Below are 144179 nucleotides of genomic sequence, written 5' to 3' on the forward strand. Positions count from 1 at the left end.
ATGTGAAGCGTCTGTTCACGCTTTCCAAAAATACTAGGACTAGGGGGCATGCGATAAAACTACAGTGTAGTAAATTTAAAACAAATCGGAGAAAATGTTTCTTCACCCAACGCGTAATTAAACTCTGGAATTCGTTGCCGGAGAACGTTGTGAAGGCGGTTAGCTTGGCAGAGTTTAAAAAGGGGTTAGACGGTTTCCTATATGACAAGTCCATAAACCACTACTAAATGGACTTGGGAAAAATCCACAATTCCAGGAATAACATGTATAGAATGTTTGTACATTTGGGAAGCTTGTCAGGTGCCCTTGGCCTGGATTGGCCGCTGTCGTGGACAGGATGCTGGGCTCGATGGACCCTTGATCTTTTCCCAGTGTGGCATTACTTATGTACTTATGTACTTATGTCTGCTTTCCACGGCAATGATATAGTTGAAGTTGATTTCACTTGGAATGTTCACTTATGGAAGAGCTGGGTTTCTCTTTACTTGGTTGGTGGATTGAGCCCCCTCTGTGAAGAATACATCTACTACTTATAATTGGACCTATATGGTACAAGCCAACCACTGGTCACTTTCAGGGGAATTTTAGAAAGAGAAGGGCACCCATCTTCCGATACAAATTGGGAGATGGGCGTCCTTCTCTCAGGGTCGCCCAAATCAGCATAATCAAAAGCCGATTTTGGGCAGCCTCAACTGCTTTCCGTCGCGGGGACGACCAAAGTTCCCGGGGGCATGTTGGCACCGTACTGAAGGCAGGACTGGGGCATGATTAAGAGATGGGCGTTCTCGGCCGATAATGGAAAAAAGAAGGGCGTCCCTGACGAGCATTTGGCCAATTTTACTTGGTCCATTTTTTTTCACAACCAAGCCTCGAAAAGGTGCCTGAACTGACCAGATGACCACCGGAGGGAATCAGGGATGACCTCCCCTTACTCCCCCAGTGGTCACAAACCCCCTCCCACCCTAAAAAAAAAAAATTAAAAACAGTTTTTGCCAGCCTCAAATGTCATACTCAGCTCCACAACAGCAGTATACAGGTCCCTGAAGCAGTTTTTAGTGGGTACAGTGCACTTCTGGCAGGCAGACCCAGGCCCATCCCCTCCCTACCTGTTACACTGTGCTGGTAAATGTGAGCCCTTCAAAACTCACCAGAAACCCACTGTACCTACATGTAGGTGCCCCCATTCACCCCTTAGGGCTATGGTAGTGTTGTACAGTTGTGGGGAGTGGGTTTTGGGGGGGGGGTGGGGGGCTCAGCACCGAAGGTAAGGGAGCTGTGTACCTGGCAGCAATTTGTGAAATCCACTGCAGTGCCCCCTAGGGTGCCCGGTTGGTGTCCTGGCATGTGAGGGGGACCAGTGCACTACGAATGCTGGCTCCGCCCACAACCAAAGGACTTGGATTTGGTCGTTTTTGAGATGGGCGTCCTCGGTTTCCATTATGACCGAAAACCAGGAACGACCATTTCTAAGGTTGACCATCTCTAAGGTCGACCTAAATGTTGAGATTTGGGCATCTCCGACCGTATTATCGAAACGAAAGATGGACGTCCATCTTGTTTCGATAATGCGAGTTTCCCCGCCCCTTTGCCGGGACATCCTTAGTGATGGGTGTCCCCGTTCGAAAATGCCCCTCAATCTGTAGATGTGAAGTTTTGGGGAGCTTCTTGCAGGATGCTGGAGAAGAAGCAACCTGCTGTTGAGTCCAGGAAATTTGAGGAAGGACAGACAACAAGCAGGGGTGTCTTCTAATTCTGCATGTTCAGGAGAAGAGAGGTAGAAGATGCTGTAGCCTGCAAGTCTGGACCCAGTTGTTACCCAGAGGTGGCTAAAAGAGCCAGAAAAGGAAAGAGCCTGCTCTTTGTCTGAACCCCTGTTACAAGGAATCAGAGGACTCCAAAGAGTTTGCCAAAATGCTTCCGATTGTTGCCATTGATCTAAAGCTGTTATCTCCAAACATATCCATGAAGAGGAAGAGAAGAATAAAGGGATCCACTCAGTGCGATATTCAGGATTCTTTTGGAATCCAGAAGTGGAAAGGAGAGGGGGATCAGAAGAGAGGTTCAGGCTGTTTGAGAGCCAGGTACCAACAAGCATCATTGGGTTCAGGAAGTTCAGGTAGAGAAAGGGGAAAGGGAAAGGGAAACTTGATATACCGCCTTTCTGAGGAAAGAAACCCAACATCCGGAAAAAGGGTTTCCCACATGGAAAGGATCAAACCTGGTTCTGCTTTTTGTGCCTGTGTTCTGAAGTACTATGTGAAAAACCATTTACCATCGACTGCTGCTTTGAACAAAATTCTTTTTCAGTAAGGGTTTTTATATCTGGACTAGATCCATTGCCTGAACTGTCTTCTTTCTAAGAGTACTACACTTCAGAGTCCATAACAGACTTTCCCAAGACGCTTAAGAGAACAGAGACCTGGAACACAGTAAGCTCTCTGAGTGACATGTACCCAGAACAGAAGCCACATATGTGGGTAAGACCTACAAGATTTGTCAACATGCGGTTAGCAGAGCATAAGCAGGCAAATTAGAAATGCCAATGGTTGAACACTGTGACAACGGGACACACTTTTAAGGCTCTCCAAGGGCGGGTGTTCAAGCAAGTTCAGCCAAGGTTTTTATACCCAGATAATCAATACTGGTATCCATATACTGGACGGTGCTGAATATTCAAGTATTACCTGACTGCCAGCACTTATTCGAGTATCAGCGATATTTAGACCGATACCCAGAAAACTGAACATTGTCACTAACCAGGTAACCTGAAACTCCACCCAGGTTCTACCCTTGTATTTTGCAAATAAAGCTGCTGAAAATCCATGTATGGCTCTGGTCAGTAGGATACAGTCTGTGGAGGAATCACTCCTACCTGCATGAACCCTGCTCAACCTGCAGGGATTTAGGACTATGAGTGGATCTAGTATAATAAAACCCAGTCCCTCACACAAGGGGCCTCCCAGAGCAAAATTAACATTACAACAGCTATTTACATCTACTGATCAGCAATAGTGCAAGAGTGACCAGAGGTGTTTTTCATGGTAGAGTTTTCTCTAAACTGGAGTGGATAGTTTTTGGAAATGGCGATATCGCTTTACAATTAAGCTATTAATGATAAACTCTTGAATCTGCTTCCTAGAGGTCCCTGTAGTCCTTGGCTCACATCTTACCTGATTATACTGTTCATGATGTAATAAACGCTGTTGCACCTGGTATCATCATGATTTATTCCGAGATTGTGCCCCAGCTCGTGTGCAACAAGAGAAGCGTGGGATACGGCAGCAGCAGTATTAACCTAGCAAAGAAGCAGCGGGGGTTAATAATATTCACAGGTAGCAGGGGATACAACACAAGTAAATGACAACCAAAAAGACCAGGCTGGACCATTCAGTTTGCCCAGGTGCCGTTCTTCCACTTGGAATAGATCAGCATAAAGACCTTCCACTATTCAACCTAGTTAACGTTGTAGCCAGATGAAGGATTTTGGGTGGGCCTACAGAAAAAGTGGATGGGCACAAAATGTCCACTCTATCCCTCTGTCCCTTCCCACTGACATGCCCCCCCCCCCCCCTACTCAATTAAAAAAATATAATTACTTGCACTGACAGGAATCCCTAAGCCTCACTAGCTGGAGACGTCTCTCCCCGATGGTGCATAGAACTCTGCAGGAGCTTCATGAGCTGCCAATGCTGGTACCTGAGCATGGTTCAGTTTTCAGGTCATGCACAAAACCTGAGCATGAGCATGCATGGGTACCAACGTCAGTGGCTCATGTTCTGAGCACTGCTGGAAGTCGTATTCGGGTGGCAGGTCTTGCTTGAACTTCCCGACCAGCTGCTGGTGGGTAGGCCTGAGCCTAAAGTGGGTGGACTCCTGCCTACCTGGGCCCACACATGGCTATGCCACTGATTCAACCCAGCACCAGCTACTCAGCCCTATGTGTCCTTTTCCTGACCATTTAACCTCTTTCCCACCACAGCCTTCCATATCCATCCCAAATATTCCCAGCATTTAACGTTTTTTTGTTTGTCAACTCAGTCTCTGCTCTGAATCATTATTAAGATTTAATGAATTAGATTTAAAAAAAATAAGAATAATTAAAATAAAAAGTCTTTTCATGTGTGTCTCACCAATGACTTGTAAAGTGGGCATCAACTGCCTCCCTCGCCTTTCTTGCTACCGTTTACTTTTCAGTTAGTGTTAGCAGTCAATACAGGCCTCACCCAACCTGCCATCTCCAACTATCTTGCCCAGGTCCTCAATGCCTTCCTCATCCACACCTCCAGTAGGGGGCATGCCCCTCCAGGGGTCCTCCTTCCTCATCCTCCTAGACATCCCCCTGCTGGGTGTGACCCTGTTGAGTGGTGAAGGGCAACTCCAAGGGGCCAGGGTCCATTACCACCTCCTGCCATGACCTCTCAGCAGCAGGTTGGTCTGGGGCTGGCTGTGTGCAGTGTTGTTCAAAGTACTAAGACAAAGTACTTAAGTGAAAGTAAAAATAAATGTATATTTTAATACAAACATACTGTGAGCAACACATTACAAAATATACTTAAGTGAAATTTAAAAAGTTATTGCTCAATATAATACTTTTCGAGTAAAAACTAAAAGTACCACAACTACAATGAATGTAATTATTGTTAACATTTTTACCACAACAATTTTATTGCTCTAAAATCCGATCTGCTTTGCTTTTATTAAAGATAATTTTGAAAAATGACTGTCACTCATGCAAATGTGCTTGTGAATCATTAATCCAGCAGAGCTAAAAAGGTGTTCAAGAACTGAACTGACAGGAACTGATGTGTTCAGACTGATAATAAGTTCCTTCAAATCAGGCTGCAAGATTACCGATGTCTTCTGACTGGCTCTGCAGGTATTGATCAAGGGAATCTCTGTCTGAAACACTAGACTTCGGTATAGCAAAGAATACTTTATCATCAACATCTGCATTAGAAGCACATAAGTACATAAGTATTGCCATACTGGGACAGACCGAAGGTCCATCAAGCCCAACATCCTGTTTCCAACACTGGCCAATCCAGGTCACAAGTACCTGGCAGAAACCTCAAAGAATAACAAGATTCTGGAATCCCAGAGTAGCAACATTCCATTCAGAATCCCAAGTACATAAGTTTTGCCATACTGGGATAGACCAAAGGTCCATCAAGCCCAGCATCCTGTTTCCAACAGTGGCCAATCCAGGTCACAAGTACCTGGCAGAAACCTCAAAGAATAACAAGATTCTGAAATCCCAGAGTAGCAACATTCCATGTAGAACCCCAGAGAGTCGCAAGATTCCATTCAGAATCCTAAGTACATAAGTATTGCCATACTGGGACAGACTGAAGGTCCATCAAGCCCAACATCCTGTTTCCAACAGTGGCGAATCCAGGTCACAAGTACCTGGCAGAAACCTCAAAGAATAACAAGATTCTGGAATCCCAGAGTAGCAACATTCCATTCAGAATCCCAAGTACATAAGTTTTGCCATACTGGGATAGACCAAAGGTCCATCAAGCCCAGCATCCTGTTTCCAACAGTGGCCAATCCAGGTCACAAGTACCTGGCAGAAACCTCAAAGAATAACAAGATTCTGAAATCCCAGAGTAGCAACATTCCATGTAGAACCCCAGAGAGTCGCAAGATTCCATTCAGAATCCTAAGTACATAAGTATTGCCATACTGGGACAGACCGAAGGTCCATCAAGCCCAACATCCTGTTTCCAACAGTGGCCAATCCAGGTCACAAGTACCTGGCAAAAACCTCAAAGAATAACAAGATTCTGGAATCCCAGAGTAGCAACATTCCATTCAGAATCCCAAGTACATAAGTTTTGCCAAACTGGGATAGACCAAAGGTCCATCAAGCCCAGCATCCTGTTTCCAACAGTGGCCAATCCAGGTCACAAGTACCTGGCAGAAACCTCAAAGAATAACAAGATTCTGGAATCCCAGAGTAGCAACATTCCATGTAGAACCCCAGAGAGTAGCAAGATTCCATTCAGAATCCCAAGTACATAAGTACATAAATGTTGCCATACTGGGAAAGACCAAAGGTCCATCAAGCCCAGCATCCTGTTTCCAATCCAGGTCACAAGTACCTGGCAGAAACCTCAAAGAATAACAAGATTCTGGAATCCCAGAGTAGCAACATTCCATGTAGAACCCCAGAGAGTCGCAAGATTCCATTCAGAATCCCAAGTACATAAGTGTTGCCATACTGGGACAGACCGAAGGTCCATCAAGCCCAGTATCCTGTTTCCAACAGTGGCCAATCCAGGTCACAAGTACCTGGCAGAAAACTCAAAGAATAACAAGATTCTGGAATCCCAGAGTAGCAACATTCCATGTAGAACCCCAGAGAGTAGCAAGATTCCATTCAGAATCCCAAGTACATAAGTGTTGCCATACTGGGACAGACCGAAGGTCCATCAAGCCCAGTATCCTGTTTCCAACAGTGGCCAATCCAGGTCACAAGTACCTGGCAGAAACCTCAAAGAATAACAAGATTCTGGAATCCCAGAGTAGCAACATTCCATGTAGAACCCCAGAGAGTAGCAAGATTCCATTCAGAATCCCAAGTACATAAGTGTTGCCATACTGGGTCAGACCGAAGATCCATCAAGCCCAGCATCCTGTTTCCAACAGTGGCCAATCCAGGTCACAAGTACCTGGCAGAAACCTCAAAGAATAACAAGATTCTGAAATCCCAGAGTAGCAACATTCCATGTAGAACCCCAGAGAGTCGCAAGATTCCATTCAGAATCCCAAGTACATAAGTGTTGCCATACTGGGACAGACCGAAGGTCCATCAAGCCAAGCATCCTGTTTCCAACAGTGGCCAATGCAAGTCACAAGTACCTGGCAGAAACCTCAAAGAATAACAAGATTCTGGAATCCCAGAGTAGCAACATTCCATGTAGAACCCCAGAGAGTAGCAAGATTCCATTCAGAATCCCAAGTACATAAGTACATAAGTGTTGCCATTCTGGGAAAGACCAAAGGTCCATCAAGCCCAGCATCCTGTTTCCAACACTGGCCAATCCAGGTCACAAGTACCTGGCAGAAACCTCAAAGAATAACAAGATTCTGGAATCCCAGAGTAGCAACATTCCATGTAGAACCCCAGAGAGTAGCAAGATTCCATTCAGAATCCCAAGTACATAAGTACATAAGTGTTGCCATACTGGGACAGACCGAAGGTCCATCAAGCCCAGTATCCTGTTTCCAACAGTGGCCAATCCAGGTCACAAGTACCTGGCAGAAACCTCAAAGAATAACAAGATTCTGGAATCCCAGAGTAGCAACATTCCATGTAGAACCCCAGAGAGTCGCAAGATTCCATTCAGAATCCCAAGTACATAAGTGTTGCCATACTGGGACAGACCGAAGGTCCATCAAGCCCAGTATCCTGTTTCCAACAGTGGCCAATCCAGGTCACAAGTACCTGGCAGAAACCTCAAAGAATAACAAGATTCTGGAATCCCAGAGTAGCAACATTCCATGTAGAACCCCAAAGAGTCGCAAGATTCCATTCAGAATCCCAAGTACATAAGTGTTGCCATACTGGGACAGACCGAAGGTCCATCAAGCCCAGTATCCTGTTTCCAACAGTGGCCAATCCAGGTCACAAGTACCTGGCAGAAAACTCAAAGAATAACAAGATTCTGGAATCCCAGAGTAGCAACATTCCATGTAGAACCCCAGAGAGTCGCAAGATTCCATTCAGAATCCCAAGTACATAAGTGTTGCCATACTGGGACAGACCGAAGGTCCATCAAGCCCAGTATCCTGTTTCCAACAGTGGCCAATCCAGGTCACAAGTACCTGGCAAGATCCCAAAACAGTAAAACAGATTTTATGCTGCTTATCCCAGAAATAAGCAGTGGATTTTTCCCCAAGTCCATTTTAATAATGGTCTATGGGCTTTTCCTTTAGGAAGCCATGCAAACCTTTTTAAAACTCCGCTAAGCTAACTGCTTTCACCACATTCTCTGGCAACTAATTCCAGAGTTTAATTACACATTGAGTGGAGAAATATTTTCTCTGATTTCTGGGATAAGCAGCATAAAATGTTTTGTACTTTTTTGGGATCTTGCCAGGTATTTGTGACCTGGATTGGCCACTGTTGGAAACAGGATGCTGGGCTTGATGGACCTTTGGTCTGTCCCAGTACGGCAATATGTATGTACTTATGACTTGTAGTAGTAGTAGTAATCCAGCTTGTTCAATTTTCTGAATAAGCGTATTGATGCTCTGGTTTCACCGCTATATTTCCAATGCCTCCTTTTCCTTGGAAGGTCCTTGTTGGTGCTATTATGGAATGGTAGATTTGTGTCATACAGGTCCCAAGTGATTTTTAGGGTTTTGTATGAATTCATAATATGCCTGCTACTGGAGAGAGGTTATGTTGTTGTGTTCCTTAGATTAATGTTTGGTTTTATCTTCTTCTCCTCATTGATGTAGATTTTGTGATGTTTGTTTGTCAAGGTAATTGAGTTAGGGACTGGGGAGAAGAACCACATCGCAGACCCGCACCAGCTCCCTGGATCTCCGGCCAAGACTCACCTACCCAGGGCCATGCCAACACAGTAAGCGGGGTAAGCACCGCAGGGGGGCGCCATCCTCTAGAGGGCGCCGCCATGGTGCTTACCCTCGCTGCTTACCTCAGCTCCGCGCCGCCCTGGGGGCTTTAAATCTTTTACCTCCGACAGTCACCGCAACTGAGCAGCGTCAGTAAAAGCGCTGCCGTCTCCAGCCTTCCCTTCGTGCTCGTTCGTTCCCTCAGTGTCCCGCCCTCGCAAGGAAATGACGTCAGAAGAAGGGGGGACACTGAGGGAACGAACGAGCGAGCGCGAAGGGAAAGCTGGAGACATCGGCAGTGCTTTCACTGACGCTGCTCAGCTGCGGCGACCATCGGAGGTAAAAGATTTAAAGCCCCCAGGGTGGCGCGGAGCTGAGGTAAGCACCATAGCGGCACCCTCTAGAGACCAGCAAGGAATCAACGAACTTGTCCGCACAGGACACCCTCTGGATCCATGAGAGACAAGCACGTGCCACATAGGACCCACATACTGATGCCTGTAGGCATAAGGCTGCCACCTCCAATGCTATCGTAAGGGAGGACTCCAGCTTACAATACTGTGGGTCCTTAAAAGCCATAGCCGCTTCCACCGGCAAAGTGGTCTTTTTTGTGACCGTCGTAATCAAGGAGTCCACTGTCGGCATCTGCAGGGATTCTGAGTCCTCCGAACACAGGAGGTAATGGTACGCCATAGCCCACATCACTCAAAGGCCAGCATCCAGTCCATCCCACTGTGCTGAAATGAGGACCTTCTTAGCCTCATGAATATAGAAGGACTTTGAGGAACTCTTGGTCTCTGACATAATGGAAGGGGTAGAAGACACTGCGGGCACCGCATCCAGGGGGAAATGTTCAATACCTCCAGTGCCTGGAAAATGAGAGAGGGTAGCTCTTCTTTCCGGAACAGGCAAGCCGCTGTGGTGTTGTCCCCCTCCTCCAGTGGTAATTCCTCCTCCTCCTCAAGAGCATCCAAGGGTGCCTGAAGGGAGTCCCCTGACAGGTGGCCCTTCTCTATGTCAGAGGGCCCAGAGCCGTCATCTATGGACCGTGGGGCCTCCACCTGCAGTGTCTTAGGCAACAGCGGAGGGAGGATGACCAGGAGCTTCTGGGAATATGGCAACCTGGAAGGGACATGAGGCTCCTCTGTGTGCTTTAGTAAAAAAAACTTTATGCATTAAAAGCACAAATTCTGGGGAAAATGGGCAGCATCGGCTCCCAAAGCATCAGTCCTCTCTCCCGAAGTTCCCGCCTGATTCAGGAAACTGCCCTGGCTGTGTTCCTGCTGCCGCGGTAAAAACTGCATGGTTAGGAGGGGAAAAGATGGCGCCCACCAAAACAGCCTTGAGTGATGAATACCAAACAGGTTTATTTATTTATTTCATTCATTAAGGACTTACGTTTTTAAATGTTTTCCGGTAAACGTTTTTTTCGCCACTTGAACGTCATATCAAAAATGCCACTCTAGATGTTTTATGAGCTGAAAGTTTGCCCTTATAAAACAAGAATAAACTAGGCATCCCTTTAGAAATTCCATATAGGCGCCCTGTTATCAGTGCTTTTTTTGTAGGAAAAAAGGTGCCGGTACTCATGCCATGCCAACCTTAAGGGCGGGGTCACTATCTATGGCTCCGCCCCCATAGAAGCCACACCCCGACATTAGCCACATCCATTTTACTAGCCGTGGAGCATATAAAAATGTAACATTGAAAATAGTACACAAGTCCCCAGGCCCAAAACAAGAACCCTGAAGATCGATTATATCCTAATAAAAATGTAGACAAAAAAAATCAGCTGAAACCTCTGAAAACCAGACTCTGGTATGCAGGATAACACCAGAAAAAACAAAAAAATGTTCACCTTGCAATAAAAATAGCAGACATGAATTTCAAATATTCCATTCATTATATTACAAATTAACAACTACAAATAAAACAAACAAACAAAATAAAAAGCACAGCTACCACTTTATCTTAAAATAAAAATAAAATTCTTTTTTCTACCTTTGTTGTCTGGCCATGTTGGTCCCAGTTTGTGGTTTCTACTTTCCTCATATTTTTTTAACTCTATTGCCAGGATTTCCTGTGTGTCATTTTTCTCTCCTCCTTTTCCTTTCAGCTTTCTTCAATTTTATTTTCTGCCTTTATCCACGTTTAGTTCTTTCTTACTATCCAATCTATCCAAGCATTTCTCCCTTTGCCCCCTCTTTCCTTATCCAGCATTTCTTCCCTTGTCCCCTCTCTCCATCCATCATTTCTCTACTTGTCCCTTGCCTTCTCTCCCCATCAATCGTTTCTCCTCTTGTCCTCTCTCTCCCCCATCCAGCATTTCTCCTCTGGTCCCCTCTCTCCTCATCCAGCATTTCTCCCCTTGCCCTCTCTCTCCATCCAGCACCTTTCTCCTTGCCCCTTCTCTCCCCATCAGAATTTCTCCCTTTTGTCCCCTCTTTCTCCATCCAGCACTTCTCTACTTGCCCCTTATCTCCCCATCCAGTATTTCTCTACTTGTCCCTTGCCCTTTCTCCCCATCTATCATTTCTCCCCTTGTCCCCTCTCTCCCCATCCAGTATTTCTCCCCTTGTCCTTTCTCTTCCCCATCCAGTATTTCTCCCCCTGCCCTCCCCTCCATCCATCCATCCATGCCCAGCAATTCTCCTCTCTCCCCTGCGCTCCCCTCCAGCGATCTCTTCTCTCCCCCTGCCCTCCCCTCCTCTCCATTTCCAGCAATCTGTTCTCTTCCCCCTGCCCTCCCCTCCATGTCCAGTGATTCTCCCTGCCCTCTCTCAGCACCCCGACAGCCCTCCTTCCACCCCCCCCCCCCGCGCGCATGTGTTTTATTTTCTATGGCAGCGACATTAGTGAGGAAGAAGGCACTGCGGACTCGCCTCCGGCTCCAGCTTCTTCCTTCTCTCTTCACACAGTGTCTTGCCTTCTGCAATGATGCATTTCCTGTTTCTGCGAGGGCGGGACACTGTGTGAAGAGGGAAGGGAGAAGCTGGAGGCGAGCCTGCAGTGCCTTCTTCTATACTGACGTCGCTGCCACGGACAGAAAGGTTAAGCGCTTGTGGGGGGGGGGGGGGGGGAAGGAACGGAGCTGAGTCGGGCTGCCGGGGGGGAGGGGAGGAGGAACAGAATTGAGTCGGGCTGCCGGTCGGGGAGCTGAGTCAGGAGGGAAGGAGACCGGCGCCTGTGGGGTACAGAATAAAAAGGTGCCGGTACACCGTACTGGTGCGTGCCGGCACAAAAAAAGGACTGCCTGTTATGAAATTACCTCTTATGCATGCGGGAAACAAACATCAATATGCAGAAATATGTAAACAGGGGGAGAAAACTGACTGGGGAAAGAATGGGCAGGAAAGAAAAATTTCAGCAGGTAGAGAGCACTGTGAGGACAAACTCTAAGTGGGTAATTTCACAGTGACTTGTCCTTACCGTACTGATGGAGGTTCCAAGGGTTGGAGAACACACAGTCCCAATATAGGCCATTCCAATCGTACCATTCTCAAAGGAACCCCGTCCTCTGCAAACCAAACAGAAGTACCGAGACGTAAGGCTGATTATTTGAACACAAACACAAAATTAGGACCTCAATCATTAATATGTGCTAGTTAACACATGTTAATATACATGCATATGATTGCATGGTAAATAATATACACAAATGCACAGTAAATAAAGCACATCAATGTTTGGTAAATAGGGCTAGATTCTATACATGGAGCCTAAAAATTCCACACAAAAACATTTCCGCCTATGCATATTGTATAAGCAGCGCCTAGATTTAGGCGCGGTATATAGAATACGCTAAGTTGGTATCCCAGCACCTACAACAACGTGCCTCCATTTACACTAACCAAAATATGGTGTAAATCCCGGTGAATAGATTTAGGCACATATTCAGTAACAGTGGATGTAAATTTTGGAACGCCCATGAAACGCCCATTTCCCTGTCCATAACCACACCCCTTTTTTGCCTGCGCACATTAAAAATTTAGGTGCAGTATGTTAGAGAATACGCTTAGGGAGTTGTGCGTGTAAATTCTAATTATTGCCAATTAATGTTCATTATTGCTTGTTAAGTGCTGTTAATGCCGCTGATTGGCTGAAGCCAATTAAGTTACACGTGCTGTTATAGAATATGCCTAGATTTTGGAGTAGAACTCTAGGCGCGCTATGTAGAATCTAGGGGATAATGTGTATAAATCAAGGGGTCTCAACCCAGTCCTCAGGACACACCTAGCCTGTCAGGTTTTTAGGATATCCACAATGAATATGCATGAGTTAAATTAAATTTGCACACACTACCTCTATTCTATAGAAATGAAGACTAGGTATGTTCCGAGGATTGGGTTGAGAACCCCTGATATAAATGCATAGTAAAAAAACATATAAATGGAAGTTAAATAATCCACCATAAATAAAGCACATCGATGCAGGGTAAATAAAACACATCAATGCATGGTAAAGAACATAAATGCATGGTAAATAAAGCACATAAACATATGGTAAATAAAACACACAAATACATGGTAAATAAAGCACATCAGATAAATAAATACTAGAGCTGCTTGTACTTGGCCATAAACAAACATTTATAGCGAAATAGATTGATCTGAGTCCAATTCTCTATGCTAAGGTAAACCTCAAATCTCTGTGCCATTTGTCTATATGACCAGGGGTAGCATGGTAATATTTATCGGCAAGTTCGGAGTATATATGCACTAACTACCCTCTCCAGAGTTTCCTACCAAACAGTATTTGCTTCAGGGCTGTAGGTGCCCTAAGGAGGCTGCTCGTAACTTCTCCAGGCACCAGGCTATATCTTAACGGAAAGTATTGGGAGCACAGCCCCTCGTTCTAGAATGTTAACTATTAAATGTAAGTGCTAATTGCGCACTAAAATTATACAATGTGCATGTTATTCCCCTGGATTCCATATAGTGTGACCGCAGTTGTGCACGCAAATTGGGTCATATTCTGATTTGTGTGCATCTTAATTATCTTAACAAGTCAATCAGTGCCGATAACTGCCAATTCGCAGGCAATTGACAGTATTTACGTGTAGAACTTTCTAATCATATTGTGTAAAGTTCTGCTCATAAATTCTAAGATGCAGAACTGAAAAGGGGGTGTGGAATGGGCAGGTTATGGGTGTTTGTAAAATCCATGTGCGCTGATATAGAATACACTTGCTCCGTGTCTAACCTGGAGAGGCAGTCCCGAACCGTATTATCGAAAAAGATGGCCGGCCATCTTTCGTTTCGATAATACGGATGGGGCCGGCCAAATGTCAGAGATAGTGGAAACCGAGGCCGGCCATCTCAAACCCGGCCAAATCCAAGGCATTTGGTCATGGGAGGAGCCAGCATTTGTCGTGCACTGGTCACCCTGACATGCCAGGACACCAACCGGGCACCCTAGGGGGTATTTCTAAAAAAAAAATATATATATATATATATATACACAATGTTAACTTATAGGTTTAATTCTTTAATTGGTTGCATTACAAATACATAGAATATTAAAGACAACCATTTTCTTATTGAATCTACAACAAACTTTATTGTCTCAAAATGTTTTTATATTTTTATATATCACACATCCAATAAAATGGATCACTTGCACACTCAATCTTTCATTCATCCACACCAATTTAACATACTTCTCTAATAAATCATTAAAACATCTTATTATTACACATATGGATCATCACACATCAACTGGACTTTGTTATGTAACTATCTTGACATGTCTTAACATATTCATTGTCTCATATTAATCTTGAATAGTTTTGATGTTATCCATCATTGCTGATTTTCCACCAGATGTCATGTGGATTATCTTTCACTATATTGGGACACCAGAACCCTTCTGACTTCGTCAAAACTTGTTATAGGTCCAGTGGAAGTGTCCATAAAGTTTTCTTTGATCTAAAACTTTTCCAGGCTATAGACTGAAGCGTAAAACCCGACACAATTGTGTTTCGCCAACAGCAGCGTCTTCAAGGGTTATTCATTCGGCCGGCTTCTGATAGCAGCTGGGAACACACCTCCGCTAGCAGCATGGAAGGCACTAAAAAACGCCCGCACGTAATTGGATGTGTGATATATCTAATATAATGAAACGCACCCTCAACGTTCTGAGGACAACGTTCTGTGAAGCCTTGAAGCCTTGAAGCTTGAAGCCTTGAAGCCATGAAGCCATCTGACGTCACTCCCAGGCTGAAGGGTTCGTGGATTCGTGTTGTGAAGCCTTCAAGCCAGCCAGCCGTCTTTGCTCCGCCCTCGCCTCAAACCAAACAAATCCGGAAGCGAAGCGTCAGGGAAGGAGGCGGCGCTCCCGACGTCTAGCCTTCCCTTCGCTGTGTTCCGCCTTCAAAAGAAGGCGGGAGACAGCGAAGGGAAAGCAAGACGTCGGGAGCGCCGCCTCCTTCCCTGATGTTTCGCTGCACGAACCGCCACGGAGGTAAAGTTAAAACGAAGAAGAAAAAAAAAAGGGATGCATGGATGCGAAGGGGGGGGGGGGCATGGATGCGAAGGGGGGGGGGCATGGATGCGAAGGGGGGGGGATGAATGGATGCGAAGGGGGGGGGGGACATGGATGCGAAGGGGGGGGGGGGAAGAGGGCGGGCCAGGCTGGGACATGGGAGAGAGAGGAGCATGGATGCGAGGGGGGGGGTTCATGGAAGGGAGAGAGGGGACTTGCTGGAAAAGGATGAATGGAGGCGGCAGGGGACAGAGGAGCATGGATGGGCATGGAATGGGAGGGCAGGGCTCAGGGAGAGAGGGGAATTACTGGAAATGGATGAATGAAAGGGGCCAGGGGACAGAGGAGCATGGATTGGCATGGATTGGGAGGGCAGGACTAAGGGAGAGAGGGAAATTGCTGGATAGGGATGAATAGAGGGGACAGATGGGCATGCATGGATATGGATTGCAGGGCAGGCCTCAGGTAGAGAGGGCAATTGCTGGATAGGGAAAAATGGAGGGGCCAGGTGACAGATGAGCATGGATTGGGAGGGCAGGACTAAGGGAGAGAGGGAAATTGCTGGATAGGGATGAATAGAGGGGACAGATGGGCATGGATGGATATGGATTGCAGGGCAGGCCTCAGGCAGAGAGGGAAAATGCTGGATAGGGAAAAATGGAGGGGCCAGGTGACAGATGAGCATGGATTGGAAGGGCAGGACTCAGGGAGAGGGAAATTGCTGGATAGGGATGAATGGAGGGGACAGATGGGCATGGATGGATATGGATTGCAGGGCAGGCCTCAGGCAGAGAGGGAAAATGCTGGATAGAGAAAAATGAAGGGGCCAGGTGACAGAGAAGCATGGATGGGCATGGATTGGAAGGGCAGGACTCAGGGAGAGGGGAATTGCTGGATAGGGATGAATGGAGGGGACAGATGGGCATGGATGGATATGGATTGCAGGACAGGCCTCAGGCAGAGAGGGGAAATGCTGGATAGGGAAAAATGGAGGGGCCAGGTGACAGAGGAGCATGGATGGGCATGGATTGGAAGAGCAGGACTCAGGGAGAGGGGAATTGCTGGATAGGGATGAATGGAGGGGACAGATGGGCATGGATAGATATGGATTGCAGGGCAGGCCTCAGGCAGAGAGGGGAAATGCTGGATAGGGATGAATGGAGGGGCCAGGTGACAGAGGAGCATGGATGGGCATGGATTGGAAGGGCAGGACTCAGGCAGAGGGGAATTGCTGGATAGGGATGAATGGAGGGGACAGATGGCCATGGATGGATACGGATTGCAGGGCAGGCCTCAGGCAGAGAGGGGAAATGCTGGATAGGGAAAAATGGAGGGGCCAGGTGACAGAGGAGCATGGATGGGCATGGATTGGAAGAGCAGGACTCAGGGAGAGGGGAATTGCTGGATAGGGATGAATGGAAGGGACAGATGGGCATGGATGGATATGGATTGCAGGGCAGGCCTCAGGCAGAGAGGGGAAATGCTGGATAGGGATGAATGGAGGGGGCAGGTGACAGAGAAACATGGATGGCCATGGATTGGGAGGGCAGGGCTCAGGGAGAGAGGGGAATTGCTGGAAAAGGATGAATGGAGGGGGCAGGGGACAGATGGCCATGGATTGGGAGGGCACGGCTCACACTCTCTCTCTCATATACAATGTCTTTCTGACTCTCACTCTCACACACTCTGTCTCACACTGTATCACATTCACTCTCTATGTGCCACACAGTCACTCACATAGAGCGTGGCACACTCTCTTGGTCTCATACCCCGCAGGGGTCTGTGCTGGGTCCGTTGCTTTTTAATGTATTTATAAATGACCTAGAGATGGGAATAACTAGTGAGGTAATTAAATTCGCCGATGACACAAAATTATTCAGGGTCGTCAAGTCGCAGGAGGAATGTGAACGATTACAGGAGGACCTTGCGAGACTGGGAGAATGGGCGTGCAAGTGGCAGATGAAGTTCAATGTTGACAAGTGCAAAGTGATGCATGTGGGTAAGAGGAACCCGAATTATAGCTACGTCTTGCAAGGTTCCGCGTTAGGAGTTACGGATCAAGAAAGGGATCTGGGTGTCGTCGTCGATGATACGCTGAAACCTTCTGCTCAGTGTGCTGCTGCGGCTAGGAAAGCGAATAGAATGTTGGGTGTTATTAAGAAGGGTATGGAGTCCAGGTGTGCGGATGTTATAATGCCGTTGTATCGCTCCATGGTGCGACCGCACCTGGAGTATTGTGTTCAGTACTGGTCTCCGTATCTCAAAAAAGATATAGTAGAATTGGAAAAGGTACAGCGAAGGGCGACGAAAATGATAGTGGGGATGGGACGACTTTCCTATGAAGAGAGGCTGAGAAGGCTAGGGCTTTTCAGCTTGGAGAAGAGACGGCTGAGGGGAGATATGATAGAAGTGTATAAAATAATGAGTGGAATGGATCGGGTGGATGTGAAGCGACTGTTCACGCTATCCAAAAATACTAGGACTAGAGGGCATGAGTTGAAGCTACAGTGTGGTAAATTTAAAACGAATCGGAGAAAATTTTTCTTCACCCAACGTGTAATTAGACTCTGGAATTCATTGCCGGAGAACGTGGTACGGGCGGTTAGCTTGACGGAGTTTAAAAAGGGGTTAGATAGATTCCTAAAGGACAAGTCCATAGACCGCTATTAAATGGACTGGAAAAATTCCTCATTTTTAGGTACAACTTGTCTGGAATGTTTTTACGTTTGGGGAGCGTGCCAGGTGCCCTTGACCTGGATTGGCCACTGTCGGTGACAGGATGCTGGGCTAGATGGACCTTTGGTCTTCCCAGTATGGCACTACTTATGTACTTATGTACACACACTCTCTCTCACACTGTGTCTCACATACACACTTGCACACACTCTCATTCTCACACACACACTCTCTCACAAACACACTCACACCCAGACTCACTCTCTCTCTCACACACTCACACTTTCACTCTGACTCTCAAACTGTCACTCTCACATACACTCTCCCAAACATACACACTCCAAGGAAAACCTTGCTAGCGCCCGTTTCATTTGTGTCAGAAACGGGCCTTTTTTACTAGTAAAAATATAAAAAATTTTTGAGACAATAAAGTTTGTTGTAGATTCAATAAGAAAACGGTTGTCTTTAATATTCTCTCTCTCTCTCTCTCTCTCTCTCTCTCTATATATATATATATATATATCTCCCAGGTGCATAGCTCCCTTAGCTTGGGTGCTGAGCCCCCCAAATCCCCCCAAACCCCACTCCCCACAACTTTACACCATTACCATAGCCCTTATAGTTGAAGGGGGGCACATACATGTGGGTACAGTGGGTTTTGGGGGGGGAGGGTTGGAGGGCTCCCATTTACCACCACAAGTGTAACAGATAGGGGGGGGATGGGCCTGGGTCCACCTGCCTGAAGTACACTGCACCCACTAAAAACTGCTCCAGGGACCTGCATACTGCTGTTATGGAGCTGGGTATGACATTTGAGGCTGGCATAGAGACTGGCAAAAACGTTTTTTTTTGGGGTTGGGAGGGGGTTGGTGACCACTGGGGAGTAAGGGGAGGTGATCCCCGATTCCCTCCGGTGGTCATCTGGTCAATTGGGGCACTTTTTTGAGACTTGGTCCTAAAAATAAATGGACCAAGTGAAGCCGGCGAAATGCTCCTCACAGCCGGCCTTCTTTTTTCCATTATCAGCTGAAGCTGGTCATGTCTTAACAACGTCCCCGTCCCGCCTCCCATACCCTTCCGAAGTGCCCCCTTTAACTTTGGCAGGCTCTGCGATGGAAAGCAGTTCGAGCCGGCCAAAATCGGCTTTCCATTATACCGATTTCGCCGGCTTCAGGAGATGGCCGGCCGTTTCCCGATTTGTGTCAGAAGAAGCTGGTTAGTCACCTGCATTTGTACCAAATTTTACTTGGCGTAAATATGTGCAACTAAATTATGGGCGCTAGGATTATTTTAGAAATCGCATCTAACTTTAGGCGTATTTTTTTCACTGCCAATTTTTACGGCCCTATCAGGGTACTTTGCTCTTATACAATAGATTCACATCCCACAGAAATTGGACGCCTAACTTGTCACGCGTAATTACAGACCTGCCCCCTATGTAGAACGGAAATGTTGTCCCAATCTCATTCCTATCCATATTCTCCAGCAAGACCTCTGCTATTTGGATCTTCACTTTGAACCTTGATATTGCGGCCTCAATCTCCTGTGGCAAAGGCGGCAAGGAACCCCCAGGGTTTCTTTTTAGCAATACCAACAAATCAGCACACTGCAACACTTTTCTGTTCCTCAACATACATAAAACATAGTAAGTGACAGCAGATAAAGACCTGAACGGTCCATCCAGTCTGCCCAACAGTCACACTCATTATCCCCTCAGCCATCTTTTCTCCAAGCTTTAGCTTTTCCTCATAGAGAATTCGTTCCATCCTCTTTATCATTTTCATCGCCCTTCTCTGTACCTTTTCTAATTCCACCATATCGTTTTTGAGATACAGTGACCAGAATTGCATACAATATTCAAGATGCGGTCGTACCATGGAGCGTTACAAAGGCATTATAACATCCTCACTTTTGTTTTCCACAGTGCTTTTTTTGTAGAAAAAAAGGTGCCGGTACTCATTATGGGCGGGGTCACCACATATGGTCCCACCCTTATGATAGCCACACCCACATTAGCCACACCCCTTATACCAGCCATGGCACATATAAACAGACATCATTGAAAATATTATACTAGTATAGGAGAATAAAATAACGTGATTTTTTTTTCATTATAAATAATTTTTGTAAGCTGTTATAGCTCCAGTATACCCAGTGCAAAATAAGACAGCAGATGTAAATTCTCAAATTGGACATATTCCAGACACTAAAATGAAAATAAAATGATTTTTTCTACCTTTGTTGTCTGGTGACTTTGTTTTTCTATCCATATTGGTCCCAGTATCTGATTCTGCTGCTCTCTATCTGTTCTCTTAACCCCGTTTCCAGGGCTTCCTTTCCATATTTCTTTACTTTCCTCCTTTCTTCTTCATTTCTTGCCCTACATCCATAAATAAAAGCTGGGTCCTCCTCCGTGGAATTGACTGGAGGAGGTAAAACGTGGATCCAGGTTTTGCCTATATTCTCCATCCATGTGCAGTTTTTCTCCTTTCTTCCCTTTCCCTCATCTCCATCCATGTGAATCTTCTTCTTTTTTCTTTCCCCCCCTCTATCCATGTCCAGCACTTCTCCTCTATCTTCCCTTCCCTGAATCCATAAAAAGCAATAATTGTCTCTCCCCTTTCCTCCATCCAAGTCCACCATTTCTCCTCTCTCCCCGTGTAATCCATTGGGTTGGTCGTGAGCCCTTGGGCCCTGGCCGAGGCCAGCAGAGTGCCGACCCAGGCCAAGGGAAGACCGACCCACCACCACACACCCCAGCTACACAATACCCCTAAGATACCCTCCCCCCGCAGTACCTCAGGAAGAAAGGGAAATAGGCATACAGGCGGGCCTCGCGGCCGAACCGGAACCCAGGCGCACAGAGCCACTCATGCGGGCCTCATGGCAGAACTGGAACCCAAACACACACAGGGAGGGGTGAAAGAACCCAGAGGGCCCCCCGGGACCCCAAGATGCCAGTCACACGCTAAACACCAGTGATAGGGCAGAGGGAGTAACAAAAGAACCAGAGCGGAGCCACGCCCTCCCAGGGGACTAGCGCAGGACAGGGGAACTGATACAGCAAGCCCCGGAACCTCCGGAAGACAAGGGGAGGGCCACCAGAGAACCAGGCTATCCCCCAAGACACCGTAGCCAGGCCCTCCCCAGGACAGAGGGGAAAAGAAATACTAAAAGCCACAAAAGCCAGAAATAGTTACAGCAAACCAAAGGAAAGGGTGAGATAGCCCCCAGCCAGAGGCCAGAGGTACAAGACCCAAAAGGGAGGCAGAAAGCCTTTGCCTCAATCCCACTTAAGACAGAGGCAGAGACACAGAACACAAAGGGTTAAGTTTGCTGAGCCAGCAGGCACACAGAGAGCTCCTTAAATCAACAATCAATCAGAGAGAAAGCTCCAGACCAGGGGGAGCAGGCTTACTGAACAAACACACTGTCAGAGGCAGGGACACAATACACACCGTACACAAAGGGTTAAACTCACTGAGCCAGCAGGCCAGGACAGGGGGAAGAGAAATCCTTAGAGTAAACAAACAACCAGAGAGGTAGGTGGCTCTCAGACAAGCAGCCTAGCTGAAAGGAAGGCTGAACAAAGCCCAGCCCCCACTGGCAAACAAGCAGCTGCATACACACACACACACACTGCCCCCAGCTAACACAAACAAAGGGGAAGGAAAGAAATCCCTGAACAGGAAACTCAGATCAAAGTCAGAGCACAGAGCACGTTCTGACAGAGAACTGCACGGCTTTCCAGTCACCACAAATGTAACGCCAAAGCAGAGTGGATAGCAACATGCAGGCTTAAGTACTACCCACTGACGTCAGCACAAACCCTGGCAGCCAATCAGAAGAGACGCCCCCCCCCCCTCTCCCTCTGCCATACCGGCAGAATCATAACACCCCGCCAACCCCTCCATCCATCCATCCATGTCCAGCAATTCTCTATCTCCTACTCTCCTCTCCATCCATGTCCAGCATGTCTCCTCTCTCCCCTTCCCTCCCCTCTGATCCATGTCCAACGATTTTCCTCTCTCCATGTCCATAAACATGCACCACCTGCTGGCAACACTAGAGAAATACACTTCAAAACTAATTTAGGCAGCAAAAAATCCAATACATTTTACAGGATTAAAACACACTGTTTCTTCACAACTTCAAAGAATGTTTTAGGGATAGGTATCTTCCCAACAGCCTCCTCAGTAAAGAGCAAAGCAAATAATTCATTTAGTTTGTCCCCTGCAGTGTTGCCAGGTGGAAAAATTTTTTCCCACCCAAACGAGCCCAAATCCAGCCCAAAACCCGCCCAAACTCAAACCCCGCCCCTGACACCCCCACCCCCGCGTCATCACCCCCGCCCCGCCGTCATCACCCCCGCCCCGCCGTCATCAACCCCGCCCCCGCCGTCACCGCCTCCCCCGTCACCGGCCCCGCCTCCCCTGTCACCGGCCCCGCCCAACACGTCACTAACCCCGCCCAAAACGTCACTAACCCCGCCCAAAACGTCACGAACCCCGCCCCCCGCGGCCGAAAAAACCGCCCGAAAAACCGTGGAAAAGAAAAAAAAGAAGCCCAAAAAACCGCAAAACCGCCCAATTGGGCGGTAAAACCGCCCACCTGGCAACACTGGTCCCCTGTATTCTTTTCCCCAAGTATCCCTTGGCCTCTTGATCATCTAATGGTCTAACTGACTCATTTTGCCTTTGTGGCAAGCCTTGTTTCACTTTCTTTCTTGCTGTGTGTTACTACTGTTTTACATCAGCTTTCTCTCCTCATTTGATCCTTCTTTCCATTTTATCTCAAAATCTCACACAAGCTTTTAATCCTCGCCGCTGTTTCTTTTAGTTCTTTCCTAATCTCTTATTTTCCCTTATTCTCCCTTTTTAAAGGATTACTTTATAATCACACTGCCTGGGGACCTGATCACCATTACCTCTTGCACATGTAATCCACTGAGAACCAGGTCTAACACAAATCCTCCTCTTGTTGCTTTTGAAACCAGCTGCTCCATGAAGCTGTCATTTATTTAATCTAAAAACGCCACCTTTTTACTATGCCATGATCAAAATTAACCCACACAATTTTGGGATTATTAAAATTTCCTAAAGGTTATCAATAGAAATCAAACAAAATAAAACATGGAAAAGAAAATAAGATGATACCTTTTTTATTGGACATAACTTAATACATTTCTTGATTTAGCTTTCGAAGGTTGCCCTTCTTCATCAGATCGGAAGAAGGGCAACCTTCGAAAGCTAATCAAGAAATGTATTAAGTTATCTACTATAATAAAACTCACCCTCAACGTTCTGAGGACACTGACGTCAGTGAAGCCAAGCTCTGACTTCCTTCAAAAAGGTTCGAAGGTTCATGGTGGTGAAGCCACCAAAATCGCTCTGGGCCCCGCCCTCGAGGGCGGAGCAATGGCACAACAACGAAGGGGTTGGCAGGGAGGGAGGCAGGGAGGCGGAGGGGTGGGAAATCGCTCCGGGCCCCGCCCTCACGTCAAACGTTATGGCGTTGGGGGCGGAGCAATGTCAGAACAACGAAGGGGTTGGCCAGGGAGGGAGGGGGGGGGGTGTTGGCGAAGAAAACCTTGCTAGCGCCTGTTTCATATGCTCTAAAACGGGCTTCTTTTACTAGTGTCCAATAAAAAAGGTATCATCTTATTTTCTTTTCCATGTTTTATTTTGTTTGATTTCTATTGATAACCTTTAAGAGTGGACTAACACGGCTACCACACCTCTCTACGTAAAATTTCCTATTATTCTGTTGTCTACTTTATTAACCTTCCTATCTGTGCTGGTGTTTCACACTGTTTCTTCATCCTGGCCAAGTAGACGGTAGTATACTCCCACTGCTATACTATTTCTCATCATACTTGGAATTGCTATTCATAAAGATTCCTCAGTGCAGTTTGTCTCCTGCAGAACCTTTGCTCTACTAATTCTATGCCATCCTTACCATACACAGGAGGATATTCCATGACAAAGGAGATGGGGATGTTGCATTCTGTTAGAAAATAGGGTGTCCCATAACAGCTACCTATATTAGGAGGAGGGGGATTCAGTGACTTACATTATGAGATGGGTGATATCGCTTCTTTTCAGCCCTTTCTCTTTGCCTCGCCAGGCACTGAATCTTCCCAGGACATCTCCTGCTGAGCCATCCATAACCTCAATTGGGTTGCTGTCAGACCAGATTACTAGTCCAATAAGAGCAATTTTAATATTAAGAGGCTGGAACATCTGTGAAACAAACAGTATAGACATCATGCAACACATATGGAATCTGTTGCTGGAGGATGTAGTCAAGGTAACTTACATAGCGGGATTCAAAAGAGAGTTGGTCAAATTCATGGAGGAAAAGATCCTATATAAAAAAAAACACCCTCAACGTTCTGAGGACACTGACGTCAGTGTCACTTCCTGCGGGCACTTCCTTCGGGTTCGAAGGGTTCGTGGTGGTGAAGCCGCCGAAATCACTGTGTCTGGGCCCCGCCCTCGCGTCAAGCATGATGACGTCGAGGGCGGAGCAATGGCGTCAAAGATCGAGGGCGGAGCAATGGCATCAGTAGATGAAGGTGGCGTGCGTTGACGGGGTGCGGAGCAATGGCGGTCAGTGGCTTCACAATGTCGAAGGGGTGGGTAGGGGGGGGGGGTTCGGGAGGAAAACCTTGCTAGCGCCCGTTTCATTTCCTCCAGAAACGGGCATGTTTTACTAGTGTATAAATAATACTTAGCTGGGAGAGCCATTGCTCATCCCTGGAAATGCAACATGGAAGTAGATCCTCTTTTATGAGATCTTTGAGTACTTATGATCCAGACTAGGACTATTGGAGAAAGGATTTTGGGCTCGATTGACTTGGTCTGAATCAGCATGTATTTTCTTATGTTCTTGTGAACTAAATTCAATTCACTCCACCCCCCCCCCCCCCCCCCCCCACCTTTAAAAATAATATCCTGTAGGAAGAACCTAACAGGTGTTAAACCATTTCATGGCAATGATGAGTGCTTCTTACCAGATCCACAGCATTGACGAGCTCTAGGACATCCTGTGTTACCAAAGATTGATTTAATCTCTTCTCTCTGTACTGGGGAAACAGAGAAATCAGTTACTCAAGGGGGTCAAAAGTGGTGAGTGAGTCAGGCTGCAGAGAGATGACTCATAATCCCTACCCGGTTATTATCCACGACAATGCAGAGCTCCACGAAGCTGGTCACAGGCAGAACTTCTCTCTTGTACTGTGGAATACAAAACAGCAGGGATGTTACATTTAGGGAGCAAGAATTCAGTCATCTGCACGTCTGCATGTATGCTGGTGTTTTCCTCTATATGTATGTTGAGTGGGTTTACTCTGTATATATGCTGAATAGGTGGTTGGGAGGCGAGGCTAGTAGTGAGCAGACTTCTATGGTCTGTGCCCTGAAAATGGTAGATACAAATCAAGGTCAGGTATACATATAAAGTAGCGCATATCAGTTTATCTTGTTGGGCAGACTGAATGGACCATACAGGTCTTTTTCTGACGTCACCTACTATGTTACTATTGGGCTCATTTTCAAAAGAGAAGGATGTCCATCTTTCGACATAAATCAGAAGATGGACGTCCTTCTCCCAGGGACGTCCAAATCGGTATAATTGAAACCCGATTTTGGATATCTCCAACTGCAGTCCGTTGCAAAGACGTCCAAAGTTCAAGGGGGCGTGTTGGAGGCGTAGCAAAGGTGGGACTTGGGTGTGCCTAACACTTGGACGTCTTTGACCCATAATCGAAAAAACAAGGACGTCCCTGACAAACACTTGATAGTGGGGATGGGACGACTTTCCTATGAAGAGAGGCTGAGAAGGCTAGGGCTTTTCAGCTTGGAGAAGAGACGGCTGAGGGGAGATATGATAGAAGTGTATAAAATAATGAGTGGAATGGATCGGGTGGATGTGAAGTGACTGTTCACGCTATCCAAAAATACTAGGACTAGAGGGCATGAGTTGAAGCTACAGTGTGGTAAATTTAAAACGAATCGGAGAAAATTTTTCTTCACCCAACGTGTAATTAGACTCTGGAATTCGTTGCCGGAGAACGTGGTACGGGCGGTTAGCTTGACGGAGTTTAAAAAGGGGTTAGATAGATTCCTAAAGGACAAGTCCATAGACCGCTATTAAATGGACTTGGAAAAATTCCGCATTTTTAGGTATAACTTGTCTGGAATGTTTTTACGTTTAGGGAGCGTGCCAGGTGCCCTTGACCTGGATTGGCCACTGTCGGTGACAGGATGCTGGGCTAGATGGACCTTTGGTCTTTCCCAGTATGGCACTACTTATGTACTTATGTACTTGGACATTTTCACCTGAACCTGTTTTTCTTACGAATAAGGCACAAAAAGGTGCCGGAAATGACCAGATGACCACAGGAGAGAATCGGGGATGACCTCCCATTACTCCCCCAGTAGTCACTAACCCCCTCCCACCCTCAAAAAACATGTTTAAAAATATGTCGTGCCAACCTCTATGCCAGCCTCAGATGTCATACTCAGGTCCATGACAGCGTATGCAGGTCCCAGGAGCAGTTTTAGTGAGTACTGCAGTGCACTTCAGACAGGCGGACCCAGGCCCATACTCCCCCTACCTGTTACATCTGTGGAGGAAACAGTGAGTCTTCCAAAACCCACCACAAATCCACTGTATCCATATATAGGTGCCCCCTTCACCCGTAAGGGCTATGGTAATGGTGTACAGTTGTGGGTAGTGGGTTTTGGGGGGGCTCAGCACCGAAGGTAAGGGAGCTATGTTCCTGGGAGCATTTTATCAAGTCCACTGCAGTGCTCCCTAGGGTACCCAGTTGGTGTCCTGGCATGTCAGGGGGACCAGTGCACTACAAATGCTGGCTCCTCCCACACCCAAATGGTTTGCATTAGGAGTTTGTGACATGGACGTCTTTGTTTTTGAAAATCGCCGAAAGTAAGAAACGTCCATGTCTAGGGACGTCCAAATTTAAGGATTTGGACGTCTCTGATGGTATTTTCAAAACAAAAGGTGGGCGTCCATCTTGTTTCGAAAATACGGGTTTCCCCGCCCCTGGATTTTACCGTTTTGCAAGGACGTCCAAATCGCAACTTGGACGTCTCTTTCGAAAATGCCCCTCCAAGTTACTATGTTAGGTTTGCTGGTGAGTTTTCAGTACGTTTGCTGGTGTTTTCCTCTGTATCTATGCTGAATTACTGTGTGAGGTGTGCTGGTGAATTTCAGTACGAGTGTTGGTGTTGTCTTCTGTATGTATTCTGAGTGGGTTTGTGAGTTGTGCTGGTGAATTTCAGTATGTATGTTGGTTTGGACAAGTTTCTGGAGGAAAAGTCCAATCTGTTATTGAGATGGACATGGGGGAAGCCACTGCTTGCCCCGGGATTAGTAGCATGGAACATTGCTACTAATTGCATTTCTGCCAGGTACTTGTGACTTGGATTGGCCACTGATGAAAACAGGATACTTAGTAGATAGACCATTAGCCTGGCCCAGTATGGCTATTCTTATGTTCTTATGTAATGTATTTTCTGCTTCATAAAGGAGACAATTTTCAAAGGTATTTCAGTTTTCTAATATTGTATGATATGTTGTTAGACATGATGCTTTTAATGCATTGTGTATGTTTTGATGTAAGCTGCTAAGGATGGTAGATTGAGCGGCATATACAGTTATAAAATGTATTTTTTGTTCTGCCCCCATGTTATGTATATTTAATATGAGTATTATCTGCATGTAATTGCATTGTCTGTGTAATAGATAGCACTGTGTACTGGGGTTTCAACCCCCCCCCCCATATCCCACCTGCCTATAGTTTGCAGTTTCTTATGATTGATTCCTTCTGAGAGCGTATCCTTGATCCCTGTGTGTATTATGAGCTTTCCCTATTAGCTCTTAGCTCTGAGATAGGGCCGGCCCTCCCTCTCTGCCCCCTGCGAGCTGCGTGAGAGTCTCAGTCCTCCTAGCATGCCTTTGTGATCAGCAGCTGTTCTAGAGGCTGAGCCTTCCTTAATCTACTGTGATTCCATCAAAATGCTTCACCATTTCCCAGGGCATTTCCCCCTTTGAGTACTACAGCTTTAACTCTCAGCTGGGCTAAGGTTCTGGCCATCTCCTTGCCTCTGAAGTGGCTAGATACAGATGCAGAAGACAACAATTCTGTTCAAGCAACTGAACTGTAAGTTGACTTTCTTTATTTGCTACGATTGCCACATTAAAGAAGAGTTGGATTAAGAATACTTGGGAATGGTATAGCTGTCTGTTGAAGCTTTGTGACTATCACCTTGCCTAGAACAGCATAATTCTTATGATTTGTCTACTTTACCCTTCGAAAAGCCATTTTTCTCTGATTAGCAAGGAAGCCATTCATGTTGTGGGTAGATCCTGCTGATAGGTTTCCTTGGTGAAACAGATCAGGACTGGAGACACCACAAGCAGACTGTTCCCCATGGAGGTATGGCAGCTGGAAGAGAAGGTGCTCTTTCAGGAAGGATGCCACAAGGGGTTCGATGCCATACTGCAACTCACCAACTTGAATAACTCCTCTGCATAAAAAAAATAAAGAAGTATTAATGAAATATGCAAGGTCAGAACTGCCACTAGCAATCATTCTCAAAAGTAACTAAGAACCAGGGAGGAGGGAATAGAAACAAAGAAAATGTAGGCAGATAAAGACCATATGGCCTATCTACTCTGCCCACCCAGGCCATTTACTTTCCCTATGGAGGAGTGGCCTAGTGGTTAGGGTGGTGGACTTTGGTCCTGGGGAACTGAGGAACTGAGTTCAATTCCCGGCACAGGCAGCTCCTTGTGACTCTGGGCAAGTCACTTAACCCTCCATTGCCCGCCGCATTGAGTCTGCCATGAGTGGGAAAGCGCGGGGTACAAATGTAACAAAAAAAAAAAAAGGATCCTATGCACTTGTCTCAAGCTCTCTTGAATTCATCTCCACCACTTCCATCGGGAGGCCGTTCCATGAATTCACCACCCTTTCCGTGAGGAAGTATGTCTTCAGGTTACTTCTGAGTCTGTCCCCTTTCACCTTCATCCTATGCCCCCTCGTTCTAGAGCTTCCTTTCAATTGAGAGACACTCACCTCTTGTGTATTTATGCTGCATAGCTATTCCAATGTCTTTATCATATCTCCCCCTTTCACCTTTCTTCCAAAGTATACACATTAAGATATTTACAGTAAGTCTGTCCCCATATACTTCATGAAGAAGACTACTGACCATTATAGTAGCCGTTCTCTGGACTGACTCCAACTTGTTTTCATCTTTTTGAAGGTTTGGTCTCCAGAATTGTACACAATATTCTAAATGAGGAATCACCAGAATCTTAAATAGGGGCATCATTACCTCCTTTTCCCTACTGGCCATTCCTTTCCCTATGCACCAAAGCATCTTTCTAGCTTTTGTCATCACCTTTTCTACCTGTTTGGCAACCTTAAGATCATCAGATATGACCATACCCAAGTCCCGCTTCTCTTTTGGCCACACAAGTTCTTACATAAGTACATAAGTATTTCCATGCTGGGAAAGACCAAAGGTCCATCAAGCCCAGCATCCTGTTTCCAATAGTGGCCAATCCAGGAATGGCCTACTGGTTAGGGTGGTTGACTTTGGTCCTGGGGAACTGAGTTCGATTTCCACTTCAGGCACAGGCAGCTCCCTGTGACTCTGGGCAAGTCACTTAACCCTCCATTGCCCCATGTAAGCCGCATTGAGCCTGCCATGAGTGGGAAAGCGCGGGGTACAAATGTAACAAAAATAAAATAGATACTATTGGAGATTCTACATGGAATGTTGCTATTCCACTAGCAACATTCCATGTAGAAGGCTGCGCAGGCTTCTGTTTCTGTGAGTCTGACGTCCTGCACGTCAGACTCACAGAAGCAGAAGCCTGCGCGGCCACATTGGTGATCTGCAAGGGCCGACTTCTACATGGAATGTTGCTAGTGGAATAGCAACATTCCATGTAGAATCTCAAATAGTAGCAACAGTGGAGGAGTGGCCTAGTGGTTAGGGTGGTGGACTTTGGTCCTGGGGAACTGAGGAACTGAGTTTGATTCCCACTTCAGGCACAGGCAGCTCCCTGGGACTCTGGGCAAATCACTTAACCCTCCATTGCCCCATGTAAGCTGCATTGAGCCTGCCATGAGTGGGAAAGCACGGGGTACAAATGTAACAAAACAAAATACCTGGCAAGATCCCCCCAAAAAGTACAAAACATTTTATGCTGCTTATCCCAGAAATATATTCCCCAAGTCCAATTTAATAATGGTCTATGGTTCTTGACCCCCCTAAACTGTACTGTTCCTTCGGGTTTTAGCATTAAATCTAAGCTGCCAAATTCCAAACCATTCCTTTAGCTTTGTTAAGTCCTTCCTCATGTTATCCACACCATCAGGGGTATCTACCCTATTTGCAGATTTTGGTATCATTCACAGAGGAGAAATCAGGAAGCAAGCCAAAATGCCAAGATGCTGGAAGGCACCAGTATGGCACAAGAAAATGCATTCATTCATCAACCAGACCTGATGCAGCCACATTTCGGCAGATGCTTACATCAGGGATATACATAAGATTGTGAACAACAATGTCCCACAATGCAATAATTCATTATCAGCTTCAATATATAGAAACCTGAGAAAGCAAAGCCCAGGAATTAATGTGAACATTCCCTTCGCCCCCTCCTTTCTGAACAAGTGGGGGGGGGGGGGGGGGAGCAGTTTATGCAGGAAAACAGGTTCCGGGAAAAGGCAAGGAGTGTGAACAGAGTCAGGCTCTCCAAAACAGACCAGAGACGCTAGATGTAAATCAAATGCTTTATTGGAGGATAACTCAACAGGGTACCATGTTTCGACATGGTGCCTTCCTCAGGAGTCTTGTTGTCTGTACATGATGATGTAGATCCTCGGTGCATAGTATGGTCTTTAAAAAGACCTTTGTGATGCAGAGGTTATGTCGCTTCTAGACGTCGCTGAGGAAGGCACCGTGTGTGCTGAAAGATGGTACCCTGTCGAGTCATCCTCCAATAAAGCTTTTTGATTTACATCTAGCATCTCTGGTCTGTTTTGGAGAGCCTGACTCTGTTCACACTCCTTGTCTTTTCCTGTGACTCTTCGTGGGACATCCGTGTTCTTTCCAGTCCCTGTGGTTTTGGTTGCGGTAAACAGGTGCCAACATTTCAAAATGATTGAGGATTGTTGTTTATTAGTCAAGGAAGAGGGGACCTGTCTTGAGTCAGTCCACCACAGGGAGATGAGAACAAAGTTCTGAGGCACTTCGCCTTAAGGGAGGAGGGTATGGTGTTTCCCGTGTTCACAAGGGAGGACAGGGTGGGATCCTGAGCCACTTTGCACTCAAATGGGAGGGGACAGAATCCCCAGTCACTCTATGCTTAGGGGGGAGGATGGGATGGGATCTTGAGCCATTCCACCTTCAGAGAGGAGAGGGTTCTGAGCCACTCTGTCCATGGGGCGGGGGGGGGGGGGGGGTGGTGGAGAGAATGGGTCCTGAGTCACTCTGCCCTCAGGGAAATAATAAAGTCTTGAGCCTCTCCATCCTATCGGAGATGGTGTCAGAATCCCAAGTTCTCCATGTATGGAAGACAGAGATGGGGTCTGAGCTCTTCTATATCCATCTGCACTATCAAGTCACAGGTATGTAACAGTATGTGCGATAGAGTGAACAATTTTATTATTAAAGCCACTCTTAGGCATAAAAGTAACTGATGTATAACCAATGAGCAGCACAATTGCACTTATGGACCAGGGCTGACTATAAAGGGTTAACAGAAAACATTCCACAATATACTCCACGTATGTATCAGAAAAGCCACATTATCCTAAAAGATCTCAGTTCTCTGGAGCATGTTTTGGGAGTGACAGATATTTAGACCAGATAAGCTAAAATGATTTTCCCATTTTGTGTCAGAAAAATAAAGATCCCTCCAGGTCAGAGAATCACAGAAAAAGAGACATCATGCCAAAGATCTTCCACATGATCAACCAGAAGACACACATGTGTATGAACAGCTGTTTCTCTGATGTGCTCAAGTGATTTCTCAAGGTCCGATAAATATCCTTGAGAGCTGACCCAAAGGCAGTCAGGAAGGAGTGAGCCACTTACCTGAGGCCATGACACAAACTGAGAGCAACCACTGAGTTTTCAACTCCTTCAACAAATCCTTGGTAATAGCAATTCACCTGCAAAGCAGACAGAACCAGGGTCTTAGTGTAAAGAGTAGCAGGCTAGCAGACAGTTCCTGGGGTTAACGGACAGGCAGACAATAGGTTCGGATCCAAGGTACTTTTATTTATTTCATATTATTTGGTATACCGCTACTGGTTACCACATCACAGAGGTTTATAATTAAAACAAAGTAAAAAATGATACACGACAAATACCTACAACAGTAAAAACCAAAAAGAAACAATAGGGAGGGAACAATTTCATCTTATTACTGTGCATTTAACTGAACAGAAAAGGGGACGGGGAGTGCCGGTATGAAACAGAATAAGTGCACTGTAAGTTCCTCAGGCTAAGCTCCAGAAATGAAGAAAAAGTTCCAAAAAAACAGCCATGTTTGAATTTTGTCTCTGAGGGTTCTAGTCAAAGCTGTGTCAGCAACAAATTCCATAGACCGGTTGTGGTACAGCAAAACATTGTATCACGAGAGGAATCCGAAAATATTCTGGACATTCCTACTTGGAGAGCAAAGCATGCAAGACGACACGTAAGAAAGAAGCAAAGAAAATAATTTACTCAGCCAACCCTCTGAGTAAGATGGAGAATCTTATACTAAATCCTAAAAAAATTAATAGGCAACCAGTGTAAAGAGGAGGTGTAGCATGATCAAAACACATGGAGGGGCATTTTCAAACGGGGACGACCATCTCTAAGGGTGTCCATTTCTAAGGACATTCCTGTGAAGGGGCGGGGAAACCCATATTATGGAAACAAGATGGATGTCCATCTTTCGTTTCGATAATACGGTCGGGGACGCCAAATCTCAACATTTAGGTCGACCTTAGAGATAGTCGACCTAAATGTTGAGATGGTCGACCTTAGAGATGGTTGTCCCCGGTTTTCGGCCATAATGGAAACCGAGGACGCCCATCTCAGAAATGACCAAATCCAAGCCATTAGGGTGTGGGAGGAGCCAGCATTCGTAGTGCACTGGTCCTCCTCACATACCAGGACACCAACCGGGCACCCTAGGGGGCACTGCAGTGGACTTCACAAGTTGCTCTCAGGTACATAGCGCCCTTACCTTCGGTGCTGAGCCCCCCAAACCTACTCCCCACAACTGTACACCACTACCATAGCCCTTAGAGATGAAGGGGGGCACCTACATGTGGGTACAATGGGTTTTGGAGGGCTCACATTTACCACCACAAGTGTAACAGGTGGGGGGGATGGGCCTGGGTCCGCCTGCCTGAAGTGCACAGCACCCACTAAAAACTGCTCCAGGGACCTGCATACTGCTGTGATGGAGCTGGGTATGACATTTGAGACTGGCATAGAGGCCGGAAAAAATGTTTTTTCATTTTTCTTTTAGGGTGGGAGGGGGTTGGTGACCACTGGGGGAGTAAGGGGAGGTCATCCCCGATTCTCTCCGGTGGTCATCTGGTCAGTTCGGGCACCTTTTCGAAGCTTGGTTGTGAAAAAAAAGGGACCAAGTAAAGTCAACCAAATGCTCATGAAAGACGCCCTTCTTTTTTCCATTATCGGCCGAGGACGCCCATCTCTTAACCACGCCCCCATCCCACCTTCGGTACACTGCCGACACGCCCCCGAGAACTTTGGTCATCCCCGCAACGGAAAGGAGTTGAGGATGCAAAAAATCGGCTTTTGATTATGCCGATTTGGGCGACCTCGGGAGAAGGACGCCCATCTCCCGATTTGTGTCGGAAGATGGGCGTCCTTCCCTTTCGAAAATAAGCTAGCTAGTGTTGTAAAGCTATTTAACAGAAGTATCATGTATTATTTGGCACCACTTAATCAAGTAAAGAGATTAATCAGTACGTAGAGAGTTACAATAGTCTAATCAGGTGACAATGAAAGCATGCAACAGAAGATGTTTAACAGAGATCTAATTTTCCTAAGAACACAAAACGATCTTTGAATCATCATGGAAAAGTGAAATTTAAAAGACAAAGATCGATCCAAAATGACACCCAGAGAATGGAGATTATCCTTGACAGGAACTGGACATTTTCTTTTACAGGAACAATTAGACATTCCCCATTAACAACCGGATGGAAAGCCAATATAAGATAAGTATTATTATTCAATTAATCTCAGTTTTTCTATTAACTTCAAAGAAAAATTTATTTTTTTCTAAGAATTGATTCTTTGTGTGTTTTTATTTATCTTTCAAATCTCTATGGATCAGAACCTTCCCTGTCAGGTGAAGTCACTACTTTGTCAGTGTCCTTTCCTTCTTTTCCAGGTGTATGAGTACACTTATCTGTCGAAGCTTTGGTCTTTCTTGAGTGTTCTCTCTTTGCTTTAACGGTGGGGCCCTTTAATTCACACTTTCTTCAGTAGGAACTCAGGAACCTTATCCTAATATTCTAGATTTTAAATAACTCAAAAAGAGAGTCTATCTTCCTGACTAGTTTCAGAGCTCCCCAACTTTGCAACATAGATTCTGTACTTTTCTGTCACGCTAAAGCTTCAAATGCTCCTTCTATATCACACGGCTTTCAGAGAGTTTGGGCCGTGCGGTTCCCGAAATCCACTTCTGTTCTGAAAGTCCTGGGGAACTGAGGAACTGAGTTTGATTCCCGGCACAGGCAGCTCCTTGTGACTCTGGGCAAGTCACTTAACCCTCCATTGCCCCATGTAAGCCACATTGAGCCTGCCATGAGTGGGAAAGCGCAGGGTACAAATGTAACAAAAATAAAATAGATACTATTGGAGATTCTACATGGAATGTTGCTACTATTGGATATTCTACATGGAATGTTGGTACTATTAGAGATTCCACTAGCAACATTCCATGTAGAAGGCTGCGCAGGCTTCTGTTTCTGTGAGTCTGACGTCCTGCACGTACGTGCAGGATGTCAGACTCACAGAAGCAGAAGCCTGCGCGGCCACATTGGTGATCTGCAAGGGCCAACTTCTACATGGAATGTTCTAGTGGAATAGCAACATTCCATGTAGAATCTCCAATAGTAGCAACAGTGGAGGAGTGGCCTAGTGGTTAGGGTGGTGGACTTTGGTCCTGAGGAACTGAGTTCGATTCCCAGCACAGGCAGCTCCTTGTGACTCTGGGCAAGTCACTTAACCCTCCATTGCCCCATGTAAGCCGCATTGAGCCTGCCATGAGTGGGAAAGCGCAGGGTACAAATGTAACAAAAATAAAATAGATACTATTGGAGATTCTACATGGAATGTTGCTACTACTGGAGATTCTACATGGAATGTTGCTACTATTGGAGATTCTACATGGAATGTTGCTATTCCACTAGCAACATTCCATGTAGAAGCCTGCACGGCCACATTGGTGATCTGCAAGGGCTGACTTCTACATGGAATGTTGCTAGTGGAATTCCATGTAGAATCTCAAATAGTAGCAACAGTGGAGGAGTGGCCTAGTGGTTAGGGTGGTGGACTTTGGTCCTGGGGAACTGAGGAACTGAGTTTGATTCCCGGCACAGGCAGCTCCTTGTGACTCTGGGCAAGTCACTTAACCCTCCATTGCCCCATGTAAGCCACATTGAGCCTGCCATGAGTGGGAAAGCGTGGGGTACAAATGTAACAAAAATAAATAAAATAAAGTCTTGCAAGCAGAGCACAGGACTTCGGGCCCTGAGTGGCTCAGAAGAGCTGTACAGTGCGGGGAAAGGGTGGAGCGGCCCCTCTTGTAACCGTTGACAGCTGCCCTGACCCTCCCTCCTGCCAGCTTAGGTGATTGTATGTGGAGAGATATTTGGTCCCTACTTTACCCTTCTGCGATTAAATATCACAATATGGATTTTGTTGTGAAACATCACAGTTTGGATGTAGTTTTGGACTCTGGCTTATTGATGGAAAAACAGGTGCAACTCCTATTTTTCAGCTTCGACTTTTAAGTAAGTTAAAACCAACGCGGCCTGTGTCTGATTTCAGAATGCTAGTGCAGAGCCTGGTTCTGACCAAAACTGATTACTGTAATTCACTTTATTTGGGAATGCTGTCAACTCAGTTTCAGGCTCTGCAGATTATACAGAATGCAGCGGTGAGATTAATCAATGGATGGCTGCAATCTACTGATACTACTCCTGTTTTAAAGTCTCTTCATCGGCTGCAATTTTAACTTTTGCGACTGCTATTTAGAGGGTGTGGAAAATTCACCACGCTGAGGTCTCAGAAAGCAAAGGAATTAGTGGTCCCATCACCTTCAGATGATCACGTGTCCAGCTGATGTGGAACAACCTCCCTGGTGCTTTCAGGCTCTGCTACAATTGAAGGAACGTTTGTTAAGGCCCATCATTTTCTTCAAAGCCTTTTCAATACACGGCCGGTTCGATTTTTACTTCCTGTTATGCACAGATTGGATTATTGTTGTCTGTGCATGTTTCCTGCAGTTGTGATTTCTGTGCTTCATTCCAATCCTCTATGGTTTAAAGCAGAATGTAAATAAAGAAATAAAATTATGTGCCAGACCCACTGATTATGTGCAAAATTCTTCAGGCACAACAGGGTGTAAAAGTAAGCCAGGCACATTTTTGGGTTGTTGTAACTAAACATTTTTTCTCAGCTGGCTTATTTCTCTCCAAAAACCTCACTGCAGGCGCAGAAGAGCTGACACGAATGCTATATTGGAGTTTCCAGCTCAGGTTTAGTCCTGCATATTCATATTTCTAAGTTACTGTCATTATTTCTTTTGAATTTGGTAAGGATTTGTGTATATTGAATATTCTACTAGTGTGTAATCGGCCCTTATAAAAGGGGTAACAGACAGGCAATGGTTGGGTGGTCTGTACATGAAAATACCTGCGTTTTTGATTTCGAGCTATTCAGTGTCCCATCCTTCCTGTGCAGATACGTGGTAAAGCCTTTACTGATCAGTTTTCTGTAAAAATAAGAAAAGACACAAATTTAGCATCAAAGTGGCAGCAGATACCAAGTCCTGCCATTATCATACGGAAAAGTAAACGACTATTCTGCACAATGTACAGACTGACAGAAGATCCTCAATGACCAACAGATGCAAACGAAGTCCAGAAAAAAGGAGCAGAAATAAACTGAAATTCTCACCATATTTTATTGGGCAACAATGGTGTGGTAACGTGACGAGGGTGGGCTCAGAGCCCGGACAAAGCAGAGTCACACAACGGTTTTAGCTGAACACAAAACACTACTTTGAAAGTTTTAGGTATGAGGTCCTGTTAGCTTTACAGGCAAGAGAAACTAAGAGGCTCTTTTACTAAGCCCTGGTAAAGTGGCCTGTGCTAGTTTGGGCATGAAATTGGCGCACGCTGGGCCACTTTTTACCATGGTGGGAAAAAGGCCGTTTTAAAAAATGGGGCAGTAAATGGCCATGTGCTAATATTAAAATTCTAGGCCTGAACCCTTACTGCCAACTAGGACCAGGGGACATGAAATGAAGCTACAAAGTAGTAAATTTAAAACGAATCAGAGAAAATGTTTCTTCACTTCAACTCTGGAATTCATTGCCAGAGAATGTGGTAAAAGCGGTTAGCTTAGCAGGGTTTAAGAAAGGTCTGGTCCATAGATCATTATTAAATTGGACTTTTGGAAAATATTTCTGGGATAAGCAGCATAAAATGTTTTGTACACGATCTATACATAACCGATCTTTTACCTCATGACTGATTAACCTCTTTGATATTCATAATCAAGCATTACCACTTCAACCTCATACTGAATAGGGACTCTCTATATCGATGACCTAATGCATGTTGCAATCCAATTTATTCTCAGCAACCTTCATGCAATACCATAATTTATTTTTCTTTACCATGTATGTATGCACACGGTATATGTATATACCATGATCTGTTCCATATATGTCATGTTCCATGTATGTTAACATGTATGTATGCACCTTAATGCAATACCATTTGTAATTCTGTTACCCGGAAAAGACAACCGCCATTACGGCAAATGTAAGCCACATTGAACCTGCAAGTTGGTGGGAAAATGTGGGATACAAATGCTACAAACAAATAAATCTTGCCAGGTATTTGTGACCTGGATTGGCCACTGTTGGAAACAGGATGCTGGGCTTGATGGACCTTTGGTCTGTCACCATGTGGCAATACTTATGTACTTATATACTTAAGTGCTAACCCTGCAGGAACGCCACTGCGGTAGAAAATAGAAAATGTTTTCTACTGCAGGAAACTGCTCATGCCACCTTCGGAATTACCGCCAGGCTCCAATGGTACCCGGCAGTAGGGCAGATTTGGCATACGCCACCCATGTGCTAGCCGTACCGCGCCTTTGTAAAAGAACCCCTTTATTTGGTATTAAAAACATTAATTAATTTATTCTTAAGGGACTTTTCTAACATTATCATCTCTCTTTCTATATTTTGTATTTCTAGTTTTTCTTTTTATGTACATTAGTACTAAAACATAACATTTCCTCTAATCCTGGGTTTAAAGGCATCCCATAAGGTAATCAAGGATGTCACAGATCCAGTATTAATGTTGGAGAAGTCATCGATATATTTATGAATGATTAATGAGGGCGTATTAGATTTTGGACTATTGATCATTTCCCAAAGCTATTCCAGTATGATCATAAGAACATTAGAATACCCTGTTTCCCCGAAAGTAAGACATCCCCCGAAAATAAGACCTAGTAGAGGTTTTCCTGAATTGGTAGATATAAGGCCTCCCCCGAAAGTAAGACCTAGCAAATTTTTGTTTGAAAGCAGGGCCGCCGAGAGCCGGACAAGGCCGCCCCCGGGTTGCCCCCCCACCCGAGGTCACCGGGCCCTCCCTCCACCCACCCTCCGTCGCTCCCGGAACTAACCTTATACGCCTCCTTTCACCTTCGCAGCAAGCAGCAGCAGGGCAGACCTCTCCTTCCTTCCGTGCCCCGCCCTCACGGACGTTACGTCAGGCGAGGGCGGGACACGGAAGGAAGGAGTGGCCTGCTCTGCTGCTGCTTGCTGCGAAGGTGAAAGGAGGCGTGTAAGGTTAGTTCTAGGAGCGACGGAGGGCGGGTGGGCCAACCCCGATGTTTCCCCGAAAAATAAGACAGCCCCTGAAAATAAGACCTAGCGCATTTTTGGGGGCAAAAATTAATATAAGACAGTGTCTTATTTTCGGGGAAACACGGTAGCTATACTGGCTCAGTCCAATGATCCAACTAGACCAGTATCCTGTTTCTAACAGTGGCCAATTCAGGTCACAAGTACCTGGCAGAAACCCAAAGAGTAGCAAGGTTCATGCTACTGATCCCAGGGCAAGCAGTGGCTTTCCCATGTCTGTTTCAATAGCAGAGTATGGACTTTTCCTCCAGGAATTTGTCCACACCTTTTTTAACCCCAAATACGCTAACCACTGCTACCACATCCTCTGGCAAAGAGTTCCAGAGCTTAACTATTCTTTGAGTGAAAAAATATTTCCTCCTATTTGTTTTAAAAGTATTTCCATGTAATTTCATTGAGTGTCCCCTAGTCTTTGCACTTTTTTAAAGAGTAAAAAAAATCGATTCACTTTTACTCGTTCTACTCCACTCAGGATTTTGTAGACCTCAATCATATCTCCCCTCAGCTGTCTCTTTTCCAAGTTGAAGAGACCTGTCCTCTTTTGCCTTTCCTCATATGAGAGAAGTTCCATCCCATTTAACATTTTGGTTGCTCTTCTTTGAACCTTTTCTAATTCCACTATATATTTTTTGAGATACAGCAATGAGAACTGAACGCAATACTCAAGGTGAGGTCACACCATGGAGCAATACAGAGGCATTATAATATTTTTGGTCTTATTTATTTTTATTATTATTTGTTACATTTATACCCCACATTTTCCCACCTATTTGCAGGCTCAATGTGGCTTACAAAGTATCGTAAAGGCGTTTGCCATTACGGTTGATAACAAATACAAGATTGTGCTGTGGTCACATGAGGTAGAAGTGTATCGGGAGTCATGGGGTCGAAGGGGAAGAGGATAGTAAGTTGTCCAGTACGATCATTGATTATGTTGTGTTGCTGGGTGTGGGGATTTATGTTGGATCGGTGGGATAAGCTTTTTTGAAGAGGTGGGTTTTCTCTCTTAATAATTCCTAGCATCGTTTGCTTTTTTGCCACCACCACACACTGGGCAGAAGATTTCAGTGTATTGTCTACAAAACTACCTAGATCTTTTTTTTTTAGGTGGACCCTAGATATACTTATCATTGGAATCAGCTATTTGGTGTATGAAATGAGTGTACAAATGTTTTGAGATCCTCTGGGTTTGAAAAAAGGCTGTGAATTGTTTAGATATGTTACCTTGAAAGTCGTAGGATAAAACAGTCCCACTTGGCACTAAGCTGTTTCAATTAGGGCCTAAATGCCAGAAATTGTTTCCGTATCAGTATCATTTCTTTTTTGAAATCAGGTACGATATGTATTTTAAAGCCATTCCAGTACAGATCTTGATTACACCAGAACTTGTGTATATCTAAAGCTTTTATGATCACTGGTCGTGGGCCATGCATGGTTTCATTCCTGTGTGTAGGAATGCGATGTGGTGTTCGATTTCAATGGCCTGAGGAAAAGATATATTCAACAGTTTGGGGATAAATTCTTCAAAAAATATGACATCATGTTTACCTTCAATAGGTTCTGGAAGACCCAGAATTCTGAAGTTGTTCCTTCTAGCTCTATTATCATCGTCCTTCATGTCTTGCTGAATTGAAGTAAGTTGTTCTCTACTACATCTCCATAGGAAGGCCTCATCTTTTACCTTTGAAATCCTCATCTCTGACTGTGTCATTCTTTCATTGCTTATTTTCAGTTGAACTGACATGCTAAGCATCTTGTTTTGCATAGAAATTATATTCTGTGCATTATCTTAAAGTATGGATTTGATATTTGTGAGTTCAGCCATGATAGGTTCCAGAATTTCTTGTAGTTCTCGAGGCGCCACCATTTTGATAAGCGTTGGTGCATCTTGTTTTATCTTTCTATTTGCGCCATTTGTTGAAAACGACTGTTCGTTTTTCTTCATCTCGCTTCATGACATAGTCAGTAAGAAATCAGCATTGAAAAAGAAGTTAACGGTCGTTGTTTGAGATTGCTGGAATCAGTTTTTTGAACGGGAGCAGTAATACTAAGCAGCCATTCACCTTGGTGTGCAAGCTCCGCCCCTCAATTGCATTTTTAATAGATTTTTAGACATTTGCATAAGAGACTATCCAGCTTATGAGTTTGTCTTGGGCAGACTGGATGGACCATGCAGGTCTTTTTCTGCCGTCATCTACTATGTTACTATGTTACTATGTAAGAGATCGCCGGCCATCTTCCGACACAAATCGGGAGATGGCCGGCCATCTCCTAAATCCGGCCAAATCGGTATAATCGAAAGCCGATTTTGGCTGGCTTCAACTGCGTTCCGTCGCGGGGCCGGCAAAAATTCAAGGGGGTGTGTCAGCACGGTAGCGAAGACAGGACGGGGATGTGCGTTGAGATGGCTGGCTTCGCCCAATAATGGAAAAAAGAAGGGCGTCCCTGGTGAGAATTTAGTCCATTTTATTTGGTCCCTTTTTTTTCAGGTCCAAGTCCCAAAAAAGTGCCCTAAATGAGCAGGAGGGGCATAATCGAACGCGAACGCCCATCTCCATGGGCGTCTATGTTCGAGAACAGGTACGTGAAAGGGTGGGATAGACCGTTTTTTTGAAAAAAATGGGCGTCAATCTTTCATTTCGAAAATACGGTTTGTACGGACCAAAATGCCATGTATTTAGTCGTTTCCGAGCTGGGCGTTTGTTTCTTTTTTAGCGATAATGGAAACTAAAAACGCCCAGCTCAAAAACATCCTAATCCAAACCATTTGGTCGTGGGAGGGGCCAGGATTCATAGTACACTCGCCCCCCTGACATGCCTGGACACCAACTGGACACCCTAGAGGTCAGTGTGGTGGACTTCAGACAACGCTCCCACATGCATAGGTCCCTTACCACGGGTGCTGAGCCTCCAACCCCCCTCCCCAAAAACCCACTACCCACAAATGTACAACACTACCATAGCTCTTAGGGGTGAAGGGGGCACCTACATGTGGGTACAGTGGGTTTTGGAGGCCTCCCATTTACCAGCACAAGTGTTACAGGTAGGGGGGGATGGGCCTGGGTCCACCTGACTGAAGTGCACTGCGGTACCCACTAAAAGTGCTCCAAGGACCTGCATACACGCAGGCCTCTAGGACTTGTTGCTGCTATATAACATTGGCACACCAGTTGACACCTGAAGACTAATGTCTCCGAAAACGTCCTTTAATGGAATAAGCACGTTTACTCACAGTTAACTGCAGATCAGAGGTTGTGCCCCACTGGCAACGAGTCTCCCTGGTACTGAGATTAGCAGTAGGTCAGAGCTGGCAGAATGCTGTACAATGCCCTCTTTCAGCAACATTCAAGGTAAGAACTAAGTTCTGTAACGTGGCTAACACATGAAAGGGATGTAACAGTGGCTTACAAAAATGGCCACTACCTCATGGACTACCGGAAATAAAACAGGGCACACTCTGACCCGGTAAGCAGAGGGAAAAGCACCATGGGAGTAGAGCCTACCAATTACCAACATCGTGAGCATTTAACACAAGCTAGTGGAATCATGGAGCCCAATACCCTACACCCACCACAATGCATTGCTGTGCATAACAGAAAAGGTGTCACACTCACCCGAGAGCCACATCAGAACCAGGGAAAGGCTGTCACAGGATAGAACACATTCTGCTGTCATGGAGGTGGGTACGGCATTTGAGGCTGGCTTAGAGGCTGGGGAAAAAGTTTTTAAAGTGGGTTTTTTTTGTGGGAGGGGGTTAGTGACCACTAGGGGAGTCAGGGGAGGTGATCCCCGATTCCCTCCGGTAGTCATCTGGTCAGTTGGGGCACTTTTTTGGGACTTGGACCTGAAAAAAAAAGGGTCCAAATAAAGCAGACCAAATTCTCGTCCAAAACACCCTTCTTGTTTCGATTATCAGCTAAAGACGGCCATCGCTCCTTGGCCTATAACCACGCTCCAGTCCCACCTTCGCCATGCCTCCGACACGCTCCCGTCAACTTTGTTCGTTCCTGCAACGGAGTGCAGTTGAAGACGACCAAAATCGGCTTTCGATTATACCGATTTGGTCGCCCACGGGAGAAACACGCCTATCTCCCAATTTGGTTCGAAATATGGGCGTCTTTCTCTTTTGAAAATAAGCCTCCAGATGACCACCGGAGGACATCAGGGATCACCTCCCCTGACTCCCTCAGTGGTCACTAACCCCCTCCCACCCTCAAAAAAACTTTAAAAACTTTTTTTGCCAGCCTGTATGCCAGCCTCAAATGTCATACCCAGCTCCATCACAGCAGTATACAGGTCCCTGGAGCAGTTTTAGTGGGTGTAGTGGACTTCAGGCAGGTGGACCCAAGGCCATCCCCCCTACCTGTTACACTTGTGGTGGAAAATGGGAGCCCTTCAAAACCCACCCGAAACCCACTGTACCCACATATAGGTGCCCCCCTTCACCCCTTAGGGCTATGGTAGTGTTGTATAGTTGTGGGGAGTGGGTTTGGGGAGGATTTGGGGGGCTCAGCACCCAAGGTAAGGGAGCTATGCACCTGGGAGCTATTTTAAGCTTTTTTTTTTTTTTACTTTTTACAAGTGCCCCCTAGGGTGCCTGGTTGGTGTCCTGGCATGTGAGGGGGACCAGTGCACTACAAATCCTGGCCCCTCCCACGACCAAATGCCTTGGATTTGGCCAGATTTGAGATGGCCGGCTTCGGTTTCCATTATGGGCAAAAACCGAGGCTGCCCATCTCAAATCCGGCCATCTCTGACATTTGGCCGGCCCCAACTATATTATCGAAACAAAAGACGGCCGGCCATCTTTTTTGATAATACGGTTGGCTCTGCCCCTTCGCGGCGCTGTATTCGGAGATGGCCGGCGCCGTTCGATTATGCCCCTCCATGGGGTCCTTTTACTAAGTCGCATAAGCGTCTACACGCGCCCAATGCACACCAAAATGGAGTTACCACCCAGTTACAATGTGGCTCTTGTGGTAATTTCATTTTTGGCGCATGTCCGATATGCACGGCCGAAAAATAATTTCTATTTTCATATGCACGTAGGTCATTACTGCCTGGTTACCGTGTGAGACTTTATCGCTAGGTCAATGGCTGGTGTTAAGGTCACAGATCCAAAATGGACGTGTGGCAATTTTGATTTTGCTGCACATCCATTTTCACCAAAAAATTTTAAAAGGCCTTTTTTACAGGAGCTGAAAAATGGATTGGCACGCGCCCGAAACCCTCACCTACACTACCACAAGCCATTTTTCAGCACACCTTAGTGAAAGGACCCCTATGTATGAATACAATTTTTTGGTGATGATAGTTGAATTGATAAATAAAGAAATGTTATCCTTTTATATTACCATATACGTGAGGGATTGTTGTAATGTATAGAGCGTTCATGGGGAACTGTGGAATAGCGGCATGTTCCGTTGAAGATTGGCTCCGCTGCGGGGCAGCTCATACTGAACATTCCATTTTTCACATAAAAACATTTCTTTAAAAACTTTAGAGTCTCGGGTTATCTTTAGCGATTGGTTCTTCATATTTCTCTAGTTTATTTACCTCTCCCTTAGGGGTTATTTTGATTCAAAGAAATGAAGCAAATTGGTGAGGAAGACTTCCCTTGGCTGACTCTGTCCCGTTAAACCATGTTTATCTAAGTGTTCGGTAATTGTATTTTTTATAATAGTTTCCACTATTTTGCCCGGCACTGGATAGTTATCTAAGGAGCTCATTTTCAAAAGAGAAAAATGTCCAAGACGTGGTATAAATCCGCATTTGGATGTCTTTCTCACAAAAACGTCCAAATTGTTATTTTCAAAACCAATTTTTAGATGTTTTTCAATGAAGTCCGTCAAAAGCATGTTCAAATCACAAGGGGGCGTGTCAGGGGTGTGTTAAGGGCGGGATCTGGGCGTTCCTAACACATTGACGTTTTTCAGCCTGTTTTTATAACGAATAAGGCACAAAAGGTTGCCCTAAATGACCCCGTGTTCACTGACACCCTCCCACCCCCCATAATGTGAATACAAATATGATTTAGCAGCCTCTATGACAGCCTCAGATGTTAAAGCCAGGTCTATTAGAGCAGCAGGTAGGTCCCTGGAGTAGTGTAGTGGTCAGTGCAGTGCACCATGGAGTGGGGGGGCTCTGGTCCTTATCTCTCTCACCTGTCACATTTGTGGTGGAAACTGTGAGCTCTCCAAAACTCAGCAGAAACCCACTGTACCCACGAGAACCCTTAACTAACTATAACACAACACCTATCTAACTTTATTCAGAATGTATATTTCTACAACTGCTTGTCTCCCTTGACTTCTTTAACCTGATATGGCGATGCTATAACAGGTCTTTGTAAGCCACATTGAGCCTGCAAATAGGTGGGAAAATGTGGGATACAAGTGCAATAAATAAATAAATAAATAAATAAATAAATATAGATGCCCCCTTATGGGTATAAGGGCTACTGTGTAATGCTGTGGGCAGTGGATTTTGGGAGGTCAGCAGACAAGATAAGGCAGCAACAGTGAGATGTGTACCTGGGACCCTGTTTTTGAAGTCCACTAAGGGGGTCCCATTTATCTCTTGGAATGTCTGGGAGACCAGTCTCCTAAAAATGTTGGCCTCTCATACATCCCCATGGCTTCATTTTCTCCGTTTTTCACTTGGACTTTTTTTTTTCTGAAAATGGACCAAAAAACAAAACGTCCAAAGCACAAAACCTTGTATTTTCGAAAACAAAAGATAGATGTTTTTCTTTTTGGAAAATGAACTTCTTTCTTATTCAGATTTTGGACGTTTTTTGCAAAATGTCTAAAGTTGGACGTGTAGACGTCATATTGAAAATACCCCCTCTAAGTAATGGCAATATTCAACACCATTCCGGATATCAAGAACGATTATTATGGATAGGTTTTTCACTATCCTAAGTTTTCTGTGTAGATATCTGGATAATGTTGTTGAATATCACCATTACCTGGAAATTCTGCTTTTCCACTGAAGGTCAGGCGCCCCTCCCCCGGCTCACCCTGGTACTATCTGGAAAACACCAGATATTTCTAGAAAATGTCACTGAATATTGATGATTAGACCCAGATAACTGCTTTTAAATATCAGCCCCATGTTTTCCAAGCACCTACTTATACCATTGAGCAACTGTATTAGCACCCCTTACAAAATATCCCCAAAATATTAATTCCCACCAACAGATAATTCGGAAGTAACATGATAAACTTTCCCAAAAGACTGATGGAACTGTTCCAAGACATACTTGTTTCTTTTCAGTTTCAGAATGTGGGGGCGTCCCGCAATTTGAATGGAATAAGATACGTTATCCTCTCTGTGTTCCTGAAAACAGAAGAAAACAAGATGAGATTTCCAAATTATTCTAGGACTGATCAGATCAGTGACGTTCTAGGTCCTTCACTCTCAGTGTCTAAATATCTGGAGTGAAATGACACAACTGTACCAGAGACGATATCTCAAATGGTCACTGTTCTGAGGTGGGCAACTGAGTTTGTCACTTATTCATATTTATCATTGCACCTTAAGTCCCAAATGCTAAGCACATCAAGACACGGTTCGTCAAGTACCTTCAAGCCATAGTGATAGAATAGAATAAGTCTTAATAATAACAGCAAAAGGAAAACATGAGAAACATGGGTCACAACAGGGCCGCCAAGAGGCTGAGCCAGGCCCGGGGCAGGGCCACCACTCCCCCCCTCACGATTATCACCGCTGCCACCCCCCCCCCCCCCCAGGTTCACAAATACCTTGGCTGGCAGGGGTCCCGAGGCCCCTCCAGCAGACGAGCTCTTCTTCCAGTGCTGCTCTTCACTCTGCCCATTACCTGCCCCTGCAGTTGCTTTTTCTCTCAGCGCATGCTCGGCTTCAAAACCAAGCAAGCACGGCCTGAGGGGAAAAGCAGCCGCTTGGCAAAAAATGGGCAGAGTGAAGAGCAGCGCTAGAGGAAGACCTGCATTGTCTGCTCCTCTGGGTCCTCCCCAGCCTCCAAGAGGGACCTGGTGCCGGAGTTTTCTCTCTTCTGCTCCTGTCGGCACGCAATCACCCAGGTCCTGTCAGGAGCAGAGAGACCCCGGCGCAGGGCCCCCCCTTGTAGGCCTGGGCAAGGGTAATTTTGCCCCCCCCCCCCTCTCAGCGACCCTGGTTCACATTTAGGAAGAGATGACTGTGGATTCTAAGACTACAGGCAAAGAGGCATTTCTTTGTAACAAAGGTCACAAGAGCAGATGCAGGAAAGTTATCACAAACTGAAAGTCCACTGCTGGAGATTCGAATGAGACCATCACACAAGTGACACAATCAGTGCTGGTCCCTTGAAGAAACCACTTTCCAGCTGGAAGTTGTAACTGAAAGATCATGATGTTGGAGAGAGCTGAAGGGAATGTGTAGCACAGAGAAAGGAAGTTATTCAGGTAACAGGAAGTGAATAACAGGAAGTGTCAGGTTTAAAATATGTTGTGCTTCGTTACTCATGTCCTTTTCTCCCTTGTCCATATGGATTATTGTGGGTCTACACTAGAACCTTTTGCCTGTCGTCCCCATGACCTCTTTGAGTTTCTCCAGCATTTTTACTGTAGGGCTTCTTGAGGTGACTGCTGAAGTAGTCGTTAGTGAAGGTTGGAAAATACTTATTCCCAGGAGGCATCACAGCCTTCACTGGGCCAAAAGTTTCACTGTGGATTAACTCTAGTAAAAAGACTGCTACTTTTTAAAAACTTTTTTTTTCTCAATTTTTCTCATGTTAGAAGATCTGTTTATACCTTATTAGGCATTAACTAAATATCGGTGCTCAGTGATTACAAATTTGCTTGGGAATTAAATTATGTCTTTTCTTTGACTCAACAGGTACAAAGAGATAGAGCAGCTTTTAAACTAGAAACGGGGGGAAGGCTGACAGTCGCTCAAAAGCGCTTGGTTCGGGATAAAGTATCCTTCAAAGATATCATAAAAACAGGGAAGACAGGGTATCTCGATAGTGAGGTTGCAAAAGAGACCATAGTAGATCAGGAGTCCTTAAATAAAAATAAATCAAAAAACAGACAAAAGATTGCAAATTAATACTGTCAAATACTAAGAATGATGTAAATAGGAACAACAAACATACTTTGAAATGTCTATATGCGAATGCCAGGAGCCTAGGAAATAAGATGGGAGAGTTAGAATATATTGCACTAAATGAAAAATTAGATATAATAGGCATCTCTGAGACCTGGTGGAAGGAGGCTAACCAGTGGGACACTGTCATACTGGGGTACAAATTATATCGTAGTGATAGGGTGAATCGAATTGTTGAGGGGTAGCATTGTATATTAACGAAAGCCTTGAATCAAATAGATTGACAATTCTGCAGGAAACAAAACACTTCTTGGAATCACTATGGATTGAAATTCCAGGTGTAAAGGGAAAAAGGATAGTGATAGGAGTGTACTACCGTCTGCCTGGCCAAGATGAACAGACAGATGCAGAAATGTTAAAGGAAATTAGGGACACATACAAACTGGGCAACACAATAATAATGGGTGATTTCAATTACCCCGATATTGACTGGGTAAATGTAACATCAGGACACGCTAAGGAGTCAAGGACAGCTTTATGGAGCAGCTGGTACAGGAGCCGACGAGAGAAGGAAAAATTCTAGACCTAGTCCTTAGTGGAGCACATGATCTGGTGCGGGAGGTAATGATGCTGGGGCCACTTGATAACAGTGATCATAATATGATCGGGTTTGATATTAGCTTTGAAGTAAGTATATACAGGAAATCCAATACGTTAACGTTTAACTTTAAAAAAGGAGGATAAAATGAGAAGAACAGTGAAAAAAAACTTAGAGGAGTGGCTTCGAGAGTCAAAAATTTACAGCAGGCATGGATGTTGTTGAAAAACACCATCCTGGAAGCCCAGACCAAATATATTCCGCGTTTTAAAAAAGGAGGACGGAAGACCAAATGACAGCCGATGTGGTTAAAAAGTGAGGTGAAGGAAGCTATTAGAGCTAAAAGAAAATCCTTCAGAAAATGGAAGAAGAAACCGCCTAAAAATAATAATAAGAAACAGCATAAGGAATGTGAACTCAAATGCAAAGCGCTGATAAGGAAAGCTAAGAGGGACTTCGAAAAAAAAAGATTGCATTGGAGGCAAAAACACATAGTAACATTTTTAGGTATATTAAAAGCAGGAAGCCGGCAAAAGAGTCGGTTGGACTGCTAGATGACCGAGGGGTAAAAGGGGCGATCAGGGAAGACAAAGCCATAGCGGAGAGGTTAAATGAATTCTTTGCTTCAGTCTTCACCGAGGAAGATTTGGGAGAGATACCAGTGCCAGAAATGATATTTGAAACTGACGAGTCGGTGAAACTGAAAGAAATCTCTATAGACCTAGAGGATGTAATGGGGCAATTTGACAAATTGAAGAGCAGCAAATCTGGACCGGATGGTATTCATCCCAGAGTACTGATAGAACTGAAAAATGAACTGGCGGAACTATTGTTAATAATATGTAATTTATCTTTAAAATTGAGCATGGTACCGGAAGATTGGAGGGTGGCCATCATAACGCCAATTTTTAAAAAAGGTTCCAGGGGAGATCCGGGAAATTATAGACCGGTGAGTCTGATATAGGTGCCGGGCAAAACGGTAGAGACTATTATAAAGAACAAAATTACAGAGCATATTCAAAAGCATGGATTAATGAGACAGAGTCAACATGGATTTAGTGAAGGGAAATCTTGCCTCACCAATCTATTACATTTCTTTAAAGGGGTTGAACAAACATGTGGATAAAGGTGAGCCAGTTGATATTGTATATCTGGATTTTCAGAAGGCATTTGACAAAGTACCTCATGAAAGACTCCAGAGGAAATTGGAGAGTCATGGGACAGGAGGTAGTGTTCTATTGTGGATTAAAAACTGGTTAAAAGATAGAAAACAGAGAGTAGGGTTAAATGGTCAGTATTCTCAATGGAGATGGGTAGTTAATGGGGATCCGCAGGGGTCTGTGCTGGGACCACTGCTTTTTAACATATTTATAAATGATCTAGAGATGGGAGTAACTAGTGAGGTAATGACATTTGTTGATGACACAAAGTTATTCAAAGTTGTTAAATCGCGAGAGGATTGTGAAAAATTACAAGAGGACCTTACGAGACTGGGAGGCATATTTTCAAAGCACTTTGGGAGGCTAAGTTCCATAGGTTTCTATGGAACTTTGGGAGGCTAAGTGCTTTGAAAATATGCCTCTAAGTGTCTAAAAGGCAGATGAAGTTTAATGTGAGCAAGTGCAAAGTGATGCATGTGGGAAAAAGGAACCCAAATTATAGCTATGTCATGCAAGGTTCCACGTTAGGAGTCATGGACCAAGAAAAGGATCTAGGAGTCATCGTTGATGATACGTTGAAACCTTCTGCTCAGTGTGCTGCTGCGGCTAAGAAAGCAAATAGAATGTTAGGTATTATTAGGAAAGGAATGGAAAACAAAAATGAGGCTGTTATAATGCCTTTATATCGCTCCATGGTGCAGCCGCACCTCGAATATTGTGTTCAATTCTGGTTGCCACATCTCAAATTAGAATTAGAAAAGGTGCAGAGAAGGGCGATGAAAATGATAACGGGTATGGGACGACTTCTCTATGAGGAAAGACTAAAGTGGCTGGAGCTCTTCAGCGTGGAGAAAAGACGGCTGAGGGGAGATATGATAGAGGTCTATAAAATAATGAGTGGAGTGGAATGGGTAGACGTGAAGCGTCTGTTTACACTTTCCAAAAATACTAGGACTAGCGGACATGTGATAATGCTACAAAATAGTACATTTAAAATGAATCGGACAAAATGTTTCTTCACTCAACGTGTAATTCAACTCTGGAATTTGTTGCCAGAAAATGTTGTAAAGGCGGTTAGCTTAGCAGAGTTTAAAAAAGGTTTTGGCGGCTTCCTAAAGGAAAAGTCCATAGACCATTACTAACTTGGACTTGGGGAAAATCCACTATTTCTGGGAATCTTGCCGGGTATTTGTGACCTGGATTGGCCACTGTTGGAAACAGGATGCTGGGCTCGATGGACCTTTGGTCTTTCCCAGTATGGCAATACTCATGAGTGAGACTCCTTGTGAAATGTTGCTGATACCTGTGTTGCTCCATCTGTTGATGTAAGACGCTGTTTCTTCTGGTCTGTAAGATAGTGAGGAATAACAATTTCATAGGCAGTTGCACTGGATTTGTGCTCAGGAAGTGCTCCTGGAAAAGGGGAAACATTGAACGGTGAAAAAAAGTGTAAACAGCAAACAATAACAGGTAAATTAACTGGTATCAACAGTAAAACTAACTAACTACTACTACTACTACTACTATTTAGCATTTCTATAGCGCTACAAGGCGTACGCAGTGCTGCACAAACATAGAAGAAAGACAGTCCCTGCTCAAAGAGCTTACAATCTAATAGACAAAAAATAAATAAAGTAAGCAAATCAAATCAATTAATGTGGACAGGAAGGAGGAGAGGAGGGTAGGTGGAGGCGAGTGGTTACGAGTCAAAAGCAATGTTAAAGAGGTGGGCTTTCAGTCTAGATTTAAAGGTGGCCAAGGATGGGGCAAGACGTAGGGGCTCAGGAAGTTTATTCCAGGCGTAGGGTGCAGCGAGACAGAAGGCGCGAAGTCTGGAGTTGGCAGTAGTGGAGAAGGGAACAGGTACCTGAGCAGTACCTGGGGAGTTCAGGAAAATAACTGCTCACATGTTTTGAACAGGGTCTCAGTGCAGAGATCTTTACACACTTCCTCTCTGAGACTGGGGGAATCCAGCACATTCTTGCTTGATTTTGAACTTCAGGGCCAATCAGAGCCCAGATAGCACTCAGGGGTATCTGGTGTACAGATATTTATTTATTTATTGCATTTGTATCCCACATTTTCCCACCTTTTTGCAGGCTCAATGTGGCTTACAATACATCATAAATGGTGGAGATATAATAGAAAAATAGACATTTAGTTTACAGAAGAATCATGGTAACATGATAATGATATAACAGGATAGTAGTATAACAAGCAGATATTATAAGTGAATATCTGTGAAGGAGTGGTGTATGTTTACATTTGTTGATCTTTGTGGTATGCTTTATTAAAGAGATGGGTCTTCAGTAGTTTTCGGAAGTTGGTTAGTTCGTAGCTCATTTTTAGGTTGCGCGGCAGTGCGTTCCATAGCTGTGTACTCAAGTAGGCGAAATTCGACGCATGCAATAATTTGTATTTTAGGCCTTTGCAGTTTGGAAAGTGCAGATTAAGGAATGTGCGGGATGATCTTTTAGCATTCCTGCGTGGTAGCTCTATCAGGTCTCACATGTAGGCTGGTGCTTCTCCATGAATGATTTTATGAACTAGGGAGCAAATTTTGAACGTGATGCGTTCTTTAAGTGGGAGCCAGTGTAGCTTTTCTCGTAAGGGTTTAGCACTTTCATATTTTGTTTTGCCGAATATGAGTCTGGCTGCAGTGTTCTGGGCTGTCTGAAGTTTTTTGATTATTTGCTCTTTGCAACCGGCGTAGAGTGCGTTGCAGTAGTCTAGATGGCTAAGCACCATTGATTGTACCAGGTTGCGGAAAACAGTCCTTGGGAAGAAAGGTCTTAGTCTCTTTCATTTCCACATTGATTGGAACATCTTCTTGGTTGTGTTTTTGCATGGCTTTCAAGTGTTAGGTGTCGGTCGATGGTTACTCCAAGAATTCTTAGGGTATCCAAGATTGGAAGGTTCAGATTTGGTGTGTTAATGGTGGTGAATTTGTTTGTGTTATATTGAGAGGTAAATACTAGGCATTGGCGTTTTTCTGCATTAAGTTTCAGCTTAAATGCGTCCGCCCATGAATGCATGATATGGAGGCTTTGGTTAATGTCATTGGAAATTTCCTTTAAATCTTGTTTGAATGGGATGTAGAATCTGAGGCCTACTGCCCAAGTTTAAAAACCTAGAGCCTAGATTTGAGGCCTAAGGGTTTGCTTGCTGAATGACTTAGGTCAAGGAAAATGGCCTGTTGCTTAAAAGCAGTTTCTAATACAGAACAGTTGGCAGTGGAGAAACGAAACTGATCAAACATAGCATGAAGCAAACAACACCTACGGTAGGTGTGAAAGAACGGGGAGCTCAGAGGGGGAAGGTGTTAGAACATCTGCAAGATAAGAACATTTTGCGGTCAGGGTGTAATTTGATAATCAGATTGATAAGCAAGATCTATGAGAACCCATAGAGTTTAATGCAGTCAAAAGAATATAAAAGCTGACAACTTTTGATGCAAGGCAGAAGCATTCCTGAGGCATATCAGACACAAGAGGTCCGGCCACATGAATCTCCTCCTGAAAGAACATATGTATGCATTGTAATCGTATATTACTTGGTGAGTATTGAAATAAAAACTTGTAATCTTTAGAACTAAACACTGATTCTCCTTCTCTTTCTTACTATACGCAGTGATGGAATCAGATGTATATGATATTAAATTTCCCCAGGTTCTATCTGACATTAGATAATCAGATGAAACTTATAAGTTAATGTTACTCCCTCTATATCAGACTAACAGAAGACAGACAATAGTCTGTTAGAATGACATGGCGTCTAGAGGTCTTAATGTGGCAGCCTTAGGTCCTCCAGTACTCGGTGAAATACCTGGCCCATTGTCATTGAGTACTGGTCCACTGGTCAACTCCCCTGATAACACCTAGAAGAGGACTGGGATAGTGAAGTAGAAAAATATCTTGAAGGCCTCTATCTTTGTTAGCCATTTGAACCCAACTGAGCAAGTATTCTGCCGCACCCCAGTACCTCTCCACTCTTGTCTCTCCCTACCTACGCCCCCCTCAGGCATTCCGTTCTGTAGATAAATCTCTCTTGTCTGTCCCCTTCTCCTCTACTGCTAATTCCAGACTCCGTTTCTTTTTTTCTCGCTGCACCTCACGTCTGGAATAGACTTCCCGAGCTTGTACGTCTAGCCCCGTCCTTGGCTGTTTTCAAATCCAGGCTGAAAGCCCACCTCTTTAACGCAGCTTTTGACTCCTAACCACTACTCGCTTGCCCTGTACCCTTTTATCCCTTACCTCTTAGTTGTTCTGTCTGTTTCTCTGTCCTATTAGATTGTGAGCTCTTTGAGCAGGGACTGTCTTTTCGTGTGTGATGTACAGCGCTGAGTATGCCTTGTAGCGCTATAGAAGTGATAAGTAGTAGGAAAACAGTCACCTCTGCAACAGTTTTAAAGCAGAGGACAGATACCACCTGCTGGCCAAATGAGAGAAATACATGTCATAAAAATAATAATACAAATCACAGGCATGAAAATCCCCTGTTTCGCCAAACCTCCCTGGACTTCGGTCTCCTCAGACTACTGGTCAACAGTCCAGTGTCATGGCAGTCCTGGCTCTTCCTTCCTGGACAGTTCATTGGCATTGCCATGTTCATTGCCCTTCCAGTGCTGTATGGTGAAGTTGTACATCTGTAGATGCAGCCTCCACTGGAGTAGCTTCCCATTCTCTCCCGAGACTCTTTAAAGCCAGACCAATGGATTGTGATCTGTGATGACAGTAAAGTCATCCCATACAGATATGGTTGCAGTTTCTTAAGTGCCCACACTAAGGCCAAACATTATTTTTCAATAATGGCATATGTCATGGAGCTTGCGACTCGGGTACACCATGGGGTGCTCCTCCCCTCTGCTATTCACGACTGAGGTCAGCTCCAATGCAATATGTTGAATCTTTGTTGGCAATCAGGTGCAGCTAGTCCTGGGGCGGTAACTAATGTAGTCTTTAATGTTTGGAAAGCTGCTTCACACTCTGGTGACCAGGCAATGATTCGGGGCAGTCTCTTTTTGGTCAGGTCAGCAAGGGGCTTGGCTATGGTGTTATAGTGAGGCACAAACTTTCCGTAATACTCTGCTGTCCCAAGGGAGGCCAATACTTGCTTTTTGCTTTGGGGAGTGGGCCAATTCTGTATAGCTTCTACCTTAGCTGGCTCAGGTTTTAGCTGTCCACCTCTCACTCCGTGTCCTAAATACCAGACTTCTGCCATTCCCATCTGACATTTGCGGGGCTTGATGGTCAAGCGGGCCCTCCAGATCAAGTCTAATACCCCACTTAAATGGATCAGGTGGTCATCCCAAATCTGACTGTACACAACAATGTCATCAAGATAAGCCCTAGCATGCTCCTGGAGTCCATCTAACAGATGATTGACCAAGCACTGGAACGTTCCAGGGGCATTTTTCATTCCAAAAGGCATCAAAGTAAATTCATAAAGGCCGAACGGGGTAATAAATGTTGATCACTCCTGATCATCAACTATTAGGGGGATCTGCCAGTACCCTCAACTAAGGTCCATTATGGTCAAGTACTGGGCCCCAGCTAATGGTCAAGCAACTTGTCCATCAGGGGCATTAGACAGGCATCAGATACAGTACATTCATTAAGCCTCCTGTAATCCACACAGAAGCGGATTGTGCCATCTTTCTTAGGAACAAAAACTACAGGAGAAGCTCAGGGGCTATGAGAACTCTTTATAATATCTAGGGCTGGGGGACATGTGATGCCACCTGAACGGCAGCAAGAAAGTGAGCTCCGTCGTATCTCTGCAAGTTCCTGCTAATTATACATGTCCTTCCCAGGTTTGCTGATTGTATTAGACTTCCGATTCGATTGGGAAGTGCTCAGGCATAGCTGAGCGTCTGAGAGAGTGTTTTGGGAGAAGGCATGCCCACAAGGAGCCAGAGAAGCCTAAAACACAAAAAAGCTCTCCCACTGAAAGCAACTAAGATGGCGGCGGGTCAAGAGTCTCAGCAGGCGACAGAGCGGCAGACAGGAGACTGGACAAGGGAGATCTCACGGACAGTGGCAACGGCGCTGGAAGACCGGTTAAATGAAATCCAGACAGCGGTGGAGAAGATGTGAGAAATTTGATACTCAGACCCGGAGAATTGTAGAAGTGGAACAGTGTGTGTCGGAGCAGGAAGACGCAACACGTGGCATGGCGTCGTAGATTGTGGATTTACAAAAAGAGGCAGCTTGGAGGAACAAGAGAATAGGAACTGCCGCAATAACCTTTGGGTCATTGGTCTGCCTGAGTCAGTCCAGGACAGGGAGCTACTATACCAGTTCTTCAGCACATGGTTGCCAAAACAGCTAGGAATAGAAGGCTGTACAAATGGAATGCAATGTGACCGTGCACATCGGATTGGATTGCGAGGAGAGTGTGACATTAAACCGGGTACAGCCATCGCACACTACATAAATTGGCAAGAAAAGGAACAATTGCTGAAAGCTTTCCGTTCTAAGAAGTCGCCATTGGAGTATGAAGGACACCGACTGTTAATGTTTAATGATTATTCAGCCGGAGTAGCACAAATGCACAGAGCCATGGTGCCAACGTGCACTTCATTGCACAGAAAAGGTATTCGTTTCTCGCTTATGTACCCAGCTAAACTCAGGATTTGGCATGCAGGGAAATCGGTCCTGTTCTTGGAAGTCTCAGGCCTTCCTGGGCAGTCTTAATAAAGAGGGACAAAGTGAGCCTGCTGAGTGAAGGTAACATCTGATAAGTGATCAGATCAAATCCACCATGCTATGTTGTTTTTTTCTTTCTGGACAGCATCCCACCCAGCAAGCATAAGGTGGGGGAGAGGGAGGTTCTACGGATGTGGATTCCATTGATCTTTTGCTTGGGTTCTCTATCACAGAGGGCCATAAGAACGCTTAGGTTTATGGAGGTCTGTTTCTGGGGGTGAGGTTCAAAGTGTCTGGGGAGACTACTTGGGGAGGAATAATTTCATATTAAGAGAGCAGAGGGTGCGGGGTGAATAAACTTTTGCTGCGTTGTTTGTGGAGGGGGGAGGGTGCAAGCGCAACTTAAGAGGGAAGAGAGGGTTCATAAGGGGGGGAGAGAGGGAGGAGGGATGGGGTAGGTATGAATGATATGTTTGAGTGGGAAAGAGAGTATGAATGGGAGGAACATGGGGTAGTTCTAGTGATCACTACCGTAAGAGGGGAGGTGGGGGTGGGTAACGCAGTCTGGGAATCATGTTGTTTTCTACTGGGGGTTGTTGTACCGGGGTTGAAAAAGTCCAGCAGGCTCATCTGGGAGGCCTGTGGGACGGAAAGGGAGTATGTCACGCTTAACATAGGTCTGTTTACTTGCCATGGTTAATCTAAAATTTATATCTCTTAATGTGGATGGCATACACTCTCCTGTTAAACGCACAAAAATATTAGCATGGTTGAAATCCGAAAAGGATAACATCGCTTTTTTTGCAGGAAACTCACTTGTCCAGCGCTGAGCATGCAAAGTTGAAAAAGGGCTGGGTGGGGGAGGTGATTAGCTCCTCTTATAACACCAGGCAACGGGGGGTGGCTATATTAATTCATAAACAACTTCTGATCAACATTCATAAAATAATTCAAGATAGAGAAGGTAGATATGTTATAATGCTAAGCGAACTATGGGGTCGCAAACTAGGCTTTTGTAATTTGTATGACCCTAATACATACAGCCATAAATTCTTTTCTGAATTAGTGGCTAAGCTGACACCATATTCAGAGTATCAACTCGTTCTGGGGGGGGGGGGGGGACTTTAACATTTGTGCCGATCCCACTGTTGATTGTAAACCTACTAAACCAAGGGGAAGGGCCATTGAGAGCAAGGGTGTCAATTTTATATAATACATAAGCTGGGGACATTGGATATATGGAGGTTACTACACCCACACGACACAGAACTTACATTCTATTCACACCTACATAACACTTACTTTAGATTAGATTATTTCCTTATATCACAATCCCTTTTCTCGGTCGTCAAGGAGGTTCAGGTTATTGACAACTCCTTATCAGATCACTCTGCAATATCGTTTGCTATATCTTACACAGCAGATTTGACAGAGAGGGTGTGGAAATTCTCGCCCTCTTTGTATAAAGATTCAGCATTTCGAACATACTTGAGGGAAAAATGGTTAGATTTCCAATCGACCAATGAGACCCCAGACATGGGACCTGTAACTTTCTGGGAAGCCTCCAAAGTAGTGTTAAGGGGATACATATTGGCATATACATCTAGTAAGAAGAAAAAGCTAGAGGCGGAGTTATTACAGCTATCACAAGAATACCAATCCCTTCGCAGGCAACATATGTACCGGTTGGATAAGCCCTCCAAAAATGCTATGATGGAGCTAAGACGCTAGATTGATCAGTTGTTGACCAGTTGGGCAGAAAGAGATATTTACTACCAAAGATTCAAACTGTTTAAGTGGGGTAGGAAGGCGAGGAAACATTTGGCCAGTTTGGTGTGCCCTTATAATTATTATAATTATTATTTATTTATTGCATTTGTACCCCACATTTTCCCACCTATTTGCAGGCTCAATGTGGCTTACAGAGTGTTGTTATGACAAAGTCATGACAGGATAATGGATACAATCAATGGTAAGCTGAAGATGGATGAGGAATTGGAGAATATAGTGTTAGATAGGATAGTTTAGGAGGTGAATTTGTGTCTTTAAGGGTTCTTTTTGTAGGCTCTATTGAAGAGATGTGTCTTCAGAGATTTGCGAAAGTTACTTAGATTATCCATGGTTTTTAGGGCTGGGGGTAACCCGTTCCATATCTGTGTACTTCTGTAGGAGAAGGTAGAGGCGTATGCCTGCTTATATTTAAGTCCTTTACAACTGGGGAAATTCAGGTTGAGGAATTTGCGGGCTGATGTCTTGGCGTTTCTGGGCGGTAGGTCCACAAAGTTAAACATGTACAGTGGGGCATCTGCATGGATGATCTTGTGTATGATTGTGCAGATCTTGAATTCGATACGTTCCTTGAGTGGAAGCCAGTGAAGTTTCTCTCTTAAGGGTTTCGCACTTTCATATTTGGTCTTTCCAAATATGAGTCTGGCTGCGGTATTTTGGGTTGTTTGGGGTTTCTTAATAGTTTGTTCTTTGCAGCCAGCGTACAGAGTATTACAGTAGTCCAGGTGACTAATTACCATAGATTGTACCAAGGTACGGAAAATGTTTCTCAGGAAGAAAGGCTTAACTCTTTTGAGTTTCCACATCGAGTAGAACATCTTTTTTGTTGTGTTCTTCACGTGGGTATCGAGAGTGAGGTTTCGGTCGAAGGTAACTCCAAGAATCTTCAGGTTTTCTGATATAGGGAGGGTGCAGTATGGGGTAGTTATAGTAGAGTAATTGTATGTGTTGTATTGTGAAGTGAGTACTAGGCATTGAGTTTTTTCTGCATTGAGTTTTAGCTTGAATGAATCTGCCCAGCTATGCATGGTTCTGAAGCTTTGGTTGATCTCGTTGGTGATTTTGTTTAGATCGTGTTTGAACGGGATGTAAATCGTGACATCGTCTGCATATATGTAAGGATTAAGGTTTTGATCGGCTAATAGTTTGGCTAGAGGTGTCATCATTAGGTTGAAGATGGTTGGTGAGAGGGGGGATTCTTGAGGAACTCCGCATTCTGGTGTCCAAGGAGGTGATCTTTCGGCGTCTGTTATTACTTGGTAGGATCTGGTGGTGAGGAATCCCTCGAACCATTTGAGGACTGGGCCTCCAACTCCGAAGTATTCTAGTATATGAAGTAGTATTCCATGATCCACCATGTCGAAGGCACTTGACATGTCAAATTGTAGTACGAGTATGTTCTTTCCAGTTGCAATTGTTTTTTTGAATGAGTTCATTGCTGCTACTAGTAAAGTTTCGGTGCTGTGATTTGATCGAAATCCTGATTGTGATTCATGTAGAATTGAGTGTTTAGTTAGATAATCAGTAAATTGTTTCGTAACTATGCCCTCCATTATTTTGGTTATGAGTGGAATAGATGCAACTGGTCGATAATTCGTTAGGTCCATTGTGCTTTTCTTAACGTCTTTTGGCAGAGGAGTGAGTAGGATGTTTCCTTTATTCAAGGGGAATAGACCGTTTAGTAGTCTGTGGTTTACTTGGTCCGTAAGGTCTTTCTTGAATTGTTTGGGGGTGGCTCTTATTAGGCTAACAGGGCAAATGTCTAGTTTGCATTGAGACTTGCCATATTTTTTAAGCCATTGTGAGAGTTCATCTACTGAGATTATGTCAAAGTTGGTCCATGAACGATCTGCTGGGTATTCCCCCCGTTTTGGATCTAGGCATTCAAGGATGTTTGTATAGTCGGTAGTATTGGAAGGTATCATGCGCCTGAGTTTTATAATTTTTTCATTAAAATATTTCACTAAGCTGGTTGCGGATGGGGTGTCTGTGTTGTTAGAGGTAACCAGTGTAGTGTTTAGGAGTTTGTTGACGAGGGAGAAGAGCTTATGTGTATCCTTGTAGTTTGGTCCTATTATGGTTTTGTAGTACATTCTTTTAGTTTGTCTGATTTTATATTTGTATTTTCTTTGCGACTGTTTCCAGTCGTTAAGAGTGAGTTCGTCTTTTTTTTTGCTCCATATTCTTTCCAGTCTTCTGACCTGTGTTTTTAAGACTTTCAGTTCTTCGTTAAACCATGGGATTGAGTTTTTTCTTTTTGAGGATCTAGTTTGGAGATCCTTTTCTTTTCCAGTAGAGGGAGGTATGTGCTTTGTAGTGGTCTGACCATGGTGAAGCTGTCCATTTTGTATCTGTGATAGTGAAGATGGGCTCTGATGAGAATTTGTGAGTTATGATGTCTATTGTGTGTCAGGTCATCACTTACATCAAGGATGGGTCAGGGAGGCGATATCACAAGGAATCCCAAATACAATCTCAGTTCAACCAATATTACCAATCACTATATGAGGCAGGAGATTTAGATACAGAGAAAAGGGAGGCCTTTTTTCGGGATTTATCGGTCCCTCGGTTTACTATGGATCAGGCAAAAACTCTGACTAGGCCCGTTTCTGTAAAGGAAATCATATTGGGACTTAAGGCTTTAAAGTTGACGAAAGCCCCAGACCCGGACGGTTTCGGCCCAGAGTACTACAGAATTCTGTTGAATGTGGTGGCGCGGCCACTGGCCGATATGTATAACAGCTTAGCATCAGGAGAGGTAGACCTCCACCAGAATCTAGCCCACATAATATTATTGCCCAAACCAGGGAAGGACCCCACCCAAGTGGGCTCGTACTGCCCAACTTCCTTGCTTAACCAGGATGTCAAACTCCTAGCAGCTATTCTTGTAAGGCGGATGAATAATTTTCTTCCCAGTGTTATACATGAGGATCAGGTGGGTTTTGTTCCAGGCAGGTACGTCTCTATGAACCTCACCCGAGCTTTAGCGGCAATATACACATATCGAGGGAAGGGGAAGACAGAAGCCATCATGGGGTTGGACATGGAGAAAGAGTTTGACAGTATCTCATGGCAATATCTCTTCTGGGTTATGGAGAAGTATGGGTTACAGGGTCAGTTTGTTGACTGGATTCAGGTTTTATACGCTCGACCACACGCGAAATTACTGGTTAACAACAAACTGATGGAGAGTTTCAACTTTCAGAGGGGCACCAGAAAGGGGTGCCCACTGTTCCCATTGCAGTTTTTGTTAGCCATAGAACCACTTGCAATTAAATTGCACCAGAGTGATAAGATCCGAGGTCTTCAAGTAGGAGGGCAAGAGATCTGTATCAACTTATTTGCTGATGATATTCTGCTTTACCTTGTAGATGCCCCCTCACATCTAGGGGAAGCCCTAAACATGGTTAAGGAGTTTGGAGCTATATCTGGCCTAAGAGTTAATTGTGACAAGTCCAAACTCCTTCCCCTGTTGGGTAGCCAGCACAACCCTCGATTTGCGAGCTTGCCTATCCCTCCGGTGCAGCACCCGATGCAATACCTAGGTATTCATCTTAGCACAAACCCGGATGTGGTGTACAGGCGCAATATATTGGATCAGATAGATAACATCAAGCAACTGTGCTTAAGGTGGAAGGACTTACTGATCTCCTTGTTAGGACGGGTAGCACTGGCTAAGATGATCTTACTCCCTAAATTGTTATATCCTTTGCAGACGATGTCTATTTGGATCAAAAGACAAGATGAGCGTTTACTTCGTTCTGTACTGCGTGCTTTTATATGGAGGCAAAAGGGGTCACGTATAGGACAGCAACGTTAATTTTAAGTAGGGAGTGAGGAGGACTTAACTTGCCGGACCTACGCCTGTACAATGTGGCAGCATTGATGAGAATCGTTTTTGAAGGGATCAGCGGGCAGTCAAAGTTCACCCCGGGGAAATGGTGGGAGAGATGGTGTTCCCCATATTCATTTATAAATTTAGTATATGCACCCCCCCCCCCCCCCCCCCCCCGGTGCAATTCAGTTATCTTAGACCCTTGCGTACTGCTTGGAACTGGTGGCACACCCACCATGCACGTAGCCCTATTGTGTCTCCTTTCCTGCGTTTTGTGAGAAATGTGGATTTTCCGGCTGGTGTGGGCCCTTCGGCATTCCAACAGTGGGCAAGGTGGGGGTGCAGTACATTAGGTCATATGCTCTTCCCGAGTGAAGACAGTTTTAATTCTTTTTCCCAGGCGAAAGAGCGCTGGCAGCTACCAAATACTCACATGTTACATTACATGCAGGCAAGGCATTATTGGCAGCAGGTAAAGGTGAAACACGGGGAGGCATGGACATATGGTAGCTTGGACCGGGTGCCCCAGGCCATGCCAGAGGCTAGGAACAGACTCTCCACTTGGTACAAGTTGGTAAATAAATAAAAATTACCAGTTCAGAGGGTGGGATTGAGAGTGTTCTTTATCGGTGGAATGCAGAGTTAGGAACACAATATTCCAGTCCATAATTTTACACTCTGTTTACGACACTTTAAGAAATGGTTAAGGCTGCAGATTTGCAAGAAACTCAACATAAAATATTTTACACAGAACTTATATTACCCGGGAAAGGGTAGAGCGAAACTGAAGATGTGGGACTCAAGGTTTGTGTCTTAAATGTCAGGCAGGGACTGGCAATCTTTTGCACTCTTTTTTGGAATGCCCAAAATTAACTATATGGAACAAGGCTTTCCAAGTCCTTAACAGGGTATTGCAGTCAACAGTGGAATGGTCATACGTTGCGCTGCTGCTGAGGGAGCAGTCAAATTTTGAACAGACTTCCGTGGGGTAAATAGTTGCCACAATTCCAAAGGCAGTGCTCTGGAAAGGGGGGAGGTAAGTGTACAAAAAATGTTTTGCTAACATAGGGTTAATCATTCTTACTATTTCTAAATTAAATGTAGATTCTTAGGCCTCTCTGAACTGTAGATTCTGTGACCTTGTGTACATGAGTTGTAGAATGGGATGCGCCTAGATAACTTGCTTGAGAACCAGACAAGTTGACTCCCAATAGTCTAGAAATGTAACATGTTAGAAAATATGAAAGTGTTGACAGACACACAGGCAACAAGCTTTCATTGTATTCCTGCACATAGAAAATGTATAAGAGACACAGGGAGGATTTTTAGAGTCAGACAATCTTTGAACTGTGGTTGGATATTGTCTCTTGCTTGCAAGCAATCAATAAACCTGTTTGTGATTATACCTGCTTGATCCTTTGGGGATTCGTGAGTATAATTGGTTAAATTCTTTTAACAGTTTGGGGGCTCATCCGGGATCCAATATCTCTTTCCTTGTGTCAGGTTCGGAGCTGTGTGCACTTGGATTTTGAATAAATCCTTTTACATCAAAGTCCCCCAGGCTAAAGATTGCCTGTCAATAGGGGCCAGATCTTCTGACACTTTGAAGAGTGACTTTTTTTGTGCTTATCACGAATCTCAATTGGACCAACTTAGGTACTGTGATGTCTTGTTTGTCTTTTGAATTAGTGTGTCTTTTAAATTGGTAACTGAAATTTGGAGCGAGGACTCGTGTCCTATAGTTTAAGGGAAGTCCATGGTCTGGGACCCGCTCGCTGAGGAGCGCGGACTCCCTTTGTCTGAGACTGCTAGAGAAGTCCACGGTCTGGGACCCACTCGATGAGGAGTGCGGGCTCTTGTTATTGCTATCTCAGACTGCTATAGAGTGAAAAAGAAGTTCTTGGTCTGGGACCCGCTCAAAGGCCTTAGTGTGCACAATAAAAGAGTGACATAACCATGGGAAATTTGTGTTGTAAGATAGGGTGTTGTTTGTGTCTTTGTTGTTGTTTTACAAGATCCTCGAGGCAAGGGATTCTCTGTGGAGATCCTAAGTTTATGCATAAACGTAATCCAGATACTGTGTGTGTTTAAAGAAATGGAAAAAGAAGTTTGGATTTGATGGGAAATGTTAGAAGTTATTACCAGATATAAGTAGAGGAGTGTTTGATTTCTATTGATTACCAGATATAAGAAATTATGAGATCACTAACCCTGATAAGCCTAAGACTGTTTCCTACAATCTTAAAAGGGAAACAGATAATCAATTGAAGACATGTCATTTTAATTTTTTTACAACAGAAGAGCTTTATATTCTATAGCAAACAGTGCACTGTGCTTGAGTTTTTAATCATTTTTACTTTTGTTTACCACTGTCCCTGCTTTATCAAAAGCTTTGTAAATGCAGCACCTGAATTTCATTGCTGGGGATAATGTTATTTTTCTTCAATCTGTTTGTTAACAAAGGTATGTCACTTATTCCTATGATGTTGACAATTCATGCTCTTCTTTAATTCTTATGGGTATAGTATTACTAAGTTTAACTACTTTGCATTCCATAATTAGAGGTTCTTTTCCTTCAGAGAGACAGGAGGAAAAAAACACAAATCTCCCGTCAGGAATGCAGCCCTGATAGGGTATTTTTCCTACAGCTGATTCTGCCACGCTATGTTGAATTTCAATTGTGTGATTTACTGAAAGGTGCATGACGGCATTTTCTGAGGTTTATATGGGAAAGAAGAAAAAAAAAAGAAATAAATTGGAACTATTTAGCTGATTTTTTTTTGCATTGTGCAGTTATTACAATTTTTATATACCTTGTATACCAGGATTTTGTGCTGTCCCAGTGCCTTTCTAGGCAACTGCCTGGGTTGCCTCACTTTGTTTAAATTGTTGCTTTTTCCCTTATTACACTGGATTTGAATTTGTATTCTTATAGCTCACTTTTCTGCGCTTGGGCTCAAAAGCATGTTACATCTGCTGTAATTTTATTGTGAGTTTTATAAGGAATAATAGAAGTTTTTCAGCCTGCACATGGTAAACACACTAGGTGTCTGGATCCAATTGCAAATGGCCCATCCTCTGTGAGTAGGGAACTAGTGTACAGTTTGAAATTGTATTGGGATCCAAAAGATTTTTGCATAGCTCATGTACGGTTGCCTGACAGAATCAGCTCTCTATTTTTCAATCATAGGCAGTCTGTCTCCGTGTGTAATTAAGCAAAAGAGAGAGAACCTTTTCCTCTCCTCTCTTCTGGGCACGGAAACAGACATTGTGTTCCTCTATGTGTGGGTGTGAAAAAGGTCAAGGCAGGACAGGCTGCCTGTGTTCCTTTGCCTTAGATTAAGTACAATAATGGTTAGTGTTTTAAGAACCTTATGCAAACCTTATGGGTCTCGCCGGCTGTGCAAATCACAGCTGCTTAAATTGCATTACACCAAATTTGTTTTCCTCCACTGCAGAGGAGGGATGCAAATTCCTAAGTTATTCATAAGACTTGCAGACTATTTCTTGCCTATTCCCTGTATCTACCTCATTAAGATTTCCTCTCTGAACACACCACCCGAACTCTCGTCCACGCTCTCATTACCTCTTGCCTGGACTACTGCAACTTACTGCTCACCGGCCTCCCACTTAGCCATCTATCCCCCCTTCAATCTGTTCAGAACTCTGCTGCACGTCTCATATTCCGCCAGAACCGATATACTCATATCACCCCTCTCCTCAGGTCACTTCAATGGCTTCCGATCAGATACCGCATTCAATTCAAGCTTCTCCTTCTTACCTACAAATGCACTCAGTCTGCTGCCCCTCACTATCTTTCTACCCTCATCTCCCCTTACGTTCCCGCCCGTAACCTCCGTTCACAGGATAAATCCCTCCTCTCAGTACCCTTCTCCACCACTGCCAACTCCAGGCTCCGCTCATTCTGCCTCGCCTCACCACCCTATGCTTGGAACAACCTTCCTGAACCCTTACGCCAAGCCCCCTCCCTGCCCGTCTTCAAGTCTTTGCTTAAAGCCCACCTCTTCAATGCTGCGTTTGGCACCTAACCCTTACCGTTCAGTGAATCCAGACTGCCCCAATTTGACTGCCCCTATCAGACCGACCGTTCACTTGTCTATTAGATTGTAAGCTCTTTGAGCAGGGACTGTCTCTCTTTGTTAAATTGTACAGCGCTGCGTAACACTAGTAGCGCTCTAGAAATGTTAAGTAGTAGTAGTAGTAGTAGTATTACATATAGCAGTGATTTAACCAGAGCTGAGATTGTGATGTCATAATGCCTCATTTCACCAATGCCTAAGAGCCAACCTCATCAGTGATGTCACAATGGATTGTCCTATATTTGTCTCACTCTTATCTATTAGATTGTAAGCTCTTTGAGCAGGGACCTCCTTCTTTGTTTATTTTGTACAGCGCTGCGTAACCCTAGTAGCGCTCTAGAAATGTTAAGTAGTAGTAGTAGTATTACATATAGCAGTGATTTAACCAGAGCTGAGATTGTGATGTCATAATGCCTCATTCCACCAATGCCTAAGAGCCAACCTCATCAGTGATGTCACAATGGATTGTCCTATATTTGTCTCACTCTTATCTATTAGATTGTAAGCTCTTTGAGCAGGGACTGTCTCTCTTTGTTAAATTGTACAGCGCTGCGTAACCCTAGTAGCGCTCTAGAAATGTTAAGTAGTAGTAGTAGTAGTAGTATTACATATAGCAGTGATTTAACCAGAGCTGAGATTGTGATGTCATAATGCCTCATTCCACCAATGCCTAAGAGCCAACCTCATCAGTGATGTCACAATGGATTGTCCTATATTTGTCTCACTCTTATCTATTAGATTGTAAGCTCTTTGAGCAGGGACTGTCTCTCTTTGTTAAATTGTACAGTGCTGCGTAACCCTAGTAGCGCTCTAGAAATGTTAAGTAGTAGTAGTAGTAGTATACTAAATGTTTGTCTACTGAAATATCCAACGTGTCTATCTATGTGTGTTCTGTACCCCAGGTAATTGAGATTCAGAGAAATAAGTTTTAGGTTTCATGTGCCTTGCCTGAAACGGGTACTTCCTGGTTGGATTTTCATTTCAGTTGCTTGCTTGTCATCAATGTATTACTACCTCATTGTGGCTATTGTCCGGCAAATGGAATTTGCTGCTAACAGTGTTTTTTCCTCTCTTCCTTGCCGAATGATGTCACACTTCTTTCTTATATTGATGACTTGTTCCCTCTGCTAACCCTTGTGTGTATTACATACACACCTTTGCATGATTAAAAAAAACCCAAAAACAAACACTGGAAGGGAACGGATTCTTACAGACTTTTGTTTTGATAATGTATGCAAGGAACCGTTTGTCTACTAAACTACTTAATGTGTTTAATTCATCATGCTTGTGATAAATATATATCTGTGTTACTTTACCTTGGGCAATTGTGACTCCAGAGATATTGCCCCCTCCAGGGTAAAGGAATTTAGCTGAATGTTCAGATTAAGAAGTTGTTAATGTACCTTGAATGAGAATGCTTTGTGCTGCTAAAGAGCATTTCTAGGCACCTGCCTACTTTGCTGACATCATCCTTGTTCTAATTTTTCTCCATAAATCATATGTCTCATGATTTTAGCTGGACGCTTAAACCTGGTTGTCCAGAGAGGTGAGGTGTACCATGATAAAGATCTAAATGTAAGTTTTTAATTGTAGGGAATCACATCATGAAGATGATGGAAGAAATTTCCCAGTCATTCTTAGGTCATTTTATGTGAACGGTTACTGTGATGTTTGAAGTTTGTAAAAGATATACTGCCAATGTGCAAGTTGTGTAAGCAGTGTGAATAACCACATGGCAGGAGTGCATGTTTATGTGCTGCCAAAGTACACTGTAAGTTAGTTAGAAGGTCTGTGGAAGTGAACATATGTAGAAGTGTTTGAACAGGACTATACTTTTTGGGATAGGCCAGAATAGCAATTCATTTTATTCTGTATTACCTATCAATAGAAGCATAAAATCTGGGTATAGAATTGAGCTAATGGCATTTTGTTAAGGATTTGACCAGATATTGAGTGAATTATTATCCTTTATGCCCTGAGGCCTACATAGAGGCCTTACTCTGATGAATTGATTTATTGTTTGGAGTCATTTTCCTTGTTTTTTTCAGGTTCATCAAATTGTCCTTTCACCTTAGTTGACGGGCAGGACATGACGTCATTTGAATCATGATCACTGACATCACTAGTCTCTTCGCTGCCATTGTGTTAGGCCTGTTGTCTCACCATTCCTGAAGCAGGCCCGACCACTGCAGTCTCCTTCTGTTTTCAAGATTGTTGCCTATTACTGCAATGAACTTTTTAGAATTGTAACCTTTATATCCTCATGTCTATAAACAAGTCTGTTAAGTTGCACCATTGCGGGAAGGAGATTTTGGTTGAACTCCTTTTGCTGGATAAACTGCTAAACTCTACTCCACCATTTAAACTGGTGGTCAGTATAGGAATAATGTTTTTTGTTTAATCTTAAAATACTGATACATTTTCAATTGTAATGATTTCTTTTTGCTTACTAGGTATAAGCATCATCAGTCTTAACACCTCTGAAACCACTGAATGTTTCCTGTCTGATATTGTTTCTATACATATTTCTATGGTATCTCATGTATCGTCTCTTGTTGCAAAAACAAGATACTAAAGTTCCAGTTGTAAATGACTTGTAATGAACTGTGAAGTTCTCATCTGCCAATGTAGATACATCAGGAGTTGACGGTGACGAATGTTTACAGAAACTTAGAGAACAGAAGGGGTAAAAGGCCTCTTGATCTGTATGTACTGAATGTGGGAAGAAAGGACATTGTTAGAGGTTTTCTTTCTCACAGACAGTCCAGACTGCTCCCCAAAGGGATTTGGGAATTTCCCCTATGAAATGTTTGGAGGCTAAATGTCAATGAAACCAATTATATCCTACCATGTCTTTTTCTTTATTTCATTTAAGGGTTACTGGCCCAAATTCCACCACTTGAATTTGCTGTTCACTGGGAGAGTGGGTACTGGTCAAGACCAAGCTACAATCCTCCTGGGGACAAGGTCCTCCTCAAACCTTGCTGGATACCAGGATCAAGGGACAAGTAGCCACCCCTGCCAATTAGTCACAATAGAAGGAAAGAAAACGAACAAAACTATATGGATCACTCCTACGACATACCTGCTTTGCGCTGGGACTCAGGCCCTGATGATAATCCTGCCTGGGATCCGGTGACCAGGTTTTCTACACTGTGTTTACCCTTACTAGACACCTGGACTACAGGACCAGGGACAACCATTATAGGGGAAGAGCGCATTTTCTATGGGTTTGCTACAATAAGAGTTGAACAGGGAGACCTATCACTACCCCGACCCCACACGGGTGAATTGGTAACCTTTTGGCTTATTACATATGAAATATTGGGAGGAGCTTGGCACCCTTGGTACTTTCTTAGGCAAAGGGGGAATCACGTACTTGAGTTGTTTCACCTTATTCGGATTAACACTCCGTCCTCCTGGACCCTGGGGGCAATACCAGTCCCTTTCCCTTGAATATATCCTCAGACATCACTATTAATGAGCCATGGGCTAAGCCATGTCTCAACAGGAGGGAAGTATGCGAGTTTGCATTTTTATAATAGCAGTTTTGAGTTTGCATAGCATGTTATCTTTATTATACTGTTACTGTAACAATACTGTAGGTTTTAACTATGCCTTTTACTGACTTGAATATGTGTGACCATTGACTTGAGGAACCATTGAACTATTGGAATTTTCAAACGCAACGCAGATTGAGGAAGATAATGGCAGAAATTAACTCCCTTTGAGTTTTGTTAGAAAAGCAGTGTGTGATCCCTCAGCTTGCCTCATTGGAAAAGAGTCATGAGGGGGCGGAGAAATCACTAACAACAAATATGAAGAAATTGTTAACTAACAAAGACGTTTTTCTGTCTAATGTCATTCCAGGTCAGTTTGAAGACTCTGACCTTGGCATCATACTTCCTGCTTTAGATACCTGAAGTCTGCTATCTGTAAAGCCAGACCTCATCCTAAATGTTGTGGTATTGTGTATACCCCCTTCATATTGATTATTGGGGACTTACGGTTCTAGAATTTTCATTTATTTCACTTTTTGTTATTATTCTCACTGCCTTGCTAGCAATAGTTTTGTTGATAAAAAGAGGATTTATTTTGTATTACTCCCACATTTGTGAACGCACTGTTAGTTGTTTGAAATTGTTCACACACAAACCCATTGGTGGGGGGCTATCCCTTACCGCCTCCATTCTGACTTTTCTTTTCTGTTGTTGGTCAATAGGGCTCTTCGGTCCACAGCTCCTGAACTTATTAAGCTTGGAAGGGTCCACGTAGGAGACGAAGTCCTAAGAAAGGTCATCAAGAGAAAAAATTGGGCTTCACCTCGCTGGCAAGGTCCATACCAAGTACTCCTGAGTCCCTCACTGCTGAACAACTTGCTGAACACCTGTCACACTGCAAGAAGGTAGCAGAACACAGAGCTGAGATTAGGCAACCAGAGTAGACCAACTTCTCACAAGGGCAAGTCCGGCTACAAAGGGGAGGTGCTTCAATAGGAACCCTAACCTCAACGCCGATGAAGAAAATAATAACCCGAACGAGAATTTAGGGTCGAAATGAGAGCCTCTACACCTGAACCAGATGACCCACGTGACCAACTGACTGAGATAACAGTCTGGAATCCTTTCAGATGACTGGAAGGGAGGAAAGCAATTAGGACCTTGCCTGACAGACAGAGGAAAGTCAGGTTGGTCCTAGGATTATCCTCCTGCTCCAGGTCATAGACGCAGTGAAAGGACTTCAAATTCTGGAGACCAGGGAAAGAATAATTCCCAAGACCACTTCAATCGAATGCAAGATTGGAGATAAAATATTTCTTGAAAAGACTTTGAACTTTCTCTGCCTAAAGTGATCAGATTTGAAAATCTGACTATGGAAGAAAAAACAGAACCCTAAATACCATCTTGATTGGTTCCAGAAGAAGGAGCTGATGCTTGGTGGATGTGTGGAAACCTCTTTCAGACTCCATCTTCCACAAGTGTGGCACAGGAAGTGTGTACACCTGCCAGAATCCATTCCACTCAAAATGGAGGGCAGTAACACCTGACAGATCATTTATCCCACATACACCAGGTTGCCTTAAGGGGTACCCAATAACAATTAATGTATAAACTACATTTACTATAACTAACAGAAGTTTATTGAGGAAAGAGATTGCTGAACAACTGGAAGCCACTTAAATGATGGCATGGCAGAATTGATTAGCGCTGGACATGTTACTGGCGGGAAAAAGGCAAGGTTTTCCAGATGTTGGAGACATTTGTTGTGTATATATCCTGAACAATACAGTCCCCGATGGAAGTAGACTGACAGCCTTATCAAAAGAACTGGCAGAGAATTCAGGCTTTGATGAGAATGGATGGAAGATTGATTTGGAAATTGGAGCAGCCTGATTACTTCAATATTGACTTCTGTTGCTGTGGCTGCAGCTATATTGGTAACCTGTGGATGCTGCTGTATACCATGCATTCGTGGTCTATTCCAAAGACTCATTGATGCCACCCTGACAAAGACCATGTACCAGTACGAAGAGCCTGATGACGAGGACAATAGCCAGGTTTAGACTGTATAGCTCCATGAGTCTCAACAGGAGATCTATTTTTGTAGTGCTAAGCTTATTTCAGAGTGTTTCTATGTACTTTCTCAAGACTACATGAATTTCCAGGACTGAAAGACGGAGTCTTGGAGAGGAATCTACCTTAGAGACTTGAGTAAAATATGTAATAATGATAAACAGGAGGGAAATGTAAAAAAAATGTTTTGCTAACATAGGGTTAATCATTCTTACTATTTCTAAATTAAATGTAGATTCTTAGGCCTCTCTGAACTGTAGATTCTGTGACCTTGTGTACATGAGTTGTAGAATGGGATGCGCCTAGATAACTTGCTTGAGAACCAGACAAGTTGACTCCCAATAGTCTAGAAATGTAACATGTTAGAAAATATGAAAGTGTTGACAGACACACAGGCAACAAGCTTTCATTGTATTCCTGCACATAGAAAATGTATAAGAGACACAGGGAGGATTTTTAGAGTCAGACAATCTTTGAACTGTGGTTGGATATTGTCTCTTGCTTGCAAGCAATCAATAAACCTGTTTGTGATTGTACCTGCTTGATCCTTTGGGGATTCGTGAGTATAATTGGTTAAATTCTTTTAACAGTAAGGGTAGGCTGGGGGAGGGTAAATGGGTTAGGGCTCGGGGGGGGGGGGGGGGGGGTAGGGTGGGGAGGGGAGGGGTGGAACGATACTACGGGTGGGGGATAACAATTCCAGGAGCAAGGCCCTAGAAGCAGATCAGGGAACACTTTTTCTTGGAACTGAGTAATAAGTACAGGGAGGGTTTAGAGGTTTTAATGTGTGCTATTGGGAATCGACTAGTGAATGAGTAAGATTAGTCAAGTTAATGGTGGCGGAGTGTTGTTTTCATTAACATTCATTGTTGCTAAAGCAATCAGGGCCTATGAAAGGTTCACAATGTGATGTCACAGCAATAAGAATGGAAGCATTCTAAATTAACAAGAGGAATGCGGTGGGGGACAATATTCACAGACAGAGGAGCTGGGTAGTTACTTATGTAATAGCTGTCAGTCTTATCTTTTGGAATAATTAGGCTATATATTGCTTTTAGGGGTAGCATCCACGCTATAATGGTTGAATTTGTTGGAATCATTACTAAAAAAAGGGGGAGAGGGTGGGTTGGGGGGGAAGGGAGAAAAGTGTTAAAAAGGTTGACGATGGACTTCAACACTTGAATTATATTTTGAATTTATTGATGTTGGCACCTCGTTTTATGCCAGATGCGAAATGTATTTATCACTGTTAGCCCTTAATAAAAATGTTGAAACATAATCTCTGCCATATATTAAGTACATATTCAAGTACAGGGGTGTCAGAGGTGTCAACTTTCCCTTTCCAATAGTTGAAAATACTCCAGAAATTCTACACCAAACTTGTGAAGTCATTGTTCACTCACTCAACTTAGCTATAAACAAAGTAATTGAAACAGAAGAAAAACTGTCTAAATGACCTAGACAGGGAGGGTTTTTTTTTTTTTTTAATTTGGTGAATTAGCACCGTTAGGAACCTCTGTCAGTCCAGTCCTTCAGACTACTACTACTACTACTATTACTATTTAGCATTTCTATAGCGCTACAAGGCATACGCAGCGCTACTCTAATTAGACCTAATTGATGAGTTACTCTGTGGATCATCAAGGTGATGCACATGACAATATCACAGTAAACTGTCAGATAATGCCGTTGTATCGCTCCTTGGTGCGACCGCACCTTGAGTATTGTGTTCAATTCTGGTCGCCGCATCTCAAGAAAGATATAGTAGAATTGGAAAAGGTGCAGAGAAGGGCGACTAAAATGATAGCGGGGATGGGACGACTTCCCTATGAAGAAAGACTAAGGAGGCTAGGGCTATACAGCTTGGAGAAGAGACGGCTGAGGGGAGACATGATAGAGGTATATAAAATAATGAGTGGAGTGGAACAGGTGGATGTGAAGCGTCTGTTCACGCTTTCCAAAAATACTAGGACTAGGGGGCATGCGATTAAACTACAGTGTAGTAAATTTAAAACAAATCGGAGAAAATTTTTCTTCACCCAACGCGTAATTAAACTCTGGAATCCATTGCTGGAAAATGTGGTGAAGGCGGTTAGCTTAGCAGAGTTTAAAAAGGGGTTAGACGGTTTCCTAAAGGACAAGTCCATAAACCGCTACTAAATGGACTTGGGAAAAGTCCACAATTCCAGGAATAACATGTATAGAATGTTTGTACGTTTGGGAAGCTCACCGGGTGCCCTTGGCCTGGATTGGCCGCTGTCGTGGACAGGATGCTGGGTTCGATGGACCCTTGGCCTTTTCCCAGTGTGGCATTACTTATGTACTTAAAATCATATAAACCAATAACAATAAATAAAGCCAAATAAAGAAGACCCCAGTGCTCATTTGCAGACCCTCCAAATGCTTTCCAACCCCCTCTGTGCCACTGGTGCTAATACAGATCTAAAGAAGTAATGATGATATTCAGAATTCTCTGTCTTTCTGAGTTTGCAATCCTTAAACACTAGTTTTTTTTTTTTGTTACATTTGTACTCTGCGCTTTCTCACTCATGGCAGGCTCAATGCGGCTTACATGGGGCAATTAGCTGCTCCTATTCTATAATCCAATTGAATTCAAAGCAGTTAACAAATTAAGTAGTACTTCAAAAATAATGGAGGAAAAAAACAATTAAAATCACTGTTCAAACAGGTAAGTTTAAAAAAATTTCCTAAAATGGAGATAAGAAGGTACTTGCCTTAAATTAAGAGACAGCTTATTCCATAATCTGACTCCTGAAAAAGGAAAAGAGGCTTCTAAGAGAGATTTAAGCCGAACATTTCACAAAGAAGGGCAACGTAGGCTCCAAGTCCTAAAAAACCTAAGGTACCCATTGAAGGGAAAACCAATAACTCAGTTACCCCCTCAGCATTTAAACAAATATTGATTTAAAAATCAAACAAAGCACCTGGTTAATCCAATTATTCAGCCATGCTCCCATGCTAGAAGCCCCCAAACAGCGTGGATGAGTAGCCTAGTGGTTAGTGCAGCAGACTTTGATTCTGGAGAACTGGGTTCAATTCCCACTGCAGCTCCTTGTGACTCTGGGCAAGTCACTTAACCCTCCATTGCCCCTGGTACAAAATAAGTACCTGAATATATGTAAACCGCTTTGAATGGAGTTGCAAAATACCACAGAAAGGCGGTATATCAAGTCCCATTTCCCTTTCCCTTCTGAAGGGACAGGATAAGTGTACGCTTAACAGACTGTGATTGTGAGCCCATTAGGGACAGAAAAGTACCTGCAAGAAATAGTCTATGGAATAAACATAAACAGAGCAAGCAGGAAACTTACCCTCTGCCAAGACCAGCATCACTGGGAAAATGACCAGCAGAAGAAAATCCGACATTCTTCGTCCTCCCTCTGCTCTGCTCTGCTGTGCAAGAAAGGTGATACTGTCACCCACAACAAATACCAACTTGAAAGTCTGGTTCCTGTACTTAAAACTTCAGAGAAGTGACATGGGCACACAGGCACGAGGAAATGTGTGTCTCTTTCATTAGACACATGCAGCTAGACTGGTTGCACAGGTTTCTCTTTCTCTTTTAAGAGCAAGGGGTCATGATGTCACCCTGCTGGCAGAAGGTACGCTGAGTGTCTCCGCATGTTATACTGCTTATCCCAGAATCAGTGGATTTTCCCCGTCCATTTAATAATGGTCTATGGACTTTTCCTTTAGGAAGCCGTCCAAACCTTTTTTAAACCCCGCTAAGCTAACCACCTTTACCACATTCTCTGGCAACGAATTCCAGAGTTTAATTACACGTTGAGTGAAGAAAAATATTCTCCACGATTCGTTTTAAATTTACTACTTTGTAGCTTCATTGAATTTCCCCTAGTCCTAGTATTTTTGGAAAGCGTAAACAGATGCTTCACATCTACCCGTTGAACTCCATTCATTATTTTAAAGACCTCTATCATATCTCCCCTCAGCCGCCTTTTCTCCAAGCTGAAGAGCCCTAGCCACTTTAGCCTTTCCTCATAGGGAAGTCATCCCATCCCCTTTATCATTTTCGTTGCCCTTCTCTGTACCTTTTCTAATTCCACTATATCTTTTTTGAGATGCGGCGACCAGAATTGAACCAGTATAACTGGTGCCCCGCATTTACACCCCGCTCGCATGCATAAACTTATGGAATACCAGCGCTTGCACAGGAAACTGTACACTTAGATGCAGAAGTGACGGCCAAGTGCGATTCTCTACAGCTGCTCATCAATGCAAGGGCTGTTCTAGAAAGTGGATATTATTCCACTGTCTGCTGCGGCCACTGCCACCTTCTGTGGCCACTGCCTTTATTGCTGCTTTTCTCAACGACACCTGCAGCCTTTTCCACTAATGCCAATGTCTTTCTGCTTTCTGAAGTCACTGACTACCCGCTGGCCTTCAACCCCCAATGCCACAGTCTCCAGAAGCTCAGCCACACCATGCCACAAGCCCGTCAATGACGTGGCAGAAATTGTGAGCTTTGGCCATGAAGTGCTGCTACACTGCTGCCTGTCACCTGGAAAACTTCACTGCTGCCACCATTGAAAATGCTGATACGGGTCCCTGTAGCTATAAGATAAATCCTGCTGGCCTAGGGAGGAGGGGTGAGTGGCTATAGAGCATGATGTTCTGGGAGCAGGGGGTAGGGAGAGGGAATGCTGTAGATGTTTACCTAGAAGAAGAGATCTGGAGGGGAGGGGAATAGGAGAAGCGCATACTGACAGGCAGATGATCAAAAGCCCCGCGCTGTTCCAAACAGCGCTCTAAAATAGTACCAGAACAGCGCGGGGTGCTATTAGACCTATGATCAGAGATAATGCATGCAATTTAAGAAGCACAATTATCTCTGATTACGGGGTAGAAGTGCGGGAGAATTGTGCCTGAATTGTTCAGCACAATCCTCCCGCACATGTTTGACAGGTCTGGGCTGAAAAGAGAAGGACGCCCATCCTTAAATTGGAAGATGGACGTCCTCAACTGCCCTGTTGCAGGGACGGCCAAAGTTCAAGGGGGTGTCAGAGGTATAGCGACGGGGCAGTTGAGGACGTCCAAAATCTGAATGTTTCTGCAATGGGCAGTTAAGGACGTCTTTCTCATAGAAACATCCCATTTTGGACGTCCTTAACTGCTCATTGCCGAACTGTCCAAAATTTGGACGTCCTCAACTGCCCTCGCTGGCAGGTTTGCTGTAGGGGGGAAAGGGGGCCTGCCAGCATGCAAATGCATGCTGGACAGGGCTCACCATTCCTCCCCAATGATCTGCAAACCCTAACGCCAGCTCAGAGCTGGCATAGAGTTTGTCGCGGCCAGCGACCCAATCTTTGGCGCGCTGGACGCTGATCATTGGGGATGAATGCGTTAAGCACTGATTAGCATGCATTTGCAAGCTACTTGCGCTAAGAGCCCTGTTTAGCATGCATTTGCATGCTACTTGAGCTAAGAGCCCTCGAGCGCGTTGTTTCACGCGCTCGAGGGCTCTGATCATGGGGCGGTAGCAAACACCGGTGCTAGTATGGCGCTAACAGCTTCTAGCGCTGGCGTTTGCTTTTGATCATCTGCCTGTGAGTATGATATGCGGGGGGGGGGGGGGGGGGTAGTATTGACCTGGGGAAGGGTGCTTCTTTAGAGAAGTGAGGCAGGAGAAGGCTATAATAAGAATGTTGGACTGGGGGGGGGGGGAGTAAGGGTGTTGGCCTGTGAAGGGGGGAGGGGATACTGAGGGTGCTGGCCTGTGGAGGGGGAGGGGAAATGTCACATGTAAATATACAGAATACCAGAACTTACACGTAAGAGTTCCAACAGGACACCTAAGCACTATCCTGTACTGACAAGCCTAACTTACATAGGGGTCCTTAGACTAAGGTATGATAAATGCCCCACAGTACATTATACACCTATGGACACTAATTCGTTAGAGCACCATAGTAATAGGACCCCTTGTCGTATAACTGCAAGGGGAGAGTACACATGGGTGAAGCATGGGTGGGGATTCCGTGCATCTCTACCACATTTAAGTGCCCTCAGTCCTGTTCTAATTGTATCTTGCAGCGATGCTACAGGCTCTAATGATATTTTCCTTGCTTACCCCTCACAGGCACCTGCTACATGTCTCCGAAGACCCCCAGCAGCCATGGTAAGTTGCGGCAACCGTTTCTCCAATGTTCACCTACCCTCTGTCACATATGTACCTTTAATTTACTATCTTGTTCCTTCTATGTAGGAATGGACAACATGACCCTGAGGCTCCCCAGCAGGCATGGTGACTTTTGTCCCGATTTCTTTTATGTTCCTCACCCCTCCACCAGACATGTGCATCTCAAATTTACTGTGTTTCTTCTATGGCTAGTGTCACGAAACGCCTAGCCACACACCTGGGGTTACCCCACGACCTCTTAAAAGGTCTATCCCCGGCACAGCTCAGGTCCACATGCACCTGCTGTTTGTGCTCTACAGTAGCACCCTCCTCCCACCAACTGACTCACAACCGCCTCTGGGCAAGTCTCCTGCTTTCAAATTATCCCCCATGATTTCTAAGTTAGTGAAGCCACACTCCCAGTGGTTCCAAGTTTCCAGAAAGCACTCATAGACCCACCATAGAAACTGCCAGGATTCTTTATCAGTCCAGACAGAAGGCAGTAAACAATTGTTTATTGTCTTAAAAATATATTGAACATTGAACAAAAAATGTGCAATCAGCAAATAACAAGTAACTGAAATATGGAACAATTATAACACTAACTAAACATTTGTTTTCTTTCTAAAAAATACCTGGGAAGATCAAAACATGTGATTTACCGAGCCTCAGCAAAGAGATCTGTCTCTCTTTTCTTCCTGGTTAAGACTGAACTCAAACCCAGTAACTGCTAATTAGCTTCAAACTCCTGGCAAATCAGACCCCAGAACACATTTCAAAAATATATTGCATCTTGCTTCCTGTTTGTGTTAAAGTAAAGTACATTCAGTTCTCTGTAACAGCTTCACAGGAAAGAAACACCACCTGCTGGCCAAACAGGAGAAATATACTTCAGGACATAATTAAGGCAGGAAAATACCCAATACATTTTACAGGCTTAAAACACACTGGGGTCCTTTTACAAAGACGTGCTGAAAAGTGGCTTGCAGTAGTGTAGGTGCAGGTTTTGGGCACACGCAGAATCATTTTTCAGCGCACCTGTAAAAAAAGCCTCTTTTTTTCCCTAAAAATGGATGTGCGGCAAAATCAAAATTGTCGCGCGTCCATTTTGGGTCTCTGACCTTACCGCCAGCCATAGACTTAGCAGTAAAGAATTTGGGCGGTAAGGACCTACGCGTTTCAGATGACACTTGGCGCGTATCCGCTACGTACATCCAAAAATAATAATTATTTTTCAGATGTGCGTAGCAGATGCGCCAAAAATGAAATTACTGCAAGAGCCACGCGGTACTTGGGCAGTAAGTCCATTTTGGCGCGCATTGCCAGGTATTTGTGACCTGGATTGGCCAGTGTTGGAAACAGGATGTTGGGCTTGATGGACCTTTGGTCTGTCCCAGTACTTATGTACTTGGGATTCTGAATGGAATGTTGCTACTCTGGGATTCCAGAATCTTGTTATTCTTTGAGGTTTCTGCCAGGTACTTGTGACCTGGATTGGCCACTGTTGGAAACAGGATGCTGGGCTTGATGGACCTTTGGTCTGTCCCAGTACTTATGTACTTGGGATTCTGAATGGAATGTTGCTACTCTCGGATTCCAGAATCTTGTTATTCTTTGAGGTTTCTGCCAGGTACTTGTGACCTGGATTGGCCTGGATTGGCCACTGTTGGAAACAGGATGCTGGGCTTGATGGACCTTTGGTCTGTCCCAGTACTTATGTACTTGGGATTCTGAATGGAATGTTGCTACTCTGGGATTCCAGAATCTTGTTATTCTTTGAGGTTTCTGCCAGGTATTTGTGACCTGGATTGGCCTGGATTGGCCACTGTTGGAAACAGGATGCTGGGCTTGATGGACCTTTGGTCTGTCCCAGTACTTATGTACTTGGGATTCTGAATGGAATGTTGCTACTCTGGGATTCCAGAATCTTGTTATTCTTTGAGGTTTCTGCCAGGTACTTGTGACCTGGATTGGCCTGGATTGGCCACTGTTGGAAACAGGATGCTGGGCTTGATGGACCTTTGGTCTTTCCCAGTATGGCAACACTTATGTACTTGTGATTCTGAATGGAATGTTGCTACTCTGGGATTCCAGAATCTTGTTATTCTTTGAGGTTTCTGCCAGGTATTTGTGACCTGGATTGGCCACTGTTGGAAACAGGATCCTGGGCTTGATGGACCTTTGGTCTGTCCCAGTGTGGCAATACTTATGTACTTATGTACTTGGGATTCTGAATGGAATCTTGCTACTCTCTGAGGTTCTACATGGATGTTGCTACTCTGGGATTCCAGAATCTTGTTATTCTTTGAGGTTTCTGCCAGGTACTTGTGACCTGGATTGGCCACTGTTGGAAACAGGATACTGGGCTTGATGGACCTTTGGTCTGTCCCAGTATGGCAACTCTGATGTACTTATGTACTTGGGATTCTGAACGGAATCTTGCTACTCTTTGGGGTTCCACATGGAATGTTGCTACACTTTGAAATTCTGCATGGAATCTTGCTATTCTTTAGAATTCTAGAATCTTGCTATGCTTTGGGGTTCTACATGGAATGTTGCTACTCTTTGGGATCTCGCCAGGTATTTGTGACCTGGATTGGCCAGTGTTGGAAACAGGATGCTGGGCTTGATGGACCTTTGGTCTGTCCCAGTGTGGCAATACTTATGTAAGCGGTTTAGTAAAAGGGGCCCATTGTTTCTTCACACCTCCCCCCTTAAGAGACAGCTTTTACCACACTCAGCACATCTGAATGGTTTTACGCCTGTGTGTATTCTCTGCTGCTTTGTTATCTGTGATTTATGAGTAAAGCTTTTTCTACATTCAGTGCATGTAACCGGTTTCTTCCCTGACTGGATTCTGTGCTGCTTTGACAATAATTTCTGGCGACTGAAACTTTTCTTACACTTCGTACTTGAAACTGGGTGAAATTTTGCATTCCTTGTGGAGCTTTCTTCCTGGTTGAAGGTACTGTCATCACCAGGACATGAAGGTTATGTATTATCAGTGTTTTTCTGATGTTCTGTAATGTTTACATTATTGTTACAGCCACGTCTAAAAGCAGGGTGGTCCACATAGTGGCTACCGACCAGTTAGAGGTTGCATTAAGGGCAACAAATGTGCATATAAGTGAACTGCAGAGCAATCTAGAGACTTCAAGTTCTAACCTTGTGGGCGCACAGGAGTGTGAGGCTCTCCAGATCTGCTTGTGTGAGGCAAAGGAAATTCAGGAAGCGGTGGAGGGATCCGAGAGCTGAAGAGTGAGAACATGGAGTTGGTGAAAGCTAAAGGTTGTCATGGAGACACATCAGAGCCACCTCCAGAAGTTACTCAATTCTCTGAAGGAGGAACATATGAAAGAAAAGAAAAGGATTTGGTAAAACTTGGGGTGACTTTCAAGTCAACAGTTCAGCTCCCTTCAGGACTACAATTACTCACCTTTTTCAAATGATGAGTTACATTCGGGTTATCTATGTTGTTATTTCTCTGCCGAAATGGGCTCACAATCAAAACTGCACTTGAAGCAAAGGAGGGTGCGGTGACTCATCTAAGGTTCCAGTGACAGCAGACATGGCATTAAAACCCCGGCTTCCCTGGTTCACAACTAGCCTACTTCCTCTGTTCATTTATAAATATGTCAGACACTATTCTCATGCTCTAATGCTGTGACTACAAGCATTTTGTGATACAAAGTCAGTTCTCCTGTCTGAGATCATCCCTGGGTCCTGTGAGCAAGCACTAATGTAGTGGTGTATGTGTATTCACCAAAGGTGACAGTTTACACACTAGAGCCACTATAATACTGTAAGTGACACCTGTATAGCTATTTGGCAGCCCAGGCCTGACCTTGGTTCAGGTTCTAAAACGAGAGGAAAGATTTACAGGCCTGTGTGTGACTGACTTGAACTCCCAGTGTTGAAGCACTGCAGAGAACAACAGGAAAACACAAGGGTGGTGGGGTCTAACGGACAGAGTGACATAATAGTCTAGCAACATGGCGGGAAAGGAAAAGTCGTGGTTAAGTGGACCAGGTGCAAGAGGTCTTGCAAAAGTTTGTGGTTAAGCAAGCTAAAGATGAGAACATGTTTGAGTATTAAAACCTGTAGTTTCCAGAAGCAGTCTCTGACCACAATGTCTACTCAGACTGTGCTGACTTCCTGTACTAGCCATGCTGCCAATGGATAAAACAGTAACCTTTCGCCCCCACACTACAACTATCAGATGTAGTAAAAGCTTTAGGGCAGTGCAAACCAGCAAAATAGGCAATTGCTCTCAACTCTACTTTCCTTTTTGTGTTTAACCTTTACTACAGCCCTCAAGGTATAGTAAAGATTCAGCTGTGGGCGCTAACCCTTCTCGGAAAATAACCCCTGTTGCCTCAAGCAGGCCTAACCCTTCTCAGAAAATAACCCCTGTTGCCTCAAGCAGGCCTAACCCTTCTCAGAAAATAACCCCTGGTGCCTCAAGCAAGCCTTAAACCATCCCCCATTCCCAACTCACCTCTTCAAGTAGTGAGGCAGGAACGTTGCCTCATCTCTCTTGTGCCACTATCTTGGAGAATGGCACCTAAGCCCAACTTACTGCTGGGGTTCAGGCTTCCAAAATAAGAACAGCATGGGACACTTTTCTGGGATCAGTTAAGTAGCATTAGTGCATTACACTACATCTGACTACCTTACTACTACTACTACTACTTGACATTTCTAAAGCGCTACTAGGGTTACGCAGCGCTGTACAATTTAACATAGAAGGACAGTCCCTGCTCAAAGGAGCTTACAATCTAAAGGACAAATGTACAGTCAGTCAAATAGGGGCAGTCTAGTTTTCCTGAAAGGTATAAATGTTAGGTGCCGAAAGCAACATTGAAGAGGTGGGCTTTGAGCAAGGATTTGAAGATGGGTAGGGAGGGGGCTTGGCGTAAGGGCTTAGGAAGTTTATTCCAAGCATAGGGTGAGGCGAGGCAGAATGAGCGGAGCCTGGAGTTGGCGGTGGTGGAGAAGGGTACTGAGAGGAGGGATTTGTCCTGTGAGCGGAGGTTACAGGCGGGAACGTAAGGGGAAATGAGGGTAGAGAGGTAATGAGGGGCTGCAGACTGAGTGCATTTGTAGGTAAGAAGGAGAAGCTTGAACTGTATGCGGTATCTGATTGGAAGCCAGTGAAGTGACCTTAGAAGAGGGGTGATATGAGTATATCGGTTCAGGCGGAATATAAGACGTGCAGCAGACATCTGACTGCCTTGATGTTGTACCTCTTCAATTCTGCTTAAATTATGTTGTATCTTGGCTTCATGATCATCACCTTGTCCTATAAATCCAGACAAGATGGCCTGCTTGTTGGCTCGCAGGACATTCTCCTTTACCATACCTGTGTTATTTTAACCTACCTGCTCCCGCAACTGGCTTTTTTTCATTATCTGGGGGTTACCCTTGACTCTAAGTTATCCTAATAGCTAGTGCAGTGGACTTTGATCCTGGGGAACTGGGTTTGATTCCCACTGCAGCTCCTTGGGACTCTGGGCAAGTCACTTAACTGTCCAGGTACAAATAAGGACCTGTATATACTATGTAAACCGCTTTGAATGTAGTTGCAAAACCCCCAGAAAGACGGTATATCAAGTCCCACTTCCCTTTCCCTATTTGAGATTCTACATGGAATGTTGCTAGTGGAGGAGTGGCCTAGTGGTTAGAGCACTGGACTTTGATCCTGGGAAACTGGGTTTGATTTCTACTGCAGCTTCTTGTGACTCTGGGCAAGTCATTTAACCTTCTGTTGACCCAGGTACAAATAGGTACCTGTATATACTGTGTAAACCACTTTGAATGGAGTTACAAAAACCACAGAAAGGCAGTATATCAAGTCCCATTAACAAGATTCCATGCACAATCTCAAGAATAGCAACATTCCATGTAGAACCCCAAAGAATACAAGACTGAAGAATCCCAAAGAGTAAGGAGTGGAGGAGTAGCCTAGTGGTTAGTGCAGCTTTGATCCTGGGTAAGTGGGTTCAATTCCCACTACAGCTCTTTGTGACTCTGGGCAAGTCAATTAACCCTCAGTCACCCCAGTTACAGATAAGTACCTGTATATACCATGTAAACTGCTTTGAATGTAGTTGCAAAAACCTCAGAAAGGCTGTATATCAAGTCCCCATTTCTCTATTTGAGATTCTACATGGAATGCTGCTACTATTTGAGATTCTGTTGCTTCTATTTGAGATTCTACTACTACTAATCACTTCTATAGCGCTACAAGGCATACGCAGCGCTGTACACCATACACAAAAAAGACAGTTCCTGCTCAAAGAGCTTACAATCTAGATAAGACAGGTAAACAGATAGAACAATTAAGGGGTAAGGGAATAAAGAGGTGAGGATAAAAGGACAGGGCAGATGAGTAGAGGTTAGGAGTCAAAAGAAGTGGTAAAGAGGAGGCTTTAAGTTTGGACTTGAAAACGGCCAAAGACGGGGCTAGACGTATAGGCTCGGGAAGTCTATTCCAGGCGTGAGGTGCAGCAAAATAAAAGGAACGGAGTCTGGAATTAGCAGTAGAGGAGAAGGGGATGGATAAAAGAGATGTATCTACAGAACGGAGTACCCGAGGGGGGGGGGGGCATAGGGAGAGACAAGAGTGGAGAGGTACTGGGGAGCGGCAGAGCGAATGCACTTACAGGTCAATAAGAGAAGTTTGAAATGAATGCGGAAACGGATAGGGAGCCAGTGAAGTGATTTAAGGAGAGGGCTAATGTGAGCATAGCGACTTTGGCGGACATTCTACATGGAATGTTGATACTATTTGAGATTCTACATGGAATGTTGCTACTATTTGAGATTCTGTGTGTATTTTTGGAGTGCTTTTCTATCACAAATGGATTTCAGTGTCTTGGTTTTATTTTAATGTGATTTTATATTGTAAACCATTCTGATTTACTTTTGTAATAAGTGATGGTCTAGTAAATAAATAAACGATAAACGATTCTACATGGAATGTTGCTACTATTTGAGATTCTACATAGTAACATAGTGACAGCAGATAAAGACCTGTATGGTCCATCCAGTCTGCCCAACAAGATAAACTTATTTTACTTGATATGCGATACTATATATATACTGCTACTATTGACATTCTAGATGGAATGTTACTAGTGGAGGAGTAGCCTAATGGTTAGTGCAGCAGACTTTCATCCTGGGGAACTGGGTTCCATTCCCACTGTGGCTCCTTGTGACTCTGGCCAAGAAGTCACTTAACCCTCCATTGCCGCTCCGTACGTCTAGTAGCACTTTAGAAATGATAAGTAGTAGTAGTATACTATGTAAACTGCTTTCCCCATTTATCTGCTGTAATCTATGTTACCATGATAATTTGCATGACATCCAGTTACTGCACAGGGACTTAAACCTTTTTTCTAGCATGTGTGTTAGGAAACAGCAATGAATTCAGTAGACAGTTCTAACTATACTATGTCTTATATACCGCTCATTGGTCCACAAAGGAGTTCACGGCAGTTTACATATTCAAGAGAAACTTTTCATACAAAGAAAGAATTACAAATTTGTAGAAGCAAGCAATTAGTATACCAGATACACATAGGAGCCAACTTTTCAAAATGATTGGGGGTGCTGAATTTTTTTTTTAACAGGTGGTGCATTCCCCACCCCCTCCCTCCCCCTCCTCTGAGTTCCAGTACCCCCTCTCCTCCGAGTGCCAGTCCCAACCCCAGCCTGACCTCTTCTCCCACAACAGTCCTCCGCTGTTCCGTCCTCGCCTTCCTGCATGCCGCCCAGAATTTTAAAACTCATCTTACCTCAGGGTCCAGGCAGCAGCAGTGAAAGGCGAGCAGGCTTGGCGCTTCAGCCTTCCCTTCTCTCTCAGCTCTGGTCCCGCTCCTCTGCCGGGACCCCGAGGTAAGATGAGTTTTAAAATTCTGGGCGGCACGCAGGAAGGCGAGGACGGACCGGCGGAGGACTGAGGGAGAAGATGGCGGGCACCGGGCAGGTAGGCTGGCTGGGAAGGGAACTTCCGACTTCTGGCGGGTGCAGAGCCGGTCCTAGGGTTTCTGGCGCCCTCCTGCAGCCTATTAGTCGGTGCCCCAACCTATCCAGGGGTGGAATCACTATGGATCCTCCCCTACAGTAGTCACAACCCCTTTTACCAGCCATGGCATCATTGAAAACATAAACCAAAATATAGAACAGGAAAAGTTCTCTACGATGACGAATCACAGAAGGCAAAACTAGAGACTAATAGACGATTCACCACTGGAGACGTGAGTCCAACAGTCTTTATTATATCAGAGATAACGACCCGACACAGGCCGTGTTTCGACACTAAAAAGCGTCTGCATCAGGGGTCAATAAATACACTACAAATCAAAACATATAACATATAAATAATGCCAATAAAAACATATATGCACATCCATATAGAGATATGAAAATTCAATAGACACTGATTTTCTGATCAGAGGTCAATATGCGCAAATATGCTTAATAACCTTTAAAACAGCATACATATATTCAAAAGATTTATATTTAACTTTGTTTATTAATTTTCATTATATACAAAGATATCACCTTTGATTAGATACACCAATATTACCACCTTTTACAAAAGTAATCAAATATAATAGCACTATTCCATAATTATATTAGTTTATAGTCCACTAAACAATGTGAGAATTCAAGATGGTTTGAAAACCAATGGAAGTTGGAATTTAAACATAACATAGAATTTAAAAGGAAAATAAGCAGGAGGTTACCCTTTTAATTATACAACCTTTGCTTCATATATGGACTCAACCTTTATCACCTTGCGTATTAAGGAAAGTACGTAATTGTTCTGGGTCAAAAAAAATATATCTTTTTTCATTTAAAGTCAACAGACACTTGCATGGAAAACGTAACTGAAAATTTGCCTTAATAGCCAAGGATTCTTGTTTCATCTCAAGAAATTTCTTTCTTCTCTGCTGAGACCAACGAGAAATATCTGGGAATATAGAAATTTTACTACCTTTAAATTCCGGATGAATATTTCTAAAATATAGCCTCAACAGAGCTTCTTTGTCTTGTAAAAATACAAATGAAACAATTAAAGTAGCTCTAAGCTCAATATTTTCTTTCGATTGTTCCAAAAAGTCTGTTAAATCAAGTGCTTCAGGTGTTTTATCTTGATTTCCTGGAACATTCTGTTGTAATTTTGGCATAGTTTTCAGATAATATATTCTTTGCAGAGGTGGAAGGGATTGATCCGAATACTTGTATTCCTCTTTCAGAAATTTTACAAACATATCTCTAGGAGAAATAAGTTCATCTCTTGGAAAATTTAACACACGTAAGTTTAAATTTCTTGAAGAATTTTCTAGATTTTCTATCTTTCTATGTAATATCATTCTGTCTCCAGAGATTTGTGCTTGTTGTTCTAAAATCTTAGTAGTTTCAGTCTCAAGTTTAGTCTGTTTCACCGATATACCTTCCATTTTCTCTTTTAGATTATTTATTTGAGAAGAATTATTTAAAGATACGGAAATAAAGGCATTACAGACCTTATGCAAGGATTCTAAGGCTGTCCATATAGACTCCAAAGACACCTCTTGGGGCTTTACCAGCGGTTGAATCGCCATAGCACAAAGATAAGATTCTTGTATTTTTATATCTCGAGTCGTGTCTTCCGTTGCCTCCCCAGTTGCCATCTCCGGTGTTCGTTGGACTCCCGCAGCCTGCCCTGATTGTATAGCGGGTGCCGCTCCTTCAGACGGGGTTCGCCACCCCTTCGAGGTTCCTGTTTCGGGCCTCGGTACAGCAACGCCGTCTGTTTGTGGAGGCGGCGGGGTCAAAGGTCCCAGCGGGCTGAGCGAAAGATCGCTCTCCTGGACGGGACTCTTCCCAGTCTCGTCAACGGATACGCCCGAAATTGGGGTCGACACCAAAAATGAGGACATTTGCAGTTGTCCCGGTAAGGAGGGGATCTGTTTCGGGGGAGGTGGTCCCTTCGTCTTACCCTTCCTTTTCGGCATTGTTAAAAAGGAAAAAAGAAACTTTGTAAAAGCTTTTTAGGAACAACCGCCGTCCACATCCTGCTCGGACGCCATCATATTCAAAAGATTTAAAAAGTTTTTGGCTTCTGCTAATATAAATCAAAAAATATGAAAATATAAATACTATGTGTATTCCAGGTATATATATAATTTTGGACTTATATGCCAGCTAAAATATGATGTATAAATGGTTGTTAGAAAAAATGGGGTAATTAATATTAAATGCATGTGCACTTTTATATATTAGTATCATGCAATGACAATATACTAAAAACAAAACCTCATGCTTACCCAAGTAATGAATGCAAAACGAAGAGTCCTACTTGTATATGTGTTGTCAACTCACTGATCACGTAGCACTGCAAGCCACGAATGAGAACATGATGGGTTTAAAAACAAACATCTAATAACAGAGTATCCATGTAATACTTGAAAAGTTACAAGGGATTAATTAAACAAGCAGAGAAAGTGAAAGTGAAACCAAACGCTGACTGAATGTGTATCGCCTAGCACTACAAGCCAGGAATGAGAACATAATGGGTTTAAAAACAAACACCTGATAACAAAGTATCCATGTAACACTTGAAGAGTTAGGAGGGATTAATTAAACAAGCAGAGAAAGTGAAAGTGAAACCAAACGCTGACTGAATGTGTATCGCCTAGCACTACAAGTCCTGAATAAAGATATAATCTTAATAGGTTTAAAAACAAACCTTTGGCAACATGGTACCCATATGATACTAAAAAAGTAGATAGAACCGGCAGAGAAATTGTATTGTTTCATTAAACGCATTTTGTGACATCATTTTCTAAGACCACAGCAGCTGCTCACATTGACTTTCACCACATAGGATACTTCCGGCATGTGTCGGATGGGACCACCCCCTTTTCCTCCCAGCATGCTATATATTCTCACTACTTTGCCGTCATCACCATTTGCTCTGATAGTTTGTATCCAGCATATTCTGTTTGGGTAAGCACTTTTTTCTTCTCCTCCCAGTGCTTGATTGTGATGTCTCTCTCTTATCCTCATTTAGTTTAGTTCATTATTTATATTTTTCTGACTTGCTTGTTTTGGCAGCATTTTTTGTCCCAACCTTTGTTTACTTGAGTTCATTTGGCTCTGTATTTACTTTTAGATGCCCCTTTTTTATGTAGTTTCTCTTTCCCTCCCTCCCCAGCATTATGTTGATACATTTTCAGCCAACGTTTGGTCCCCTTTTACTTTCTCTGCCGGTTCTATCTACTTTTTTAGTATCATATGGATACCATGTTGCCAAAGGTTTGTTTTTAAACCTATTAAGATTATATCTTTATTCAGGACTTGTAGTGCTAGGCGATACACATTCAGTCAGCGTTTGGTTTCACTTTCACTTTCTCTGCTTGTTTAATTAATCCCTCCTAACTCTTCAAGTGTTACATGGATACTTTGTTATCAGGTGTTTGTTTTTAAACCCATTATGTTCTCATTCCTGGCTTGTAGTGCTAGGCGATACACATTCAGTCAGCGTTTGGTTTCACTTTCACTTTCTCTGCTTGTTTAATTAATCCCTTGTAACTTTTCAAGTATTACATGGATACTCTGTTATTAGATGTTTGTTTTTAAACCCATCATGTTCTCATTCGTGGCTTGCAGTGCTACGTGATCAGTGAGTTGACAACACATATACAAGTAGGACTCTTCGTTTTGCATTCATTACTTGGGTAAGCATGAGGTTTTGTTTTTAGTATATTGTCATTGCATGATACTAATATATAAAAGTGCACATGCATTTAATATTAATTACCCCATTTTTTCTAACAACCATTTATACATCATATTTTAGCTGGCATATAAGTCCAAAATTATATATATACCTGGAATACACATAGTATTTATATTTTCATATTTTTTGATTTATATTAGCAGAAGCCAAAAACTTTTTAAATCTTTTGAATATATGTATGCTGTTTTAAAGGTTATTAAGCATATTTGCGCATATTGACCTCTGATCAGAAAATCAGTGTCTATTGAATTTTCATATCTCTATATGGATGTGCATATATGTTTTTATTGGCATTATTTATATGTTATATGTTTTGATTTGTAGTGTATTTATTGACCCCTGATGCAGACGCTTTTTAGTGTCGAAACACGGCCTGTGTCGGGTCGTTATCTCTGATATAATAAAGACTGTTGGACTCACGTCTCCAGTGGTGAATCGTCTATTAGTCTCATCATTGAAAACATTACACCAGTATAGAAGAAAAATAACTTGTGGGGGTTTTTTTTTTTCATTATAAATAATTTCTGTAAGCTGATACAGCTCCATTATACTCTAAATGACACAAACCAAATTAGCATACAGACAGTCTTGCCAACTCTGAAAAACAATGTGTTAGCAAAATCTCAGTATCTAACAAACAGATCCCTATTCAGACACTTGGCCTTACAGTCACACATGCAGAACAGAGATAGCCCCTCTTCAAATGCTTCAAAAATTAACCTGAAATCCTAAGAAGTTAGACTCTGCATGCAGCACAATACTAGAAAAACAGAAAGAAACACATTGCTATACATTGCAAAATAAGATAGTGATGTAGCAGATGTAAATTCTGAGAGTGGACATATTCCAAACACTAAAATGAAAATAAAATGATTTTTTTCTACCTTTGTTGTCTGGTGACATTCTTTTTCTGATCATGCTGGCCCAGTATCTGATTCTGCTGCTATCTGTCCTCTTAACTCCGTTTCCAGGGCTTCCTTTCCATTTATTTCTTTACTTTCCTCCTTTCTTCTTCATTTCTTGCTGTATATCCATAAGTAAAAGCTGGGTCCTCAGCAGACTTGACTGTCCAGTGGATCCAGCTTCTGCCTATTTTCTCCATCCATGTGCAGTTTTTCTCCTCTCTTCCTTTTCCCTCATCTCCTTCTTCTCTCTTCCCTCCATCCACCCATGTCCAGCAACCCTCCACTGCCCTCCCCTCCATCATGTCCAGCAATTTCTCCTCTCTGCCTGCCTGGGGACTGGCCTCTCATCCATCTCCATCCATGCTCCTGTCTCCCCTGCCCACCTCCATCCATCTATATCAAACAAATCTCCTTCCTCCCCTCCATCATGTCCAGCAATTTCTCCTCTCTGCCTGCCTGGGGACTGCCCTCCCATCCATCTCCATCCATGCTCCTCTCTCCCCTGCCCACCTCCATCCGTCTATATTAAGCAATTCTCCTCCCTCCTCTCCATCATGTCCAGCAATTTCTCCTCTCTGCCTGCCTGGGGACTGCCCTCCCATCCATCTCCATCCATGCTCCTCTCTCCCCTGCCCACCTCCATCCGTCTATATTAAGCAATTCTCCTCCCTCCTCTCCATCATGTCCAGCAATTTCTCCTCTCTGCCTGCATGGGGCCTGGCCTCTCATCCATCTCCATCCATGCTCCTCTCTCTGCTGCCCACCTCCATCCATCCATATCAAGCAATTCTCCTCCCTCCCGTCCCCTCCGTGTCCTGCAATTTCTCCTCTCTCTCTCCTGCCCTCCCGCTCCCATGTCCACCTTCCCCTTGTATTTAAATTTACCTCCGACGACGTCACAGCAACTGCTCATGCTCAGCGTCAGTGAAAAAGCTGCCCGACGTCTCTAGCCAATCCCTTCGCTCGTTCCTTCCCTCTCAGTGTGTCCCGCCCTCACGGAAATGATGTCAGACGAAGGCGGGACACTGAGGGAAGGAACGAGCAAAGGGATTGGCTAGAGACGTCGGGCAGCTTTTTCACTGACGCTGAGCATGAGCAGCTGCTACGACGTCGTCGGAGATAAATTTAAATCCCCCAAGGCGGCGCGGGTACCGGCGCAAGAATCCAAGGGCTAAGGAGGTAAGCAGTGGCGGTGCCTTCCAGGTCGGCGCCCCCTGACAATGCCTGGGTGTGCAAAAATATTGGGGGTGCTCGAGCACCCACAGCACCCACGGAGTCGGCGCCTATGCAGATACATATCTTGCTTCACTTAAAAATCACTGGAACCGGACATCCAGAAAATTAATACTCGTACATACAAGTCTTTAAAAATCCCCTGAAGTGAAAATGTGATAACACTTGTTTTAATGTCTCTAGGTCGTGAATTCCAAAGCCTTGCTTCTTGAACTGAAAATAAACTTCCATGAATAGACTTATAACGCACATTTTTAACTGAGGGATAACCCAAGTCTAAAGTCCTAGAGAAACAAAGTTTACAGCCCTGAAATGATATCACCGATAATTCCCCTGACTCCCTCAGAATTTGATGCATATAAGGACTTATGAACCAAACTAATAATTTTAAACTGGATACATTTCTGAACAGTTTAGCAATGAAGTTCTCTCAAAATAGGGGAAACCATAACAAATTTATTCAAGCCAAAGATCAGTCCCACTGTATTCTGCAGTAATTTCAGCCGCCTTTGAAACCCTGCTGGACCATCGTTATAAAAAGAGTTACAATAATCCAGATGGGGAAGCAGTCGTTCTGAAACTGCAGTGGGATACTGGATATCTAATCACTCGTAACTGAGCCTATAAAAGAACTTTTTACTAAGTGCATTAATTTGCCGTTCATATGACCGTTTACAATCCAATATAATACCTACCGTGTTTCCCCAAAAATAAGACACTGTCTTATATTAATTTTTGCCCCCCAAAATGCTCTAGGTCTTATTTTCAGGGGCTGTCTTATTTTTCGGGGTTGGATCGGCGTTGGCCCACCCGCCCTCCGTTGCTCCCGGAACTAACCTTAAATGCCTCCTTTCACCTTCGCAGCAGCAGGGCAGGCCACTCCTTCCTTCCGTCTCCCACCCTCGCCTGACGTAACATCCGCAAGGGCGGGGCACGGAAGGAAGGAGAGGTCTGCCCTGCTGTTGCTTGCTGCGAAGGTGAAAGGAGGCGTTTAAGGTTAGTTCCGGGAGCGACGGAGGGTGGGTGGAGGGGGGGCCCAGCGACCTCGGGTGGGGGGGGGGGGGCGGCCCGGGGGCGGCCTTGTCCGGCTCTTGGCGGCCCTGCTTTCAAACAAAAATTTGCTAGGTCTTACTTTCGGGGGAGGCCTTATATCTACCAATTCAGGAAAACCTCTACTAGGTCTTATTTTCGGGGGATGTCTTACTTTCGGGGAAACAGGGTAAAACTTTTGAATAACCATCAATTATTAAGTTTTCTCCAGAAGCTGATGTTACTGTCCTATCTGGATGACGGTCAAAATCCCTGAACCACGAATGACTTATTACATCACTGTTGCTATGAAAGGACTTTAGAGCCCAAGGGGGAATTTCTCATGGGCCCTGATCAGTGGTCCAGACATTTTGCAGAGTAGCCCATCCAGCGTATAATCGAATGAGAAAAACGCCTGTATTTTGACCCAAATCGGGAGAGGGGCGTTTTTCTCGCAAAGGCACCCAAATCGGTATAATCGAAAGCCGATTTTGGGAGTTTCCAACTGCACTCCGTTGCGGAAATGAATAAAGTTGACGGGGGCGTGTCGGAGGCGGGACTGGGGTGTGCTTATCAGCCGAGGAGAGATGGGTGTCTTTAGCTGATAATCGAAAAAAAAGGCATTTTTACCGCGATTTTGGGTCACTTTTTTTGGACCCTTTTTTTTCACGAACAAGTCCCGCCTCCCCGGACTACTACTACTACTTAACATTCCCCCAGTGGTCACTAACCCCCTCCCACCAAAAAAAAACCCACTTTAAAAACTATTTTTCCAGTCTCTATGCCAGCCTCAAATGCCGCACCCACCTCCATTACAGCAGAATGTGTTTGAGCCTCTCACAGCCTTTCCCTGGGTCAGATGTGGCTCTCGGGTGCACTACAGGGTCACATCAGCATTGCATTGTGGTGGGTGCAGGGTATTGGGCTCCGTGATTTTATTAGCTTCTGTTACAGTCTCACGATGTTGGTAGTTGGTAGGCTCTTCTCCCGTGGTGCTTTTCCCCCTGCCTACTGGGTCAGAGTGTGCCCTGTTGTGTTTCCGGTAGTCCATGAGGTAGTGGCCATTTTTAGATCCCTTCCATGTGTTAGCCACGTTAGAGAACTTAGTTCTTACCTTGAATGTGGCTGAAAGAGGGCATTGTACAACATTCTGCCAGCTCTGACCTGCTAATCTCCCTACCAGGGAGACTCGTTGCCAGTGGTGGGGCACAACCTCTGATCTGCAGTTAACTGTGAGTAAGCGTGCTTATTCCAATAAAGGACGTTTTCGAAGTCCTAGAGGCCTGCGTGTATGCAGGTCCCTGGAGCACTTTTAGTGGGTGCCGCAGTGGACTTCAGCCAGGTGGACCCAGGCCCATCCCCCCCCCCACCTGTAACACTTGTGCTGGTAAATGGGAGGCCTCCAAAACCCGCTGTACCCACATGTAGGTGCCCCCTTCACCCCTAAGAGCTATGGCAGTGTTGTACATTTGTGGGTAGTGGGTTTTGGGGGAGGGGGGGTTAGGAGCTTAGCACCCATGGTAAGGGAGCTATGCATGTGGGAGCTTTTTCCGAAGTCCACTGCACTGACCTAGGGTGCCCAGTTGGTGTCCTGGCATGTCAGGGGGGCGAGTGTACTACGAATCATGGCCCCTCCCACGACCAAAAGGACGTTTTTAGTTTCCATTATCACTAAAAAAAAAAAAAACACTCAGCTCAAAAACGTCCATTTTTTCAAAAATACGGTTCGGCCCGCCCCTTCACGGACCCGTTCTCGGAGATAAACGCCCATGGAGATAGGCGTTTCCGTTCGATTATGCCCCTCCATATGTGGCAGAGTTTCCAAGTCAATTCCTAAGAGTGAAGAAATAGCAGCACAGTTATGGATCAAGAGATGTTGTTAAAGGTGAAGCCTGACCAACCTAACAGACCAGACTGTAGTTAGAATGGTATGTGACAGGACTTCAGCAAATAGAACATGAGGTAATCGACAAAGTAGCAGGGAGTTTCTGTCTTTACAACACAGGAGAAAAAGATGATAAGTGAAAAGAATTAAGTAATCTCTTATGAAAAGGCTTTGTGTAGAAACAGCATATAAGCAGCAGCCTGATTAGTAAATGTTTTGAGACAGTCTCAGCCAATATTTTTGTATAACCAGAACTGTACTCCTATGAGAAAATTTTATTTTAATTCTGTATACTCTATTGGTAAGTTAATAAATTACTTTTCTCATACGTGGCCTGGTCTTTTATCATTCAAATCTTTCCCCAGGATACATATGAATATTGGGATGGTGGTAAAAAGACCTAAATCTTTATTACAAGAGGCCCACAGGCAAAGAAGTGCAAACGAACACAACTTTATTCTTTGAACACTTACAAATTAAACACCTGGCTATTACAGTATGTATATTAAATGCTTATATACACTGCAGCTCCCCCATAAAAATCCATGTAGTATGTACCTCGCAAATAGCATTTTGTTTCCAGGATGTAATTACTACAAAATTAATGATTACTGGCCCACAACAGAAAAGCCAACAGAGAATGAGGAATGTCGAGAGGTCACCACCTCTCTTATTTAGAATTTTAGGCCAATTCTGTAAGACGATCATTGAGAAACAACACGGAGGAGCCCTTTCACTAAGTGGCGGTAAGCCCACCGTGGGCTGACAACGTGCCAATCTGGAGCTACCGGCGGCCCAGCGCTACCGGAAGTATCTGAAAAATATTGTCGCAGGTGCTAACCTGATGGTAACCGGGCAGTGGCGTACGGTACCCGGTTACCATTGGGTTAACGCGAGAGCCCTGACCGTCATCTTGTGGTAAGTAAAATCTTACTACATAGCTGTTTCTTTTTTCAGCCTTGTTAACTGCTGCACAGGGCCTTTTTGACCACAACTTAGTAAAAGGGCCCCTTAGATAATAAAAACTCAAAGCACAGATTCTGGTAATTATTCGCACTCCCCAGCACTAGACCGACTGTGTCCATCAACTGCTCCAGCCTCTTAAGTCATTTGCAGCAAGTCCCAATGAATTAGTTGCTTTAGGGTCTCCATCACAGCCCCACAGGGTCTACTCAAAGTGTTAATGGCCAAGTTGTGGAAACGTATAAAAATAAAAGTTTACATTTCTTGTAAAAAAAAAAAAAAAAAAAGACCTTGAGAACAAAATTAGCTTCTAAGAGGCAGATGTTAATTCCTGCACAGACCAAGCTCCTATGTGTGCTTTGACCTCTGTGCAAAAACATCTCACTCAATCTCCCCAGAAAGCACAAGATGGTAACTGAGCCTTCGTCTGTCTCTTCAGGCCACGTCAGCTCATGAAGAGGTGCAAAAAGGTACTGAATCAAAATCCTATTCTTTCAAGCCTGAATCATGGCCTTCGCGGTCCCTGCACTGACTGAGCAGGCAAATGACAAGATGGCCGACATGTCGTCAAAGGTTGGGACTGTCACTTCCCCATCTCAACCCAAACAGTCCTGGATCTGACCCACTGCATACATGGAACGATAGCTCTCATTTTTCTAATAATAATTAAAACAAAAAAGAGGACCAGAAACTCATGCAATTCTCAGGGAAAAATACAGGACTGATCAGCCTATTTGGGTTGTACAGATCACACAAATTCTAATCATTCTGCCCTGCGTGAGTGAGCGATTTTGACAGCTGTTTCCAACATTAAGCAGCAATTATTTACAAATAATTATTCATTCAAATACAAAGGATGATCACCTTCCATACAAACATCATCAAGATCACACATTTGACGGTGTGATGTATCAATAATGGTGTATTAACAGCCTAGTAACTATACGTAAACATTGCGCTGAGAAGGATGTTCTCCAGAGAAGAACCCACTAGATGTTGACTGTTTTGCCACTCAGACAAGTCAAGAAGCAGATGGATTTATCTTGTTAACGTTGTTCACAAGACTGATTGACAGAAAATGGAGTTGCATGTTTTTTTGAATAACAGTTGAGTACTATGGATAATGTTTTCCTTTTTTTTTTTTAAAGTAATAATATTACAAAAAAATATACGGTAATTTTTCTACACGGAGGGGGTCTTTTACAAAGCATCGGTAAGCCCAACGTGGGCTTACCAAATGCTAAATTGTGACTTCCGCCGGCAGTTCTACCCCGAGTGTGCACCATTTTCAGGGGAAAAAGAAAATCCCAGGAAATGGCTTACACTGTGGTTAACCAGCATCACCGTGCGCTGCCCGGTTACTGCCAGAAGCCCTTATCACCACCTTCCTGCCGCATGGCCAGGAGATAAGACTTCTCTTACCATATGGCCATGTTTGTCTGGGGCCTTTTTACCCAGTGCAGTAGAAAGAGCTCTGGCACGCAGGAAAAACAGGCCCCGCCGCTAGCGCACTTTGATAAAAGAACTCCTGGATGCATCACCGTGTACTATTCACACTTAGGAACCCTGTGATGCTGTGACGCTTCTAAGGCCTACAACACTGATGGGCCTCAGGCTAGTAATCTTTGAGCACTATGGTTCATTCTTTATCCTCAAAACGACTCAAGTTACACAATGAGGATATCCTTAAAAAATAATATTCAAATGTAAATATTTAAGGTTACTGCCATCCATAGTACTTTGTTTTGCTTTTTGGGGGGATTTTTTTTTTTTTTGTGTGTACTCCAGATAAGAACAGAAAAGTACATAAGTACTTATGTACTTAAAGTAAATATTTCTGGGAGCCTCAGAACACTCAACAAGGAACAGTAAATATTTATCTGAGACAATCCCCCCTCTACCTAGCAGTAGATAGGAAATAACAGCCTCAGATAGATACTGAGGAACATCAACAACAATAGGTGAATATAAAGAGCCTCAACTACATTTACACATCAATTTTCTTTTGCAAGTTTCCTGATTTCCAGCTGTAGTTTCTTAATTTCCAGTAACAGTTTTTTCTCTTCCAGGACTAAGTTTCTGGACTGCTGGCACAGAAGAGCCATCATGCATACACTGTGACCCTGGCTGGTGCAGGCATTCTGCTCGTTGGTCATGCACACACACTGCTTGTGGGTCACGTGTCCCTCCTGCTCAGGTGTCAGAAATACACCCAGTTCATCTTCTTCACTGGACAAGTTCTCGCTGTTGGCACAGAGGCTGCTCTTCTCAAGTGCTCCACACATGTCACCTGCAATAAGAAGTCAACAGATATGTCCAAACGATGATTCACAAGATTATCTACGAAGAATCCCCAACCTACATGTACAATCTGATTGACCTTCCTACCAGGAATTGCTCTAGATCTTCCCGGACTTATCTCAACTTACACCTTCCCAACTGTAAAGGAATCAAATACAAAACATACTATGCATCCAGTTATCTCCGTTATAGGCAGCAAGCTCTGGAACACCCTACCACGATTGATTCGTATAGTCAATAATCATCTACCCTTCTGTAAACTACTTAAAATTGACCTTTTCAAGCAAGCCTACTCATTAAATTAGAAATCCATCTGCGATACCTGGATCTGACTACTTAGCAGAACTTAATATGGGTTTTTTCCCCCCCTTTTGAATTCATCCCTCTCCGAACCATTATTATACATTCTTTCTTTTTCACAACACTTTACGCAACTTACACCCTCTTCTGTTCCCTACCTCTACCACCTTCCTACCTTAGCCTTTCTTAGTCCACCTCTTTATATATTATATTCAAATATTTTATCCATTTTCTGCTATCTTGTAAATTTGTTTTGTTATGTAAGCCGCATTGAGCCTGCTATAGGTGGGAAAGCACGGGTTATAAATGTTACAATACAACATGCCTTCTTATAGAGACAGCGGCACAGCTAAACTTAGTAGAAATAAGACCAGCAACACCAATTCAGACCTAATTCAAACTAATCCGATGCTCTACAAGGAGAACAATCCCAGCAACTGATAAAAGAACCCAAGTAGGAGGACGTCATAAATGAGGAAAAAGTGTTTTTGATGTTATAGTGGGTGGTGCGATTCAACATTAGAACAAGTGTGGAGAAGATTCATTCAAAAGTGAAGGTTCTAGATTTCTGGAAAACCCTAACTTTGTCAGGAAAATCTGGGAGTAGAAGAACAGCAGTGGGCAAAACTGAAAAGGAGAATTTCAGGACAACAAAGCTTTTTCTTAGAAAAATAAGTAAAAAGAAGGTCACTCTGGTTCATCAAAAGTAGCTGAAAAGATAAGGAAAAAAGGTTAGGCTTCATAAATTACAAGAGATCGCAGGAAGATAAAGACAAGCTAAAAGAAACTAGTAAAGTAGCCAGGAAAATAAAGATGCAAGTGGAAGAAAAAAATATCCAATTTGGTAAAACGGGTTAGTGTGTGAGGCTCAAGAGTGAAGGGAAGATGTAGAAGCTGAGCAGGACAAAGTGGAATTGGATAACACATCGTTGTAGTCTGTATTCCCAGATGAAGGGCTGGTGGCGGGACCACAAAAAAAAATAATTTTTTTTTCAGAAGACCGTGTTCATGAGAAGCTACCTCAACTAAAAGCAGACAAAGCGATGAGGCTGGATGGCATACATCCAGCTTAAGGAAGTACTGCCAGTTCCATTCTTTGAGCTTTTCAATGCCTCGTCAGAATCAGGAGTGGTCCCAGAGGACTGGAGAACTGCAAATGTGGTCCTTCCTCACAAAAGTGGAAGTAAGGAGGAGGTTGGGAACGACAGGCTGGTTAGTTTGACCTCTGTGGTGAGTAAATTAATGGACAGCAAAACACAGCACAAAAGGGTCTGCACGGCTAGAACAATGGTACAGTCTTTATCGGAAAAGGACCCGACACGGGCTGGGTTTCCGCATGGCGTGCGCTTGCCTCAGGGGTCAAAACAAACTTCTTTAAAGTGAAAGAGAGTCAAAAATTGTCCTTTAACGGACTCTTATAGAAAAGAACCGGTTCATTGGAATCAGCTGTTATTTACATGAGTGCTCAGCACCAGGGGCGTAGCCAGACCTTGGCGGGAGGGGGGTACAGAGCCCAAAGTGGGGGGTGCACATTTTAGCCTGCCTCCCCCCAGCCGCCGACCGTCCCCAGCACTTTCGATAGTGGCGGGGGAGGGTTGGCGGAGGGGGGGGGGTCGAAAATGGCGGGGGGTAGGGCTAAATCTGTGGGGGCCTATGCCCCGTGGCCCCACCTACCTACGCCCTTGCTGAGTACGATCTTTTCTATAAGAGTCCATTAAAGGACAATTGGGACCCCAGCAACAGGAGCACACTGCGCCGAAACACAGCCTGTGTCAGGTCCCTTTTCCAATAATGACTGCACCATTGTTCTAGCCTTGGAGACCCTTTTGTGCTTTCTTTGGTTGTTCTTGATTTGTGTGCTTTTGGACCCTCTCTTTGGTCACTTGGCGAGTAAATTAATGGAAACACTGCTAGAAACGGCACACACAGTGGTTTCTGAAATCCAGTGGATTGCAGGATCCCAGGCAGCATGATCTACTAGAGGTAGGTCTTGTCAGAACAATTTGATTAATTTCACTGTGCGACCAGAGAATTGGATCAAAGATGAGGTGCAACCACACCTCGAATATTGTGTTCAATTCTGGTTGCCGCACCTCAAAAAAGATATAGTGGAATTAGAAAAGGTGCAGAGAAGGGCGACAAAAATGATAAAGGGGATTGGATGACGTCCCTGTGAGGAAAGGCTAAAGCGGCTAGGGCTCTTCAGCTTGGAGAAAAGGTGGCTGAGGGGAGATATGATAGAGGTCTATAAAATAATGAGTGGAGTTGAACGGGTAGATGTGAAGTATCTGTTCACGCTTTCCAAAAATACTAGGACTAGGGGGCATGCGATGAAGCTACAATGTAGTAAATTTAAAACGAATCAGAGAAACATTTTCTTCACTCAACGTGTAATTAAACTCTGGAATTTGTTGCCAGAGAATGTGGTAAAGGAGGTTAAGCTTAGCGGAGTTTAAAAAATGTTTGGACGGCTTCCTAAAGGAAAAGTCCATAGACCGTTATTAAATGGACTTGGGGAAAATCCACTATTTCTGGGATAAGCAGTATAAAATGTTTTATACTTTTTTGGGATCTTGCCAGGTATTTGTGACCTGGATTGGCCACTGTTGGAAACAGGATGCTGGGCTTGATGGACCTTTGGTCTTTCCCAGTATGGCAATACTTATGTACTTATGTGGTGTCCTTAAATTTCATCAAAGCCTTTGACACAGTTCTGCATAGGCGACTTATAAATAAAAAGATCTCCCTTAGTATGGTCCTTAAAATGACTGCCTGGACTGGAAAATGGTAACCTAGAATGCAACGAAGAGCAGTGATGTGCTCCAGGGATTGATCCTTAGTCATTTCTTTTTAACATTTTTGTAAGCAATATTGCAGAAGGGTTGTTGGTGAAGGTTTGCCTCTTGTGGAAGATACCAAGATCTGCAGCAGGGTAGACAACCAGAAAGATGTAGATAAAATGAGGATGGATCCAGCAAAACGTGAAGAATGGTCTAGAGGATGGCAGCTAAGAATTAATCCTACAAAAATCCAGTAAGGTGGATCTGTGCTGCAAACATCTAAAGGGAGTGGAACAGCATAGGGGGTGAAGTACTTCTGTGCACAAAAGAAGAGCGGAACCTGGGGTGATCGTATCTGATGACCTTAATGTAGCCAAGCAATAACAATAGCAAAAGGCAGAAGGATGCTTGGTGCACAGAGCGAGGAATGGCCAACATGAAAAAAAGAGGCGATAGTGCCTTCGTACAAGTTGCTAGTAGGGTGGAGCTTTTCTTGACATTTGCAAAAATGACCTTCTTACCCATAGTTTTGTTTCTATATATGGGCAAAACATCAGTTAAATTAGTAAACATTTACTAGTAGCTCAACAACACTGATGTTCTGAAGGCATCAAACAGTAGTAATTCCTCAATCCGCATATGGCATTCTTGAATAAGGGCAGTTGTGAACCAAATTAGGCTGTCAGTATTGTGTAAACTACAATGAAACAAAAAACTGAACATGTAACACCATCACGTCACCCAGTATGCTTCCATCATTACTCATCAGTTGTCAGATGATGATGTAAGCTGTTACTTTTGCTGTGCATGCATGATGCTGGACTCTCAGGACTGCTGTAAATGTTTCACTTTTCAGTATTTTGTAACGTGATTTTAATGAAACAAACCTTAGCCTGTGCAATGGCTCAGTTATATTTGGAAAGTAAACATTTTAATAATCTCCCCATTCCCACCTCAATTAATTTCATGTTTATTTGGCAAGTTGATCATCACAAATCAGATACAGCAACAACCACCAGATCCCAAACTCAAGACCAACCAAAAGATAAAGGGGATGGAACTCCTCTCGTATGAGGAAAGGCTAAAGAGGTTAGGGCTCTTCAGCTTGGAAAAGAGATGGATGAGGGGAGATACGATTGAGGTCTACAAAATCCTGAGAGGTGTAGAACGAGTAGAAGGAAATCGATTTTTTTACTTGTTCCAAAAGTACAAAGACTAGGAGACATTCAAGGAAGTTACATGGAAATACTTTTAAAAAACAAATAGGAAAAAAATGTTTTTTTCACTCAACAAATAGTTAAGCTTTGGAACTCTTTGCCAGAGGATGTGGTAACAGCGGTTAATATGTCTGGGTTTAAAAAAGGTTTGGACAAGTTCCTGGAGGAAAAACCCTGACCGTTTCATAGTAGACCTCATCCCACCTAAATTACATGCTACAGCGAGGTCTCTTCCCTAAGGAAAATAGCAATATCCTACTCACCCCGATACCAAAAGACACCAAGAAAAAAAACAAATGAAATCACTAACTACCGTCCAGTAGCATCCATCCCGGTGTCAGTCAAACTGATGGAAAGCATGGTAGCCAAACAACTTACAGATTATATAAACAAATTCTCAGTACTACACAAATCAGTGTCAGGTTTTCGCCCCCTCCACAGCACAGAAACAGTACTACTCACTCTCCTAACCAAATTTAAGCAGGAAATAGCAATAGGCAAAAGCATCCTACTCCTCCAATTCGACATGCTTAGCGTATTCGACATGGCAAACCACAATATATTAATAAGACTACTAGGTAAGTTCAGGATTGGTGGAAACATACTGAGCTGGATCAAGGGTTTCCTAACCACAAGAACACATCAAGTAAAATCAAACTCAAACATATCACCACCATGGAAAGCAGACTACGGAGTACCACAAGGATCACCGCTATCACCAATCTTCTTCAACCTAATGATGACCCACACTAGCCAAGTCCTTATCCAAGCAAGGCCTTAACTACTACTTAATATTTCTAGAGCGCTACTAGGGTTACGCAGAGCTGTACAATTTAACAAAGAGAGACAGTCCCTGCTCAAAGAGCTTACAATCTAATAGACAAGTGAATGGTCGGTCCGATAGGGGCAGTCAAATTGGGGCAGTCTGGATTCACTGAACGGTAAGGGTTAGGTTCCGAACGCAGCATTGAAGAGGTGGGCTTTAAGCAAAGACTTGAAGACGGGCAGGGAGGGGGCTTGGCGTAAGGGCTCAGGCGTAGGGTGAGGCGAGGCAGAATGAGCGGAGCCTGGAGTTGGTGGTGGTGGAGAAGGGTATTGAGAGGAGGGATTTATCCTGTGAACAGAGGTTACGGGCGGGAACGTAAGGGGAGATGAGGGTAGAAAGATAGTGAGGGGCAGCAGACTGAGAACATTTGTAGGTAAGAAGGAGAAGCTTGAATTGAATGCGGTATCTGATCGGAAGCCAGTGAAGTGACCTGAGGAGAGGGGTGATATGAGTAAATTGGTTTTGGCGGAATATGAGACGTGCCGCAGAGTTCTGAACAGATTGAAGGGGGGATAGATGGCTAAGTGGGAGGCCAGTGAGGAGTAAGTTGCAGTAGTCAAGGCGAGAAGTAATGAGAGCATGGACGAGAGTTCGGGTGGTGTTTTCAGAGAGGAAAGGGCAAATTTTGCTGATGTTAAAGAGGAAAAAGCGGCAGGTCTTGGCAGTCTGCTGGATATGCGCAGAGAAGGAGATGACTCCGAGGTTGCGGGCAGATGAGACGGGGAGGATGAGGGTGTTATCAACTGAGATAGAAAGTGGAGAAAGAGGAGACGTGGGTTTTGGTGGAAAGACGATGAGCTCGGTCTTGGACATGTTCAGTTTCAGGTGGCGGTTGGACATCCAGGCAGCAATGTCGGATAAGCAGGCCGATACCTTTGCCTGGGTCTCCGCGGTGATATCTGGTGTGGAGAGATACAGTTGGGTGTCATCAGCATAGAGATGATACTGGAAACCATGAGATGAGATCAGGGAGCCCAATCAAAGAGCAAATAATCATTGAGAAGAGAAGGGGTCCAAGGACAGATCCCTGGGGAACACCAACAGATAAGGGGATGGGGGTGGATGAAGATCCATGAGAGTGAACTTTGAAGGTGCGATGGGAGAGATAGGAGGAGAACCAGGAGAGGACAGAGCCCTGGAACCCAAATGAGGACAGTGTGGCAAGAAGTAAGTCATGATTGACAGTGTCAAAAGCAGCGGATAGATCGAGGAGGATGAGGATGGAGTAGTGGCCTCTGGATTTGGCAAGGAACAGGTCATTACAGACTTTAGAGAGTGCTGTTTCTGTCGAGTGAAGAGGGTGAAAACCAGATTGAAGTGGATCGAGGATGGCATGAGAGGAGAGAAAATCAAGGCAGCCGCTGTGGACTGCGCACTCAAGTATCTTGGAGAGTAAGGGTAGGAGGGAGATGGCGCGGTAGTTGGAGGGACAGGTAGGGTCTAGTGATGGTTTTTTGAGGAGTGGCGTGACTACGGCATGCTTGAAGGTGTCGGGGACAGTTGCAGTGGAGAGAGAGAGGTTGAGGATATGACAGATGGAGGGGGTGATAGTAGGAGAGATGGTGTTAAGTAAGTCGGTGGGGATGGGATCAGAGCACAGACCTGGCTTGGTCACTGTTTGGAAAATAGGATACTGGGCTACATGGACCATTGGTCTGACCCAGTATGGCTACTCTTATGTTCTTATATAATGTCCTCCAGAACTGCATGGCCTATGAGGGAGGGGGTCTGTGCATTAACAGGGAAAAGACTGTTCATATCCAATAACTCCAGGGTATTATTTGACCATTCTGAGCTCATTTAGCAGTCTGCAGTTAAATTACATCAGGAGCCTGGACACAACTGGATCTCAAGGACTGAACAGGATAATGATAAATTACTAAAACTGAAGTATTTATTTATTTTAGTTATTTATTGCATTTGTATCCCACATTTTCCCACCTCTTTGCAGGCTCAATGTGGCTTACAATACATATGAATAATGGAAGCATATAGGAAAAGATACATTTAGCATTATAGAAGGATTTTGGGTAACATGATAATGATAGAACATAATAGTATTTTAACAACTAAACATGATCATGATAAAACATTTTAGTATTTTACAAGCAAAAAATTGTAAGACAGTTCTGGATATTTGTATTGCGTTCATATTTGTTAGTCTTTGTGATATGCCATGCTAAAGAGATGGGTCTTTAGTAGTTTGCAGAAGTTAGTTAGTTCATAGAGCGTTTTTAAGTTGCGCTGTAGCGCGTTTCAGAATTGTGTGCTCAGGTAGGAAAAAGTTGATGCATGCGTTAGTTTGTATTTTAGACCTTTACAGTTGGGGAAGTGAAGATTGGAATGTGCGGGATGATTTTTTGGCATTTCTGGGTGGTAAGTCTATCAGGTCTGACATGTAGGCTGGAGCGTCTCCATAGATGATTTTGTGAACTAGGGTACATATTTTGAACGTGATGCATTCTTTGAGTGGGAGCCACTGTAGCTTTTCTCGTAGGGGTTTAGCACTTTCATATTTTGATTTGCCGAATATGAGTCTAGCTACAGTATTCTGAGCTGTCTGAAGTTTTTTTGATTATTTGCTCTTTGCAGCCAGCGTAGACTGCATTGCAGTAATCTAGATGACTGAGTACCACTGATTGTACCAGGTTACAGAAGACGGTCCTTGGGAAGAAAGGTCTTACTCTTTTTAATTTCCACATTGAGTGGAACATTTTCTTGGTAGTGTTTTTCGCATGATTTTCAAGCGTTAGGTGTCGATCAATGGTAACTCCAAGAATTTTTAGGGTGTCCGAAATTGGAAGATTCAATTTTGGTGTGTTAATGGTAGTGAATTTGTTCGTGTTGTGTTGCGAGGTATTAGGCATTGGGTTTTTTCTGCATTGAGTTTCAGTTGAAATGCATCCACCCATGTGTGCATGATATGTAGGCTTTATTTTATTTTGTTACATTTGTACCCCGCGCTTTCCCACTCATGGCAGGCTCAATGTTGGTTGATGTCATTGGAATTTTCCTTTAATCTTGTTTGAATGGGATGTAGATCATTACGTCATCTGCATATATGTACGGGTTGAGGTTTTGGTTTGATAGTAGTTTTGCCAAGGGGATCATCATTAAGTTGAATAAGGTCGGTGAGAGGGGGGATCCCGTGGGACTCCGCGTTCAGGTATCCATGTGGCTGAAGTAGTCGAGTTAGATGTCACTTGGTATGATCGTGTGGTTAGGAACCCCTTGAACCAATTGAGAACGTTGCCTCCAATTCCGAAATACTCGAGGATATGTAGTAGTATTCCGTGATCAACCATGTCGAAGGCGCTAGACATATCAAATTGTAGAAGTAGTATGTTTTTGCCAGTTGCGATCGTTTGTTTAAATTTGTTCATTAGAGTAACTAGTACTGTTTCCGTACTGTGGTTAGACCGGAATCCTGATTGGGAATCATGTAATATTGAGAATTTGTTTAAATAATTTTGTGAGTTGCTTGGTTACCATCCCTTCCGTTAGTTTGGTTATTAAGGTAGGAAGTAGGAAGAAACACCCCCCAACCATAACATTCTGAAAAGGAACATAAGAAGGCATAAGATTAAGTTGAAGTCTGACACTGCTGCCTGGATGTCTCACCGCCATCTCAAACTAAACATACTACTTACTACTTATCATTTCTATAGCGCTACTAGACATATGCAGCGCTGTAGACTTGAACATGAAGAGACAGTCCCTGCTCGACAGAGCTTACAATCTAATTAGGACAAACAGGACAAACAAGAGATAAGGGAATACGCCGAACTCCTTGACTGTCTAGATCCAGACCCTGGTGTATACCCAGCAGACAGAACCTGGACCAAATTCGAGGTATTATCGGAGGATCTTATCTCCCAAACGCTCAAAAGATTCGCCAACTCTCATTGCAAATTAGACATATGCCCAAACAACCTTATGACATCTGCCCCTCAACAATTTATAACAGACCTCATGAATCACGTGAACTATATGCTACAAATTGGACTCTTCCCGAAGGAGAAAGGAAACATTCTACTCACCCCTATACCCAAAGACGCAAAGAAAAGTGCTAGTGAACTAACCAACTACAGGCCAGTAGCATCCATTCCCTTAATAACCAAACTAACAGAAGGGATGATAACCAAACAACTCAGAAACTATTATAAACAAATTCTCAATACTACACGACTCCCAGTCAGGATTCCGGTCTAACCACAGTACGGAAAACGGTACTAGTTACTCTCATGAATAAATTTAAACAAATAATTGCAACTGGCAAGAACATATTACTTCTATAATTGATATGTCTATCGCCTTCAACATGGTTGATCATGGAATACTACTACATATCCTCGAGTACTTTGGAATTGGAGGCAACGCTCTCAATTGGTTCAAGGGGTTCCTAAGCACACGATCATACCAAGTGACATCTAATTCGACTACATCAGCTGCATGGATACCTGACTGCGGAGTTCCACAGGGATCCCCTCTCTCACCGACCTTATTCAACTTTACCCTTGGCGAAACTACTATCAACCAAAACCTTAACGCATACATATACGCAGACGACGTAACGATCTACATCCCATTTAAACAAGATTTAAAGGAAATCTCCAATGACATTAACCAAAGCCTACATATCATGCACACATGGGCAGACGCATTTCAGCTGAAACTCAATGCAGAAAAAACCCAATGCCTAATACCTCGCAACACAACACGACACACCAAAATTGAATCTTCCAATTTCGGACACCCTAAAAATTCTTGGAGTTACCATTGATCGACACCTAACGCTTGAAAATCATGTGAAAAACAGTACCAAGAAAATGTTCCACTCAATGTGGAAATTAAAAAGAGTAAGACCTTTCTTCCCAAGGACTGTCTTCTGCAACCTGGTACAATCAATGGTACTCAGTCATCTAGATTACTGCAATGCACTCTACGCTGGCTGCAAAGAGCAAATAATCAAGAAACTTCAGACAGCTCAGAACACTGCAGCTAGACTCATATTCGGTAAAACTAAATATGAAAGTGCAAAACCCCTGCGAGAAAAGCTACACTGGCTCCCACTCAAAGAACACATCACGTTCAAAATATGTACCCTAGTTCACAAAAACATTCACAGAGACGCCCCAGCCTACATGTCAGACCTGATAGACTTACCACCCAGGAATGCTAAAAAATCATCCCGCACATTCCTTAATCTTTACTTCCCCAATTGTAAAGGTCTAAAATACAAACTAACGCATGCATCAACCTTTTCCTACCTGAGGCACACAATTCTGGAACACGCTGCCACGCAACTTAAAAACGTTCTATGAACTAACTAACTTCTGCAAACTACTGAAGACCCATCTCTTTTAACAAGGCATACAACAAAGATCAACAAATATGAACTCCTATACATATATCCAGAACTGCCTTCCAATATTTGTTTGTCAAACTACTATCATGTTTTATCATTATCATGTTACCCAAGATCCTTCTGTTATACTAAATGTATATTTTCTTATATATTTCCACTATTCATGATGTATTGTAAGCCACATTGAGCCTGCAAGAGGTGGGAAATGTGGGATACAAATGCAATAAATAAATAATAATTAAGGTGAGGATGATAAAATAAGGGTTCTGAACAAGTGAATAAGGGTTAAGAGTTAAAAGCAGCATCAACAAGGTGGGCTTTTAGCTTAGATTTGAAGACGGCCAGAAATGGAGCTTGACGTACCGGCTCAGGAAGTCTATTCCAGGCATATGGTGCAGCAAGATAAAAGGAACAGAGTCTGGATTTAGCAGTGGAGGAGAAGGGTGCAGATAAGAGAGATTTACCCAGTGAACGGAGTTCCCGGGGAGGAATGTGGGGAGAGATGAGAGAGAGTGGAGAGGTACTGAGGAGCTGCAGAGTGAATGCACTTATAGGTCAATAAGAGGAGTTTGAACTGTATGCAGAAACAGATAGGAAGCCAGTGAAGTGACTTGAGGAGAGGGCTAATATGAGCATAATGACACTGGCGGAATATTAGTCGTGCAAACATGACCAAGACTGCGCTTCTTGTCTTTCCCCCTAAACCCACCAACTCCTCTTCCCCCATTCTCTGTGGATAACACTCTCATCCTTCCTGTCTCATCAGCTCGTAACCTCGGGGTCATCTTCGACTCCTCTCTCTCCTTCTCTGCACATATTCAACAGACTACTAAAACCTGTCATTTCTTTCTCTATATCATCACCAAAGTTTGTCTTTTCCTTTCTTTTTTTTATTCTTTATTTATCCGATTTTCAATACATTCCAAAGCATACTTTGTCAAGTAACATGCCATTAATTCTCAAGAAACAATTTTTAGGGGAAGAATGCCCCAACCATTTTTAATTAGCCCTTCAATAGTCCACAAGCTAGAGGGAGACTGACTGTAATACCTTAATAGAGGATAAGACTTCAAAAGAAAGAAATAAACTATAACAACAAAAAGATGGATATCAAAAGTTATGATTACACATTATTATTCCAACTTTTCGATAAACAACTCTGCTAACATTAAAGGAGCCTTGCATCTATAATGTACGTTAATTGAGATGGTCAAAGAAATGATACATCGTATTGTCTAATCGTATAACACATTTACAGGAAATCTTAATTGAAACTTAATTCCCAAGGATAGAGTCTCTTGTCTCATAGACAGAAATTTCTTCCTTCTTTCTTGTGTCACCCTTGACACATCCGGAAATATCTGGACCCTTTCTCCATAAAGATATTGGAGCTTTTGTTTTAAGAAAAGTCGTAAAACTGCCTCTTTGTCCTGAAGAAAAACGAATGAACCAATAAAGTAGACCGAAAGTCTACTATTTCTTGCAAAGTTTTGAGAATAGCAGAAACATCCAAACTTTCAGAGGAAACATTTGCAGGTAATCGAGTAGAAGCTCTGTTTTCTCGATTGGGCAGATAATAAATCTTTGCAATGGAGGAAATGTATCTTCAGAGTAATGGAGAATTTCTTTTAAAAATCTTTGAAATATTTCCTTTAATTGGGGAATATTTAACAGATGGAAAATTCAAAAGTCTCAAGTTTAAAGCTCTTGCCCCATTTTCCAAATTCTCCAATTTAGAAAAAACCATCTCTTGACCCTACCTGTCCCTCCAACTACCACCCCATTTCCCTCCTACCCTTCCTCTCCAAGATACTTGAACGCACCGGTCACACGCCGCTGCACTGATTTTCTCTCCTCTCATGCCATCCTCGATCCGCTTCAATCCGGCTTTCGCCCCCTACACTCGACAGAAACGGCACTATCTAAAGTCTGCAATGACCTGTTCCTCGCCAAATCCAAAGGTCACTACTCATCCTCATCCTCCTCGACCTATCCGCCGCTTTTGACACTGTCAATCACAACCTACTTCTTGACACACTGTCCTCCTTTGAGTTCCAGGGCTCTGTCCTCTCCTGGTTCTCCTCTTATCTCTCCCATCGTACCTTCAGAGTTCACTCTCATGGTTCATTCTCCTCCCCTATCCCGCTCTCCTGTTGGAGTTCCTCAGGGATCTGTCCTTGGGCCCCTCCTTTTCTCAATCTACACCTCTTCCTTAGGCTTCCTGATCTCATCTCATGGTTTCCACTATCATCTTTATGCTGACGACACCCAGCTGTATCTCTCCACACCAGACATCACTGCAGAAACCCAGGCCAAAGTATCGGCCTGCTTATCCGACATTGCTGCCTGGATGTCCAACCGCCACCTGAAACTGAACATGGCAAAGACTGAACTTATTGTTTTCCACGCAAACCCACTTCTTCTCTCCCTTCACTCTCTATCTCAGTTGATAACACCCTCATTATCCCCGTCTCATCTGCCCGCAACCTCGGCGTCATCTTCGACTCCTCCCTCTCCTTCTCTGCGCATATCCAGCAGATAGCTAAGACCTGTCGCTTCTTCCTCTACAAACATTAGCAAAATTCGCCCCTTCCTCGCTGAGCACACCACCCGAACTCACATCCACTCTCTCATTACCTCTCGCCTTGACTACTGCAACCTACTCCTCACCGGCCTCCCACTTAACCACCTATCCCCCCTTCAGTCCATCCAGAACTCTGCCGCACGTCTCATCTTCCACCTTGACCGATATACTCATATCACCCCTCTCCTCAAGTCACTTCACTGGCGTCCGATCAGATACAGCATACAGTTCAAGCTTCTCCTACTGACCTACAAATGCACTCGATCTGCAGCCCCTCCTTACCTCTCTACCCTCATCTCCCCTTACGTCCCCTACCCGTAACCTCCGCTCTCAGACAAATCCCTCCTTTCAGTACCCTTCTCCACCACCGCCAACTCTAGGCTCCGCCCTTCCTGCCTCGCCTCACCCTATGCTTGGAACAAACTCCCTGAGCCCATACGCCAGGCCCCCTCCCTACCCATCTTCAAATCATTGCTCAAAACTCACCTCTTCAATGTCGCTTTCGGCACCTAATCACAACACCTCTACTCAGGAAATCTAGATTACCCAACTTGACATTTCGCCCTTTAGATTGTGAGCTCTTCTGAGCAGGGACCGTCCTTATTTATTAATTTGTACAGCGTTGCGTAACCCTAGTATCGCTCTAGAAATGTTAAGTAGTAGTAGTAGTATATGGAAAATTCAAAAGTCTCAAGTTAAAGCTCTTGGACCCCATTTTCCAAATTCTCCAATTTTCGTTGTGTGTATATCAGCAATTTAGTCTCCAATTCTTTTACTTGGTTAGGATGTCTCAAATTTTTTAAATATTAGATTCCTGAAGACTAATTTGAGACTGAAGAGAGTCTATCCTTACAGCGTTTGAATTTGTTTTGGTATTGCGACAGATTCTTCTCTGAGGCAGGTTCTCCTTTCTCCTACTTCCCCGGTGGCAATCAGAGGGTCGTTAGTCCGGGCTGTAGCCCCTGGCTGGGGCAGTGGTCAAAGAACCGAGGAAGATTCTCCTCACGCGATTCTCCGCTGTTACTTCCGACGGTTTGTCGCGCTGCTCTCCTGGTCGACTTCCTGCCACCGCCTCCCTCCTAGTTGGACTTCGCGGACTGAGTGAAATTTCACTCTCCAAGCCGGGGGCTCCTCTCCGGCTAATGGAACGTCCCTGGTGTTAATCGGTGGTCACGAAAGCCGGGATCTGTGCCTGTCTCAAAGAAGGAGTAACAGAGGTTGAGGAGAAACCTCCCTTGGTTTTCCCCTTCCTTTTAGGCATAGAGAAGTAATTAGTACTTTAAAAAGAACAAAAAATAGGATTTCCTCTCAGAGCTCAGTAGACGCGACCGCTTACGACGCCATCTTGGTCAGTCTTTTCCTTTCTGAACACCCTACCAGAACCCTTATCCACACTCTCTCTCTTAGGACTATTGCAACTTGCTTCTCACAGGCCACTACTACTACTTAACATTTCTAGAGCGCTACTAGGGTTATGCAGCGCTGTACGATTTAACAAAGAGAGACAGTCCCTGCTCAAAGAGCTTACAATCTAATAGACAAGTGAACGGTCGGTCGGATAGGGCCATCCACTAAGCCATCTCTCTTACCTTCAATCTGTTCAAAATTTTGCTGCATGACATTCTGCCAGTGTCGCTATGCTCATATTAACCCTCTCTTCAAGTCACTTCACTGACTCCCTATCCATTTCCGCATACAGTTCAAACTCCTCTTACTGACTTACAAGTGCATTCACTCTGCAGCTCCTCAGTACCTCCCACTCTTATCTCTCTCCCTATACTCCTCCCTGGGAACTCTGTTCATTAGGTAAATCTCTCTTAGCTGTACTGTTCTCCTCCACTGCCAACTCCAGACTCCGTTCCTTTTATCTTGCTACACCATATGCTTGGAATAAACTTCCTGAGTCAGTGCATCAAGCTCCATCTCTAGCCATCTTCAAACCTAGGTTTAAAGCCCACCTTTTTGACGCTGCTTGTAACTCCTAAACCCTATTCACTTGTTTATTTATTTATTGGGATTTAACAACCGCCTTTATGAAGAGATTCACCCAAAATGGTGTACAGCAGGTACAGTACCAAAGTCTGTCTTTTCATTCCTACCTTAGTAATTCCCTTATCTCTATTTGTCCTGTTTGTCTGTCCTGATTAATTGTAAGATCTGTCGAGCAGGGACTGTCTCTTCATATTCAAGTGTACAGCGCTGCCTACGTCTAGTAGCACTATAGAAATGATAAGCAGTAGTAGTAATTACTTTAAAACGTATGCGCCGTTCAACAGGACACCAATGGAGAGATGGAAGAGGAGGAGACAAGCTCACACAATGCAGGCATATATTTATTTATATTTCTTATGCTGTTCTGTATTATGACTTTTGTTTCCTGGTTTTACCAGCTGCGCTATGTTTTACTATTCAGTTTTTGTTAAGATTTAATACATTTAATCTTTCTGTAAATTGTAAACTGCTCCCGAGGGTTTTCATTTACAGCACAGCAGTGAAGCTCTTTGAACCTTCTTTGGATGAGGCAGTATAGAAGAGCAAAACATAAAAAATAACTTAGGCATTTTCCTGTTTATTGAAACTGCTTTTTCTGGGTCTCTGATACTCACTGGTTTGAACTGTCAAATAGCTCTTTGGAGTCTTTGGTGACATCCTCAGACTGCTGAAAGAAAAAAAGGCACAGGTCATGATAGAGCTGAGAGCAGAGGACAATCCCAACTGCATCTGAACCTGCAGCGAAGGCAGCAACAGGACCAGACAAGATCGTTAATATAAAAATCTTGTTCTCAAAAGCAGAGAAATCCTTTAAATCTAAGTGCACAAGCATATATCTTTACACACAAGCATATACATCTAGACCACTAAAAATGGAATGGAGCTTTTCAAGGGCTTCGATGACAACTTCAGAAGTTTTAGAACAAAGATGGTGCCAGACAGACTTCTACGGTCTATGTCCTGAAAATGGCATGGGCACATCTAGATCAGGTATACATTTGTTATCACATCATACCTTACGAAATTAGTTTATCTTCTTGGGCAGACTGGAACATATACAGTGGGGGAAATAAGTATTTGATCCCTTGCTGATTTTGTAAGTTTGCCCACTGACGAAGACATGAGCAGCCCATAATTGAAGGGTAGGTTATTGGTAACAGTGAGAGATAGCACATCACAAATTAAATCCGGAAAATCACATTGTGGAAAGTATATGAATTTATTTGCATTCTGCAGAGGGAAATAAGTATTTGATCCCCCACCAACCAGTAAGAGATCTGGCCCCTACAGACCAGGTAGATGCTCCAAATCAACACTCGTTACCTGCATGACAGACAGCTGTCGGCAATGGTCACCTGTATGAAAGACACCTGTCCACAGACTCAGTGAATCAGTCAGACTCTAACCTCTACAAAATGGCCAAGAGCAAGGAGCTGTCTAAGGATGTCAGGGGACAAGATCATACACTGCACAAGGCTGGAATGGGCTACAAAACCATCAGTAAGACGCTGGGTGAGAAGGAGACAACTGTTGGTGCCATAGTAAGAAAATGGAAGAAGTACAAAATGACTGTCAATCGACAAAGATCTGGGCTCCACGCAAAATCTCACCTCGTGGGGTATCCTTGATCATGAGGAAGGTTAGAAATCAGCCTACAACTACAAGGGGGGAACTTGTCAATGATCTCAAGGCAGCTGGGACCACTGTCACCACGAAAACCATTGGTAAACACATTACGACATAACGGATTGCAATCCTGCAGTGCCCGCAAGGTCCCCCTGCTCCGGAAGGCACATGTGACGGCCCGTCTGAAGTTTGCCAGTGAACACCTGGATGATGCCGAGAGTGATTGGAGAAGGTGCTGTGGTCAGATGAGACAAAAATTGAGCTCTTTGGCATGAACTCACTCGCCGTGTTTGGAGGAAGAGAAATGCTGCCTATGACCCAAAGAACAACCGTCCCCACTGTCAAGCATGGAGGTGGAAATGTTATGTTTTGGGGGTGTTTCTCTGCTAAGGGCACAGGACTACTTCACCGCATCAATGGGAGAATGGATGGGGCCATGTACCGTACAATTCTGAGTGACAACCTCCTTCCCTCCGCCAGGGCCTTAAAAATGGGTCGTGGCTGGGTCTTCCAGCACGACAATGACCCAAAACATACAGCCAAGGCAACAAAGGAGTGGCTCAGGAAGAAGCACATTAGGGTCATGGAGTGGCCTAGCCAGTCACCAGACCTTAATCCCATTGAAAACTTATGGAGGGAGCTGAAGCTGCGAGTTGCCAAGCGACAGCCCAGAACTCTTAATGATTTAGAGATGATCTGCAAAGAGGAGTGGACCAAAATTCCTCCTGACATGTGTGCAAACCTCATCATCAACTACAGAAGACGTCTGAACCGCTGTGCTTGCCAACAAGGGTTTTGCCACCAAGTATTAGGTCTTGTTTGCCAGAGGGATTAAATACTTATTTCCCTCTGCAGAATGCAAATAAATTCATATACTTTCCACAATGTGATTTTCCGGATTTAATTTGTGATGTGCTATCTCTCACTGTTACCAATAACCTACCCTTCAATTATGGGCTGCTCATGTCTTTGTCAGTGGGCAAACTTACAAAATCAGCAAGGGATCAAATACTTATTTCCCCCACTGTAGGTCTTTATCTGCTATCACCTATGGAAAATTAGTTAATTACCTGATAATTTTCTTTCCTTTAGTCCCAAAGAATGAGTCCAGACAAATGGGTTGTGATCACCCGCCAGCAGGTGGAGTTAGAGAACTCTAATGAGCTGTGCCTCAAACTCCGGAGCTTAGCAACCAAGCCAATATTCAATAACAAAGCAGTGAAAGAGAGTGACATCCAGAGAGAAATCTCCAGCCTCTAGATAGAAAAGAACTATGAAATGAAAGGCAAAACTTGTGCCTTAGAAATAACGGAACCAGAACAATCAAAACACCTGAAACTACATAGAAACCATCACAGAAGTATGGGCTTTGGACTGATCCTTTGAGGATAAAGGAAAGAAAATTATCAGGTAACTAACTAATTTTTTCCTTCCATTACGTCCTAAGGAGCAGTCCAGACAAATGGGATGTACAAAAGCAATCCTTAAACAATGCTTAGCAATGCTTAACAAAGGAATAAGAAGACCATGTCGTGACCGACAGATCTCTGCCAATGAAATTGCGCTACACTCTGCCAAAGAAGTCACCAAAGACCTGGTAGAATGAGTCACGATCTGCATGGGAGCAGATCCAACCCTCAGAATGTAAGCCGTAGAAATAGCCTCCTAGAGCCATCGAGCCACTGTTGCTTTGGAGGCCTGCAACCCCTTCCGGAGTCCAGCAAAGAGAACAAAAAGATGATCAGACCACCTGAAATCACTGGTAGTGGTAAGATTGTGCATAAGGATGCGCTTCACATGCAACAGTCGCAGGGAAGCGTATTCTGCAGAATAGACCTCCCTGGAAAAAGGAGGAAGAAATACAGTCTGATTGACATGAAAAGGAGATATAATCTTTGGCAAAAGGACGGAAATGTCCATATGAAACTCCTGAGTCAGAAACACAGGGATCCCTGCAAGAGAGCTTGAAGCTCTGACCTCATATATCCTGACAAAATGGCAAATAGAAATACTGTCTTTAAAGTAAGATCTTTGATAGTTGCCAAACGAAGAGGCTCAAAGGGGGCCGCCGGAAGAGCCTTAAGAACCACTTGAAGACTCCACTGAGGACAAATATTGAGAGAGGAATGGCAGATGAGCAGTTCCCTTGAGGAATCGCACTATATCAGGGTGAGCAGCCAATGAGGCACTCTCTATCTTGCCTCTATGATACACCATGCTGCCACCTGAACCTTGAGCAAATTGAGAGCCAAGCTTTTTTTTTTAATCCCTCCTGAAGGATAAAATTTGAGACAAGCACGAAATAGAGAAATACCATTCTGTGCAGACCAGCTCTCAAAAGTTCTCCAGACTCTAGCATAAGAAGAAGTGGACTGCTTTCAGGTTTGCAGCAAGGTAGTAACATGATCCGTATAACCCTTCTTCCTCAATCAATGCCCGCTTAAAAGCCAGGCTGTAAGACCACAGTGGGAGGGATCCTCCATAAGTACTGGACCTTGGTGCAATAAGCCCATCTGTGGAGGAAGAGTCACCCGAGAAGCGATTTGAAGACGGATGAGGTCAGCATACCAAGGACATTTGGGCCAGTCCAGAGCTACAAGAATGGCCTTTCCGGGATGACGTGCAATCCTGTGCAATGTCCTTCCCACAAGAGGCCACGGAGGAAACACATTAAAGATGCTGTGCACGGCCAAGGCTGTACCAGTGCATCTATTCCTATGGAGTTCTTTCTCCCTGAAGCGGCTGTAGAATCTGTGTACTTTTGCACTGATTCTGAATGCCATGAGGTCCAGAAACGGAAGGCCCCCAATGTGTGGAAATGAGGCGATATGCAGTCTTTAACAGTTGCCATTACCCCAGGTTCAGAGACTACTGAGAAAATCTGCTTGCGAGTTCAGTGAACCCACTATGTGGAGACGCTGAAATCATTGAAATGTTCAATTCTAACCATTGAACAAGAAGACCGCGCCTCCTAGGCTAGAGATAGACTCTTTGCTCCTCTTTCTCTGTTGATGTAAGGCACAGATGGACATTGTTTGAGAGCATGCACGCTGGCCACCTGCAAAGAAGAGGCGCAAAGGCTAGTACAGCTTTCCGGACAGCTCAAAGTCCAATCTGTTGATGGACCAGGAAGCCTCCACTCTCGACCAGTGGCCCTGTGTAGAGTGGTGGACATAATGGGCTCCCCATCCGAAGAGGCTGGCATCAGAGGTGAGAACCACACCAACTGGAAGTCAGTAAGGGCAACCCCCGTGTGAAGGCAGAAGCCACCAAGTCAGACTCCGTCTGGCTTGAGGCATCCACAGCACCAGCTGGTCGTAAGTCCCTGAGACCGGAGACCACCGGCTCAAACAAGGATGACTGTAGGGGCCGCATGTGGAACTTCACCAAGGCAGAATATCCAAAGTTGCCGCCACAGAACCAAGAACCTGAGCATAATCCCACGTCTGTGGGCAGAGAAGAAACAGAAGCCTAAGAATTTGCTGTTTAAGAATTTGATGACACTAAAGCAGGAAAACCTTCCCCTTCAGGGTACTGAAGCACACTCCCAGAAACTTCAGGGTCTGAGATGACTCTTGCTGTAATTCACCACCTATCCCAGCACAGAAAGAAGGCGCCTTCTTCTCTTCTCTTGATAAGAGGCACCTGAATTAGTCAATCATCCAGGTATGGGTGTACCTGGTTCCTTGCTGCTGAAGAAAGGCTGTCCACCACCCCCATAACTTTTGAAAATGTGCGAGGTGCAGTGGCGAAGCCAAAAGGCAGGCCTTGAATTGAAAATGATCTCACAGGACCACAAACTGGAGAAATTTCCTGTAAGGAGGCCAAATTGGATATGAAATAAGCCTCCTTGAGGTCCAATGAGGTGAGAAATTTGCACGGCTGGACTGAGGCTATGACAGTACGAAGAGTCTCCATGCCGAAGTGCAACACTAAAGAGACTTGTTCACTACTCTGAGATCCAGAACCGGGCAAAGAGAGTCTTCTTTCTTTGGAACGACAAAATAGTAGGAATATGGAATATCAACACATGCCACTCTCTGCCTGTGGAATGGGCTGAATGGCCCCCAGTCGCCTTGAAGAGGCTAAGGTAGTTAGCACTGCCTGATTCTTTGCAGAGCTGTCAAAACAGAACAGCATGAAAAGATCTGCGAGTGGCTTTGAAAATTCTAGCTTGTAGCCATAGAGAATAATATAGATGACCCATTGGTCTGCAGTAATGGTGGCCACTCCTTGTGAAGCGGGAAAGATGCCCACCTAAGTCTACATACAAGGAGTGAACCTTGACCCCCCATCACTGCGAGGGTTGTGAAGAGGGGAGAGGTTCTTCAGGAAGCAGAAAAGGGCCTCCTTGAAAGGAAGAATGAGTCTGAGGAAAGCAAGGTTTTTGAATGGAAGCACTAGCCTTCCCTAGTCTATATCTCCACGCTTCTTGAAAATGAGGCTTAGCTGCCTGGAGATGAGGCTTAGGCTTATCCTGAAGTAACTGCTGGACCTTGGAATCTCCCAGGTCTTTAACAATCTTCACCAAATCCGCACCAAACAGTAGTTTCCCCGAAACGGCAACTTCACCAAATGAGATTTCGATGCCATATCAGCGGCCCAATGCCTCAACCATGGGCAGTGTCGTGCCGAAATGGCCATACCCTTAGCTGACAAGGCCATACCCTTAGCTGACACTCAAAAGAATATCACAAAGAACATCTGACAAATAAGACATAAATAGGGTAGGGAGAAAGTCTGGAGGTGAGTCCAACGTTGACAAATTGTTGAATCCACGATAAAGAAGCCCTGGCTACAAAAGAAGAAGAAATTGCTGCCTGAGAATTTAACGCAGCTAGTTGAAAGGGAAGCTTAAAGGAAGCCTCAAGCTTGCGGTCATGCATATCCTTAATGCAGTGCGGCCTTCATCAGGGATAGTGGTACATATAGTAACTGCTGTAATAAGGGCAATCCACCTTAGGCAGATCAAATTGCTCTAATCAGACGGCAGAAGAGGAATATATTTGGACACAGTGCAAGCCACCCATAGGTTAGAATAGGCTCCCTCAAAATTCCCTGAACACCACTGAACAGCTGACAGGATCTTTCCTATTTATGTTCACTTCTCTCCTGCCCCCTCTCTCCAACTCAAAACCTCTACATTTCCTCTACATCTCACCTCAGTTTTTTGTGTTCTTCCAGGATATCTCCTCTTTCCTGTTTCGATGTGACACGCGCGCCACTAAACGTCGGCCCTCATATATCCTGTTGTTTAGCCTGCTTTATAGCCAGCTGCAATGTTTCTGAATCCTCAAAATCAATGAAGGCATAGCTGGATAAAGGAATACGAAAGAACATAAGGATGTAGGAGAAGAAGGCTTGAGCAAGACAGTGAGGGCCAGGCATCACAGAGAATTGCACAGGTGACAGAATGAGACAGAAGATACTCAGCGAGACTACTTAACTAATGAGACTTATTAAGACAAGGAAAGAGTCCTGCGAGTCAAGACAGAATGATCTAGTAGGCCAGGGTGAGAAAAGTCAAGCCAAAGTAAGAACAGGGTAAGGCAGCCTGAAATAGAGCTGGGTATACTGACACTGAGAAGGGTGGAGTAACACAGGGATGGAGTTAGGTGAGACAGGCTAGGGTTGACAGAGATAGACTGACATGGGGTGGGGCTCCATGATCCTGTACAAACTCATTCCTTACCATTTTCTTTCATTCTGCACTTTATGGATATGCTTTGGCTTATATTTGGAGAACAGGTTTTTAAGCTGCTTCTGAAAACCCAGAAAGTAACAAAATTAAGGTTGCATACATGACAAGGTAAAATTATGTATAATCATACCTGATAATTTTCTTTCCATTAATCATAGCTGATCAATCCATAGACTGGTGGGTTGTGTCCATCTACCAGCAGGTGGAGATAGAGAGCAAACTTTTGCCTCCCTATATGTGGTCATGTGCTGCCGGAAACTCCTCAGTATGTCGATATCAAAGCTCCATCTGCAGGACTCAGCACTTAGAGAATTACACCCACAAAAGGACACTCTGCCCAGCTCACCACCGCCGAAACGGGGGAGGGGAATTAACCCAGCTCATCCCCACACAAGTGGGGGAGGGGAATTAACCCAGCTCATCCCCACACAAGTGGGGGAGGGGAATCCGTCCAGCTCATCCCCGTGGAGCGGGGGAGGGACACCACACCCGCCGATGCGGGGGATCTGGCTTATCCTGCAACCGCAACCGCGGGAGGAGCTGACTGACCCTAGCACCGCCGAAGCGGGAGGGGTACAAAACTGCCCTACAACCGCACGAAGCGGGAGGGAGTGCCGCAGAATTTATGTCTCAATCCAGCCCCGTGAAACGGAGGGGAGAGGAATGCAGCAGCTCACTGTAACACAAACTCGTCTCAACTCTTGAAGAATCCAAGTGAAAAACTTAAACCCGAAGTCTTCCTGAAGTAACTGAAGACTAAACTTGAACCTGAAATGCAACCAGAATAGAAACCATACAGATATCTGGGCGGGGCTATGGATTGATCAGCTATGATTAATGGAAAGAAAATATCAGGTATGATTATACATAATTTTACCTTCCATATCATCAAGCTGATCAATCCATAGACTGGTGGGATGTACCGAAGCAGTACTCACCCAGGGCGGGACATAGGAATCCCTGAACTCAACACTGAAGCTCCACACCGGGCCTCCGCCCGTGCCGCCACAGTCAAGCGGTAATGCTTGGAGAATGTATGGGCCGATGCCCAAGTTGCCGCCTTGCATATCTCTTCCAAGGAGACGGACCCGGCCTCTGCCATCGAGGCCGCCTGAGCTCTAGGTGGAGTGAGCCTTCAGCTGATAGGCGGCACCTTCCCCGCGGCCACATAAGCCGCGGCAATGACTTCCTTGACCCATCTTGCCACTGGAGGCTTAGCAGCCTGCAGACCCTTACGAGGACCTGCCAACAGGACAAACAGATGATCCGATTTCCGGAAATCATTGGTCACTTCCAAGTATCTGATGATGACTCGTCTCACATCCAGATATTTAGAGCAGAGTACTCCTCTGGGTAGTCCTCCCTACGAAAGGAAGGGAGACAGAGCTGCTGATTCACATGGAAGCGAGAAACAATCTTGGGCAGGAAGGAAGGCACTGTGCGAATAGTCACTCCTGCCTCAGTGAACTGCAGAAAAGACTCTCGACATGAGAGTGCCTGGAGCTCGGAAACTCTTCTGGCTGAAGTGATAGCCACCAAAAGACTGCTTTCAACGTCAGGTCTTTCAGAGATGCCCTCAACAAGGGTTCAAAAGGCGGCTTCTGTAATGCTCTGAGCACCAGGTTAAAATTCCACGCAGGCACCATTGAGTGCAGAGGAGGGCGCAGGTGCTTAACTCCCTTGAGAAAACGCACCACATCTGGCTACGAAGCCAGGGAAGCACCCTTCAGGCGGCCCCTGAAGCAAGCCAGGGCCGCTACCTGGATTTAAAGGGAACTGAGCGACAGGCCTTTCTCCAGACCTTCTTGCAGGAATGCCAACACTGAAGAAATTGGAGCAGTGAATGAAGAAAATGAGCCTGCTTCGCCACGCTGCAAAGGTACGCCAAACCCTGGCGTAAGCAGTAAAAGTAGAGCGCTTCCTCGCTCTCAGCATAGTGGCGATGACCTTGTCTGAGAAGTCCTTCTTCCTCAGACGCTGCCGCTCAATAGCCAGGCCGTAAGCCCAAAGGGGGAGGGATCCTCCATCACCACGGGACCCTGATGTAACAGACCCTGCTCCACTGGCAGCCCCACCAGGATTATCCGGCCCGGATGCTTTGCCAATCGGTCTAGCACCCTGCCCAACATGGGCCAGGGCGGGAACACATAGAGAAGCTCTTGTGTTGGCCACTGTTAGAGGAGAGCATCTACTCCCAGAGATCGAGGGTCCCGTCCTCTGCTGAAAAAGCGCGGCACTTGGCAACTGGCCGATGACGCAATTGATCTAGCTTCGGCTGGCCCCAGCGCTTCGTGATATCCAAGAACGCCTGAACCGATAACTGCCACTCTCCGGGATCCAAGGTATATGGCGACTGAGAAGTCCGCCTTGACATTCATGACTCCGGCAATGTGGGCTGCTGACAGCTGCTCCAGGCTCGCTACCGCCCACTGGCATAGATTCATGGCTGCCTTGGCTAGAGGGGCGCTCTTGGTACCGCCCTGGCGGTTGACATAGACCACAGCCGTGGCATGTCCAACAGGGCCCGTACTGGCTTCAACGCCAGTACCGGGATGAACTCCAAAAACGCCAACCGAATGGCTCTGAGTTCCAGGAGGTTGATAGACCACTTTTGCCTCTGCAGGAGACCAGAGCCCCTGCGCTGTCCTTCCCAAGAAGTGGGCTCCCCAGCCCGACAAAGAGGCGTCCGTCCGTGACGACAATCCACTCCGGGATCACAGAGGCATTCCTGCAGACAACTTGTCTGTCTGCGTCCACCAGCTCAGCGCCTTGCGCACTGCTGGGTCCAAGGGAAGGCGCACAGCATAATCCTCCGACATCGGAGTCCAGCGCAGCAGCAGAGATTGTCGAAGTGGTCTCATATGAGCCCTGGCCCAGGGCACTACATCCATCGTGGCCGACATAGAGCCCAACAGCTGCACATAGTCCCAAGTCCGAATAGGAGAGGCTACTAGGAACTAGTCCACCTGAGCCTGAAGCTTGACAATCCAATTGTCTGGCAGGAACACTCTGCCCACTTGGGTGTCGAATCGAACTCCCAGATGCTCCAGGGACTGAGTCGGGCGCAGCTGGCTTTTCTCCCAGTTGATGATCCACCTCAGGGAGCTCGAAAGAGCAACCACCCGGTTCACAGCTTTGCCGCACTCTGCATAAGAGGGGCTTGGATCAATCAGTCGTCCAGATAAGAATGGACTTGAACTCCTTCCTTCCACAGGAAGGCCGCGATGACCACCATTACTTTGGAAAAAGGTCCGCGGAGCAGTAGCCAACCCGAACGGGAGGGCTCTGAACTGGAAGTGTCGGCCAGTACTGCAAAACGCAAAAAGCGTTGATGAGGAGGCCAGATGGGAATATGCAAGTACGCGTCCTTGAAGTCCAAGGATGCCAGGAACTCTCCTGCCTTCACTGCCGCTATAACAGAGCGGAGGGTCTCCATGCGAAAGTGCCGAACTTTCAAGGCCCAATGGACCCCTTGAGGTCGAGGATAGGCCGTACAGAACCTCCTTTCTTTGGAATCACAAAGAAAAAGGAGTAACGTCCCTTGCCAGGCTGATTCTCTGGCACCGGAACGACCGCCCCAGGCGGAACAGATTGTCCAAGGTCTGCTGCACTGCCACAGCTTTGACCGGAGACTTGCAGGGAGAGAGTACAAACCCGTCTTTTAAGGGTCGGCAGAACTCTAGCTTGTAGCCGTCTCTGATGACTTTCCAGCACTCAAGCGTCTGAAGTTATTGTGGTCCACTCGCCCATAAACGAGGACAGCCGTCCTCCAATCTGCACTGAGGCGTGGACCAAGGCCCCGTCATTGGGTACGAGACCCTGGGGGAGGACCGGAGGGAGCACCTCCGGGACGGCGGTCTCTGCGAAAGGAATGCTGCTTGGGGGAGAAGTTCCTCTTGAAGGAAGAGAGGGCAGAGGAGCCCGACCTGCCCAGGCTGGTACCGACGGGCTTCCTGCAACCGTCCTCTGGAGGTACCAGAGCGAGTACTAGCCCGGCCCTGACCTCTGGTAATTTCTTGCCCTTAGACGTGCCGAGATCGGTCACGATTTTGTCCAGCTCGACCCCAAAGAGCAGCTTGCCTTTAAAAGGCAATCTAGCCAGGCGGGATTTAGAGGCATGGTCAGCAGACCAATGTTCAGCCAAAGCCACCGCCGCGCAGAGATTGTCTGAGCCATGCCTTTAGCTGAGGCTCTCAAGACATCATACAGCAAGTCTGCCAAATAGGCTAAGCCCGATTCCAGGGCCGGCCAAACAGCCCTCAAGGAATGATCCGAGGGGGAAGCCCGCTGCACCATAGTCAGGCACGCCCTGGCCACATAGGAGCCGCAAACTGAGGCCTGCAAACTTAAAGCAGCCGCCTCAAAGGACGACCTTAAGGCCGCCTCCAATCCTCTGTCTTGGGCATCCTTTAGGGCCGTGCCACCTTCCACTGGTAACGCCGTTTTCCTTAGTCACCGCAGTGATTAAGAATCCACGGTAGGCCACAGAAAGGCCTCACGTTCACCTTCAGGCAAAGGATAGCGGCGGGACATAGCCCTAGCCATTTTAAGGCTCGCTTCCGGGACATCCCATTGAGCCGAAATTAAGGAGAGCATGGCATCATGCATGGGAAGTTCTAGGCGGGCGCTTCGTCCCCAGCATAATGGCAGAGCCAACAGGGGCTGAGGGAGAGACGTCCTCCGGAGAGGAATCTTCAAAATGCCCATGGCCTGCACTAACAGGTTGAGCAAATCCTCTGAGCTAAAGAGCCGCTGCAGAGGGGTCATCCGCTCCATCCGAGCGGGGATCCGTCTCCTCCAAGGAATCCGCAAAGGACCGTTGGGAGACCTCAGACACGCTGCCCTCATCTACATCGGAGGAGACAAAGTCCTCCAAGGCCTGGGAATCAACCCGAGGGCGTTTACCTCTGGGAACCTCAACCTCTTACCAGACGAGGGAGCAGGGGCAGCGTTTTGCATGAGGAAAGCCAGATGCAGCAGCAAAACAAACTCGGGGGAGAAACCCCCCAGACTGTGCACTTCCACAAGCCTGGGCAACAGCCCTAGACGCACCCTCAACCGGCTGCTCGCAAGAGCGGGGGAGAGACATGCTGCGCATCCAAAATGGCGTCCGGCGCGACACTCCGCGAAGGAGCCGCGCGGGAAGAACGGCGCTTAACTTTAGCCGCTTTTGTGCCGTCGCCCAAATTAAGGGCGTTCATGGCATTAATGTCTCCAACCTCAAGGGCGGCCCACGAAGAAGCCGTCCGAGCCGCGTGGCCGGCCAAGATGGCGGAGGCGAGGAGCGGGGGATGGGCGTTTATGGCGGAAAAACCGCCACGCCGGAGGAAGGACCGGGACATTCATCGGTCACGAAACTGTCACCCAACAAGGGCGAATCAGGCTGTAAGACCCCCGCATCCCCCTCTAGAAGCGCTCAAGCGATCCGGGGAGCGACCCTTTACGCCCTCGCCCTCCGACGCCATATGCCACGAGGAGAAGAATCGGGGAACCCCCTGCCCGCTATAAAAAGGTAAAAATTACCTGCTGTCCGCTCCGAGCTGTAACGAACTGGTGTCCCAGTGAGTAGCTGCAATGAACGTTTAAATAAACGTCGAAATAAAACGCCTTTAAGGACGTTTAAAAATTTTTTTTTTTTTTTTTTTTTAAACGGAGCCAGCGGGAGGGGGGAGAAAAGGAGGGACCTGGCACCACCAGGTTTGCACTTGCTCAAAAGAGCCCTCAACCCCAGGCACTCAACAAAACCTAAAAATTAGGCTTGGAGGCCTAGCCAGAGCTGCTGCTGTGTGTGACCTCCACCTGCTGAGATAGAGAACATACTGAGGAGTTTCCGGCAGCACATGACCACATATAGGGAGGCAAAAGTTTGCTCTCTATCTCCACCTGCTGGTAGATGGACACAACCCACCAGTCTATGGATTGCATCAGCTTGATGATATGGAAGTTATGCATTTAATCTGAACTATATGGATAAGTCATTTATTCTGGGAGGGCATTCCAGACATCCTGAAATTGCTCTCAAGTCTACTTCCTCAGAGCATGAAATCCTTGTTCTGTAACTTTCTTGCTATGCAAACAAGGCTTGCTTCTTGTGTATTTAGTAACCTTTGAATGTTTCTATCCTTTCCCTTCCAGCTCCTTTCAATCCTCTTCTCTAGGGCAGACATAATTAGCTGCTGAAATCTCAGAGCTTCTGGTGCAAATCCCCCACCGTTTTGGTAGCCTTCATTTGATCCTGTCTACATCCTTCTAGAAATGCTGATTCCAGAAAGGGACGCAAAATTCCAGGCAAGACCTCACCAACTATCTCTGTACAATGGAATAATTATCTTTACCATAATGAAGGTGAAGTGGAGAATGAGAGGAGTAAGAGGGACAGATGAATTGGGGGGGGGGGGGGGGGGGGGAGGAAGATGGAAAGATGGATGAGAATGTAGGAGCTGATAAAGGACTGAAAGTAACAGACAGATGCTTGCCCTCAGAGAGCTAGTAATTTACAAAAGGAGCACCAGACAGTGATGAATGATCTGAATAAAAGAAAAAGAACTGAGGAAAGGCTGAAAAGCAGTTGGAAAATTTAAAAAAAAAACAAAAAAAACCAACACCTACTATGCTGATGTTGTTGGGGAGGTTACCGGCATAGAGCTCCAGATGAGGTCTTCTCCATTCTAGGAAAAAGGAAATGGATTTAGAATTAAAATTACATCACAAAATCCAAGAAATGCATTGATAAGACAGGTGGGGAGAGAAACAGCTTCAGAGCAGGTGACAGAAAGCAGATCACTGGGAAAGATAATATCGGCCAACACTGACCCAGGACCTCAACTCATCACCCAACCCGACCAAACATTGGCCTGGGAAGAAGTGTTTCACTGCTGCAGGAATTAGCTCCAATGTGTTTATTTCTCGCACAAATGTCATTTCCTGGAAAATGCAGAGTGAAATTTACACGTTGATCCACTACACAAGCTTGAGAAAATAGTCCTCCAGGTGAGAAGTTTCTCTGCTAAGAATTATTACTTTGCTCTGTGCTTTTGCAACTTAAAGAATGGAGTTTAAAGGTGGAATTTGTACATTATTGACAAGCAGAATAAAAATATAAAAAAGCAAACTTTATCAACTAGTCTCCGTACCCTTTTCTCCCTAGTTTTAAAACTTGAACTTTGTACCACAGCATAACAGATAGCCTGAAGACCTAGTTTAGTCTTCAATCCCACCCACCCATAGTACAACCATTTATAGTCAGTTATTCTAATTAGGATAACAAGGGAGGAGTGCTCTTACAGAGTTTTAATTACATTTCATTACTTCTAAGAAAAAACACTAAATAAATCATACAACATACTACCTAAGGTAAATACTTTTTTTATATTAGACTAATATCCCTAGTAACTTAGCAAGTTTTAAATTATTGAAAATCTAAAAAATACTAAGATGGAGTCAGCAGTCCAGCAGCGTGAGGGGTGCTATCCAGTCTTTTGCATTGAGTGTCACATGTATGATTATCTCCCAGTTGGTGAGATGTCATATGTGTGTGCCCGATGCAAAGAGCTCCTAGCTCTCAGAGAACGAGTCCGTCCTCTTGAGGCTTGAGTAGCAGACTTGGTGGAGCTGAGGGAGACAGAGAGGTACATAAAGGAGACCTACAGGGATGTTGTAGATAAGTCCCACCTCCAGTCTGGCAGCCCCTGTGCATGTAGATAGCTGGGTGGCTGGTGGACGTAAGGATCGCATGGTCACTTGCCTGCCTGGTGTGAAGATGGCGAACCTCACGTCACCTAGATAGGATTTTAGATAGTACTGGGGAGGAGCCAGCTGTCTTGGTACATGTGAGTACCAATGACATAGGAAAATGTGATAGGGAGGTTCTGGAAGCCAAATTTAGGCTCTTAGGTAGACAATGTCCAGAATCTCCAGGGTAGCATTTACAGAGATGCTCCCCGTTCCATGTGCAGGACCCAAATGTCAGGTAGAGCTCCGAAGTCTCAATGCGTGGTTCAGATGATGGTGCAGGGATAAGGAATTTAGATTTATTAAGAACTGGGCAACCTTCTGGAAAGGGGGAGACTGTTCCGAAAGGATGGGCTCCACCTTAACTGGGATGGAACCAGGCTTCTAGTGCTAACTTTTAAAAAGGAGACAGAGCAGCTTTTAAACTAGAATGTGTGTGTGGTCAACCTCAAAGCAGCTTGTAGATCAAAGGAAAAAAACACAATTTGAAGTGCCTGTATACAAATGCTTGAAACCTAAAAAATAAGATGGGACCATGTTCTCAGGAAGGGAGAATGGGGGGGGGGGGGGGGGGGGGGGTCTACGTGTTTTCATTTTCTGTTTCTTGGGGGGGGGGGGGGGGTTGGGTATGTGGTGTTGGGATGGGAATGTGTGCCTGAAATGGGTAGTGGTATAACATTTGGCGTGTATGTAAGGCAAAGCTTGGAATTTTTGGATGTGCTGTACCCATTTGGAGGGTATTCATGGAGAGGAGTTATTGTGGATCTTTCCTGTGTCTTTGGGGAGGGGCTGCTGGAGGGCAGGATCCTTCTTTTTTATTATGTTACCATATAGATGGTTGTCTGCTTCCTAATACTGCTATAACATAATGCCTATTAAACTCTTTACTTGGAATGTAGGGAGTATATCATCACCTATTAAAAGGGAAAAAAAATCTTACATAAGAGGGGCATTTTTGAATGGGGACGACCATCTCTAAGGACGGTGCCGCGAAGGGGCGGGGCAATGCGTATTATCGAAACAAGATAGATGTCCATCTTTCGTTTTGATAATACAGTGGGGAACGCCCAAATCTTGACATTTAGGTCGACCTTAGAGATAGTCGTCCTCGGTTTTCAGCGATAATAGAAACCAAAGGACGTCTATCTTAAAAACGTCCAAATCCAAGCCCTCTGGTCGTGGGGAGGAGCCAGCATTTGTAGTGCACTGGTCCCCCTCATATGCCAGGACACCAACTGGCACCCTAGGGGACACTGCAGTGGACTTCAGAAATTGCTCCCAGGTGCATAGCTCCTTTACCTTGGGTGCTGAGCCCCCCAACCCCCCCCCCAGGTCCGCCTGCCCTGAAGTACACTGCACCCATTACAACTGCTCCAGGGATCTGTATACTGCTGCGATGGACCTGAATATGGCATTTGAGGCTGGCATAGTATTTTTAAACTTGTTTTTTATGGTGGGAGGGGGTTAGTGACCACTGGGGGAGTAAGGGGAGGTCATCCCCAATTCCCTACGGTGATCATCTGGTCAGTTTGGGCACCTTTTGGGGCTTGGTCGTCAAAAAAAAATGGACCAAGTCGGCCAAGTGCCCGTCAGGAACACCCTTCTTTTTTCTATTATCGGCCGAGGACGACCATCTCCTAATCACGCCCCAGTCCCGCCTTTGCTACCCTGCCAACACGCCCGTGAACTTTGGTCGTCCCCATGATGGAAAGCAGTCGAGGGTGTCAAAAAAATCGGCTTTCAATTATGCCGATTTGGATGACCTTGCGAGAAGGATGCCCATCTCCCAATTTGTGTTGAAAGATGGGCGTCCTTCTCTTTCGAAAATAAGCATGATAGTCCAGATTGCTATGCTTCAGGAAACAACACAGAGAGGGTCCAAAGTACAGAACAAAAGAAGCACCAAGAGCCTTCATAAACGGGACACAGTTCTTTAATTGTAAAACTTGAACATCAATCTTCAGTTGTAGACCTGACACGGGCCATGTTTCAGCGCACAGCTGCATCAGGAGTCAAATGTGTGCTGATATGGAATGGATTTCATGTACAGCGGAACATAGCAAGCTAAAACCTTGGTGGGTGGGTGGGTGATTATACCGATGTGCCTACTGTTGAGAAAAAGGCTGGTGATTACACTTTTTCACAAATCTTTGCATGTAGAGAAATTGAGTATCATTACTGATCCATCTGGGTGTTTTATTGAAGCTCAGGTAGTCATAGACAACTTTTGGTGTTGTATAATGTCTATGCGCCGAATGTCTATCAGGATCTTATCATCAGAGGCTGCTGGTCCATCTCCATACTCATACCAATCATCCTCGAATTATAGGAAGTGATTTTAACTATGTGGTGGATCCAGATTGGGCTACAGCTCATAATCCTCATAATCATAAAGTTGATTGTACACAAGAAGTCTTATTACTTATTTTATTAAATATGATAGATGTTTGACACATTGCATCCCATCGAACAAGACTACACACCTCTCTCTCGGGCTCATATCACGCACTCTCAGGTAGACTATTCTTTTCTGAGCTTTTGGAGGTAGAAATTGGGCCGACAGATTTCGGATACATGCCTATGTGTAGGTAAAGATCCGTACCCTGGGACGGTCTGGGGGAGTTCCTATGTGGAGATTTCCTTGACTTGCTCATTGACACTAAATTTGTAGAGTACATCAGGCAGAAGTGGGCGGATTATAAAACCTTTCACCACATGCATAGCCAGAACACTATACTATTCTGGGATACAGCCAAGGCCGTTTTAAGGAGAAACATTATTGCTTATTGTGCAGCAAAAGGGAAAACTAGAGACGGAGCCAACTTAAGTTGGTGGATCTCCACAGGCGTTCTGGTGCATCATCCACCTCTGATACTCAGGCACAGCTGCTAGATTGTAAGCTCTTTGAGCAGGGACTGTCTTTTGTGTATGGTGTACAGCGCTGAGTATGCCTTGTAGCGCTATAGAAATGATAAGTAGTAAGCAGAAGCTCCTAGCAACGCAAACCGCCTATCATCAATACCAGCTATATAAGTATGGGGACAAAAGTGGGAAGTTTTTTCTCCCTATTGTTGCTTGTACATATAGTACATAAGTTTAATTTCTCTGAAATAGCAAGTTTTGTTGTGCACTTCAAGTAAATGACACGACAAGGAGAAACTCATAAGGAACTGAAGCTGTATGACCCATATATGGCAGATAAACTGATATAACCTAGGACTAGGGGGCATGCGATGAAACTACAGTGTAGTAAATTTAAAACAAATCGGAGAAAATTTTTCTTCACCCAACGTGTAATTAAACTCTGGAATTCGTTGCTGGAGAAAGTGGTGAAGGCGGTTAGCTTGGCAGAGTTTAAAAAGGGGATGGACGGTTTCCTAAAGGACAAGTCCATAAACCGCTACTAAACGGACTTGGAAAAATCCACAATTCCAGGAATAACATGTATAGAATGTTTGTACGTTTGGGAAGCTTGCCAGATGCCCTTGGCCTGGTTTGGCCGCTGTCGTGGACAGGATGCTGGGCTCGATGGACCCTTGGTCTTTCCCCAGTATAGCATTACTTATGTACTTGTAACCTTGATGGTGAGTGAGGCTGAAGACCCTCCAAATAAGGCGATGTTTTCTCCACAAACATGTGTTTAGGGGAGAAGGAGCCAGATGTTTCATGCAATTTGTTTGCTGTAGCTGCATGAAGGGATCACGTGTAAGGGATAGAGGAATGGCCAATGAGCACTAAGTGTGCATGTGTATTAGAACAGGAGAGAAGATGGTTCCTCTTTTGGTTTCTACTGTCAATGCCCGACTTTAAAAACAAACAAACAAAAAACTCGCTTTGAATGTTTGTGTGATTACTAGAACTTATGGTAAGGATGTCTAGTCTTTGTAGACTGGCTCATCACAATATCCCAAATTTCTATCCTTGGCTTATATTTGAGTCAACTATTCACCCTTTTTTTTTGGTGGTGGGGGGGGGGGGGGGGGTCTCTGCTTATATTCAGATAGGCTTACATTAGAGTACATACCTTCGTTTGCAAATCTTTGCTTCTACTTTTATTCACGAGGGACCCTTTTACTAAACCCAGAACTACCCTCGGCCCAATGGGGCCTGCGACGGTAGTTCTGCCTTGAGCGAGAACCATTTCCAGCACAATAAAAAATAGTTTTGTCATTTTTACCATGGCGCTAGCCTGGCATTACCGGGGGAGCCCTTACTTCCACTTCAATGCTCCCCACCGTATGGCCACACGGTAAGCGTAATCTTACCGCATGGCCATTTTTTGGGGGTGGGGGGCTTTTTATCCAGTGTGGTAAAAAGGGCCCTGGTGCACGGGAAAAACAGCCCCCCGCTGCTACCACAAGACCATTTTCACCGCAGGTTGGTAAAAGGACTCCTACATAGCCACATCTGCCATGTTTCATATGCATGTGAACTACTACTACTACTACTTGACATTTCTAGAGCGCTACTAGGGTTACGCAGCGCTGTACAGTTTAACAAAGGACAGTGCCTGTTCAAAGGAGCTTACAATCTAAAGGACGAAATGTCAAATTGGGGCAGTCTAGATTTCCTGAATAGAGGTAAGTGGTTATGTGCTGAAGGCGATATATTGAAGAGGTGGGCTTTGAGCAAGGATTTGAAGATGGGCAGGGAGGGGGCCTGGCGTATGGGCTCAGGGAGTTTATTCCAAGCATGGGGTGAGGCGAGGCAGAAAGGGTGGAGCCTGGAGTTGGCGGTGCTGGAGAAGGGGACAGAGAGGAGGAATTTGTCCTGTGAGCGGAGGTTACGGGTAGGAGCGTAAGGGGAGATGAGGGTAGAGAGGTAAGGAGGGGCTGCAGATCGAGTGCATTTGTAGGTTAGTAGGAGAAGCTTGAACTGTATTCGGTACCTGATCGGAAGCCAGTGAAGTGACTTGAGGAGAGGGGTGATATGAGTATATCGGTCCAGGTGGAAGATAAGACGTGCAGCAGAGTTCTGAACGGATTGAAGGGGGGGGATAGATGGCTAAGTGGGAGGCCAGTGAAATTATGTAAAGCACAAAATTAACAACTATTTTTACTCTAGCTTGTGCAGGCTTTACTGACTTCAGGAAATGGATATTGATTTTGTTTTATTTTATAAAGGAAATGCTCCTGGGCTCTGTCCTAATACATATATTTCAGTCCTTACAAGAAAGGAACGGCTTTGGAAGGCTCCCCAACCTGAGCCAGCTGAGTGTTTAAGAAATGCCGATGCTGCTCACCACTTTCTCTACCACTCTGGCCTCTTTGCGACATTGGGGAATCCATCAGCTTCAGCGGGTTTCTGTGTGAAGAGAAGAAGCAACCATCAGACTGTGGTCCACTGCTGGATGAAGGACTTCTTCATTTATTCTTAATAGCTCAAAGAGAATCAGTGTGTTTTTTCTAGCAAAAAAGGTGCTAGTACTCAAATGCTAGGCCAGGGGTGGGTGATAATCACTGAGGGACCCTCCCCACAATAGCCAGGCCCCCTGCAACCAGTCACAGAATCTAAGACAAGGCAGAATTGGTGTGTAGAGCCTGAGCTCTTTCATTAAAACTTGGGGTCCATGGGTCAATTTTAGCAGACAATAGAAAAGGTGCTGGTACTCAGTACCCCCAAGTACCCCCTCAAAAAAAGCCCTGAAATTACATTTAGGGTCAGCACTTGAATATGGAAAAGAAAATAAGATACCACCTTTTTATTGGACATAATACATTAGCTTTCAAAAGTTGCCCTTCTTCGTCCGATCTACGAAGAAGGGCAACCTTCGAAAGCTAATCAAGAAATGTATTAAGTTATGTCCAATAAAAAGGTATCATCTTATTTTCTTTTCCATGTTTTATTTTGTTTGATTTCTATTGATAACCTTTAAGAGTGGACTAACACGGCTACCACACCTGTCCCTTGAGAACTTACAATCTAAGGGGCCCTTTTACTAAAAGGTGTTAAGCCCTTAACAGCATAAACATTTTTAAGGTATTTTCTTTTGTTTGCACAAGTTAACCCATGTGTTACTGAGTTTTAGAAAGTATTTTGGGAGGAGGCATGGAAGTGTTAACACGCACTAATTGGCTTAACGCAGGGTTCACGTGGAAACACTTAGCTCCTCCTTGACAAGAGGAAGGAAGTGCTCCATCATTAACCTACAAATAAAGAAAAAGCCCCCCCAAAAGATGCTGCAGTAAAATCCCATGTTACCCCACATTAAGACCAGTTTTACTGCACGTTAGTAAACAGGCTAAGGCAACAGAGGGTTAAGTGGCTTTTGCCCAAGGCCGCACCATTGACAAAACGGGTCACAGTAAGAAGTTGCAGCAAAGAAGCTCACGAGAAACTCGAGAAATACTTTACCAACAAGGAGGTAGACAGTGTATTTGGAATAGCCGATTGGCACAGGTAACAACCAACCAAACAGATGCTACAGGCAGATGAGAGGGGGGAGATTAACAGCTAGAAAAATAAAGGAAGGGGCTTGAGTGTTTGCTCAGGCAACAAAAAACTTTACAGGATTAAATGTGGGAAAATATTAGCCAGCAAGCAAACTGGAGTACGACTGCATAAGGCTAGATTACAACCCTAAAAAGAACCGCCATGGCTCCACCAGCCTTCCAAGAAGCTGAGGAAAGCTGGAAAGGACAGCAACTACTCACTAGACATACACATAGCACTATGAAGTACACACTGTTATCACCCTAAACCCTAAGCCTCAGCACTAACACAATTGCGAGATTTTCCAGTGGAAACCCCGTCGTCTGAGGACTGCGGGAATATCCACCACAGAAAAAGTACGCACCAAGTGCTGTTATGCCTTGCTCACGCACCCTCAAATGGCCCTGAAAGCCCCATTTCAAAAGGCCGTGCATGTGAAAAAAATGAGCAAGACCCGCATAAGTAGTATCACAGTACTCAGCTGTGAGCCTGCTCCAATGGCTGAGGAAAGAGTTCCCACTGCACGCCGTGCTTACAGCAGCAACAATGGGTACACACTCCCACAGCAACCGCTGTCAAAATGCGAAACCTCGGGAAACAGCCCATAACCACAATAAACTGCAGACTCACCCAGAGCAACCAACAGCAGCCCTGTCTGTGTATAAGCTCTGCCAGAGACATCCATCTTCTCCTTTCATAGCCCTGATACTAGGGTCACCAGTACCTCTCCTGAAACCAGGTGAAACTCCAAGTCAGCAGGTCTAAAACACCTGGCTCTCACTGGTTTTTGGGTTTTTTTTTAATGTAGCTGGATAGCCACCTCTTGGAGAAGAATAGAGAAGGGCAGAAGGCAGAAGGGTGAGGGAGGAACCTGGGGTGAACAGGTGTACCCCCTAAAGGTAGCACCGCTCAGCAGCACACCCCAAAGCTCTGTTGAGCTGAGTCCCAGAACAGGAGCTGCCACATATGAGACCAGGAGCTTGTGGAGAGACCATACATCCACCTGCTGGAGATAGAGAATACTGACTGACCAAGGAGCATTCCATCCTATAAGACAGTGCAGTTCAGCACGTTCTATCTCCACCTGCTGGTAGATGAAACAATTGGAAGAGAGAGAGAGGAGAACAGATGGCCCATCTGAGAGTATTAGAAATGAAAAATATCTTCCCTGATAATTTTCTTTCCTTTAGTCTCTGAGAACGAATCCAGAGACTTGTGGTCGAGAGCACAGAGGTACAGATTTTGCTCCAAGGTTGACGCTTGAAGACATTTAGAGTTCCTGAGGAAGTTTTTCAATGAAACCCTGCAGTGTTGGACTCTTGATGCTTTAAGGATAGAGACGCTGCCGAGCCTTAGTGTGAAGCCTTCACTTTGACTTAGCGGCTTTTGTGGGAAGCAAATATGGAAGAGACAATCTTACCAGTAATTCTAAGGAAATTCAAGGAAAGATAAGTGATTAATATTGTTAAGTGCCTCGTGAGTATAAGAACTATAAAAGGACTATAAATGAGTCAATACAGAAGTCCTTAGTGAGAGTGAGAGGAACTAGGGGTATGAGATTGACGAGCACAACTGACATTGATTCTGCACTTTAGAGAGCACTATAGTGGTTTTTGCGAAGGAAGCGTACAAATAAAAAAAAATTTTCAATAAAAACCACAGAGAGGCTTATGATTGAGAAGCTCAACCACCCTTGAGATTTACACATGTATGTGTAATTTCTCGTACTTGGGTGAGTTAATACTCTGAGAGCCCTCCAATACATATTATATATGACGTGGAGGGGCATAATCGAACGGAAACGCCTACCTCCGAGAACGGGTCCGTGAAGGGGCGGGCCGAACCGTATTTTCGAAAAAATGGACGTTTTTGAGCTGGGCATTTGGTTTTTTTTTAGCGATAATGGAAACTAAAAATGCCCAGCTCAAAAACGTCCTAATCCAAGCCATTTGGTCGTGGGAGGGGCCAGGATTGGTAGTACACTGGCCCCCCTGATATGCCAGGACACCAACTAAGCACCCTAGGTCAGTGCGGTGGACTTCAGAAAAAGCTCCCACACGCATAGCTCCCTTACCACGGGTGCTGAGTTCCCAACCCCCCTCCCCCAAAACCCACAAATGTGCAACACTACCATAGCTCTTAGGGGTGAAGGGGGCACCTACATGTGGGTACAGTGGGTTTTGGAGGCCTCCCATTTACCAGCACAAGTGTTACAGGTGGGGGGGGGGGGGGGCCTGGGGCCACTTGGCTGAAGCGCACTGCGGTACCCACTAAAAGTGCTCCAGGGACCTGCATACACGCAGGCCTCTAGGACTTGTTGCTGCTGTATAACATTGGCACTCCAGTTGACACCTGAAGACTAATCTCTCCGAAAACGTCCTTTATTGGAATAACCGCGTTTACTCACAGTTAACTGCAGATCAGAGGTTGTGCCCCACTGGCAACGAGTGTCCCTGGTACTGAGATGAGCAGTAGGTCAGAGCTGGCAGAATGCTGTACAATGCCCTCTTTCAGCCACATTCAAGGGAAGAACTAAGTTCTCTAACGTGGCTAACACAGGAAAGGGAACTAAAACTGGCTTACAAAAATGGCCACTACCGCATGGACTACAACAGGAAACACAACAGGGCACACTCTGACCCAGTAGGCAGGGGGGAAAAGCACCATGGGAGAAGAGCCTACCAACTACCAACATCGTGAGACTGTAACACAAGCTAATGAAATCACGGAGCCCAATACCCTACACCCACCACAATGCAATCTGATGTGACCCTGTAGTGCACCCAAGAGCCACATCTAACCCAGGGAAAGGCTGTGACAGGATCGAACACATTCTGCTGTCATGGAGGTGGGTACGGCATTTGAGGCTGGCATACAGGCTGGAAAAAAAGTTTGTAAAGTGGGTTTTTTTTGGTGGGAGGGGGTTAGTGACCACTGGGGGAGTCCGGGGAGGTCATCCCCGATTCCCTCCAGTGGTCATCTGGGCAGTTGGAGCACTTTTTTGGGACTTGTTCGTGAAAAAAAAGGGTCCAAAAAAAGTGGCCCAAAATCGAGGTAAAAACGCCTTTTTTTTTCCGATTATCAGCTAAAGACGCCCATCTCTCCTCGGTTGATAACCACGCCCCCGTCAACTTTATTCGTTTCCGCGACTGAGTGCAGTTGGAAACGCCCAAAATTGGCTTTTGATTATACCGATTTGGGCGCCTTTGCGAGATAAACGTCTATCTCCCAATTTAGGTTGCACTATAGGCGTTTTTCTCTTTCGAAAATAAGCAGGACAGTGAATGACATCAGTAAGGGTCAGATGTGCAGCCAATCTTTTAATAGAACCCCAGTATCCATGTTTTCAGCTTTTGGTTTATTTTGTATTTAGTAGATTAGCACCAGAGCATTTATTTTGGGATTAATTTTGATTTATTGTGACCATCTACCAGCAGGTGGACATAGTGCACTGTCTAATAGGATGGCATGTTCCTTGGTCAGTCAGTATTTCTGGTAACGAAGTAGAAGTAACATTTCTCCTTCCTCACAGGGAAAAGTAACCAAGATAAATAAACCAAGAAATGCAAACATATAGATTCATCTGCTACTGACTCTAAGGAAATAAGGATTACCAGTTTCTCTCTCCCAAACAAAAGCCAACTCCCTCTGTCTGCTGAACAGGTTCTCTGCTCTTTTTCCAAACATTCATAAGTATTGCCATACTGGGACAGCCCAAAGGTCCATCAAGCCCAGCATCCTGTTTCCAACAGTGGCCAATCCAGGTCACAAATACTACTACTATAAACCACTTCTATAGCGCTACCAGTCGTACACAGCGCTTTACAATTTACAATTTAAAATACCTGGCAAGATCACAAAAAAGTACAAAATATTTTATGCTGCTTATCCCAGAAATAAGCATTATGTCCCAAACTGAACTCCTTATCTTCCCTCCTAAACCAACCTCTCCCCTTCCCCCATTCTCTATTTCTGTCGACAACACGCTCATTTTTCCTGTCTCGTCTGTCATGTCTTTCTTCATGTTCAATTGTAAAGCGCTGCGTACGACTGGTAGCGCTATAGAAATGATTTATAGTAGTAGTATAGTAGATTTTCCCCAATTCAATTTAATAATGGTCTATGGACTTTTCATTTAGGAAGCCGCCCGGGCCTTTTTTAAACCTCACTAAGCTAATCACCTTTACCACATTCTCTGGCAATGAATTCCAGAGTATAATCACATGTTGAGTGAAGAAAATATTTCTCCGATTCGTATTAAATTTATTGCTTTGTAGCTTCATCGCGTGCCCCCTAGTCCTAGTATTTTTGGAAAGCGTAAACAGACGCTTCACATCTACCCGTTCCAATTCACTCATTATTTTATAGACCTTTATCATATCTTCCCTCAGCCGTCTTTTCTTCAAGCTGAAGAGCCCTAGCCCCTTTAGCCTTTCCTCATAAGGAAGTCGTACCATCCCCTTTATTATTTTTGTCACCCTTCTCTGCACCTTTTCTAATTCCACTATATCTTTTTTGAGATGCGGTGACCAGATTTGAACACAATATTCGAGGTGCGGTCGCACCATGGCGCAATACAAAGGCATTATAACATCCTCATTTTTGTTTTCCATTCCTTTCCTAATAATACCTAACATTCTATTTACTTTCTTAGCCGCAGCAGCACACTGAGCAGAAGGTTTCAACGTATCATCAATGATGACACCTAGATCACTTTCTTGGTCCGTGACTCCTAACGTGGAACCCTGCATGGTGTAGCTATAATTCGGGTTCCTCTTTCCTACATGCATCACTTTTACACTTGCTGACATTAAACTGTAAACTCCTTTGAGCAAAGACTGTCCTTCTTTGTTAATTGTACAGTGCTGCGCAACCCTGGTAGCGCTTTTTAAATAGTAGTAGTAATTTAGGCACCCAGTCTCGTAAGGTCCTCTTGTAATTTTTCACAATCCTCCCGCGATTTAACGACTTTGAATAACTTTGTGTCATCAGCAAATTTAATTACTAGTTACATCTCTAGGTCATTTATAAATACGTTAAAAAGCAGTGGTCCCAACACAGACCCCTGGGGAACCCCACTAACTACCCTTCTCCATTGAGAATACTGAGCAGAAGGTTTCAGTGTATTATCGACGACGACACCCAGATCCCTTTCTTGGTCCGTAACTCCTAACGTGGAACCTTGCATGACGTAGCTATAATTCGGGTTCTTTTTTCCCACATGCATCACCTTGCACTTGCTCACATTAAACGTCATCTGCCATTTAGCCACCCAGTCTCTCAGTCTCGTAAAGTCGTTCTGTAATTTTTCACAATCCTGTCACGAGTTAACGACTTTGAATAACTTTGTGTCATCAGCAAATTTAATTACCTCGCTAGTTACTCCCATCTCTAAATCATTTATAAATATATTAAAAAGCAGCGGTCCTAGCATGGACCCCTGAGGAACCCCACTAACTACCCTTCTCCATTGTGAATACTGCCCATTTAACCCCACTCTCTGTTTCCTATCCTTCAACCAGTTTTTAATAATAGCCTCTACCATTTTTCCCGGCACCGACGTCAGACTCACCACCGGTCTATAATTTCCCGGATCTCCCCTGGAGCCTTTTTTAAAAATGGGCGTTACATTGGCCACCCTCCAATCTTCCGGGAAAGGAGTGTGCTAGACAGACTCACAAGTCTGCTCCAAGCAAATGGTGCAGCAATGCTGAAAAAGTAGCAAAGTGAAGGCTCTGTGCTTGGTGTGTCCCCCCCCCTCCCCCCACACCTAGGTTTTCAGGATATCCCTAATGAATATGCATGATGTGATTTGCATGCAAGTTTTTCTCATTAGCATTTTTAGGAATACCTTGAAAAGCTGACGCCTTGGTACCCCCCCCCCTCCATGACTGCACAGGTACTCCCTCCCACCCCAGTTCAGTCATGGCCATGTGCCTGTCCCAAAGAAGGTGCAATCTGTCAGACAGAACTTGATTTGTGCATTTCAAAAGCCTTGCTGCACTGGAAGTGAATGGGAAGATACGCGGGGGTGGGGTTGCGCTGCAAAAGTGAGGAACCTTCAGTGTCCGAGTCCTTCTCTCCTCACCTTTCTCTGATCCAACCCTTCTCACACACAGACAGCACGAGCCAAGCGCCACAAACCCATTGCGAGGCTTGGAACACAGACAGGAATCACTCCGCCCCTCCTCCATATCGAGGCTTGAAACGCAGGGCGCGCACACAAACCAAGAGGAAGGAGGTTGCATGGAAACGGAGTCGGGATGACGTCAGAAACTTGAAGCCAAGGAGGTTAGGCTCTCTTTCGGCTCCACCGCGCAACCGTCACCCCTGTACACTCAAAAGAAAGAAGGCAAATGTATCAGCTGCTGCATCCACGTTGTTCATTGTTATTGGCATTTTTAGTTCATCTCCTTTATATTTTCAAACAGGCCCAACAGCATAGGGATGTAGAAAGTAATTTGTCATAAGTTGTAATCATTTGGTTATAGGGACACCCCGAGCACGTGTTATATTCATGCACAGATTTTTTTCTCTCTCTCTTTATCCAGCCATCATTTTATTATCAGAATCAGGTCCTGAACATTCACACTTTCTATTTATTTATTTATTGCAGTTGTGAGATTAAACATTATAAGATGGCCGCTACCTAAAGATCCTGGAGTAGTTAAGCTCCACCACGGACCCCCACCCAAATCGGACCAACGCAGAGAGAAGCGATCTGTACCGGTCACTGGCGACCAAGGCTGAAAGACCGAACCACCTGGTGGCCACTGGACCGGTGGGATCCAAGGCGAAGAGAGGGGCAAGCGGAGGTAAGCCAATCCCGGCCCCGAAATAAGGACAGGCAGCCGCATCTTCCCCCAACAGACCCAGACACCGAAATTTCCCCCGATCACCAGCCAGCCTCCACCCCACAGGCGTCTAAGCCGCTCCTACCTGCCATCCGCTGCAGCGGGGGCGTAGCCAGATGGACAATTTTGGGTGGGCCTGAGTTCATAGAATTCACCCCACCCCCTTCCCTCTGATTTGCTCCTCGCTCCACCCCTCCCTGCTCACAAACCCCTGCTTGAGCCATAGGAGCCAACTTTTCTAAATTATTGGGGGTTCTAAGCCCCTCCCTGGACACATACAAGGAATTTTCTCAATACTGGGGGTGCTCAAGCACCCACAGAGCTGGTGGGGGGTCCCTAAACCCTGTCAGCTGAAGATTTTCTCCTCCTTCTGGAAGACCCAGCAGCACTTGCCTGTAACTGATGCTGCTGCCATCAGGCCCTGCAAGCTCAGTGCTTTTGTATGTGCAAAAACTGAGCATGTGCAGAAGGGCCGGTCTCAGCCTCAGCTCAAGGCAAGTACTGTTAGCTGACATTTGGAACAGCAACAAAATCTTCAGCAGGGTTGCCAGGTGGAAAAATTTTTTCCCACCCAAACGAGCCCAAACCCCGCCCCTGATACCCCCACCCCCGCATCATCACCCCGCCTCCGCCATCAACCCCGCCGTCATCGGCCCCGCCCAGAACGTCACTAACCCTGCCCCCCGCAGCCGAAAAAACCGCTTTAAAAATCGCCCCAAAAGACCCAAAAGAAGCCCAAAAAACCGCAACCCGCCATGGGCAAAAATTTCCTGCGGCAGGTCGCGGAAAAACCGCCCAATTGGGCGGTAAAACCACCCACCTGGCAACACTGATCTTCAGCTGACAAGGTTTGGGGATCCCCACCAGCCACAGCAAGAATGTCACAATTTTGGGTGGGCCTGAAACCCACCTGTGCCTACGCCACTGAGCGGACGGTGTCTGAAATCCTTTAACATTGCCCCGTTCAGACGCCTGCCTCGCACAAACAGAAAACCAGCCATCCAACACTGTTCGACCCTCATATTGGGTTAGCAGTAAGGTCTCATGCATTAACTGGATGGTAACCATCAATGAGCATACAAAGCCCATTACCAAAGCCATTATAAAATATATTTTCCGGCGCGCCTAATGGACGTGTGTAAAAAATGAAGTTACCACCTGGGTCACGCGGTAGCCGGGTGGTAATTTGAAACTGACACGCGTTGCGAGTGCGTAGGCAGCTACGTGGCTTAGTAAAAGGTCCCGTATGCCAACACATTCACAGGATCCCACAGTCATTCAACATAAAGGAATCCTTCACATCCTCATCTTCCAATGTGGTCTCTATCATTCAATGTAAAAAGTTTGACGAAGGCTGTTCTACATGGAATGTTGCCACGTTTTGGGTTTCTGCCTGGTATTTGTGAGGTGGCTTGGCCACTGTTTGGAAAACAGGATACTGTGCTAGATGGACCATTGGTCTGATCCAGTATGGCTACTCTTATGTTCTTATGACAGCCTTCCGGTGGGAGGGAAGCTAAAATTGTTTCAGCCAGAAAAAAAACTCCGACCAGTGGGTTCTTCAGATAGTCCGTTTCAGTTACGCATGTATTGGCAACAAAGACCACAAATTGCCTACCGAGAGCATCATTCATTAGTTCTGAGCACAAGCAGGTACTTGCAGAGGAAATGTCTACCCTTCTCTAGGCCAATGCTGTTGAACCCATGTAAACTTAATACGAATCGGAGAAAATATTTCTTCACTCAACGTGTAATTAAACTCTGGAATTCGTTGCCAGAGAATGTGGTAAGGCGGTTAGTTTAGCAGGGTTTACAAAAGGTCTGGAAGGGTCCTAAAGGAAAAGTCCATAGACCATTATTAAATTGACTTGGGGAAAATCCACTGCTTATGTCTGAGATAAGCAGCAGAAAATGTATTGAATCTTGCCAGGTATTGCTGACCTGGATTGGCCACTGTTGGAAACAAGATGCTGGCCTTGATGGACCTTTGGTCTGTCCCAATGTGGCAATACTTATGCACTGTAACCAGGTACCTCTAGGTGCAGCCAAGGATAGAACAATCTCCTCCAGCCACATGCTCCCGGTACAGTCAAGAAATAAATGTCCACCAGCAACTTCAATCTTAAGGACTTTATTCCATGCAGGTTTCTAGTAGACCTGATACACAGTTCCAACAGCAGCATTAACCTTCAATATTAAGCACATATAAGCCATCTAAAAGTGTGTGGCAAATAGTCCCCTTTAAGCAGTAGGCTATCAGCACAGACCAGGATTCAATACAGGCTCACAGTCAGCTCCAGTCTGGGCTCTTTATCCAGTGCACAATAGCAGTAGTTCAATTCCAAATAGAAGCAGTTCATTCAATTCATCATCACAGTTAAATCACAAAGCAGCAGTTTCTACCTTCTACTCTTTACCTTCAGGAGGGGTTCCATACTTTAGGGATTTCGCCTACACCAAGGGATTCCCCTTTACATCGGCTTCACTGGTAGATTCAATACTTTAGGGACCTCTATTACCCAAGGGTTTTCAGCCTGCAAATACTTTGGGACTTTCTCACACCCAAGGGATTTCACCCTGCATTTGCTTCACTCTACTCTCTTCTCTCCTTCTGCTTCTCTCCTCTCTGGGACTCCTTCCCACCTGCCTAATCAATCCCTGGATTCTGCTCTCACAACCAATCATTCTCCTTCCATTAGCTTCCCCAACACCCATACCAGCTGAGTTGAGC

The 144179-nt window shown here is 44.7% G+C and overlaps 2 protein-coding genes across 2 annotated transcripts; both read right to left on the reverse strand.

Moving 5' to 3' along the window:
- Positions 1-3170: 3170 nt before the first annotated feature.
- Positions 3171-75159, reverse strand: LOC115459033 (disintegrin and metalloproteinase domain-containing protein 9-like; the record flags this gene model as incomplete). Its single annotated transcript, XM_030188896.1, has 11 exons — positions 75103-75159; positions 51131-51240; positions 46262-46338; positions 36747-36825; positions 31890-31966; positions 28082-28301; positions 24918-24983; positions 24761-24832; positions 23818-23987; positions 12016-12103; positions 3171-3295 (listed from the first exon to the last, which is right to left on the reverse strand). Coding segments are annotated over exons 1-11 (1139 nt in total), but the record flags the coding sequence as incomplete, so codon positions are not given.
- A 44809-nt stretch (positions 75160-119968) lies between these two features.
- LOC115459032 (tudor domain-containing protein 10-like) lies at positions 119969-140742 on the reverse strand. Its single transcript, XM_030188895.1, has 5 exons — positions 140683-140742; positions 133405-133466; positions 127041-127099; positions 120423-120493; positions 119969-120044 (listed from the first exon to the last, which is right to left on the reverse strand). The coding sequence occupies exons 2-5, from the start codon at positions 133448-133450 to the stop codon at positions 119969-119971; spliced, it is 252 nt and encodes an 83-aa protein (XP_030044755.1). The 5' UTR covers positions 133451-133466; positions 140683-140742.
- Positions 140743-144179: the final 3437 nt, after the last annotated feature.

The sequence above is a fragment of the Microcaecilia unicolor genome, unplaced genomic scaffold (assembly GCF_901765095.1).
Source record: "Microcaecilia unicolor unplaced genomic scaffold, aMicUni1.1, whole genome shotgun sequence".
Taxonomy (NCBI): domain Eukaryota; kingdom Metazoa; phylum Chordata; class Amphibia; order Gymnophiona; family Siphonopidae; genus Microcaecilia; species Microcaecilia unicolor.

Excerpts from the sequence above, each read along its gene's own strand:
- LOC115459032 (XM_030188895.1), bottom strand. The coding sequence starts at position 133,450 with ATGGATTCCCCAATGTCGCAAAGAGGCCAGAGTGGTAGAGAAAGTG. Across the intron at positions 127,100-133,404 it reads CCAGAGTGGTAGAGAAAGTG|AATGGAGAAGACCTCATCTG; the intron begins GTGAGCAGCATC and ends CCTTTTTCCTAG. Across the intron at positions 120,045-120,422 it reads GTGCAGAATGAAAGAAAATG|CTATGCCTTCATTGATTTTG; the intron begins GTAAGGAATGAG and ends TCCTTTATCCAG.